At 47.3% G+C, this 144,179-nt stretch overlaps 1 protein-coding gene across 1 annotated transcript; it reads right to left on the bottom strand.

Annotated features, from left to right (window-relative positions):
• Window positions 1–8,046: 8,046 nt before the first annotated feature.
• Window positions 8,047–87,186, bottom strand: HMX2 (H6 family homeobox 2). The gene is made up of 3 exons (XM_069239139.1): window positions 86,242–87,186; window positions 16,125–16,393; window positions 8,047–10,272 (listed from the first exon to the last, which is right to left on the bottom strand). Exons 2-3 carry the CDS (start codon window positions 16,390–16,392, stop codon window positions 9,755–9,757), a joined length of 786 nt encoding a protein of 261 aa, XP_069095240.1. The 5' UTR covers window position 16,393; window positions 86,242–87,186; the 3' UTR covers window positions 8,047–9,754.
• Window positions 87,187–144,179: the final 56,993 nt, after the last annotated feature.

Raw genomic sequence — 144,179 nt, forward strand, 5'->3', positions numbered from 1 at the left:
CAACACTTAGACCCAGTTACAATGCAAGCGGGGAGAAATGTTATTCTCTATTAATTCCTATTTTGCACAACTTAGTGTTACATTGTGCATTTTTAAATTGCACTATAGAGTTTGTGGTTTCTTCCTACTCTCTGATAATTTTGTGTGTAGTATTTACACTTGTATATAGTAAACCTCTCCTTTTAAAGAATAATATCTATCAGGACAATGATTTATTGTTATTGTGCTGGACTAAGTTCTGAGTCTGTAGCCCACATCTCCTCCCAGAGAAAGCCTTGGACTGCTCTATCTTGTTACCTTGATGGTCAAGTACTAAAGAATATTTTGGGTGCAACAGTGGAGTGATCCAAGGATACCAAAAGGCTCCGGTTGACACAATTGAAGAACATCAACCCCTGATTGACTTGGAACACACCTAACCAAGCCCCATGCATATTTTTCCAAGAAGACCTCTGACTCGACATTGGCCATTATTAAGGGTGATAACGTGTGTGTTTAATTGAACCCGAAGCTACACTTCACACCACCTCAAACGAGCAAGGTTTGAATGTACGATAAGAGCTGTCACTCAAAAATCAACAGAACTAAGGGAATATTGGCTTACCACTGCAAGCAATAGTATCAAGTAACCTAGGCTAGTCAGGAAAATAGTTAGTTTCATTTCCGTACCAGCTGGGTGATCTATGAAAACCCCAGAAGCAGCAGAAAAAGTTTGACTATGCGTCTTCACCATTGCACGTTAAACTATTTTCTGCCTTCAATGTATGTTAATCACCAAAATGACAAAAGAAAAAGGGCAGGTACAAAAAATCAGGACTCCATTGAACAGACAAGCATTGCTAACACCAATAGGTTTCGCCTACGCGAATTGTTGACTTTGCCAACTTTTTTTATTACTGACAGGAGGAAGGGTGGGGTGAGAGGCAACATAGCCCTCTAGTGGGGAAGCAACATGGAGAGAGGGGGGAAGAAAAAGCACTATGATGCAGCCAGCGGTGCCATCATCACATCGCCTTTTTTTTAATCATGGGGGGTCGGGGTCAACAGGGACACCGGAGGGAGGGTTGGGGAGAAAAAGCTGTATAACGCTACAACAGTGTCTGTGTCATCGTATTTTGTTTGTCATCGCGAGTGGGGGGTCAACATGGACAACGGAGGAAGGATGGACGGGTGGGAGGGGTAACAAGGACAATGGAAAGGAGCCGGGGAAAAAGCACTATGCCGTGGCCAGCGGTTTCCACAATATATGTTTTTTTAGTCATATCAAGTGGGAGCTGGGCAACATGAACAATGGAGGGAGGCCGATAGCTGGTCAATATGGATAGCTTATTTGGCAACAAGGACAACAGAAGGAACATTGGCAACTGGGCAACACAGACAGCGAGAGGGAAGGTGGGAGCAGGATAACATGGACAACATTGCAAGGCAAACTAACATGAACAACGGGGGATACGGCAACGCTGCCAACGGGAAGGAGGTTGGGGGCAAGGCAACACTGACAATAGGAAGGAGGCGGGGCAAGGCAAGTGGAGTGAGCCAACATGGGCAGGGTAGGAAACTGGAGGGTGAGAAAAGGAGCCACCTGGAGAAGATGCAGTCTGGTAGAGTGCTTAAACGCAAGTAGTGCCTACAAAATGAGCAATTGAATGACACAAGTAATGCACCCATGCTCCAGGGGAGGAACAAACACACAGAGGAAGGAAGCCTACAGCAATTGACCAATAAAAAGCAAGCAAATGAGAATGACAATGAAGCAACCAGTGGTAAGCAATGGACAGGAATCAGGCTCCTGTGAAATAGTGTCTCACTCCTCCACTTTCTCACTCAGGGGCAGCTTCTGCAGTAGGGTTGTGTGGCTGCGCCCCATTGGAATTGCTATCACTTTTCTACAAAAACATTAAATACACAGATTTACTTAGCGATATGACCACTGTAGTAACTTATGTGCCATACGCACCAATTTTTCTTCAAACTGTTTCTTTATTATCTTCAGAAGTTAACAGTGGGGAACCTCCAGCATGGCTTCTCAAAGACAACTGACTTAATTTCAACCCCCTGTCATTGCCCTTCCATAAGCATCATTCCATTAATGGTTTGACACACAGGACACGCAGTGTGTGAGAATCATTTCATATATGCTTAGCATATTGTTTTATGTCCCCCTTTTTATTTCCATCCCTCGTGTGAAAAAGACAAACGGTCAAGGGTGAAATCGATCAACTCAAAGCCCAAGTTCTGACTTGAAGTGCAGGAGCTGATAACTGATTCCCCTTAATAGGTGCAAAAAAAATAACTCACCGTTTTTTTCTTTTTCAATTCATGTACATTTCCTTTTTCCTCATCTGGTTCTTCTTTTACTTAATTGTTTCGTCTCTTCTCAGTAAATATATCAGCAGAAATACTTTTCCAGGGGTGTAGGTCACCGCACTCTCCACTGGCACTGTCTGCTCCCTGCTCAGACACTCTTCAGCAATTTTTGAGGTAGTTTATGCACCAATTCTCCTTCAAATATGTTTCTTTATTATCTTCAGAAGTTAACAGTTGTGAACCTCCAGCATGACTTCTCAAAGACAATTTACTTCATTGGACTCCCACCCCCGTCATTACCCTTCCATAAGCATCATCCCATTCTATGTTCCAATAAATCTCCACAACACTTCTCTGGGCTGTCTCGTCTCCTTTGGAGAAAGGTCTGGAAGCCACGCAGTAAAGCAGGGTTAGGTATTTATGTGCAAACAAAAAGCCAATGTGAAAGGCTGAAGAAGGGAAAAACTATGTTACTGCACAGTGCCAAATCTGCAGTATACAGCCACCCACAAGCAGCGCATAGGGTGCAAGTTTTAGAGTACTGTACATTATGTTTGATGATAAACAAAGGGGAATGAAAATGCTTGTCTTTAAAAACAAGCACTGGCAAAGCCAATAAATCTTGCCTATGCCTTTGCCAATGTATTTTAGCCATGTTGTACACCAGCGTGGCTGCTGTTCAGTATGGCTAAAAGTTAGTGGTATAAGGGAGAGTGGTGTGGAGTGGCATAGAGTGGAGTATTGTAGAGTGGCATAGAGTGTTGTAGAGTGGCATAGAGTGGAGTGTCATGGAGGGAGTAGGGTGAAGTAGAGTGTTGTGAAGTGTCTTAGAGGGAGTAGAGTGGAGTACAGTGGAATGGCGAAGGGGTGAGGGGCTGAGAGTTGTAGAGTGGAGTGGCACTGAATGGAGTAGACTGTTGCAGAGTGGAATGGAGAGAGATGCGTAGAGTGAAGTAGACTGTCATAGAGTAGAGTGGATTGGCATAAAGTGGAGTTGAGTGTTGTAGGATGGAGTGTTGTGGAGTGGGGTAGAGTGTTCCAGAGTGTCATAGAGTGCCATTAAGTGAAGTGGCAGAGTGAGGAATAGAGTAGAATAGTATGTTGTAGAGTGGAGGGGTGTAGAGTGGAATGGCATAGAGTGGATTGGCGTAAAGTGTAGTGCAGCAGCGTACAGTACAGTGATGTTTCATAGAATGGAGTGGCATGTTGCAGAATGTATTAGAGTGGAGGGGTGTTGAATGGAGGGGCATAGAGTGGAGGGGCATAATGTGGCATAGAATTGATTGGCATAGAGTGGAGTAGCATGTCATAAAGTGAAGGGGTGTGGAGTAGCATGTCGTAGATTGGAGTGGCCTGTTGCGGAGTAGAGTGTCATGTAATACTGTGGCATAGAGCAGAGTGGCATAGAGTGGCATAGAGTGGTATAGAGTGGAATGGCGTACAATGGAGTAGCATGTTGTAGAGTGGAGTCGTGTGTCGTAGCGTGGTGTGGAGTGGTGTAGAGAGTTGTGGATTGGCGAGGAGTAGAGAGGAATGTTGTGGAGTGGAGCAACATAAAGTTGAGTGGAGTGTCATGGAGTGTCATGGAGGGAGTAGAGTGTCATGGAGTGTCATGGAGGGAGTAGAGTGTCATAGAATGGAGCGGAGTGCAAGCACATAGAGTGGAGTAGCGTAGAGTGTTGTAGAGTTTTGCAGATTGCCATAGAATAGAGTGGAGTGGTGTTGAGTGTCATAGATTAGATTAGAATGGAGTAGAGTGGATTGGCATAAAGTGGAGTAAAGTGGCATGGCGGGAATTGCATAGAGTGGAGTAGAGTGTTATAGAGTAGAGTGGAGTAGACTGTAGCAGCATAGAGTTGACTGTAGTAGAGTGGAATGACATAAAGTGGAGTAGCATCACTGAATGGCATAGAGTGGAGTGGCGTAGAGGGGAGTGGTGTAGAGTGGAGCATAGTGGTGTACTGTATCATAGATTGAAATGGTATACAGTGGAGTAGAATGGAGTAGTGTTACATAGAGTGAAGTGGTGTTAAGTGGAGAGGTATACAGTAGAGTAGAGTGGAGTGGTGTGTCATAGAGTAACATGTCATAGAGTGCCATAGAGTGGAATGGCATAGACTGGAGTGGCGTGCCGTAGAGTAGAGTAGAGTAGAGTGGCCTGGTGTACAGTGGAATGGCATGTCATAGAGTAAAGTGGAGTGATGTGTGGGAGACTGTCTTAGAGTGGAGAGGCGTAGATTTAAGGGGTGTAGAATGTATGGGCATAGAGTAGCGTATACTGGAGTGGCATATAGGTGAGTAGCATGTCGTAGAGTAGAGTAGTATGTCATAGGGTGCCATAGAGTGGAGTGGTGTACAGTGGTGTGGTGTAAAGTGGCATATACTGTAGAGGATAGGCATGGAGGGAATTAGCATGTTGTAGAGTAGAGTAGAGTGGAGTGGCTTGTCATAGAGTGGCGTGGAATGTCATAGAGTGGAGTTGCATGTTGTAAAGTAGAGTGGCGTGTAACTGAATGGACTGGCATGGCTCAGAGTGTTGGGCGTAGAGTGGCATAGAGTGGAGTAGAGTGTTGTAGAGTGGAGTGGTGTAGAATGGAGTATTGTAGTGCAGAGTATGCATGGTGTAGTAGCACACTGTCACTGCAGTCAACACATTTTCAATTGAAATGACTGATACATTTGCAAAAACATATAACTTTATGGATAAAGCTATACAGTGCACAACAATAAATTGTATAAATGGCATCACCTAGGATATTGATTTGTTTTCATTGTATTAAAATATTTGTTTCCACCACACGTCAGATTTTTTTTAAAATGCTTCATTTTCAATTCTGATTTATTCTGAAATATCTGCACAGTTCATTTACAGACATTTCAATGTTGTGTCTAGAAAAAAAAGCCTTTCCTTTCACAGCAAGATTGTCACATAAACCCTCTCACTTTGAATTCAAAGGAAAAAAGTAAACACCAAGCTCCCTCAGAAGACAGAGCCTGACATTTGACCTCAGTATTTGAATGCACAGCAAATGTGACAAGATAAGAACAAAACGTAAATGCCTGTTTACAGAAAGTGAGGACTTGTGAAAGAATGCAAGGAGCATTAGTAAACAGGATATGCTCCCTGGGAGGAACTACCTCAAGCTTGACAGCCTAAAAAAAAAAAAAACACAGAGAAAGCAAGCAGATGTGAGATACAAAACAGAAAGCCAATGGTAAGAACTGGGCAAACTGCCTTCCCAAGGAAGCTTTCAGAATGTCACCATTAAGTCTTTTGCAACCGGACAGCTGCACTGTCTGAGGCTTCAAACTAAAAAAGAGCACATCTTGCATAAGAATTCCAACGTAAACTCTGGCAGAATGGATTTTTTTTATTTTTCACTTATCTTCAATGCACTTTATACAGAACGTATTGAAATTCACTGATTACTCACCATTCAAAATAGTTGCATGGAACAGTCATCGAACAATATAAGGTTATGTCAATCCTGTTCTGCTTTGGCCCTCCATCACGCAGTGTTACACAGATGTCAGTAGCAGATGCTTAGCCCACTTCGCTATTTTATCTGCTTGAGGTGGCTTCAAATACCATAAAAATGGGTTGTGACCAGGGACCATAAACCCAAACAGTCACTAGGACAACTTCTGGAACCACATGGTTTTTGCTTATTTACAACAGCAGTAAATATTGCATGTCTGCCCTTTCCAAGCACTGTAAATGACAGGTGTTACTGTTATAACTTTGATTATGGTACTCAATGTATCCATAACTGAATGATGAAAAGCTGAGTGAGTCTTATCAGAATGCAAACTCATGATCTCCATGCAGAAAATACAACAGAAGAGGCTGAGTGCAGCAGTTGCAGCGACTGAGCATAATGGTTAAAGCAGACAGAGAGAATGGCCGTACAGTGATCATTACTGTACGAAAGTGTGATCTCATAAGATTTAATTGTATACCATGAGCCATACCATTTTCTGGTGAGGTGTCAGAGCACAAATGTATGCACTCAGCCTCTTCTGTTATATTTTCTGCAAACCACCATGATAGCTGGGTCACAAGTTGGTGTTCCTATTGTTAGTCATGAATGAGTACAAAGAATAAATGAAAGAATTCTTAACTGCCTTTTTCAACCCATGAGCATATCTGCATTTCGAGTTTACCGTGGTGCCCACATGGGATGCTGTTCAAAGTGGTCACCAGCAAAGACAGATTAAAGGAGCCGTGGCCAAGTCGACCACACCCAGTGCTTAATTTGTAAATAAAAAGGTGCCGGTGCCCAAAGCCCTCTTCTTAAACACGAGGCTGCTGCAATTAAACGTGTGAACACGGAATACTGAGGCAGTGTAATCCTGAAACCTTCTCTGGCCTCTTTAATCCATTTAAAGCCACTCCCTGCCCCTTCAGCTCACATAGTGGCTTGCTATGATTTACGCCTCACCGTTTTCAAACTTCGCCATAGCAGGTTCTCATTGCACCGCCAACAGGTCAACTATACTGTCTCCCCGGCCCTTTACAGCCATACCCCGCCTCCTTGATCCCTAGCCAATACTGTCCTTGGCCCACATAGCACCCCATCACTCTGTCCACTCCGCAGGGTGCCGCCTTCCCCGGCTCAAGCTCACCACAGTTAAGGTTGCAGTTCCTCCAGTCCGCTATAGAGGGCGCAAGAGCCTTCTCAAAGAACGAGTTTTAGGAAGAGCGAGTGCTGCGATTGTGTGGGGCTTATTTTACACTATGCGCTTCTTCTCCATCCTGGGCCCCCCAATTTACCCGTGTCCCCCACCTAAAGCGCACCCTGGAATATCCCCAAATAGCAGGTCTCGAATGTTACCGTGAAAAGAAGTCTGGACCAGCGTGCGTCCTGCACTGCCCGACGGCTTCGCGCTGCCCCAGCCCGCAGCTGGCGGTGTCGAGAGCATCCCCGCTCGTCCCCCGTCCCCCGCTGCATTCGTCTCATACGAACAGAGGCGCAGCCCCTCGGCGGGGCACCGGCTTCCAGGCACCGTCCTCGTCTTTCACAGGGAACCGGAAGCCGACCTTTCCGTTAGCAAACAAAGGTTTGAAAAATACGGACTGGCGCGGAAACGCAGCCCCTTCTGCGAGTTTAGTTAGGCTGAGTGGATACTGAAATTAGCACGTATATGTGCAATATTATTTTAACGCAGAATAGTAAATAAAGTCATTTTCTCTTTCGACGTGTTAATAAGTCTTCCAGAAAATAAAGTGCAAACACTTGTCAGATCCGTTAATTTCAGGAGGAGCAAATATGTGACTAAAAATTAATTATAATTACCGTGTTTTAATATTTAAAATAAAAGGTGATAAACGTGATATTAGCTAAACTCTTTTGCGTAGTCCACATACATTCTTTTAAAATAAGAGTTCATGTACGTATATGCTGATGTGTTTTACTGTAGGCTTTAATATTAATCCACTTCGATTATCTTTTAATAATACTGTTGTTCTTATTTTAACTTTTCCCGTGTAAAACTGAGAACACTAGCCACATTTTTATAAAAAATAAAACCTTAAGATGCCCAGCTTCTCCAACAGGACCCCAAGCCCCACTCCACCCACTCCGTGTTCGTCAGGATTTATAAAAATCCAAAATAAAATAGATAACATACATTTCACAATTTTAGGCTCCCACATCACACTCGTTTTCGTTATGTTTTGTTTAATTTCGTACGCTCATCTTTTTCCACGGTGTGAATAAGTTTGCACTGAGAGTAAGCGTTGCTTAAACCATCACTTTATTTGAAAAAAATATTTACACTATTACATTCGGAGATAGTCCGATCCATTTGGTTTCTTCTGGAATTAAGTACTTAAATACACAATTTTAAGGTCCGTTTAAAACCGGCGGCCGCGTGGCACCCACATATACATTTACAGATCGTTTCCAGTGTCTTGAAAACAGTTAAAAAAGAGTTTCTGTGGGTAACGTTTGCACATTATGCTGCAGCACAGCCCCGCTCAGCGGCAAGAGTGAACACAGAAGTCGGGGCAGGGGTTTATAAATAAGGACGGGGGTACACACGGTGTAGAGCGGTTTAAGAAGCACACTGTCTTCATAATATTCGTGCACGCAGGAGGTGGAACGGCGTTGCTTTTCTTCCCACGTGCTGTAGCTGCAGGAGCTGGTGAACAGAAGCCAGCCTCGAAGTGGGGGTTCAGGAGGCACATCGGAGTGTCAGTGACCTGGTGTTTGTATAGGTGTCAGGGGTGTCCCAGGGACTTCAGGATATTTTGGAAGATGGTAGCAGGTAGAAAGTGAGATAAAACCCCAGCAAATAAAGATGGTGGTGGGAGGAAGTGGGTTGGAGCTTGATGTGGCCTTTGGAAAAAATCATGGGTGGTGTAACTAATGGGTGAAGGGGCTTTTGGGATGTAGATCATGTGGGTGCTGCCACCTGTGAATGAAACATATTACGGATTGCAAGAATTGTGGCTGCTGTGGAGTGTACTTGTGTCGCTTGTGGTGAAGCTTGTTGCACTTGCGGTGCAACTTGATGTGGGTTTTGGAGCTTGTGGTTGATACACCTTATTTATGGTGTAACTAGTTTGATATGGAGTTTATTTGGGTGGTGGAGTCTGTTGCAGGTAGTGGAGCCTCTGTATGATGTAATGTGTGGTGAACTTTATTGCGGTTGGTGAAGCATGCTGCAGATGATGTTTTTTTGTCAGTGTGTGGTGAAACTTGTTGTGCAAAGTGTTATGAGTGATGAAGCTTGTTTACTGGGGTGAAATTTGTGGGGGAACTTGTAGGTTGTGGAACATGTTGCAGGTGGTTGAACTTTGTACTTTCTTGTAGGTGGTGGAATGTGATGCAGGTGGTGGTTTGTTATGGTGGAGCATGTTAGGAAAGAGGGAGAGAGAAGGGGGTTGTTTATGGTGATCTATGAATCTAAGGTGAGGGATGAAGACTTTGGAGATGATGCATTGGCAGGGCCTGTTGCGAAGGGAGGATGGTAGCGGAGTATTAGTAAAGTAGTCTGGTGGAGTTGGCTAGGCTGCAGATGTATGGGTGAATAGTCCCTTTGGATGTGGAGGCCAGAGAAGGTCCCTCAAGTGTCTTGTTGATGTTGGAGTTGTTGGTCAGCTAAGACTCCATTGTGTGTGTAGGTTGCAGATTTTTAGTATAGACTCCAGTTGGCTTTGGGAGTTGGTGCTGGAGGTTGCGGATGACAAGGCTTGGCCCCAGCTGTTTAAGGAACAAGCTGACACCTCAACAGGCTTGGTCAGGAGTGGACCTTACCGTAGAGGGGCCTGATGATGTCTGGAATCATACGTTTCACATTTGTCTTGGTCAAGCATGTCCCTTCTTTTGCCCAGCAAGTCCCCTAGTAGTCCAGCTTTTTGCAGAGGTTACGGAGGGAGCTGCAGCTACCTAGTTTCACAAATAATGACACTGCTGTCCCTGTTTCTGACAAACATGCTCCCTCAGTAGTCCAGCTTGTTGTAGAGATTGTACAGGGGCAGGGGCATGCTGCTACCCGGGTAGTACAGGGGCGTTGGGAAGGCGATGGACCGGGGCACTGGCACCCTCAGAAGGGAACTGTCTCTGAACACCAATGGCATGCCCACCAAAGTCTGTGCCGAGGCGTGGGCCATATTGGCAGCCTCGAGCTCTGCGGACAGCTGCCTCTTCCATTTGTTCCGGCGGTTCTGGAACCAGGTCTTCACCTGGGTCTCAGTGAGCTGCAGGCTGGAGGCCAGGCAGGCACGCTCTGAGCTGCTCAGGTAGCGCTTCATGTCGAAGGTGGACTCCAGCTGGTACACTTGGCTCCGGGAGAAGACGGTCCTGGTCTTCTTCTTTGAGCCGCCTTGCCTGTCCCCTCCGTCCCTCTGCCGGTCACCAGGGGAGCATGGGCTCGAGTGCCTCTCGCTCTCCTCCTTAAAGTGCTGGTGGCTTCTCTCTGAGCCGGAAGACAGGGCAGCGAGGCCTGCTTTCACATTGCCTTCGAGGGAAAAGAGAAAAGATCACGTTACCATCAAGGGCATCTTCTGTCAGAATCAAACCACCTCAATGATAGGATAAGTATTCTAAAAACAAGGGGAACACAGCCGAAGTAATCATAACTCGGAAGGACTACGGATTATTGAATATGTACCCAGCACAAAGGCCTTGTTTCAAAGCGGTTACCCTTAAGTGAGGTCCAAGTGGGTACTGTGATTATGCAGATTGTATATGTCATCCTCCTGAGGCAGGGCCCAAAGAGAGACATTTCTAAAAGATGGTTAACAGCTTCCTACGTGAAGCTTATCAGTGCCACTGAACAGTTTTGAAAATAAGGAATGAATAGGGTAAAAATAAAATAATAAATGACATGAAATTAAATAATATAAGGGATAAAACAGGGTCAAATCGTCGTTTGTAATTTGCAGCAGAAGAAGATCCTACAACAGTGCAGGATATCACGAGTGAATTGTTTGTATTAGTAAAAGCAAGTAATTAAGGCAATTGTAAACAAATTGCAAATCATTTGCTAAATTTAAATCGGAATGGGGTTTATGGCGAACTACAAAAAATCTATGCCGACCTCTTTAAATGTCACTAGTTGTATTTCTGATTTTGCAAGTTATTCTTAGACATAAATGTTTTTGAGGACATACCTTGTGAACCTCTTTTTGGGATTCGTTTTATTTGCAATTTGCAAGTTGAATTAAATAATATATTAATATATTGGACTGGTGAGATGTGACAATGAGAGGAACACTGAAGACATTTTTATTCTGTATCCTTTCACAAAGTGGGGAATCTTAGGGAGTTAATGCTCGTAGATTAATGGTTTGTAAGCAGGTGTTCTGTTAACTGTGCGTTCCGTTCTATATCATTCTTTTTTTTTTTTTGCCATCAGGGAGGTGGTCGGTGAAGCGGTGTCTGTCCGACTAGCACCTCCGTGCATAAGGACCTCGGTGTGGATGCAAACGCACGAGGAGCTTTTTGTGAACCTGGACCTCTGTTGCGCGTACACGATACATGATGAGCACGAAGTGTGCACGATGCATAGGGAACTCAGTGTGGACGGGGCGTCCCGTGTGCACGCGGGGCGCACGCACAATGCATAGAGAGCTCGGTGTACACGCTCCAACACCCCACCCCCACCCCCACCCTCAGCACAGTAGCCGGGCCTGAGAGCTCCTGAAGGGAGGAGGGAGGAGGGGAGGGGGCTCCATGTACTTTGCGGGGGTGCTCAGTCAAGTTTTGTTACACCACTGCTTGGAGCTCGCTGTGCACAGTGAGCATGGGGTGAACAATGTGCACAGACATCTTAGTGTGATGCTAGTTTTGTGTGGAAGTGCGGTCTGCTCGGGATGACACAAGGGGGGGGTGCTATAATAGGGGTTAATATGTATTGGGGGGCGCGGGGCTGTTAAGGGTAGGGTACAGAGAAAGGCCCCGGGGCCCAGGAACATGACTCAGTAAAAGCCCCGAAGGAAAGCAGAGGGCCCGGGGACAAGGACTCAGGAACAGGGTGCGGGGGCAAAGCGTGCGATAAGAGCGCAGGGCAAGGGGACTGGGCTCATATATCAGGACTCACGGATATGGCAGAGAAGATAGGACCAGGGTCATAACTCAGGGGTTGGGGGGGGGGGGCATTGGGCAGAAATCACGGGTGGTGTTTATCGGCACGGCTCATCACAGGCTGACGGACAGGGCCCACAAGAAGACATTCTGGCACAGTGGAGAAACAAAGCTCGCCGCCTAGCGGGCAGGGATCAGGAGCAGGCCTCAGGAGGGGGCCTCACGAGCATTGCTCAGGTACAGGCCTCAGGGGCAGGGATCAGGAGCAGGCCTCAGGAGGGGGCATCGCGACCATTGCTCAGGAGCAGGCCTCAGGAAGGGGCCTCACGACCATTGCTCAGGAACAGGCCTCAGGAGCTGGCCCCAGAGGAGGCCTCAGGAGCATTGCTCAGGAACAGGCCTCAGGAGCTGGCCCCAGAGGGGGCCTCAGGAGCATTGCTCAGGAACAGGCATCAGGGGCAGAGATCAGGAGCGGGCCTCGGTGGCAGGGATCAGTGGGCGTCCAGGAACAGGCCTCAGAGGCAGAGTTCACTGTCAGCGCTCAAAAGCAGGCCCCGGGGGCGGAGCTCAGGGAAAGGACTCGCGGGTTTGGGTCGTGTTCGGAGCTCAGGAACAGGCCTCGGTGACTAGGCTTTGAAGCAGAAATCAGAGGTGAGGCTCATGTGCTTGACTCAAGAGCAGAGCCCAGGAGCAGGCCTCAGGGGCAAGAATCACAAAATGGTGTTTATCGGCAAGGCTCATCACAGGGCTGACAGACCGGGCCCACAAGAAGACATTCTGGGCAGAGACGAGAAACAGAGGCAGGCCTCTGGAGCAGAGGTCCGAGGGGTGGATTCAGTGGCAGGGCTCAAGAACACGCCACGGAGACGGAACTCGGGCAAGGGACTCACGAGCCTGGCTCAGGTGCAGGGTTCAAAAACACGCGTCAGGGACAGTGTTCAGAAGCAGGCCTTAGAGGCGTGGCTCGGAGAAAGGGCTCATGCACTTGGCTCAAGGACGCAGCTCAGGAGCAAGCCTCAGGGCAGAACTCGGCCAGGGAGCCTAGGGGAGAGGACTCGTGGTGAGCAAGAGTCTAGTCCTTTCTTCTGACACATCAACAAGTAGAGTCAGGACCTGATCGTCTGGGTAGGGTAGGGCAGGAGCGCTCAGCCTTCCAGAAAGCAGGCTCCCTGGCCAGGCTGACCACTATTGGCAGAAATACGCACTCCTCACCACAATATTCATATCAGTGTGCTGAAGGTGGGTCTAGCACTAATGCCTCGGGGTAGTTTCATATAATATATTTTACAAATGTCAGTGGGCATAAATGTGGACCAATAACACATATTATGTGTACGAAATATAACAGCTCAAATTTCAATTTTTTGGAATAGTTTAGCTTAATGCCTCATTCTAGAACCACCTTACAAAGACTGTTTATTGTGGCTGTGTATCACAGCAGAGATTTTACTCCTTGTGGTCTGGTTATGGTTAAATGACTTTATTTATAAGGAATGCAAATAAAAACAGACAACTTAGCATGTAACATACTTGCAGATGGACAGAGTGTCATATAGTGTTTATCACCAATGTCTCACAAGTGGCTCCAGCGCTTATGTTATGATTCTTCCCTTCCTTCACAATTCTGTCAGTGGATCTTTTTACTTTAAGCCATGTTTTCATATGCAAAAAATACAATCAGTGGTATTTAATAAAGACCAGAGCACGAGGGGTTTAATCTATATAGTAAGACATCTCATTTAACAAGTGTTGTACGTATGGGGTCGGGCTCAATAAGTTGATATATACATATACATATATATATATATATATATATATATATATATATATATATATATATATATATATATATATATATATATATATAATGTGAGCAACTGTGTATTATACTCCCATTTGGCCTTTGCATGGTTCTGTTGATATAATAATTAATTAATAAACCACCAAGCCAAAGGCGAGGTAATTTGGAAAAGTGACCAGGGCTGATAAGAATAAGAACATGCCCTTACTTAGCGCTCACAAAGAGCGTTGGTCGTTTCTAAGCGTGTAAATAGCAGGCGTTACTGGTATTACAATCTGCCAACCCTGAGGGCTGAGTTGACTAGCCAGGATTGAAACTTGTGGGATGCCGAGAGCCGGTAATGAGCTTTAAAAAGGCATTATTTCACTATAATACACGTGCTGTACATTGGTGTCTTTTGATTTCACGGTTTAGTTGGTATTAAAAAGATCGCTTTTGGCGAGGTGGATTACTTCTTCACAAACGTGACGGATATCCCGTCAGCCGTATTAGAATTCCTGTAGGATAGAACGGTATCGCAATAGGCGGACGGGCTATCTGTAACATTTGTGACGAGTAACCCCATCCACCAATCTCTAAATCAGGCCCCTTTGTTTACTGAAAGTAGCGAGTTGGCGACTAATCCCTGGCTCCGTGTTCTCTGTTGACATTCACAATAAGAATCGAAACATTTTCTGAGTTGTTTTGAAGTCGCTTTTTGCAGTGTTAGGGGGATACTAAACGCGAATTTAAGCATTTATTAGACTTTGTTTCGCTTTCACGGAAGGAAAACGTCTTCTATGTCCAATTAATTGTGCGCGTGAGCCACATATTTAGTTACTGTTTTTACTCACAAGGTGAGTGATTTTGAAACCCTTAACTCGGTAAATGGTTATACTTTTAAATTATGTTCCACATTTGTACCTATAGCAAAATATCAGTGGATTACATGTAACTCCGATTGCTACCAACCGGCACCGTAGGTAATGAGGATAACAGTCTGCTTTCCTTGTCTTTTGTACGTTATATGCGTGTGTTGTATGTGTACAAATACATATATAAATTAACGAAACATCTCTGTGCGTATATTTAAAATTGTGAAAACAAGCATTAATTACACCGAATTAAAATGTAGCTCTGAGAATGGGACATTTGGTTCCAGTTTGTCAGTGAGACTTTCGCGCAAGAAATAGTGGATTCATTTCGCTTTTGTGGCGCGGACTCTCCACAGAGCCCGCACCTGCACCGTGCCCGGGTTACGAGGCAGTGGTCTGGGTGGGGCTGCGCACGGAGGGATCCTGGCAGGGAAGGGCATGGGCGTAGCGACTGGTACAAGCAGGGCGAGCAGGGGGCAGTGGCGGTGAGGGGCAATGGGCATGTGGGCATTTTAGTGTGTGTGCGCAGTGAGGGGTGGTTGCCGTCTGGGCAGAGGGCATGCCGCTGCTGGGGTAAGCGGAGGGCACACAAGGCGCCATCGCAAGGCGGTGGATGTTATAGGGAGTGAGCAGCACAGGCACAGGGGACAATTACAGGCACGTGGAGGGGTCAGGGGGCGGCACAGGCGGGGATGGGCGAGGGGCAAAGAGACGCTTCAGAGCACTGTGGGGTGAGGCGATGAGAGGTAAGAGGCACGCAAAGGATGCGGACAGATATGTGTGCAACAGGGCAGTGCGAGGTTTGGACAGAGAAGGGGAAGTGACAGGTTCAGGCAGAAATAGGACAGTGAACGGTTCAGGCAGGAAAGGGAGAGTGAGAGGTTCAGACAGAGAAGGGACGGTGACAGGATCAGGCAGAACGGGGACAGTGAAAGGTTCAAGTTGGAATGGGAGTTTGACAGGATCAGACAGAACCGGGAGAGTGACAGGTTCTGGCAGAAAAGGGACAGTGACAGGTTCGGGCAGAACGGGGACAGTGAAAGGGTCAGGTAGGAATGGGGCAGTGACCGAATCGGACAGAACGTGGAGAGTGAAAGGGTCAGGTAGAAATGGTACAATGCCAGGATCGGACAGAACGGAGACAGAGAAAGTTTCAGGAAGGAATGGGACAGTGACAGGATCGGACAGAAGACGGACAGAGAAAGTTTCAGGTAGAAATGGGAGTTTGACGGGATCGGACAGAACGGGGAGAGTGACAGGTTCAGGCAGAACGGGTACAGTCAGAGGTTCGGGCAGAACGGTGGCATTGGGAGGTTTAGGTAGAAGTGGGCTGTGAAAGGTTCAGGCCGAAAGGGAGGACATACGTGAGAAAAGGGGGCGCAGAAAGGCTTAAGGCAGTGAAGCAGAGTCCCCCCGAGCGAGACGCGCGCAGGAAGGAGGCACAGAGACGGGGGCGACAGTGAGGTGTGAGGAGAAGCGGCGGGGAAGTCGAGGGGCCCGATGGGGACACATGCAGAAAAGTACCCAGGGAGGGGTGCGGGCAGAAAACGGGCAGAGTGAAGTACACAGGCCGAGAGCCTACTCGAATGCACACAGCAGTCTGCGAGAACAGAAAACACACTCACTGACCTGGGCAGGTGAGGGGGCTACAAGGCGAGGAGCTCCGGCCCCTCCGAGAGTCCCTGCTGCCCGCCTCGGGACAGAGGCAGCCGGCCCCCCTCCAGCCGTCCTCCGGGTCCTCGTCGTCCGAGGACAGCGAGGGGCTGCTGCAGCGGGCGGTGGTCCGGGCAGGGCCCTCCGGCTGGGGTGCGTTGGTCGTGCCCTGCAGGATGCTCTGGATGCTGAAGCTGGACAGGGGTCCGGGGGGGCACTTGGTGACCTCTTCCTTGGTGCTCATCCTGGGGGCATAAGAGAGAAGCGGAGGTGTCACTCCTGGGGGGGGTCAGCTCAGCCCCCGCCGGTGGTCCCAGCGCGCCCTCCCTGGCTCTGCCCTGGACAGCCTCCCCGGCTCTGACTGGAGAGAGCGGCTTCGGTGCCCTGGGTGCCCTGCGCTTTGGTTCGAAGACTCCCTCTGGGGACCAGGGGGCGCCCCTCACTGGCAGCTGGTTGTCTGAACTGGGGGTTTGGTGGGTCCTAGTTCTACCCTAGTCACAGCAGGTTTTCCTGGAGATGCCAACTCGTTTCTGTGCGGTGCCTGCTGGGAGGTCTCTTGCCCGAGTGTGCAGGGCCAGCAGGTCGCCCCCTGGGCTGCAGGTCCCCTGCCTGGGCCGGCTGCTCCTTGTCTGTTGGCGCCTGTGCTGCCAGCTCTGGTTATGGACCGGGCTGGCGGGTCTGGGCTCGGGCTGGCTGGTCTGGCCGGGGAGGGGACGCTCTTGCCTGCTCTGCCAGGTGTTGCCTAGTTCGGGAGGTCGATGCCTGGGCTGGCAGGCTACGCACACTGCATGCCTCCCCTTCACATCCCTCCTGATCTCAGGGCTGCTGCCTCGTCTCCTCATTTGCATGAGGTTTCGGCAGCGGAGGGCCAATCACAGGCCGCCGGCAGCCCGGAAATTTTAAAACTGCACAAAAATCCCTGGCCTGGGGCGATGCTGCATGCGCAGGGAGGGTAACTTGATCTGAGCATCACTGCCGGATTACCGGCTCCGATGAGGAAAGCTCAGCTACTAGCCTCGTACCACCCCCGCCCCCACGCACCCACAGGGTCATCACCCCCTCATCCCCGCCCCCACAGGGTCAGCAGCACCCCCTATAGAGGCAGGAGGTGGCGGTGGTGCAGCAGGAATGTTAGCTAGGAAAATGCCCCCCATCCCCTAGTTTGACAGCCAAATGGCCATAATGAGGGAGCAGTGGCCCCTCGTAGCCCTGGGCACTGCCACTGCACCCGCTGCACTATTGATAATTATGCTCCAGGGTGCCACATGCTCAGAGGCCGGTGCCAGCTCGGCTACATTGGGGAGTGGCGGGCTCTTTGCACAGACCCCCTGCCCTGACCCTACTTAGTAGCTACATTCTGCTTGCCCCGACTGCGGGTGGGAAGGGTCTCAGCTCACCCAGAGAACTATGGTAGCCCCGCCCCAGGTTGCTCATTCCCCAAATAGCTCCTGCCTTTCCTGGCGGGTGTATTCCACATTGACAGCTCCCTCCCTCCCGGCTGTGTATGCTCCACTAGAGGTTCTCTTAGCTGTGAGTACCCCTCTACAGCTCCCCCACCCAGCTGCGCACTCCCCAGAGCAGCCCCCCCCCCCCCCCCCCCCCCCCCCAGGTATGCGTTCCCAGGTGACGTTCCATCACCGCTGTAGATTCACACCACAGCCGCTCCCAGTGCAGCGCCCCCACTGGCTGTGCTTTGTCCAGGGCAGGTTCCCTGTATTAGTCGCGTGGTCGTGTACCCTTCCGTTGAACTCCTCCTCCCGGCCGTGTGGACCGCTTCGGCCCCCTAACCCCCGCCCCCGCCCCCACCCCTGTGTTTCCCCTTCAGGCTCCGCACCCCTGGCAGACCGTCCCCCTGGCTGCGTGTCCCTGGTTCAGCTCCCGCTTCAGGCTGCGTGTTCCTCAGCTTGCCCCTTCAGTGTATACCCAAGGTCTGCTGCCCCTCCCACTGTGTTTTTCCACGGCGGCTCCCCCCCAGATGTAAAGCGCTGCCGGTGTGTTCCCTGTATAGCTCCTCTTCCCACCTCTGAATTATAGGGCTGTTCTTCCGTCTCACTCTGTGCATTCCCTCGGCAGCCACAGTCTTGGGACTCTGTGCTACTGCAGTTGCTCTTTTCATATACATTTCCTTCCGCTTTTAACAATGAGGTGGTACAAACAGCTGCACACAAAAGACTGTTGACTTATAGAACAGCGCCTTGACGCTTGCAGGGGACACAGCCCCATTTGTAAGCGCCCACTTACTACTGCCCAATACGGGGGATCTCTGCCGGCTACCGTCGTTGCAGGGTGCCTGCTTGCCCCTTTTCCCCCGGCTGCTCGGATAGAGGCCGCCTTTGCGTCTTGGGACTTGCCGGGGACATGAGAAGCCCACAGGCTGCTGGCGCCAGAAATCCTGGGCCGAGGCATTAGCGAAGGTATCGGTGACCTCTGAATCCCCAGCCTTCCCTCTCCGCGGCACACTGAGGTATGAGAGGAGCTCAGCTCGTGCACGATCCCCCAGGCAGGGGTGTAGAGGGCCCAGCTCCTGCAGTCCACCCCACCGCGGGGGTGTAGAGAGCTCAGCTCCTGCAGGCTCCCCACACAGGGGTGTAGCGGACCCAGCCCATCTTTTCCCAGCCAAGGGGCGCGGAAAGCCCAGATGCACAGTCTGCACCCTATAAAGAGGTGCAGAGACCCCATCTTGTGCAGTGTCCCACACAGAGTTGTAGAGATCCCAGTATCACCACTCTCACTTCACCCAGGGGTGTAGAGGTCACAGGCCATGCAGTTCCCCCTCTCCACCCGGGGGTATAGAGACCCCAGCCCGTTCCTTCCTCACCAGGGGTGGTCCTCGAGGACCTACCACCCTGCTCCCATTCCCTCATTTGCTCTGTAATGGTGTAGGCCCTCCCAAACCTCGAGAAGTGCAGTGATCCAACGCCCTGACCCATCCCCAACCACCCAGGGGTGTGACTGTCTCCCACATACAAGGCACACTGCCTGACGAGGACCTGCTGACATTTATGGACTTTAAAGCAATCGAAGTTCAGTGGTGCTTTAAGGCCTGGGCAAAGTGGCATTTTCCCCGAGCCCCCACCTCTCCGGGGGTCTCCTGGAAGAGTGATCTTTTCTCTATTCATCTCACCTGGATTACTCTAGCTCTCTGCCCGCCTCTAACTCTCACTCTTTCTCTCCCTGCCCACTGTCATTCTAAGGATTGTGACACTGGGCAAGACGCGCTTCATATGTCAGACACTTTTCAAAAGGTTTAAGTATAATTCAATATTGTTTAGTATCATGCAGATTTGAATTAGCAGAAAATGTGTCATAAAATTCAAAGTTGTTCTAAACAGAGGCCCCAAAAAAATGTTGTCGGAGCTCCAAAAATCCATAAAATGACACTTATATTGATACGTGTCCAGTGTTGCCCGCCCAGGAGATGGAGGTATTTTTAATATAAGGTATTGGGTATTATAGCTACTTGCTTGCATGCCCATCCAACTGGGAGACCTATCTGCCAGTATGACAGGACAGGGCCGAAAGGAAGAACGAGCCTGAGAGGAAGGAGGTCTGCGCTTGAGAGACCAAACCTGAGTGAGGAAGGGATGACAGCAAGAATTTCTATCCCTGATAAATACAGACCTGCCAGCTTACATGGTGCCACCCCGTGACACACGTTATCACCTCCCTTCACAAGGTCACCTAGTGAGGAGCCGATATCACACAGTGGTAGCAAAAACGAGCTGAAACCCCTGTAAATAGTAGATTTCCAGCAAATTTTCAGAGATTTTGAACCGCCAATGGTCATCAAGGTGTGTGAAAACACCCCAGGACATGGCACCAGCCTCAGCAAACTCTTTTTCTTCCTTTCAGAGGAGATTTGGGGGCAGGGTGGAGGCAAAAGTGCCTCTTAGGTAATTCTTGGCACAAGGCCTCTCCCCCTCAAAGACCCCTTTTTACATTGTTACATTTTTGGTTTAGTTGGAATGCATAGAGAGCACTCACTAGGGTGCTCCGGGGATCATCCGCACTGCAACTCTCTGGTCTTGAATCCCTCAGTGAGTGCCTCGGCAGCCCAGTCTCTCGTCATACATTTCCAGCTCTCATTCCCTCACTGAGCCTCTCTGGTGCTCACTTCCTCAGTGAAATCCTCTATGACCACTTCTGCGCCCTCCTGTGCTCACTCCCTCAGCAAGGTCCCTCCCTCAGTGAGTGCTTCCAGTTTCCACCCCCTTTCTGGCAGCCCCTGCAGTTCAGTGTGTTACTTGAAGTCTCTTGAACCTTATCTTACTCCCCAAGAGACCCTCACTCTCACTCCGTCATCAGGGGTCTTTGGAGTTCAGAGAAACCTTTCTTAAATCTAGCTGCTATAAAGTAGACTGATTTCTACTAGGCTTGCTATTGGAAGATGGCGCATAGGAAGGCACTCGATCTTTCCAGCTACTCACCATCATAGGGATGGCTTGGAAATCTTCTGCATGGCGACTGATAAGAGGCTCTGTAGAATCAGGCCCAAATAGATGCTTTTGAACACGCTTGGGCTCCTTGTTGATTCTTGTAGCGTGGACTAAATGCTTCATGTAGACTATGTCTAGCCCAATTTAACCACCCTAACGCACTCACCTTTCTGGTAATCTATGCCAAGATAATCCTCTCCCATGTTGCGGACAGAAGTCCCTGTCTTCTTTATTACTGAGCCTTTATAATTAAGACTCCCAGTTTTCCATTTTTACTGATTTTTACTGAAAAATACAGACAGGAAACCATCTATTTTCCTGTCGTTATTTATTTTTAAATAAGGATAAATACATAAAATAGGTTTTCTTTTGCCTGATTCTCACTACTGTCTATCATGAGTGCTAGGTCAATTACTGTTTAGATTAATGGACAGGGGAGCTATAAAAATAAAAAAGGGGATCTAATGTAGCTTGATAAACTGCAGCAGAATAGCTGTTTAAGCATCTTTTACAATGCAAGTGGTTTCAAATGACTGTATTGTACTGTAAATCGCTAAACCCATTGGACATTCAAATAAAAGTAAACGATTGCTGATTAAATAAATGTGGAAATATACCCATTGAAGCTTCATTTTATAATAAATATGGATAACTACAGATATAATGAGCAAAAATAATTATAGACAAATACAGACATAATTTAAAAAATACCATAAAACCGGAGCCCTAATCATAATACATGCCAGTTTGCCCTTTCTTTATCTCCAGCGAGCTCATTTAATGACTTTATTGGGGCTTAGCTATGAAATGATGCACATTGGTGCACTATTGTTCAGCACTTCGTCCCTTGTTCATTTGACATTTTTGATAACACCTCCCCTGCTGCAATGCTTTTTCCCTTCCCACCTCTCCCACCTATCCATGCCCTCTATCCAAAGTACATTTACTGGATTTCTGTCTTCTGGATTTGGAATTTTCTGGACCATAACGATTGATCCTGGTTTTGAGTGAATCTTGTAATGTATTGGCCCGTTCTAACAACGCTAGTGGAATTAAGAATTCCACAGCTTCAGCGAAAGAGATGGAACATTTATTTGAATTATTTCAAAAAGAGTCTGTGGGGTTCACATTCCTACTGTGTGCCTCTAGGGCCCACCCCTCATTCCTTCACTGTGGTGCCCCCAGAGCTGCTCCCTCACTGTCATTCTCTTGAGTGCACTCACTCTTGGGTAGCCACTGGAGCTCACCACGTCCCTTCCTCGTTCAGCACTTCTGGAGCTCACCTCTTCCTTGGTAGCATGAAAAAGCAGCTAAAATACCACGAAAAGCCATTTGTGTTGTGTTCAGTACCTTTTAGGTTTGGCTTGGAATGACAGGGAACAATCAGACTTTAGAACCGAAGTGCACTTTCAAATACCTCAGGTTACTGTAAGCCACAAGCTATCACGGAGAAACCATACAGATCATGTCTTGGGGAAGGTGCAGGCAGCACCCAGAGGCATGATCAAATCCACAAGCTGGTACTGCAACATCGAACCCTACAGCCTAGAAACTGCAACCCAAGCCACACTTGGAGGCGTTGTGCACTGAAGCACGGACATTTGGTGAGGAACATTGGACCTCTCAGCAATAGGGCTTATAGAAAAAATGGCCAGCTTACCAAAATCATCAACATCATTGCAGGAGAAGTAAATTCGGGTTTTGCTCCAATAGTAACCCCCCTTCGTTTTTGCTGCCAAGAGACAGTTCAGTACATGAAATCACCTGTGAGGCAGAGCATGGAAAGAAGCCTTAAACTTAAAGGACCAAATTAGCATGTTCCTATACATGTTGGACATTGAAAACCTGTTGGTCCCAAAACACACAAGCAGGCTCAGAAGAACCAATGTCAGAAATCTCTTGGAGCAGCACTGACACGAAAGAACAGCTACAACTAGAGGTAAATCAAAGAATAGTCTAATCTGTCTAGAACTCATCACTTCGAGACAGATCAAGAGAAGTTCTAGCCCAGAGCAACACTACCACTCAATGAACGCCTGGTCAGGAGACATCAGACCAACCCATTGGCACGTCCCATCTGCGGGTATCGCTCAGAAACACTAATGCACTTTCTTCTTTTATGCAGAAACTATCATCCTGTCCACACAAGGACCATCTGGCCGTTACTGAAGGACTCAGCAGTCAGATTCCTCTTAACTGAACGCTCCGAAGCAGCAACTGCACGATCCTGCTGCTTTCAGGGTGAAGCATGGTGGCTTTGAAGGAAAGGATCGAAATCAGAAGAACTCTGAAAATACTAATACTAGCCACTGATGCACATTTTGAAGATAGGATTTCTTACAAAAAGACAATTTTATTTTATTTTATAATTCATGAAAGGCCACTGGCCTAAAGTGCTAGATATATAAATATATATTTCATTAAGGCATGCCCTATGTTTAGGTGACATTGGAAAGATGCTCTTTGTGTGATTTATAGAATTGTAGGCATTGTGATTGCAGCACCAAAATAGGTACGCATGCATGACGTGGATTTTTTCCATATTCGTGTCAAGAGTAGAACCGACTACTGTAAGAGCCAATTCTGTCTGTAAACCTTTCATAAAGTGCATGAACTTCACACATCCTCAACCTCCCCTGGTACAGTCCCGCCTTCAATTGGATGTCTGTCCATGAAGCAGAGAGCCCGCTGTAAAGTTCAAATCCTACTATAGAAAGTGATTCAGGGCCCTGCCCCAGCACATCCTTCACAAACAACACCTCAATTCACTCCCACTCACAATTGAGCCTGGGCGAAATTTCAATTATGCCAGAGTAATCAGATTAATTTCCGAAATTCTGCGTTTCTTTTTGACGTGGAATAACCAGTACTAGTGTGACGATGCCCGCTTGTGTAATTAAGAGTAATTTGAGAGAAAACAATCCTACCTTGAGACCACAGTGATTGAATGCGAGCAGCTGCTCACCTCGCTCTTCTGTGTAGTTGCATTGGGTGCTTTTCCTTAAAGCAAAGTGCATCTTTGTGTCTATGTTGGGCGCTAGGGTTCATTTAGAGCCACGAAACTAGTGCTAAATGCCAGGAGTAAGTTGGGGAAAAATCCTACCCCAACAGCACATTTAACGAGCTTGAGCAGCTACGTACGCTCGTCATTCATGTTCTGTTGCATGTAGCACTATTTCTTAGCATAGCATGCATACCAGAATCCATTTTGGGCATGTGGGGGCATTTGTGCGGTCAGAAAAGTGTGCAAAATACAGCATCACTTTTGTCAAATAGTTCTACTCAATTTCTCAGAATCTTTTAGTAATTCTGCATGATTACACTATAAGGAATCACACGAGTTACACCCACCCCTACTCACAATTTGAAAAGTGGCAGTCTTAAACCTTCTTGTCACCTTAAAAATACCCTAGCATCCACATTTTATTCTAAGAGCCCAATATGATTTTTTCACTAGACCGCTCCTCCTACTCAACTGATCTGCCAGCTCTTTCACATGGTTGAAAACAACATACTCTGAAATGAATGACTGAAGGATTGAAGACCTGTCAACTTCCCATTTTACCTGTAACTTTTCGTTTCACCAGGGAACATATCGCCAGTATGGATGCGCTTTTTTATTTGACTATATGTATAATTTGTGACCGCTGTTTTCTTAGTCACAAATTGTCAGTGCCTTCATCGGACTCTACATGTAGTTACCCAGTGTGACTGTTGAACAAACAGCCCTATCTACGGTTGTAGACAGCTGCAGAAGTTTGTAAGTTTGGGGTCACCAACTTTGTGTAATTTTTTAACCTATTTCTCTGTTGAAAATTCCACAGACAATGATATATATATATAATTGACAAAAACAGCAATTTCTGAACTTGAATAGTTGCCACTCTCACAGGTGTTTTCGGGGAAGATAATTTCACCTGCTCCTACCCCTGTTGTATTATGTTCTCTTCTATGTGCATGTGTACAGTCCTCATAGAATCCACTTTGGAGCCAGACTTTTGCAAAAATAGCCTGTTTGTACATCACTGCACTATGTGACTGTATGTGTATTGCGTTTGTTTCTTAGTTTTGTCAGAATACATAGGTGATGTTTGACTTTTAGTCTGTATGCTTCTGCGTCTGTATGTCTTTGAGCAACCATTAAAAGTGATTTCTCCGCAGAGGTCAAGGATGGAATGCGATTTGACGCTGTGTTACTTTCTCCAAATCAAATGTTTTTATTTTCTCTCCATGAGGGATAAATACTAAGTTTGCACCCCCAGCATAAATGTAACATCCATCTTCAAATCTTCCTTGCATGTTTTCCCATCACTCTGACAGTTCATCTTCCCACCTTTCAAAGAAAAGTATCTCTGGCTTCTGTTCTGATATGGAATATGTTAGTGCTTATATATACATCCATATGTAGTGAAGTCAATATATCCTATCTGTATATGTATCTGATTATATATCTAAGATAGATAGATAGATAGGATATCTTATTTATCTGGATAGATAGATAGATAGATAGATAGATAGATAGATAGATAGATAGATAGATAGATAGATAGATAGATAGATAGATAGATAGATAGGCTATCTTCTCTGTGGGCTTCAGCACATTAAAGCCAAGTGTAGTGTGCTGAAAGAGAGGTAAGAGAAACATACTTTATGTATATGTGTGTTTATGCATGCATGACCCCCTCCCCCTTTCATTATGGATTTCGGCCAGAATGGATAATAATGCTCAGGAGGGGTTGGGGAGAGGAGGGGCAACGGGGGCTTGTTTCCCACTCCCGACATATAACCCATCTGCCCTGGGGCATGGGGTCCCAGGGCCATACAGAGGCTCGGGGAGGAGGGCCAAGTGCTCCCTCTCCCCAAAAGAAATATTTTGCACCCATTGCACCACTCCTCCAGGGGGTTTATCAAGAGTGCAAGCATTTGTGCAAAATTTAAAAAAAAAACATTTTGGGCCCAGGCGGGGTCCCTCTGAGACCCCACCACCATGCCTAAGGGGTCAGGGTATCCCTAACCCGCCACCTTTATGTCTTTTGTACACTTTATTTAGGATTCCATCCTAAGATAGCTGCTGCAACATCCTTGTTGATGTGGTGGCAACCAATCAGATCTCACCTCGAGATCCCTCAGACCTACGGATTCTCTGCAGTGTGATAAATGTACAAAGTTTTTGAGCATTAATTGCCCAAAACCTACTAAACGGATTTACACCAAATCACAAAAAATAACTCCTTCTGTACCATGATCTAGTTTTCTGCCCGAATTAAGTGTAAATCACTTTATCTGTTTGGGCTGTAGCTGTGTCAACAGTGCATTTGGAAAAATGAATGGGAAAAGCATGTTTTATAAACCCCCCCGCTTCCCCCCCCAATAACCCTTTCTCGGCCCCTGCTTGTTGAATTACCTCAAAACTTTCCAGGGTGGACCTGAGATTATTTTTTTGTGAAGATTTGTCTAATGGTACCAAAGATATAAACAAACCAAAAAATGTATTTCCTATGAAACATGATCCTAACTATAACTACCCAGTGGCTGATATATCACCCGCTAGCTGATATATATTCAGTGAAAAATACAAAGGATAAATTAACATTATAATTGGGTACAAATTTCAGTGACAACACCATTTTTACGCTCAAAAACTACTCAATTTCACCAGTTTTAGTTCTCTCTAGTAACTATAACTTGTCCCTTAAAGTAACAATAACTCACTCCCGCGCCATGCAATGCTAATTACCCCATATTACATCACCTATGACTTGTTCTATCACATTATTGATAATATTACTGCAACATCTGAAATAAACTCATTGATGACAACACAGCTTAGTGGAGGTGTGAGTTATAGTTACTTTAGGGCACAAATTACTTGAGAAAACTATATTTCATTGAATTTTTAAGTTTCTTTTAAATGTAAAGTAAAATAGAATTATAATTCCTGGTTATAACATCACTTTAACCTTTGGTTTTTCAGAGTAAATATTTATATATATATATATATATATATATATATATATACATATATATCTATCTATGATAGAGAGAGAGAAGAGAGATAGAAATATAGATATACACATACAGACACACACACACACACACACACACACATATATGTGTATATATACCAGTGAGTATTAGTGTGGCCCCATCAAGACATGTTAGAACTTATTTGGAGCAAATGTAGCATGAAACACAAATTTATATATAAATATGGACTGCTGCTGAGGTTCATAATTTGATATATTGTTGGATCTAAGCATCTATGAGATGTCACAGTGTTTACATTGGCTTAGGCTGTAGGCTGAGTGCTATATGAGCAGTCTGAACTCCTATGTGTCAATGGAAGTAGACCATGAACCCAAAAACTGCAGTCCAGGCCCTGAGGACGTCCTTGTGTTTGATGGAATGCATTGGCTTGGCTAATTTGCATGTTTTGAAGGACTTTTTAATATGCAATATAGATTTTCATGAACCCTGGATTGCAATGGATCTCTCATGATTAGGATGCTGAAATGTTGTATGAAGATACTCTCCAAAAGGATTCACACTACAAAGTGTTTTTGTTGATGGAATTATATTGATTCTGATTGAGGGGCATATATTGATAGGGGTACAAACTTATATACGGGATGGAATTCGGACTTCTATAAATGTACAGTTATTTTTCAGTTGGGATGTGTAAAGTGCCATCTGTCAAATTACTTAGTGGTGGTTTATATGTAGGCAAACAAACTTGAAGGAGGAAGAGCATCATGTTAATTAATATCTACATACAGAGTGTGAGCCATGTGACAAAGCCATAGTTGAGTTTGTAGGTAAATAAACCATAAAGTGCAATCTATATTTCAAATATGAAACAGCACAATGTTTCCTTGTAAAAATGCTTACATGCTTGAGTATATGTCTAATAGAAAATGTTCAGTTAGTGCAATCAGTGGGTTGTGAAGGTGGATGGAAAGTGGATGATGGTTGTGTTGTGCTGTTGAATGTTTTTTATTGCTTTGTTGTGTTGTTGTGGAACACTTTTGCTGTGTGTATTATGATCTTTTGTGTGGTTCTATTATGGTATTGTGTAGTAGTATTATGTAAAGTTGATTATACTCTATTTAGCTTTATTATTGTGTTATTATGATGTGCCTGTGGAGTTGTAATATGAAATTGTGTTGAGGTGTGCTATTTATTGTGTTGGGTTTGCATACTGAGTTCTTAGAAGTGTGTGATGTTTCTCTGTGTTCAGGCGGTGTCATTGTCATCTTGTAATTGTGTTGTATTATATTGTTTTTTGTGTTTGTGTTAATTTGTTTTTCACATGTGTTGTTGTATGGTAGCACCTTGTGTGGTCTTGTTGTGGAGATCTTTGGTACAAGTGTGATATTAGTTTGATATTAATGTAGTTTTGATTGGTTGTTAGTGAACTGCACTTATAATTCTAAAAAGCTGCCTGTGTCCATATTGATTGACACTTGCCATGGGACGGTCGCCACTAGGTAGTTATAGTTATGGTCATTGTTTCCAAAGAAAAATAGTTTTTTGACTTGCCTATATTTTATATATATATATATATTTGTTTTTTCTCTTAAAAAAACAAAGGTTACAGGGACGTTATAGTTAGGTTCATGTTTTAACCACACAAAACCATAGAAATTCAGCAGTTATACTTATGATAAGAAACTATAACTCATGGCCTAAAGTTACTTTCCGGCACGAGTTATAGTTTCTTCAGATAAGTATAACTGTAACTGCTGAATTTCTTTGGTTTTGTGTGGGTAAACATGAACCTAACTGTAACGTCCCTGTAACTTTGTTGTTTTCCAGTGAATGTTTGTTTTTTCAATGTAAAGTTTTATATATATATATATATATATATATATATATATATATATATACATATATATATATTGTATGTTAATACAATCACCTCTGCGCACAGCTGAAGAGGCAAGGCCCTGCACCCAACCCCACCCCCCAAATGCATCCAACCCCATGCTGCACACGGCCTTTGGCTATGAACGGCAGTGGTATTGTGTTTGAGAGGGTGTTTTTTTCCATTGGGCTTTGTACACGCGGATACTTCGCAGATTTACACTGGGGGATGCACTATGTGCAATGGTGGATTCATGGATCAGCCCCCCAAAAAGTCTACATTTTGTGCCCATGAGGGGTTCCTTAGAGAACCCTCTATGTGTCCTATGGGGTCAGGATACCTCTAACCTGACCCCTTATGTGTGTTTTTATTTATGTTTTCTCCCCTGGGGCCCAGCCAAGAAACAAAATGGATGCTGCAACTTTCCTATCAGGTTGCACCCTGCCAATTAGGGCCTTGCTTTTTGCTTAGATCCGTGGGTACCCTCAGGTACCCCCAGATCCATGGCGGATCTTCATCCCTAGATAACTATGTGTTTTCCTTTTAATAACCTTGAAAGGACTGAACAGCTTTAAACCAAATCACTAAAACCAAGATCTGTGGACCAGGCTCTGGCTTCCTGCCAAATTTGGTGCAATTCAATTCCCTTCAGCTGTTCAAGTTGTAGACTAGTCTAAAGATTGCAAAATCCCCATAGACATAAAATGTTTTAAATGTTTTTGGACACCCCCCCCCCTTTTTTTTCTTGGCCCAGCTTGAGGAATCAGCATGAAAATGTCCAGATAGTTGCTAAAGTACCTCGTTTCACTACTTTTTAAAAATACATGAAGATTTGTCAAACTGCCCCAAAGTTATTAGCAAAACAAAAAACTCTATCTACGGAAAAAATTGTTCATAAACATAACTAAATAATGGCTGGCCCTAAATTTAACTCCCTACTGGCTATTGCCAGTGGGTAATGAGGTGTGTGCGAGCGCGCGCGCCTGGCTCAAACCGTATCTCTGTGCACATGTAGCATCTGTGATAGCCCCTCTGAACCTGCTCGCATTTGAGCTTCTAACACTGGGAATATCTATCGCTGATTTATTATCAGATTTCTGGGCCAGGCATCTCTCCCCAAAACACCCCCTCCTCCCTCTCTCCCCTCCCCGCACACCCCTGACCATCTGCCTGGGTGCCCCCCAGCCCATTCCCGCTCCTCGCGCTGGTCACAAATTCTCGAACCGCTCGGCACATTTCATCTACAAAAAAAAAATGTGACCCAGAAAACTGTCATTTGATGACATAAGCAGCGTTTCTTTTCCTTGAAGTCGCGCTCGAGGCAGGTTATGAAAACACGGACTGAGCCTGTAATATCTCTGTACCCTGGGGTGCGGCTTTACGGACAGCCGTGCGCTCTGTATATGTGTATATGCAGCCCTCCCCCTGAAGCTACGGAGTTGCCCATCGGTCACCAGCTCTTTTCCTAAGAGGACTTTTTCTTCATTTTGTTATTTATTTTCTTCTTTTCCTCCTTCCTCCTTCGGTGTTTCGTTTTCATTCGTTACCCTTCCTTCTTACTTTTGTCAGTTCCCTCCCTTTTCCTCATCTTTTGGTTTGTCATCCTTTATATGATTGTTCTTTCTATTTTAGTTGTTTAGACCTATTTTGGTTTGGTTTGTATGGAATACGTGTGTGTGTTGATAAGTACAAGTATATGCAAAAATAGACTATTATATATCAGTGTGTGGATTTATGTCTGGGTGTCCGCTTATGTGGATTTGTGTATCTGCATTTGCGTGTGTCTGGGTGCGTTTTTTTATTTACGTGTAAGTATTTTGCAAGTGTGCGTATACATAGAGTTCCATATATTAATATGTGAGTTCACATGCTTCTGGATGTTTCTGGTGTATCTGTGTCTAAATTTGGATCTGTGTGTCTTTAAATGTGATTAGGTTGTTGCATATGAACGTGTGTGTGTCTGGACATTGCGTGTGTTTTATTTAGTAGGGTTCCCGGATTTGAGTGTGTAAGAATACATTTGTGTCTATGAATGTGCGTACGCCTTTGTGCCTCTATGTGCGTGTGCATGTGTAGACGTGTGTCTAGATTTGTGTATCTTGTGTGTGTGTGTGTGAATAAGCGTCCGGAAATGGATGCGTGTTTATATTTGTGCCTCTATATGTGTGTCTCAATGAATACAATTTTGTCTATGAATTCACGCCCATGTGTCTGCTGTATGCGCTTGATGATTGAATACGTTTCTATACATAAATATGTGTGTGTGTTTCTGGCCGTTTATATATATAAACATGTGTGTGCTTGCATGTATGGTTGAATATGCTTCTTAATGAATATATGCATTTGTGCATGTGCGACTACCTCGCAATGCGTGCACATAAACACGTTTCCTTATTTGAATGTGTATATTTGTACGTGTTTGCATGGATGAATACGCTTCTTAATGAATGACTGTGTAATTGTTGTCTGTATGCAGGTGTGTACGTAGATCTACACATGAAAGTGTACATATTTGTGCGTGTGTGCAAATGCTTCTCTGCGTGAATGCGCGTGCGCGCGCCCAGCCGCCGGCGCAGCAAGGGAGGGTCCTCTCTGGCTCTGCTGCGGCAGCGCGTGGCCCCTGTGAGCTCACAGCAGCCCCAGGGCCCTTGTAATCCACTGACAGAGCCGGCTGCCTTTGACTCTTTCTGTTTTTAATAGGGCTGCTTGTCCAAAAATGAAATTCAAATCAAATCAAATCATATGTACAGAGCGAGGAAGAAAGAATTACAGTACATGGCACTATAGAAATCAATACAGAAAAATGTCAGGACGTTTTAAAATGACATTTTCATTAACTCGGAAGCAGCAGATTCTGTCTGCGATATTGAATAAAGTACTTATAATATAATTAGGTATTGGTCACGTGCCGGCTGTTCCCCTGGCCAGGGGGCTAATCTTTAACTACTTAACGGCTTGATAGACTCGGTAAATGGACTAATTGATTGGAAAAAAGGACCCAGCGCTCTCGCTTTCTCGCTCTTTCTCTCCCTCTCTCTCTCTTTTCTCGCTCTCTCTCTCTTTTCTCGCTCTCTCTCTCTCTCTTTTTTCGCTCTCTCTCTCTCACACACTTTGTATTTCTCTTTCCAACCCCTTCGTCTCTTTATCCATCCCCTTCTTTTTCTGTTCTATGCTTTCTCATACTGTACGTTCATCTTCCTCCTTCCTTTGCCCCTCTTCTCTCACTCTAGTTCTCGTCTGTCCCGCTCCATCTTTTTTCTAACTCTCCCTCTTTCTCCCTCCCTGTCTCTGCTATCTCTTCCTCTTTGCAGCTCCCTTTCTGTGTCCATGTCCCCTTCCTTTTTTCTCTCTCACTCTTGCTCCTCTTTCAGACTCCCTGTCTCTGCGCTCTCTCATTCCTTCCACCAGTCTCTCCTTCTCTCTTTAACCCCCTCTCCCCGACCTCTCTGTGTTTGTATCTGTTCTTTCTCATTTTACCTCGCGCTCTCGCGTATTTCTGTTTTTTGTCTTTCTCTGGCTCCCTTTTACCCCTTTCACATTTCTTACTCACCCCGTTCGCCTAACAGCCTCGTCCGCTCTTTCTTCACCCCCTCTCTTTGTATCCTCTCTCTCAGCCGGCCTCTTTGCTCTTCCTGTCTGCACTCTTCCGCCTCATTCTCCCCGTTTTGGTCTCTGCCACACCATCGTCTCCTCTCCCACCCTCCCTGGCTCTCTGTTTTCTCCTCTGTTTTGCATTTTTCCTTTTCACTTTCTTCCTCGCACATGCTCCTCGACGCTTCAGCCCTCTGCACTCTTACCCCAGCACCACTTCACTCTTCCCCTGTCACCCCTTCACCCTCTCCCCGTCACCCCTTCACTCTCTGTCCATCGCTTCTTTCCCTCGCTTTCCTCCTGCCCGTCGCTTCTTTCCATCCACTTCCCAACCCTTCATTCTTCCCTTGTTCTCCCCCCCCCCCCCTCTGCCCTCTTGCCTCGCTCTCTGCTCTCTCCTCTCTCCCGTGAGAGGGCAGGTGCAGGGGTGGGAGTCAGGGGCAGTCGTCTTTAGCACATTAACCTTTCCCGGGCTGTGCGCAGGGGTCCAGACACATTACAAATGGTCAGCTTTAATCATGATGTCAGCTCATTAACCCGCAGAGACCCCTCACTGCAAACCCATTTCAGAGCCAGTCCTTCACCGCCCAGCTCGGCCGTGCTTCCAGCCCTGCCCGTCCAAACAAACCTCCCACAAACCTGCTTATCCCCAGCCCTGCCTGCCCCCGCGTGCCCCGCAGCCCTGCCTGTGCTCTTGTCCCTGCCTGTCCATGTAGACCTGATTGCTCCCTGCTCCTGCCAGTCCTGTCTCTGCCTGTGTTTTTCATCCCTGCCTGCCTCAGCCCAGCTCCTCCCGCCTGTTTGCCAGGCCACCCTGCTACTTCAGCCCTCCCTGCCCACCCAGACCCGCCGGTGCGCAGCCCACTGGCCCTCGCCCCTGCTTGCCTTCCTTCCTCACCCGGTCCTACCTGACCCCAGTGCCGCTTCCTAAGCCTGGGTTTCCATACCTCCGGTCCACCTAGACCTGCCTGTCTCCAGCTACATCTTTCTACCAGTCCTGCCTGTCCACCCAACCTTTCCTGTGCCTCAAGACCACCTGTCCTCGGTCTTGGCTGTTTAGCGACACCTGGTGGCTCTAGAGTACTGACTTCGCGTCCTTACGCCAGGTCTGCGGTTCACCGTTCTCGACTAGGCTCCGTGGTACTAGGTGTCCCGCAGGCCTTTTAATCTCCCACCCAGCCCTGTCTGGCTTCATGCCCCCCAGCACCGCCTGTGCCTCAGCACCACATGCCCCACAGCCTTACTTTCTCCCCAGCTCTGCCTTACCTTACTTACCTGCCTCACCTTACTTACCTGCCTCCTGCACCAGCAGTGCGCGTGCATACCTAAGGCAGCCCAAACAGCAACTTGTTTATGTGCCAATATATGCACACCTGTTTCTACATCCACACTATTATATGTACACACAATGTATCACCTCAAAAGATAAAAGCCACGCGCACTTGAGCGACTGCACCAACACACCGAGCAGTAATTTCTCCGTCGTGGTTTAATGTGCGCGCCTCCAGCGAGTGCACACAACAGAATAGGTAGGGTTCCGATGTACGAAAGCCCAGAGCTGCTGTCTTCCTGAAACTTTTCAGATAATTGTTATGTGTGTATGTTGCGTAGCCTATAGTCTGGCATTTATATTAGTGGTCTACGAAATGGACTTTTCTTATACGCAATTACGCAAACATTTGGAATTGTATGCTACTTTGCATAAAATTATGCACATCGCGAAATCTTGCGGGTTTTTATTAGATGCGGTGGCACACTTTACGCTAAAAATAGCGCAAAGAGTTGGCAATATGTGCTTCAGGGAAATTACCAGAATGGATTTGGCATTGGGAATGTTAGGAACAGTCACAAAGCCAACATTTTGCGGGCATTCTTTTCTATTGCGCTTTTCCAGCCCAAATGGTTGATTAAATGTGCGTTAGTGGTGAGAAAGTAAACGCAACCTCCTAATCATTTAGTGGGCGCCTGGGAAGGAGTTTTTCCACGTGGATTAGAAAAACACAGGGACAAAAACGATATTGAAAAACGAATTTCCTTTAATTTTAATGGGTAAGTTGTCCGCTTGTAGAAAATCCGTAGAAGTGGAGGAGGCTGGTGTTATTATGAGAGCTTAATTTTCATATTTTCTCAGACATACACCTTCTTTTGTAAACTGGCCTTTTAGGTAGCATTAGTGAGTGTTAAAGAACAGACGTTGCATGAGGATGCCCGGGGGGGGGGGGGGGGGGGGATGGGCAAACTTTCCTTTAGTAAACCCATTTAGCGGTGCGTCCCTGTTAATGGTGCTCAAGTGGTTTATCTGTAGTAGCGCCCTAGCTGTGCTTCCCCAGTGGTGATGCTGAAGTATTGTTTCCTGGTAGTGGTGCTCAAGTGGTCTATCTCCAGTAGTCGTGCTCAAGCGGGGCATCCTTGGTAGTGGTGCTGAAGTAGTGTGTTCCTGCTAGCGGTGCTCAGGTGGTCCATCTCTAGTAGTGTTCAAGCTGTGCATCCCCAGTGGTGGTGCTGAAGTATTGTTTCCTGGTAGTGGTGTTCAAGTGGTCTATCTCCAGTAGTAGTGCTCAAGCGGGGCATCCTTGGTAGTGGTGACGAAGTAGTGTGTTCCTGCTAGCGGTGCTCAAGTGGTCTATCTTCAGTAGTGGTGCATTCCTGGTAGTGGTGCTGAAGTATTGTTTCCTGGTAGTGGTGTTCAAGTGGTCTATCTTCAGTAGTGGTGCATTCCTGGTAGTGGTGCTGAAGTATTGTTTCCTGGTAGTGGTGTTCAAGTAGTCTATCTTCAGTAGTAGAGCTCAAGCGGGCATCCTTGGTAGTGGTGCTGAAGTGGCTTATCTGTATTAGTGCTCAAGCTGTGCATCCCCAGTAGTGGTGCTGAAGTAGTGCGTTCCTGCTAGCGGTGCTCAGCTGCATCTCTAGTAGTCCATCTCTAGTAGTGTTCAAGCTGTGCATCCCCAGTGGTGGTGCTGAAGTATTGTATCCTGGTAGAGGTGCTCAAGTGGTCTATCTCCAGTAGTAGTGCTCAAGCGGGGCATCCTTGGTAGTGGTGCTGAAGTAGTGTGTTCCTGCTAGCGGTGCTCAAGTAGTCTATCTCTAGTAGTGTCCATGTTGTGCATCCCAAGTAGTAGTGCTGAAGTATTGTTCCCTGGTAGTGTTGCTCAAGTGGTCTGTCTCTACTAGTGCTCAAGCTGTGCATCCCTGGTGGTAGCGCTGAAGTAGTGTATTCCTAGGAGTGATACTCAAGTTGTCTTCTCTAGTAGTAATGCATTCCTTTAATGATGCTGAAGTAGCCAGTCCTCGATTGTAGTGCTCAGGCAGTGTATCCCTGGTAGTGGTGCTCAAGCGGCCTATCACAGGTAGTAGTGCTCAAGTGGGGAATCCATGGTAGTGGCGCTGAAGTACTGTGATCCTGGTAGTGGTGCTGAAGTGGTCTGTCTCTAGTAGTAATGCTCAAGCGATGCCACCCTGGTAGTGATGCTGAAGTAGTGTGCTCCTGGTAGCGATGCTGAAGTTGTCTTTCTCTAGGACTAATGCTCTGATGATGCTTCGCCGATAGTGGTGCATTCTGGAAATTTGTCTTTTCTGAAGGATCACACCAGATTTTTTCCTTCAGTAGATGAACCCTATTTAGTTGGTATTAGGACTCTGTGTAATTTACCCCTTCTAACCAGAGGTAAAATGCTTGTGTTGCCCCTTTCAAGCATGATAAAATTAACATACACATAATTGACACCTTTAATTTACTTATACGTCTCTAGTAAATGGTACGATCTGTATCTAGGGGTTGTAAATTAAATACTACAAGTGGGCTGCAACACTAATTGTTCCACTCACTAAAATAGCAATGAAAACCCTTGTCTCTGGCCTGCCATGACAGCCTGCAGTGCAGCCTTAATCTGCCATTTTGACTTGGCCAAATAACCCCTTTGCCAAGCATACACCTTCATTTTTAATGCTTTTCAGTATGCCCTAAGGTATGCACTAAAAGCTCATAGTGCAGGATATTTAAAAAGTAGGTCATGTATATTGCAATTTTTACGTATCCTGACAGTGAGAAACCTACAACCACTTTTTTCACTGTGGCAAGGATGGCCTCCCATAGATTAACACTAATTTACTGTATTACATTTAATAAGAGCCAAATTCAGTTTGGCAACAGCTAGATAAATACTTATTCCACTCATTCTAATTGTAATTTTAAATCCTCTTGAATGGTAAAGTTGGACTTTAAATTATTATTTTGGAAATACTACATTTAGAAAGTTGGCAATTCGTGGCTTGAAGTTCTAGGGCCTCTCTGTAAGTGGCCAGTAGCTCCTGAGCTGATGATGGCTCTCCCACATAGTAATGTGTATTGGGGCCAGAAGTGGGCAGAGTGTGCCTGGTTGTTGAGGGGAGCAGGTCTTCTAGACAGGATGGCTGGGGCGCAACTGGACTGCTGCCCAATTGTAATTCAAAGGACAGCCAGGGGCTGTGCAAAGCCCCCTGACTTTAAAACAAGCCTACTCTGTCTCTGGAGGATGCAGCTCAAACCTGTCACCCCGCCCTTTGTTTTCCCAGCCAGACTGCAGCCAAACCCAAGGGAAAGGAAAGAACTGACCAGGACTAGATTTAAATGTGCCCCACCCACAGGCTGGCACCAGCCATAAAAGAGGCATCCCCAAAACCTGAAATTAGAACACTCCTGGTTCTGAGAAGATTTAGAAGGAGGACTACCCCGCAGTCTGAAGAAGGAAGATTAGACATGCTTGCCTTGAACCCAGGCCCCCAAAAGTGACACTATGGGTCAGCTGGCTGACCCCCTGTTTGAGCCAAAGGAGCACAAGCTACCACAGGCCTTTCCTGCTTTTCAGCTGGCCACACCCAACAGGACTGTGCCCTGTCCCCTCTGCTGGCCTGTGTGAGTGAGAATCCTGACCCCAAAGTGCTGGACTGAAGGTCCAGGATCCTTGACTGAAGCCAGAGTGTACTTCTCCTCGCTTAACGGAAAGTCTCACCGGACCCGATGCAGAGCAGCACAAATCAATGCAGGACCTTTCACTGAAGCACCATGTAGCTCCTGACGGGTGGCTTCCCCAGGTCTGATGCAGGGCGATGAAAAGCCTCACATTGCAGTACTGCCCAGCTCCTGATCGGAGGCTTCACCAGATCTGACACAGGGTTGTGCAGAGCAACGTATCTCAGTACCACACAGCTCCTGATCACTGGCATCAACAGACCCAATGCAAAGCTTTGCATCGCAGCACCATGCATTCTCTGCACCAAGGACAGCAGGTACTACTTCTAGCAGGCCTAACCTGGTCCTGTATCAGGCCTGCGCTCCATCATGGTCGGCCTTCATTTATGACTTTGTCATGGTCTGGTGTGACTAGATACCCACAGTTGGCGCTTTGTGCCTTTTGGTGCTACTTTTATCTAAAACCTTAAAAACTCATGAATCCTGTGCTACTGATTGGATTTTTTTTGTTTTGTTGTCATTCCTTTCTATTCAAATATCTTCTATTTTTCTAAATTGATTTGGGGATGTGTCTTGTGTTTCCACTTTATTACTGTTTGAGTGTTGAAAATACTTCACAGATTACCTAAATATTACATCTGACTGCTTCGTACCAAGTAACCAGAGGGTTAAGAACAGGTTTATTTAGTGACTTTTGTAGTTTGCCGTGACAAAGATTGTGATTCTTCTTTGAAGTGAGTAATCAACCTCTTCAACAAATAATACCATTTCTTGCAGTGGTGAACTGGTGCATCCCTGGTAGTGGTGCAGAAGCTTCACATTCCTGTCACTATGCTAAAGTAGTCAGTCCTTAGTAGCAGTGGTCAAGCATTACAACCCTGGTAGTAATGCTCAAGTGCGAAATTCCTGGTAGTAGTTCTCAAGCAGCACATCCCTGGTAGGGATGGTAAACTGGTGAATTCCTAAGGCAATGCTCAAACTAAGGATCAATTGGTGTGTCCCTAGAAGTGAAGCCAAAGTGGTTTATCCCAGGTAGTGATGTGGAGCAGTCAGTCCCTGATAGTGTTAACTAAATTGGTGAATCTCTGGTAGTGATGTTCAAGTGATGCACCCTCTTAATAATGCACAAGCTAAGAATCACTGTTAGCAGTGCTTTAAATGGGCCGGTACTCTCCGGTACTGAGTACCGGCACTTTTTTATTTTGAGAGGGAGAGTACCGGCATATCTCACGAAAAATGTAATACTTTTAATTGGAGAGTACCGGCACTTCTCGGAAACAAGCAGGTACTCGGGTACAGAGTACCTGCACTTCTTTTTTTCCATTTAAAGCACTGACTGTTAGTGATACTCAAGTGGCGCATCCCTGGTAATAATGCTGAATTGGTGCATTCCCGTGGTAATGCTCAAGTGAAGAATTCCTGGAAATGGTGCTTAAGTGCTGTGCTCTGGAAGTAGGCCACATCCCAGGTAGGGATGCTTAAGTGGTGCATTCCAGCGGTAATGCTCTGTCTGACAAATCTTGGTGGTGTTACTAAAGAAGTGTATCCCAGGTAGTTATGTGGAAGCTAAGTACCTGGTAGTGGTACTTAAACAGTGCAACCCTGTGAACCTTAAGAGGTTTATCTCGGTATTGATTCTGAAAAGTGGTGTGGTGCATCCTTGATAGTGGTGTCGAAGCTATGCATATCACTTACGCGGTGCCTCTCTGGTAGTGGCGCCGACCTTATAGTGCTGCTCAAGTGGTGGGTGAATCCCAGGTAGTGAAGCGGAGGTGGTGTATCCCACAGAGTGAGGCAGAAGCTGTAAATGTCTGTTACCACTACTCAAGCAGTGCATCTCTGGTAATGGTGCTTAAGCGGCGCATCTCTGGTAGTGTTGCTTAAGTATTGTATTTCTAATAGTGATACTCAAGTGATGCATCCCAGGTAGTAATGCTCAAGTGGTGCAACCCTGGTCGTGATGCTTAAGCAGTTCATCCGTGTTAGTGATGCTCAAGGGCTGGGAAGCATCCTTAGTGGTGAACCATAAGTGGTGTATCCAAGCAGATAGTCACTGGTATTGGTGCTCAGGCAGACCATCCCAGGTAGTAGTACTTAAGTGGTGTATCTCTGGTAGTGAGGCGTAAGCAGTGAATCCCAGCTGCAGTGTTCAAGCAGCGCATGCCTGGTAATGATACTCAAATGGTGCAGCTATGGTAGTCATGCTGAAGCAGTGCATTCTTGGTAGTGGTCCAAAATCTGTGCATTCCTGGTAGTGATGCTGAAGTGGCGCATTCCCGGGTTAATGCTGAAGCAAAGAATCCTTGTTGTGGCGCTAAAGTGTTGTACCACTGATAGTGATCCTAAAGGGATGTGCATCCCTGATAGTGACGCTGAACCTGGGCATACCTACTAATAAGGCTCAGTGAGTGGAGCATCACTTTAGTAATGTGCAAGTAGTGGGTGCTTCCTTGGTAGTGCAGTTGAAGTGGTGCATGCCTGGCAGAGAAGTTCAAAAGGTCTGTAGTCTTTGAGACCGCAATCATTCTGTCCTTTGGAGGATGAAAGGTGTGACTGGTGCCTTTGAACACTGCATTCAACTGTTTGCTTCCTTACTAAGCAGGAGGACATCATCAGTGTGTCATGATTTTTCTGTAACGCCTGCATGCACACCTACTTCAACACTTGTCCCTGTCAGCACATGTCGTTAACATCAACATATAGCCCCTACACGAGTTGTTGGTCACAGGAGGTGTCAAAATATGTTATATCATGCTCACTTCAACAGGGACCTATGAGAAATACTGGAAAACACTGGAAACTAATTTTGAGCTGGAGATGTTGCCCCTAAAAATATATAATCACTCACCTGCCAGCAAAATATATGACTAATGAGTGCGGTACCTCAACATTACTCAAAGTTAAGATCTTGTGCGTGTGACCTTCTCTCCCCTTAAGACAACAAAGAATGCTTCCAGTTCTTGACTTTCACCTACTAATCCTTGCATTCAGGGGCGTCAGTCTAATAATTTCAATGGAAATAAGTCAAAACTACATCATCCAGAAGTGATCACGTCATCACTCAAAAGCCGGGACCAGAAAGTGTTCATAGCGATATAGAGTGAGGAGACCACCCTAGACGTTGGCTACGACCCTGGGTACAACCTCTTTTAATGGGACAGCAAGTAAACGTATGTTTAGACTGAAATATCCTTGGCATGGCTTTGGAGAACGTGCCACCTGCCCAAGGAGCAGCTTCAGATAACACATTTGTGACCACGACAATCATCCTTGTACATTGAGGGAACCCCCCCCTTTACATAGGCTGAAATCCCACAGAATGACTCTGAGGCCCAGAAATGGTGGAGAACCAACAGTGGTTACTGCCCTCTCTACTCGGGCTTCTTGAGACAGGTAATGGTAGCAGCATAGCTTCTAGTGAAAGGACAGGCTTTTTTACTTTCAAATGTAGATGATTACTGGCCTCTCATGTTTTAAAGGTTCTGCTAGTCCCAAGTGACCTGTGTGCCAGGTCTACGTATGACACAAGGTGAGAGTGAAGCCTTTCGGTATGTTTGCCTGGATGTGGAAGTGAATCAGTCTTGGCTTTCACTTGTGTGAGGGGCTTGGAGAAACGTTTTCTATCCTGAAAGCCTGCAATGTAAATGTTCCAGTGCCTCTCCATCATCCTACCTCAGACTAGGATTGCCCTCCTATTTGATACCTACTAGGACTACTGGTGGATTGTCGAGAGTGGAGGAGATACCTGTCTGGAGTGGAACGAGGTTCTCTGGTGGACCCTGCACGGAGATCCTGGCTAGAAGAGGTGACTAACAGCTCAGATACGTGAGGACAATATTAGGAGCCATCTTGTCCCTTGAGAGGTGGTTACCCATGAGTTGCCAGTGACTGGAAATACCAACTGTAGTCTACATTACTCAGGTCCAGTGAAAGGATTATCTACTAGTACATCTCCAGTTGCTTTGTCGTGGGTCTTGAAATGTACCTTGGCCTCACTCCTGGCATGAAGAGAATCGGTGAGGTAGCTAGGTGTGAACTACATGTCGCAAACCATAATAAAATGTGTGCATTGGTTGTAGAGGTGACTTTACTTTTGTGAGGCTTTGATTAACATTGCTCCTGCTGTGGACACCTGCCAGTGTGGACAATCGTTGCCCCCAAAGGGGGGCTTCTCAGTTGAACACATTTTATGACTTATGACACTGAAAAAACGTAAGCAGTCTCAGTGGTTGCAGAGTTATACTGTGAAGAAAATATTGCTCTATAACGGTGATCTCAGTGTCTGAGCTATGGGACCAAATTTAGTCCCCCATCATGGCTGTGGGCTCCTGTGATGTGCCCCCTTCTGACACCCTCATACTCCATTATTTGTGAGAGGGATCTTCGGCCATGTTTTAGGTAATAGGTTGAGTTTGGGTCAGTACAACTCCTCCCAGGTTGGGATGGAGCCACAAAATCTCACAGAGCAGTGTAGCACACAGATTTAATCTTTCTTTAGGTGTGACTATCACAGTTCCTGTGGAACAAGCAGCCGCATCTGAAAGGAAACTGTGCAGGCGAGCTGGTATTTCGCTCCTGCTCACCAACTGCACCAGGACCTGCGCTGCTCCTCTGCTCTGCGAGGAGTTTTTCTGTTTCTCCTATGTTCTGTATGTTTCTCCTTTGTTTCTTTGCAGGTTTAAAAGAGGAGGGAGATCAGAGAGCACCTTCTGCTCGCGCTCTGCATTGAGTGGTACCAGATACACAATGGCAGCCCAGCGTGCCTTACTGGGTGCGGCACAGGTTTGAGCCTAGCTCACCTGACCCAAGTTTTGCTCAGTGGCAGCTCTGATGGGGGCCCTGGTGATGCAGGCGAGGGTTGCTGTTCTCTGGGGAAAAATGTGCCTGGTTAGTTTTTTTTAGCGCATGTGGGTCATTTGATGTGACCTGCACAACCTGAGGAGGGACAGTGTGCACTGCACGAAGCCTTGAGCTGTTGGAGCTTGGTGATTCAGGAGCCAGCCCCAAAGCAAAAGCTTCTTAAACAAATAGGGGTTCTAGTATTTTATACTAGTTCTTGGTTGTTAGGGACTAGCTGTGGGTCTTCCTACCTCTTAACAGGTCTGTTTTTGACAGTGGGGTGTTGTGAATTGCACTTACAGTGAACAATTGTGTGTGTTTGAGTTTAGTATTGTCTGCAAGCAGGACCTGTTGGTCGTTAGCAGTCTAGCGGGCTAGGATGTTTTCACAGAACCTTTTTTGATAGGCGGTTCTTCTTCCTTGAAGGCAGCTGAAATGTGTCTCTTCATCCTGGCAGCAAGTGGGCATAGAAGTGCTAAACTCTCATGCACAGAGGGGCTGCTGGAAGCACTGATGCTCAAGTTAGACGCTATGGATCAGGCCATAAGGTCATTGAGGTCGCAGCCTCCCTTCCTAGAGGTGTTCCCCAGTGAGCAGGCCTATAGGCCCAGGCAGGCAGGGGTGCCTCTCAAGGAAGTATTCCCCCCAGTTCCAAAGAGGGTGCCTGGGCAGAGGGTAGAGGGTCAGCAACGGTGCATGCATAGTCTGGTCAGATGATTACATCTCAGGTCGATACAGAGGTGAGGTGGCCACTTGAGGGTCTAGGCCCAGCCCAGGCCACTCCTTTGCACAGTGCAGTCCAATCCGTGTCTGCGGTTGCAGACCGCTCCATCCACTGGGGTAGCACCAGTGTCGGGTGGTGCTGACCAGTGGGGTCGTTCAGGGCACTGCTGCGAGCGTATCTGGGGCGGTGGTGACTTGTAGTGGACGTTTGACAGTGGTTTCTGGTATGGCAGCAAGTGCTACCTCCGCTGGGCTTTGGCGAACCAAAATTTGCTTGGTCACTTGGCATCCAATTTACCATGGCTTTCTGAGGTGGGTGTGCTGTCTGCCCCCTTAGTTGGGGCCCCCCTAGCAGGCACAGCTGAGGAGGATGTTATGGAGAGGACTCAGCATCTGGTTTCTCATTTAAGCACTGAGAAGGGGGCACAAGGGGTCCTGGGGAGTGAGGTGGGGCCCGGGCTCAGGAGGGGGGTGAAGAAGATTGATCCCCCCACCTCGCCGGGCCCAGCGGAAAGTCAGGTCCCCCCGCACCTGTGGCACCTGGCCAGCCATCGGTCCAAGCGCCAGCAAGCACTACAGTGAGCGTTGCCGTCTAGGGGGAACAGCTGCGTTGCTGACATTTCCTACTTCCCAGGAAATGGTAAATTCAGGTACTGGGCACTCTTTACCTCTTTGTGCATAGGCGATATTCGCTCTGAGCATGAATGTCTAGGACTGCATGTGCCAAATGAGGTGAAAGGGAAGATTTATAAAGGGGCTTACATAGATATTTTTGATCTACATGTGGAAAGATCAGACAAAGAGGAAATTAAACCTTGTAAGGAGTGCAGTCATTCTAGAGAATGTGCCCATTGGCCTCAGAGGAGGAAGGTAGAGGAGTCATTGGTAAACTGGGTGAAGACTTTCTCGATGTATCAAGCCGTTCTAGTGGAGGGTTTCAACGATATGGGATCTCAGCTTGCTTGTCATCAGAATAGAACTGTGGGCGCATAGAATGAGTATAGTGGCACGGTATGGAAGGAGTATGATAAAGAGTTTAGAAAGATCAAAACCAATAGGCCAAATCTAGGGTGCGACCAGATTGAAGTAATCACGTGGTTGCGATACATGAACAGATGCCGGGGGGCTGGGAGTCAGCCTTTTTAGGTGGGGACAGGAGCTTCCTTGAGCGTGGCTGGAGGGAGTGTAGCAAAAAAAGGAGCCTGTGGGATTTTAACAGGTGTGCATGCTCCCAGTTCCCCGGTTCCTGCAGTTTCAAACACTGCTGTTTTCTCTGTGGTCAGACTTCCCATCCTGAGTTCAAATGCTTAAAAAAATCTGAAGACAAAGATATAAAGAAGCAGGATTGATGATTCTGTTTTTGGCAAGGCTTCCTCCCTGGTTAACGTGTTGTCTATGGTCCCTTGGTCTAATACTTACACCAACCATTCTGCCATGCAGATATTGTATGAGGGCTATAGGGACGGTTTTAGGATCCTGGCTCAAGGCTCTGCAGGCTCATCCCATTGTAGGAACCAGCTGTCTTTGAGATCCAACCCCAATGTGGCCAAGGATAAGATTCTTAAGGAACCGAATTTGGGTTGAGTATCGGGTCCCTTTGACATAGTCCCCATGCAGGGTGTTGTTTGTACCCCCCTAGGGGTTGTCCCTAAAAAATATCCAGGGGTGTTCTGATCAATCCATAACCTGTCGGCGCCAAGGGGCCAGTCTGTGCATGAAATTATTGATGGGGCACTTTGCTCAGTCAGGTTAGCATCCCTGGATCAGGCAATTCAGATGCTGTGGGCGCTGGGACCTATGGCTCTGATGGCAAAATTTGATATTGAATCTGCCTTTAGGCTACTACGTGTCCACCCAGATGATTTCCATTTCCTAGGTTTCCAGTTTGGTGGGGCTTACTACTTGATAAGTGTATGCCAGTGGGCTGCTCAGTTCCTATTTTGAGAAAGTAGCACACTTCTGGAATGGGTCTTTAGACACAAATCAAAACACCAGTAGGTTCTTCACTACATGGACGATTTTCTATTTCTCTGCCCCTCTGGATCAGGACAGTGCTTTGGGAGTCTTCCAGAGGCTTATGGGTGAGTTTGGGGTCCCACTAGCACAGGGCAAAACTTGTAGTACCTTCCATGACGATTAAGTTCTTATTAAGTAGGGGTATTCAGGCTTCCGATGAGGAAGGTTGTTGCTTTCTTGCAGGTCTTGCAGGCATGCTTGAAGACGAAGAAAGTCACGCTCCATTAATTGCAATGCCTGGTTGGACAACTTAATTTTGCACCATGGATCATCCCCCTGGGGGCCCCTTTCTCTCAGTCCATTGCTTAAGCCATGTCAGGGTTGAAGGCGAAGCATGACCACACCAGGCTTTCCAGTGAGGCCAGACAGGATATGAGGATTTGGGAGTCATCCTTGCATGACTTTAATGGAGCAGTGGTGTGGCTGGGCCTACCTAGGTCCAGTGAGGAGTTAGGTCTCTTTACAGACACAGCAGGCAGTGAAGGTTTTGGCGCCATATTTGGCATGGCTTGGTGTGCTCGGTGATGGCCAATTGAATGCTTCCAGACTGGTCTGGTAGCTAAAACTGGTTTTCTGGAACTACTTCCGATTCATGTGGCATTGTCGGCCTGGCCTGAGTGATTCCGCAACCAGTCTGTGATTTTTCAGGTCGACAATGTGGTGGTAGTGGAGTCCATAAATCATCAAGCTGCTAGGTGCAAAATGATCCTGAGACTGTTAAAATAAATTATACTTGTATGTCTATGGTTTAATGTGGTGTTTAGGGCAAAGCATGTGCCTGGTGTCTTGAATAATGCAGCAGAAGCCCTGTTTTAAGATGCAGCTTCTCAGGTTTCACCACTCAGAAAGGGAGTATTTCCCAACACCCTTACCAGAGCATCTGTGGCATATTGGGGCCTAAGATTACTAAACGTCATGGCAGCCAGTCTAGCACCAAGGACAAGGAGGGCTTATGAGAGGGCTTTCATGGACTATACTGAACTCCTTGTGCATACGGGACTGTCTAGTTGGTCAGATGCATGACCAGTGGCATTTTTGGAGACTCTGAGGGAGGAGGGGAGGTTGGTCGCATGTGTAGGCGCCACACTGCGGTCATTTCTTTCTTTGCACAACTGCAATGGGTGCCTGACAGGTAGAAATCCTTTTTAGTAAGGTGGGCTCTTATGGGTTGGCAGCGGCTTCAGGGGACCAGACAGGATTCTAGACGTCCCACTGATGCGGTTAAGCTAAGGTCTATCTTGGGGTCTCTGTGAGGGGTAGGTACCTCTCCCGACAAGAGCGTCCTAATTAGGGCAACCATTACCTTGGCCTTTTATGGGGCCCTCAGACTTAGGGGGTCAGTATGGCCCCGGCGGTTGGTGTAAATGTGGCGGTACAACCGCGAACAGGCTGGCGGTACATACCACCAAATTATGACATTGGCGGGTTGGCTGAACCCAACCCGCCAATATACCACACCGAGCGGCATGGCGGTAGCAGCCACCAGGCTGGAGATAACAATCTTTTTACCCTGCTTACCACCATGGTTCGTGTGGCAAAAACCATGGCGGTAGGCCCTCTCAGTGACAGGGAATTCTTTCCCTGTCACTAGTAGAAGGTCCACCCACCCACCCTTATACTCCCCAGACACCCACCACCTCTCTCCATCCACGCTCCCCCCTTCCAATCCAACTCCCCATACACACACACTCACAGGTACACATCACGCATTCCCACACTCACTCACACAGGCAAACATGCATTCATATACGCATGCATCCATTTATTCACGCACACATACGTACACGCATTCATACTGACACAAAGACACACATTCACATTTCCATTCATACATGCATTCTCACACATGCACACACACACATGCAAACACTACACACACACACACACATTCATGCACACCCCCCCCACACACAACACCCGCCACCCCTTCCCCTGTCGGACCCTGACTTACCTGCATCCAGGGGGTCTTCCAGCAGGGGACGGGGCACTGCGACAGCCAACAGCGCACACCAGCAGAACACAACCAAGCCGTATTATTTTTCATAATATGGCTGGCGGCGGTCTACTGGCGTGGCGCTGCTGGTGGTAGCAGCTCCACCTGACCACCGTCCGCCAGCATGGCCACAGCTGAATTTCCACCCTTCTTGTGGCAGAAATCCAACTGTGGTCATATTAGGGCAGACGGATGTTAGCCGCGGCAACAGTCTTTTGGCGGCTGTCGCCGCGGTGGTAGGTGGCACTTACCGCCAATGTTATAATTAGGGCCTTAGTGAGTAGATGGCCAAAAACAAGAGAGATGTGACAGGGGATTACAGCTGGCGGACATTCATTGGTTGGATGGGGGGAGGGCTTTGGCGATTACCATTCCCCTTTCTAAGATGGATCAAGAGGGGATGGGTGACTACATATTGTTGCGAAGGGCTTCTGGTAATTTGTGCTGTCCGGTTCACAATTTTGAGCTTCATGGCGCAGCACCCCCAGGGGTTGGGGTGGGCAGGTGTTGGTGCACGCAAACAGTATGCCACTGACCAGGTACCAATTTTCACAAATACTCAAGCGCGCACTCAAGGTGGGTTTTGATGCTTCTGAATCTGGTACTCATTCATTTAGAATTGGGGCTGCCATGGCGGTGGTGGTAATGGGGCTTTCAAGTTCAGTGGTTAGGTGGATTGGCAAGTGGTCCTCGGATTACTCCAGGAGGTATGTGAGGCTGCATATGCTGTGAGTGCGCCACCTCTCACCCTTCATTCTTTTCTCTTCTCTCCCTTAGGCGACCTGCAATGCGTCATGCGCATTACAGGCCGGATACCACTTGGCTTTCTATGGTCAAGGTGGGCTGAATCTCACGCAGTTGAGGTTGGTTCTGGACTCAATGCTGCCACGGGGGCCCAGATTCGGGCGTTATCATTTTGCATCTGGGGGTAATCACTTGGTTCCCCTGAGTCAGTGGCAGCTTTTTGAGTTAGTAGCCTCAGAAGTTGGTTGGTTGGCTAAGAAATGTCCACATGTAGTACTTGCCTGTTGAACATCATTCCACAACTTCAGTGGAGGAGGCGGCCTTTTAGTAAAGGCCCTTAATGATTTGGTGAAGAGAATAAACAACAAGGTGGCCAAGTTGTTCAGACCACCTAGGTTTGCTGTCATTCTACACGGCTATATTCAGGCGGAGTGCTTCTTCCTTCAAGGTGGAGTTCATCTTTCACGGGCTGGGACTGAAAAGTTGTTGGAAAGATTCCTGGCTTGGTTGGGTCACCACCCTGAATAGGAGAGTGAGGGGGGAGGCCAGATAGTCGGTCTATTATGCTGGCCTGTGGTGGGGTGAGATCATGATTGGTGGGGCATTTTGGCACCTTTTTCTTACCTGCACAGAACGGCAAAGTAATAAGACCCTCTGCAGGGAGCTGGCTGGAAATCAATGATGACATCCAGGGGCGCTGGGCATTGCGAGCAGTCACTGGCATCTTGTCCCTCGGGCCAACCACCTGCGCATGCGCAAAGGTCTGGCAGCTAGCCCTCTCTCTTGGGAGGAGTAGAGTCTGAGGGTGGAAGGGGCGTCTGAGGTAGTTATCCTGGCCGGCAGGCGGGTCCCCTACAAAGGAAGACTCCCAGGGAGTTTGGGGGGCATAGGATTTTCCCATATGGAGTGCCTACCCCAGGGCTTTCTAGCTGTGTGGAGGCACAGGGACATTGGGTGTCACCTTAAAAAATCTGTCATGATCTCATCCGTAGTTACTGATTATGGTTACACAGGAACTGACTTTAGTTCTTGCTAGGAATGCTGATGTATTAGAGTCCTCTGTTAAGGCTAGGCATCTACAAATGTAAACTCTTAACTAAATAGTATGGAAAAGCGCCCCCCCAACATGGGGGGAGCACGGCCCCTTTGGGGTCGGGGATGCTGGGGGTCGGACCCTCGCACTAGTTGTGCGCGGGCTGGCCTGCGGCCTCCGCTCACATGCCTCGCGAGGCGTGGGAGCGGAAGTAGCGACGCAAAGGAGAACGTTGGTCCGAAGATGGAGCCGGACAAGTTTGGGCCGCCGTGAGCCAGTGGGGGGCTTAAAAGCGCCCCCCCCAGAAGGCTTGGCCTTCTTCTTCTTGGCACGGCGGCCTGAACGGTCAGGCTTTCTGTTGACCCACCCTCTCCTTAGTATTAGGCGGAAGAAGAGAGACTAAAGTAACCTGAAGCAACAGAGGGGACCCCAAGGGTGGGGCCCCGGTTTAACAACAGAGATAGGATCCTGAAGTCCCGGACCAACCAGCGGATGGACACACCAGATCGGGGGTAGGGAGCCCAGATCACTAGGGTGGTCACGGGGCTCATGCCCTGGGCCACCCCGGTACAGCCCTTGGCTGATTGGTGTTTGGAGAGGGGGCGGAACCCTGAGCATGGGGGCAAGGAACAGAGGAAGCAGGGGTACCACCCCCCCTAGGGATACAGGTGACGACCAGTCCCTGTGTGGTCCAAAGGAGGTTCAGGACAGGAAGGGATCCTGTCAAAATGATTTATGGTTACAAATGTAAAAAGTACGTATATCAGTATATATTAATTGTGGATTTGCAGTGAAATGTTTAATAGAGTAATTTGCATAAGAAGATTTGCATAAATTGATTAATGGTATTTGATTTTAATGAAAGTATATAAAATAAATACTTCTTCCAACGAAATAATTGTCTTGTCGGTTAGTGTATGACCAGTGTTGGGGTAAGGGCCTGCTGGCGACTTCCGAGTCCTATGGGGGTAACTGTGTAAATTCTGTTGATTGATGGTTGACTTATATGTTGTAAATAAAATACGGCCAGGGTTTACAACCCCTAACCCAAGAATGTGAATTTTACTGTCACAGGTGATGTGATGTCATGCAGTAGGAAGCTTTTGGTAGAGATTGGAGGGGGGCCTCAGCTGTACCAGGCCATATTCACCCAGACCCTGAGAAGTGAGTCAGTTCAAAATGCTGTACTAAAATGATATGTTGCATGAAAAACAACCACAGAAACACAACATCTGGCAAAAAGAAATGTTCTTAAGAAATTGAATATAAAGTCAAACAAGTGAAATGTCAACAGAGACTGCTTCACTTACAATATGTACTACAAGGGTTTTGCAGTTATTGTTGAGAAACTGATCTGTGTTTTTGCCTGTAAAGTTAGGTATATGAATTTAGCAACTGCACCCATTTCAAAGACCATTTTTGAATTATTGCCAGGCCTAAGACCTGACAGGACTAGCCTTGCTTGAAGCCCTGCCTAGGCATTATTGTCCTTTTAAACAGTGTCAAAGACATTAAGGCTGCCAAAGACGTGCTAGAGGGAGCTGTGTTTTTGTACTCATTTTGTATGAAGGAATAGTGTAGTGTTGCAGTCACACCTTAGTCAAACCTTGGATGTGGATGAACTTTGTACTCCATAATACTAGGGACATTTAGCCCCAGAGCACCAGTAAAGAAGTGACTAGGAGGATCTATTTTTCGCTTTTATGTGTAGTGTGGGTATTGTGTGCATTAAAAGCACTGAATTGTAGCATTATTGGGTGACAGTACTGTATCCGCTGAGCTTTTTAAGTTTAGCCCACATCACCTCAATGAGAATGCATTGGATTATCACTTCAAATAGTCCTGAAAGTGCAGCCTGCTCTGTGGCTACCATTGCAAGGACAAGGATTGGTTCAATCCTGTTCTACTGAAGTGCCCAATACGTGAGCATGCCCAATACAATGATTGCCCTAAAACATTCAGCTGACAGAGCTCTCGAAAGGACCCCAAAGCGCTGCCTCATATAAGTTACTTTATAGAAACTTCACTTTCTCCAAGATACCAGCACCTGCTGTTCAAAACAGCCAAACGTGCACAGAAAGGTACATGATCACCTGTCCACTTGCATTGGAAAAAGATGTTTATGATGTATACAGGCCAGGGTAAACACAAAAGTCTCCCTCCAAAAAGAAGACTTGTTCTGCCCAGATTCAATATGAACATAATGGGATTAGGTATTTGGTAGTCCTGGATACTTAACCGCTGAAATATTAACAAATTAATTTGCATCAAGAGACAAACCTGGTTGGAGGAAGTGGGATCCAGACAGGGTATCTCCTTGGTCTATACAATGTTTTTCACGTAGGCATCTGAACCAGAGGCCAACCAGGCTCTGATAAACCGTGTGCAGAGTTGTGCTGCATAGTTGAGGAGCAGCCCTCCTCAAGGAATAAAGTCCCTAGAGGATGATGGATAAATCCAAAGTTGATGGCAGTGTGATTTGATAGCCATGGTACAGGTGGCTTCTTTAACCCTGATGGTGAAGTGTGTGTATTAACCCTCTGTTGTATAAAATCCACAGTGACCAGTGCATGGTACAACATCTCTCGCATTACAATGTTAGATGCACTTCTGCAGTCCTTCCGCATAGAGATAGAAGCAGAGTATTCAGACAGACTAACTCTAATGCATACCCAAACCACTACCAATGGGCTCCACCAGAGAAGGAGTGCTATCTGTCCACAAAGTACTTCAACGCCTTGTCAGAGATAGTAAGTGTCATGGCATACCAGGCTTTGCCTTACCTTACCTTACCTTACCACACCACACCACACCATATTATATCAGTGCTAGAAACTAAAGTGATTTGGACTGAGGCTGGTTAAGAAATGCAGTATTCAAAGAGAGAGTGAGAAGTCATGCAGTATTTTCTCACCTTCCCAAACATCTAACCATTCGAAAACAACAGGGGGAACGTCTACTGGCCTATCCCTCTGAACCTTCCATGGGGATCAACCTATGATTAAGAAATGCTTCTCTGCCCGAAAAGGTTCCTTGATATGTTGATGTTCTCAATTGCCCTCATAACGGTGGACAGACATTCCAGAGCCATGGGATGTTCGAATCTACCTCTATTTCTGTTCACATCATTCCTACCCTGTGCATCTAGTCTCCTGCTTTTATCATACAGTTTCTGGTCACTGACCACCTGAAGTGATTGCAGTTCTGGAGGTTTGTTATGGAAGGCTATACTGTTGTTGCCTAGTGAATAAATAGATGTGGCAACTAGAACTGTAGGCTCGTTGTTTAATTGCAACGGGGTTATATCATTTTTAACCTCTGTGTATGAGGTTTACCGCTAAAACCTTATGAGCTACAAATAAGTATTGTTATTAAATGACCCTTTGCTGAAAAATTGAATTAATGATTGATGTTAGGGCTTTATGTGACTTGTTTTGCAATGGGGATTTTGTAATGTGTAGCTGTTACCCCCAAAGGTTACCCTGTGGTCCCAGAAAAGAAACGGAAAGCAACATCAGACATTGTAAATAAAACGTAAATAATCAGAGCTACGCTAAAGTTATGGATTAAACAGCCAAGTTTCCGTTTGATGACTAAAGATGCCTAGGTCCTTTTGAATTTTAAAGGTAGAGATGGACAGTTCTACAGGTTTTAGGTTTAAGGTAGGAGCTATGCATTCTGTCTGTTTTTCAATTACATATTTTGGTACAACAAGTGATGAAATTGAGGGAGGACAGAAATTGAGATGTAAGATAACAAAGACATTTAGCCTGCAGAAAGGGAGGACCCCAGCGATGAATGACTTTATGTGTCATACATGGTGCCTAAAATAAAACTCACCTCACAATTGCCAGTGGATGGATAGCTATGAGTTGTCTGGTGTTATGCTCATGATATTAGAGACCCAGACGAGGTGAGCAGGCTGGAGGTAAACTGTGACAAATTTACAGAGATCCAAGTTGAGAGAGTTACCCTAGTCTAGGTGGGAAGAGGTAACTTCCTTAACAACACACTTTTGGATAGAGTGGTGGAAACAGGAATAACCTCCTCGAGACTTTTAAAGATAATGTAACAAACTGATTTTCCTGTTTGAGGAGCTAAAGAGAATTTGGCATTAAAGTTGAAGCCAAGATTACAAACACAGATTGCAAGGGATGGACTAGGGCCCATTTCAAATGATCACCTGGACAAAGTCCATGAAAGAAAGAAGATTATCTGTTTTGCCTCCGTTCAGTAAAAGTGGTTTGACTGACATCCATTTGGCTGCATACACTTCTTGAACCCGACAGCAGTGGCCCTCGTGTCACCCATAAATCATTTGATGAGCTGAGGGTCAGGTTTAAAATAACAGATGAGATTAGCAAGAAGAACTGTTAACATAATAGATAGTCCAACGGGTTACAGAAGTAACAGGACTGCTCTCCTGAATTGTTTGACCACTCGCTGATACCAAACTCTACCCTGACTCTGGAGAACCAGCATGTCCCACAAAGCTTCATGCCATGCCTTACTTAAGGCTAGACTTTAGAACTCTACCATTATCCGTCAAACTACTCTTAAGCTGTATTGAGTAGAATTATCCAGGGAGAAGCACACAAGAGGAGTTTCTGACTCCTTCTGAGGGTCAAACACAATAGGTCAGTAGCCACTTAAGTGCTAAGGACGGGTCAGTCTCATCCACGCCCAGCCCATTGGTGCTGAGGACGAGGCCATCTCGTCCATAGTACTCAAAGGCAGGGGCATAACGTAGGCCCCTGTAGCACCTACAGTGCAGAGGGGGCCCAGGGCAGCCCAAACCCTTTGACTATCTTTGACTTTAAGAGGGCCCTCACCACATTCTGCAGTGGGGCTTCATAATTTTGCTTCACAACAACGCAATAAGTCTTTGGCAGGCTGGCAACACATTTTCCCCTATTGCAGCTCCCACTTCCACAGTGGGTGCTGCTTCATTGAGGGGGTGTCAGGGGTTTGGTAACAAGCTTGCCATGCTAAGATGATGGACATGTCACTTATATGATTTTCAAAGACACACCCAAAGCAGAAGTCCTACTTCTGAAATATTGTAACTAATATCACCCATTCGTTGGGACTATTCTGCTAGAACACCTGAGACATTTCTAGACCTTTTCTGTCCAGGACTGCCCTAAATAGAGCGGCTCCTCTGGGGATCAGGTCGGCCCCTAGGATTTTCCCAACACCGGCACTAGATGCTGTTCTGCTATTGTGAATACTGCTGTTTCCTCACTCTAAATGAGAAATGGGAATTGGAAGGACGGCTGCCTTCCCTGAGATTCAGTTTGAGCCTCTGTCTTGTTCATGCTTTTATGACCGTATGTACAGGACCACACATCCCATAATGTAAAGAAAAAATCTGGAATGGGTGGGGGACTCACTCACGGACCTCACACATTTGAGAACTGCGTACTCAATAAGTAATGTTTGTATTAGAATGTGACGGTATCTACTCGGGGTAGCCTGTGGGAGAAAACAGCATGAGTACTCAGGGGTGACTCGGAATAACAACAATACTCGGAATAATGCGCGTGCTACAGGGGAGGGTGGCAGTATGTGTTCATTGGAAGGGGTCTTGGGGGAGGGACGGTACCAGACCCTGGAGGCAGGAGCCACTTGGGCAGAATTTACGACCCTTGCAGACAGGGCGTGAAATGCGCCGGTCACAGCTGAGGGGTCGCTGCAGCCCCTCACTGTGGAGGTGTTAAATGAGCACATCTGTCAGCGCGGGTAATCCGGGGCCGTTCTGCTGCTAACAGGCCTGTCCGGCTGTATTTACAGCACACAGCCCATTACCATAGCATTAAATATTTAGCACCCGCAGCCCCGGAGGAGGACACAGGACAGAGAAACTCAACTCCAGTACTGAATCTTTTACATGTTCTGTGCGCAGGGCGCTATTCCTCCTGAGGCCTTTGTGACCAACAGAGGATGCACGCGTAGGAGGGAGGCATAAGCACAGAGGGTGCAGGCACAGAGGGATGGATATAGGTGCAAACATTGGAGCAGGCAGAACATGCACGCGTAGGAGGGAAGCATAAGCACACAGGGTGCAGGCACAGAGGGATGGATATAGGTGCAAACATTGGAGCAGGCAGAACATGCACGCGTAGGAGGGAAGCATAAGCACACAGGGTGCAGGCACAGAGGGATGGATATAGGTGCAAACATTGGAGCAGGCAGAATATGCACGCGTAGGAGGGAAGCATAAGCACAGAGGGTGCAGGCACAGAAGGGAATATAAGCACAACCAGTGCTTTAAATGGGCCGGTACTGTCCGGTACTGAGTACCGGCACTTTTTTATTTTGAGACGGAGAGTACCGGCACAACTCAAGAAAAACTTAATACTTTGAATTGGAGAGTACCGGCACTTCTCGAAAACAAGTAGGTACCCTGGCACAAAGTACCTGCACTTTATTTTTTTCCATTTCAAGCACTCAGCACAACCATTGGTGCAGACAGAATATGCACGCATAGGAGGGAGGAAACACGCAGAGAGGGTGGTCTAGGCACAGAAGAGAAAATATAGGCACACTATTGGTGCAGACAGAAGATGCACACATAGGAGGAAGGCAGGTAAGCACAGAGTGTGGTGCGGGCAGAAGATGCAGGCATAAAAGAGAGCCTTACTAGTGGACCCGAAGTTGGAAACCAATTAGCACTTGCCTCTCAGGGTAGCGAGACAAAGCAGTCCAAAGCTTACTCATGAAGAAGATGAGGGCTGTCACCTCAGAGCCCAGATGGGCACAGCAACATGACTCAGTAAATCAATATCGAGTGGGTAATAATGTACTTTCATGTACACACAGCTAAATACTCTGCATAAAATACAGAGAGATGTAATCAAAAACAGACCCTTCAAGCCCTTTCCTAGCTAGGGATCTTTGTGAAAAGGCCCCTCTCAATATTGAACAGGACAAAGCCCCTTCCCTATAGTGTCGGTCACACTCTTAAACAATGAAAAGCCTCTTTCTGTGGTTTTGTCAAAATGCTCAGTTATAAAAAGCCCCTTTCCATAGTGTTCTTTCCAATGTTTGAATGTGAATAAAAGGCTGTCTGCAGCCTAGCATAGAAACCGCCCGTTAAAAAAGGTGTATAAAACAACAACAACCAAATCTATCCAAAATGCATTTTAATCATTTGTACGTCTTCAGAGAATATGTAAAACATAAAGATCATATCGGTCAGCTAATCATCAAATATAAAAGACAAGAGTCATTCTTCAGCTTGAATCAACTACCCATAACCACAAATCTGTTGTGTCACGCAAACATCAGTGTCTTGTAGATACATCCATGATCATAAACATGTTCCTGTTTGTCAAAACAAATTACAGTATGACCAAGGGATCTTATCAGCAATCTCCTTCCTCTTAAGGGTTGACTAAACAGTGAACATTTTATATTATATTTGATGAATTGCTGATCTGGGTGATTGTTGTATTTTTTATATTATATGAAGACCCTTGTGTACTTACTACACGTGTGTAACAAGCCTTTTATTCGCTGTTGGACACAGAGGCTTCTCTGCATCCTTTGACATTTGGCCAAACCTTTTGGTATATTTGTTAGTTTGATCCAATATAAACAGGAAGGCCAGTGCATCTGTATGTTGGTTGTGAGGGAATCCATTCTAAACTTCTCAACCGCAGTCCCAGCTGTAATGTGCTTTCACACACTCCCTTTCTTTGAAGAAAAGTCAGTGGGGCCACAGAGAGACACGGTCAGGTTTGGTCACAGATGTACTGTGCTGGAGAATCATGCACAACACCATGGTCTTCCCCCCTACAGCCCAACTCTGCACTGGCTCAAAGTTGATTCTTCCAACTTCTGCGTGGCCAGGCAGGAGTTGCACTGTCCAGACACAAGCCCCCCAGAGAAAAAGGTACTAATCAGCCCCCACAAGAAACTGCTGGGCACGAGAAACCTTTGGGCACACAAAAAAGAGATCACTAGATCAAAGGCACAGTGAAATTAGTCCATTGAGGAACTAAAGTTGTTCCCTAGTGCCCTTCCTGTATGATCCCTGGTCCTGCAAACAGTGGAAGATGTAACCTTGAAATTGGTGAATGTTGTCACGATTTTGCAGCACACTAGGTGATCGAAGATGTGCAGCTTGCAGTTACATTTTTTGCCTGTCCAAGGATGCCCGCAACTTTCAGTTACACTACCGGGGGAGTCAGAATTTCACGTGTCAGACATTTATGAGCTGGCGACTGGACAATCACTGCATTGATTCTGATCCTGTTTGAGGTTACAGTCGCACTTCAAGGCAATTAGAGAGGGATCATGCATAAAGGGGTTATCAACAATGCTTGCAGGTGATCTGAACCTTCAGCTGGGCCTCAGCAATGAAGTTGGAGAGTACTTCTTTCCCTTTTTGCACAGTCCTCTCACACTTCAGGTAGCTGTGCTGCTGGTCTTCTCTTCTAGACAGGTCATTCTCTGTAGGGAACACTCCAGCATCCCTCTCTGAAGGTGACAGGGCCCTTCCTCCCTCAAGGCAATTCAATAGTGCTCCAGGCTGGAATCAGAACCCATACAATTACCAATCTGGCATGAGAGCTAGAAATCATAGAACTAGCTCTGAAGCATAACAATTACCTTGGCCATACTTGTATGATATCCCTCTCTGGTCAGTGAGAAATTATGGCACTCTTAACAGGGCAAAGTGTCCAGTACTTATCCTCAGCTTATCCTTAGCTAAACAGTCATCTCTGTTGGTATGTTTGAATGTTGGAGGCTTCTGCAATCAGGCTGTGTGTGTGTGGTTGCTGCATGATCAGTTCATACCAGGGTCCTGGGTATTTTGATGCTTCATCTGAGCTAATTTGATCAGTCCACATACTTATTATTGTGGCACATGTGGCCCAGCTACACGTTTTGTAAAACATATTCAAGCAGGAAGAGAAGATAGAGTTGATATTGCCATGGAGGCAAACTTCAAAGGTAGCTAACTGCTACCCGCGCACTCACAGGATACTGAAATCCACTACAGGTAAAGTCTGGAGGAAGGAAATGAATGCTTCGGTGCCTACTCCCTTATCAAACACAGAGCTGAGCAGCTTCATTCAACAGCTCATAATTTTGTAAAACGATTTACACAAAGGAAATCCAAAATTAACTCCCAGTTGCACACAAATCTAAATTATGTGCACTCTGAAATAAAATTAAAAGGGCCAGTGAGCACCACCTCCTGATACAGTCACATAAAAAGACCTGTCCCTTCACTAGACTCAGTGCTGATACCACTGCCAGGCTGGCAAGTCTGGGTAGAGTTTGCTGTAGCCAGTGTCTAAAACAGGAGTGCGCAATGCACAGGATGCACCCACATAGTAATGTGTGACACTAGGGTCTGGGACTGACATAGATTCGCGATTTCTTCTGCTCTCATGACTCTTTGGCCCATGGCAGAGCAGGCGGTGCGCAACATGGGGCAGATATACTTGTCCATGGGTTGCTGGACAAGTGACAGGAAGTCACTGACGCAATTGGAGCATCACTTCTGCTCGATTTCGAGATAGCTGAGGGCTATTTAGTGTAGGCCTCGACCTGCATACCCGCTTTTTGGGAGGCCATCACAATGTCAAGACCAAAGGTGGTGCACTCACTTCTCCATTTCCCAGGACAGGTTCACTCTGAATCAAAGGCTTGTAAGGGAGGCACGGAGGTGATAGGCAGCAATCCTTATTCTGCAATCATTCAGAGAGTCAAGTTTGATAGATTTGCTATGTAAAGTCAATCAATGTTTTGACTGATGTGCTATGTTGATTAATAACCAATAGGGATGTAATTTGTGTAATTTGGTTCCCATTGTGGAAATTATTTACAGAGTTACTGAATGTTTTTAAATAGTATGTTTATCACTTGTTAAAAAAATAAAATTGACCCATTGCCCACAGCGGAACCAGGGTCTGGACAGCGTTCCTCCTACACTTCAGAGCACAAACAATTTAAAGTCGCAATCTCCTAAGGAACATGCTTGATTGTGTTAAAAAGGTAAGGGTTGAAAAGACAACCACCCACAGTGACTCTGCCGTGACTTGCCAGTAGGTTGGGCAGGAGAGCAAAATCTCCAGGGTCATTTAGGGGATATTTTTGTCCCAACATCCGCACAGTCGCATTTAAGTGATGCAGAAGAGAAGTAACGCAAGAATGAAGGGGTGCAAGCCAAGTGTACAGCTCCGTGGGCATTCAAAGGTTAGAGATAAGTTAGATAATCTATGCGTTAATACAACAGTCAGAAGTACGAGAAGCAAGTTCAGTAAGGGGTGCAAACAATGACAGTGAGAGCTGATAGCTAGTGTTTGCACAACAAGAAGTACAGGGACAGTGAAGAGAATGCCTTGTGCTGCTTTCTGTCTGCAGAGTAGCATATTTAGCCAGCTGTTTGGGGAGAATTACCGCTATAGCACAGTGGACAAATGCTCTCAACTATTCTTTTATTCGAATATCCGCATGAGAAAAGTCAACTGCAATGTGGTGGCATCTAAAGTAAATGGTATTAATATTGTCTGGTGATACATAGTGAGTATGAAGACCAATAGTTTGAAACAGTCTTTCATTGTTGACCAGGATTAAGCCTGAGTGTGCGTATGAGTGTGTATGTGTTTAAGGATCCTGGTCAGTGAGCGTGACAGAGTCAATGTGAGTATCTAGACTATCCAGTGTGTGATTCTTACATCATATGGGGGCTAGATTTCCCAATGAAAGGAAGGTAAAACCAATGGCTCGTTTTCAACAGGCCATCTACACAGCACTGTGGAGGATGCCCTTTTGCAAGATTGGCACACTTAGCCATACTCTCCAACAGGCAAGCTCCAGACTCCAGTAGACTCTCACAAGATGTAGGATGCAAACACAAAAGGCATACAGGCACAGTACCACAGTGAGGGTTCTTTAAATAGACAAGCCATGCTCCTCTCATCATAAACTTGACATTACATGGACTAATCCTGGAATCATCACAACATCTGTTTAGGTTGTACGTCCAAGACAGTACCCAGAGGGAGGTATACAAGCATTAGTCCACAAAAGAAGCATAGCCAATAGGTAAGAGGGCCTTGCCACACGTCCGGGTGCACCAGTAGTAAGAGAACTTCTGTCACTCAAACTGAAAACTGGCTCTACATTTGAGGGGAGGCAATGAGTGCCTGGAGTACAATTAACTGAAGGTGTTCTCGTTAGCACACATATAAGTTGCGTCCGGCAGCAGTGCATGCTGGGATGAAATAAAGTTCTGAGCAGCTGATGCAAGTCAGTTGTTGACAGTGCCAGTGAGCTTGGCCTTTAAGCATTTCTTGAGAACTTCTTTCTGAAAATGATTACAACCAGCCATGCCTACAGATATAAAGGCAACCTCCACTCTACATTTTTGCAGCCAGAAAATGGCCACTGTTTCTTCTTGCAATGAGGAAAGTGATCTTTGAAGTTACACAACGCTCCTTGAAGTATACAGGTACTTTTGTCAGATTGCATCCACATGTTTTGTGAATCTAACTAATTATCAAACATGGCCAACACGAACCAGAGTTGCACACCTTACTACACTAGATCTAAGGTAAACCTCAAGCAAGTTAAATTAAAAATCTGAGTCTTTCATATGTTTACACATAAGTGTATCACTCTGCGGGTTGACTGGCCCATATTTAGTCATTGGCCAATGATACAAAATCAAAATGTTTCTTACATAGACATGCTGCATTCCCAGCGTAGTGTAGAAACTACAAGATGCAACAGTGAGGGCATGCTGCCGTGCTGTCGTTGTTGACTCTGCTGGTAGAATGGGGACCTTGTGCTACGGAGACAGCAATCCGTCTTGCTTGTGGCTTTGCCTTTTGTGGCTGACTCAAGCAGGGTGGTCAGGCCTGGGATTCAGTTATTTAAGGCTGAGAGAGCAGGCAGGATGGGTAAGCTTGGCTGGAAGGTCAGACTGGCAGGCATGCATGACAGAAAGGGAGAGCCAGCAGGCGTGGGGTAGTGGTGGGGGGGGGATTTGGTGCAAGTAGTGAAGGCAGGAGGGCAGGCAGGTGAGGGAAGCCTGGAAGGCCGGACCAGCAGCATGGCCGCGTAGGGTGGGTTAGCAGGACAGAATGCAATGGAAGGGATGGTAGGCAGGCAGGCGAATCAAGGAGTCAGGGCAGTGCGGACAGGGCAGTTCAACTGGGGAAGCATTGCAGGCAGATAGGACCAGAAAGGTAAGAGCAGGAGGCAGCACAATTATACAGGACATGGGTGGACATTGCAAGGCAAGTTAGCAGGACAGGAAAGGACAGGCAGATAGGACAGAAGGGAAAGGACAGCAAGGGAGAAAGAGCTTGCTGCGGAGATACCAGCAGTGAGTGATGAAGCTATAAAGAAATTTGATCTAGGGGCCGTGACTCAATAAATATTAAACACAGCATCTTTCTGCCTTTTCTGTGCTTTTCATGTTTTCCCTGTCCACTCTCCCCCTCCCCTACCCTTTTTGCCAAGCTTCAGATTATGATATATGACTTGTCCAAACTTTAAAATAAGGAAATTACCAGAGAAAATGATCTCGATAAATTTTCTAAGTATAAACGTTGATTATGTTTCGATTTCCATTCAAGAGCCTGTGCTCTCCTTTTCGTTTTTGTGTACAGATGACATCTGGGCCTGGCTGGGGGGAGCGGGGGGTGCCCGGAGTGTGCAGGCTCGGCTGGCACCCATGAATGCGGTAATTTATCGGGCACACAGAGCTGCCGGACGGATCAGCACGGCCTTGCTCGGACCATCCATCAACTTCCAATTAAGGCCCCGCCGCCGAGGCCCCTAATGGGCTCCAGATAGACTCATCAATCCCCAGGGGGGAAATTAAGGGATCGAGCGCCCTCCGGCACGGGCTGGCCATTCCTTCTGCTCCTAGATGTCAAATTAAAAACACAATTAAAATTTAAACTGTTTCAATCACGATGTGCCCGGAACCTATGTTTCACTTAATAGAACTTTGATGAAAGCCAAGCCCGACTCTCTCCGTCAATACCGGGCTCAGGGACCGGGGAGGTGGCTAGGAATCAGGGAGAGGGTTTTTGGGAGCTGTGGCTTCGGCCCCCAGCAGCCAATCCCTGGCCCAGGAACCAGACAGGGAGCTACTGTAGTGACTAGGGGCCAAATAAAGGGTTTCTAAAATTATAAGCTCTCTAAGCCCGACCCTCTCTGTCAATATCGAGCCCAGTGATCTGGAAGGAGGCGGCGGTAGAGGCTAGGTACCAGGGAGAGGGCGTCTCGGCTCGGCCCCTCAGTATAGACGAGTGGTCTTCAAATGTTTTAAATGCTGCGCCCCCCAGTTGAAAAGTAAAAATCATTGGGCCCCCCTCAGAATTTTTCACAATTATTTTAGAAAGATGGCAATGTTTAAATAGGTCTAAACCTATTTAAACATTGCAGTTAAGTACTGTTACCTTTTTAAAACTGCAATAACATGCTTCTGCCTAAAACAAAGGCATGTTATCTGTATAATATTTCTTTTGGCCAGAGTTTGGCGCCCCCCCTGGGATCACTTGAGGCCCCCCAGTTTGAAGAGCTACTGTGTGGCTTTTTACACTTGCAGGAGACATAACCTCAGCGGCAGTTCACCATCCCAGGAGAGATACACACCACTTTCTCTACTGTCATTACTTGCTGAATCTCTGTTTCGACATTTATACCTCCCCTTCTATTACCTAATCAGTGTATAGTTAACTTTAAAACAACAAGCACCGGTAATGCCAATAAATCTGGTTGATAAATGAAAGCTCCTCTCCATTAATTGATGGGTGTAGGCATTCAGTAAGTCATCATACATGCATTCTGTCAGTCATCCTTGCACTCATGATTTCATTCATCCACACTGACTCATTCTTGCATTTATCCCTTATAAACCACAATAAAGCACACACACAGAACACACAAAACTCATCAATATATACAAGATAAATTAAAAGACTAAAAGTTGAGGAATGACAGAGCCCTACCCCAATCGGGGTGGTGCGTCGATTAGGCAATGGGTTGTAGTGTGCCTTGCATGTACTTTGAGGAATTTAGCTCTGTATTACAATGGATCTTCACCATGCACACAGACCATAAGGAAGTTATTCATTACCAAGATGATTTCTTGGTGCTGGGGCCGCCGGATTCAGGGAGGTGTTTGTGTGCTTTAAGAGCGTTGACTGCCATGTTTGAGGAACTGGGTGGTCCCCTTAGCCCTGGAGAAAACTGTGGGCCCTTCAACGTGCCTGACAGACCTTGGCATCGAAATAGATATAGTGGCTGATGAGTGCCGCCTCCCTTTGGATAAGATAACATTGTTTAGACAATCTATTGACACAGTGTTAGCGCAGAAGCAAGTCACCTTGCGTCAGCTTCAGGTTCTGGTGGGTCAGCTCAACTTTGCCCTAAGAAGTATCCCCATGGCTCGCCAGTTTTCATAGTCCATAGCTAGGACAAAGTCTGGCCTTAAAGAAATGCATCATTACACCTGGCTTTCTTCTGAGGTCAAACGGGACCTACAGATCTGGTCATCCTTCCTGCAACATTTTAATGGTGCGGTCATATTCATATGGCCTTCTCGCCCCAAGTCCAGTTCTACCCTGGGTCTTTTTACTGATGCGGCAGGCAGTGCGGGATTTGGGCCTATATTGGGCTCTGAATGGTGCAGAGGGGATTGGCCGGCTGATTGGCACGACAGCGACATCACAAAAAATGTGACTTTCTTAGAATTATTCCCCGTTGTAGTCGCAGTGGCGGTATGGGCGATGGTGTTTACAGACAAATCAGTAATTTTCTGGTCTGACAAAACAGCAGTAGTTGAAGCCATCAACAGGCAGGGTAGCCTCATGTAGGTTTGTCTTGAGGTTGCTGAAACATTCAGTCCTATTGTGTTTAAAGCTTAACAGTACATTTTGTGCCAGGTATGTTCCTGGCGTTCATAACAATGCTGCTGATGCCTTATCTCACTCCATGACGCAGGAATTCAAAGAGTTCCACCCTTGGACACCAGAGAATGTGACTCAGTTCCCAGCATATCTGTGGAAGATTGGAGTCCAGCCCTACAAGAATTAGTGGCAGAATCGCTAGCAAGGCACACATGGGGGTCTAATGAGAATTCATTTTGAGAAGTCATTTAAACAATATAATTTCTGGGCACTCTCCAAGTCTCAGACATGTTTTTGACTGAGGCCATTTGCCTTTTTTTGGTTAACCTTAAGGACCAGGCCAGTCTCTTGTGCAAGGGCTCATCTCACGGCCATCCTTTTTTTCTGCAAAATTACATGGCAAGGAGGTCCACTTAAATTCCTTTAGGAGAGCAGTGGCTGGCTGGGACCGCCTTGAGGGCAATAAGAAGGACAGCAGACACCCCCTTATGGCTCACATCTTAGGTCTCCTCCTGTCTAACCTCTATGGGGCCTGTGCTTCCCCATTTGAGGTGACGTTATTTGCGGCAGCATTCACAGTAGCCTTTTATGGCGCCTTTCGCGTGGGCAAATTGGTAGGATCGTCTAAGGGCCTGACTGGTTAATGATTTGTTTACGGAAGTCCAAGACTGATCAAGAAGGGAAGGGACAGCCATCAAACTTTGGGCTGCCCCTGGTTCCCCCCCTATGTCCAGTGGACCGCTTGGGGTCTTACTTACTTACAGCCACGGGTGCCCCAGCATTATTTCTTCACATGGGCGGGGATTGCTCATCGCATTACCAGTTTTCAGTGGTTCTGGCTACGGCACTAGAAGCAGCTGGAGTTGACCCTGTGGGTTATTTGCCACATTCATTTTGAATAGGGGCAGCTACGGTAGCGGAAGGCACTGGAATGTCATCAGAGAAAGTAAAAACAATAGGCCAGTGGTCCTAAAATGTGCTATAAATGTTGCATTCGCCCTGAGTTACAATGACTGTGTTTCATCTGTTTACAAAGTCACTCTGGTGTCTTTTTTGTTTCAGTAGTATGCCTGCTTGTGTAGTCTGGGTTCTCGGTCACTCCTTTGTTCGGCGGGCAGGCCTACAGGTTTCAACTGCTCCATAAGACCAAGCCGGCACCCCCTTCGTGATGTGTCCTTTCGGTGGTGTGGGATCGGTGGCCTGCATGTCACTCAGCTAGAGCAGTTGGTTAAGATGGCAAAAGGGTGAGAGGGACTTCAGTTCCCAGACCTCATAATTATACATATTGGAGGTAATGATTTGGTGCACATGGGGCACAAGGCCTTCAGGGAGGCGATTTTAAAAGAAATCGCTCAACTGTCAAAGGACTTCCCAGAAGCAATAATCGCATGGTCTCACATGGTACTGCGCCGCTGCTGGGGAAATCACATAAGTTCTAGGGCAATGAATGTGTCAGTGCGACACCTCAATTCTGAACTGGCGTGGCTGTTTACCAGGACCGGGGCACCTATGGAATATCCCACACAGACTGTTGAGGGGCACTAACATTTTCCATAAAGAGGGGGTGCATCTATCCGATGCTGGGGCAGACCGTTTCATTGAAGAAGTTTGGGCTTTCTCATACAGTTTGTTTGGAGGTGGGGAGGGCGAAGGACCTCTTGCAACGTGGTCACCCTTGTGGCGAGAGATGAGATACTAAATTCACCCTAAGCAACAGAGGGGCCCCTAAGGCAGAGTCCCCTGGATAACACCAAGGGTAGGATCCTGAAGTCCTGAACCAATCTGTGATATACACACTGGCTTGGGGAATAGGGCGCCCAGATCATTGGGATTGGCACGGGGCTTCCACTCTTGGCCATCGCGTTGCACCCTCATGGCAGTTTGGTGTTTTGCGGTATGACGAGGTGTTGGGAAATGCCCCTCATGGATGCAGGTGAGGTACGGTTCACCTGTGTGGTCCAATGGAGTTTGAGAATGCGGGATGTTCCTGGTGTTGTGGGTGGTAACAAAACAGTAATTGCTCATTATGATTTATTGCCGGACAGAAATTTACTTTGCCTGACTCATCAGATTTATGTGTGTATCATTTGCTTTGATTTTATTTATTTAGTTAGAATTTAAAAAATGTTATTTGGACTTATTACATTTGAACCTGCCCAATGTTGTTTCAAATTCTATTATCAATTTTGTAAATAAACTCTTCCACTGTCAAAGTCAGTCTAGATTTTTCGGTTTTCGTTGGGCGGGTGTTGGGGCTGGGGCCTATTGGGTCCTTATGAAACATGCTGCCACCTAAACCTAGTGAGCATATGCTTACACTAACAAATACAATTAGGCTTACAAAGGGTGGTTGTATTGAAAAGATATTGTACATAGTCCATTATCGTTTTATTCGATTTCCAATTGTGTTAGCTATCCTGAAATGGTGAAACAAGGATGCACTATGGGCAATATTATCCTGTGATGGACGACTGGGTTAGATGCAATGGTCACATGGAATGTGGCGCACTGCAAATGCAATAAGCAGCAAACAAGCATCATTTTAGCGCTGTCTGAGGAGCTGTAATTTCCTAAAAAACATAAAATCAAAAAGGTGAAGGAAAGAATCGAAAGGGGGCCTGTAGAAATTGGAAAATGGACAAATAAAATACTATCTCAATAGCTCTGGCACGGAAGCACAGAAATGTAATGTGGATGAACAAGTGATCAGACAAACACTGTCACTCACAGTTTTCCAACAAAGTGTGCTCAAGAATCTTCTTGTGCATGGGAAGTTTCAAGGAGATCCGTCAAGAGGGGGCCGAGAAAAAGGGCAGGGGGCAAAAAAGTGCATTTCCCATGTTAAATCCCATAGCAGTTTTGAACACAACTACAGTCCAAACCACTGGATGGAATTACACCAAATATGAAAGAAAGTTAACTTTTGGTACACAGATTACGCTTTATATTATTTGGTATAAATCCATTCAGTAGTTTAAAAGAAATTAAAGGGAAAACTCATTTGTATATCTAGAGGCGCAAAAGCTTTGCAAATCCTCCTGATCCCGTGCAGAGATCTGATTGGCTGCCAACACTTCAACCAGGAAGTGATGGCAGCCATTTTGAGACTTGGCTTCAGCCGAGTCTAAAAAAAAAAAAGAAAAAGAGGGCAGGGTACTGTTACCCTTACCACCTAGCCTAGGTCCAGGGGTCCCCCACGAAGCCTTCCAGGGCTTAAAATAATTTTTTTTTATTTCACTGCGAAAATTGCAAATATTCCCTAATTTCACTGTGGATTAAAAAAAAGCAAGTACAGTCTCCCACTCTTGCTTTCATTTGCCCCCAGGTGGCCCAGGTCCCAGGGGCATTCACAAAATATGGGAGTGGGCTGCAGGACCCCCCTACTGGGGCTTATCAAAGCCCTGGGGACTGCCACCTCCCCGGGGCTATGCAGATAATGTATGTGAGAGAGCCTGCGCAGGACCCGCTGTGCCACAAGGACCACCATCTTCCTGGGGCCAATGAATTGTTATGTACTGCCCCTGCACCCTGGGCACCGCCTCCTCTGTGGGGAAAATCTTGTTTAAATATGCAGGGTGTCTGCGTGCCCCCCTGCCGCCCCTCCCCACTGCCCCAGGGATTACCACCTCCCCAGGACAATGCATATAATGTCCAGGGGGAGCTGAGGAGCTCCCCGGGCCCCAGGGACCACCATCTAGTTGGGACCAATTAGAAAAGAAGGAGGGGGCACACAGCCCCCCTCTTGGAGCCATTTATGGCCCTAAGAACTACACCCTCCAGGACCGATCCTGCTATCTCCCAAGGTGCCCACCGTCAGGAGGTAGCTGTTTGTATTTGCTTGGTGAGAGCTGACAACTAGCTCTCGCTTGCTGAAAGTGGAGTTTTCATCTCCTTACCTGCATACTAACATGTGTGCAGGAAAAGAGATGAAAACATTGCTTCCACTAGCAGCAAACTGCAATTTAAAGCAGCTCCCTGCTTGTGGGAACAATACCAGCTGGGACCACAGGGACATTCAGGCTCTCCCCAGGGTCCCCAAGAATGAAAAAAGTAAATTTCAAGGAAAAACTGCATATCTGCAGTTCCACCTTGAAAATTATTTGATAAAGATGCTCAGGAAACAATAACATTAGCAAAGTTACAAAACACACAAGGTCACTGGAGACATTACCAGGGGGTCTCTTAAGCAGCTGTAGTGTAGGAGATGCATTATACACATACCCAATGAGGTAACACTTACTAATTACCCAGTAGAAAGTACTCCAGTTGGGTAGACATTCTGAACAAAACAGTGGCCTCTTCTTTGATAAATATGCAGGGCAGGATTTACTCTGGCATGATACTCACTTGACAGAAATCAGACCTCTATGGAAAGCACTTAAAGATGTAAACAAACAGGTGCCCAAGTACCAGGTCATTTCGTGTAAGGTACTAATCATCCTATATTCATGTGCATAATCAAGGGAAAGCAAGTGTTTTTCTCTGCATTTCCACCTTGAAAAGGTATCTGTAATCCTTGATGGAGGTGTCTGTATCCTTGTCTTTTCGAGTGAAATTCACAGGTAGTGACAGTGACAAGTAGGTTCTTTCTTGTCAACTGCTGCTAAGACTCAACCCTGCCGCACTTGGCCAAAGGTTGATCGTGACGCAGGGTTGGGTTATTATAAGGGTTGGCTGAGGCCAGGTCCTGCGGCCAACCCCCGCCACATATGGCTGACTGCCACGAGTGGTGCGGGGATGGGTGGTTATAGGAGGTTGGTTGCAAGGCCTGGCCACAAGCCAGGCCCTGCGGAAAACCCCTACCACACACAGTCGGATGGATTGACAAATGGATTAACGTATAGTAATTAAAATTACTTTACATTAAGAAAAAAATAGACATTTACTGGAAAAAAACAAAAGTTACAGGGACGTTATAGTTAGGAAATAGAATTAAAAAAACATAGATTTGCACTTAAAAAAACAAAGGTTACAGGGACGTTATAGTTAGGCTCACATTTTAAACATACAAAACCATAGAAATTCATCTGTCATAGTTAGTTATTTCAAGTAACTATATCTCGTGCCCTAAGGAAACTATAAGGCAGGAGAATCCCAATTTTTGTAAAGCCCAAAATGGATTTATTTTATCTGTCTCCTGCCTAAAATATCCTCCCTTCCAATGCAAGCCTATGGGGAAAATCAATTCCCTAGTTTTTTTTTACTTCAAAATATCACTTTTACCATGTTGTCAAGTATAATACATTAGATAATGGAGTGGAGGAGGAATGGGGTAAGGACATGGACTCGGATAACAGAGGGCTGGAGGGGAATGGGCTGGGGCACCAGACTGATCTTTCACATCAGGCGCCAGGGGTTGCAGCAGCACAATACACCACACAGGGCAAGAGGGATGGCAGTGCAGCACAGTGGTCCATGGAAAGCAACAGGGAGGGGACAGGGCCATGCACGTGGACAACAGAGAGTATAGGAGAAAGAGTCAATGGCAGCAAGCTGACCATACCGGACAGATAGGTGGGACAGTTGTAGCATAATGGACCATGACGGGCATGAGGGAGTGGACAAGGCAGGAGGGAGGTGATAGGGGCCTGCTCATGAAAACAGATGGCAGTGGGCAAGGGGGTGGTGCAGGAGCAGCAAACTAACCCTGGAGGGCAGGCGGGATGGGCATTGGAACCACTACACAGCATAGAGGGCAACAGTGAGACTATATTGGGATACACACAGACAACGGAGGGGAGGTGGGAGGCAGTCACGGGCAGCAAGCTGACCAGGCAGGGCATATGGGAGGGGCTGTGGCAGCACAGAAGACCATGTATGGCAAGCAGGAGGGTTAGTGGCAGCACAACGGCCATGGTGGGCAAGAGGGAGGGGACAGGGTCATGCACAAAGGACCACGGAGGACAGAAGGGAGGAGTAGGGGGCTGCACACAGACAAGAGAGGGTGGGGAAGGGGCTTCACAACAGACCACACAGGGCAGGCAGAAGGTGCAGTTTCAGCACAACAGAGCATAGCGGGCAGAATCGAGTTGCAGAAAAATGGACTATGAAGGACAGGAGGGAGGGGGTAGGGGCATGGAACTCGAACAGGCAGGGTGGAGGTGGCAGGGACAGGTAGCATCCATCTGACCATGTTAGGCAGGTGGGAGGGGCAGTGGCAACTCAACTGAACTCTCAGAGTAGATAGGAGTGGCAGTGGCTGGCTTATGGAGCATGGTGGGCAAAAAGGAGGGAGCAGTGGCATGCTCATAGACATCGGAGAGCAGGGGAAGGAGGGTACGGGCAACAAGCTAAGCACAGAGGCTATGCATCAGGGCAATGAGGGTGCTAGAATCGGGTAACGGAAGGCAGGAGGAGTGGGCACTGACATCAAGTTAAATGGAGGGCAGTGGCAGCCCATCGGACCATGCAGGGCAGGAAGGAAGTGGCTGGTGCATGGACTAGGACAACAGAGGGTAAGGGGAGGTGGATGGGACAGCAAGCTAACTGTTCAGGGAAGGCTGGAAGGGCAGTGGCAGAACAATGGCCACACATGGCTGTGAGGAGGGATCAGACTTGGGCAATGGATGGGGGGCAGGAGCCGCAAGCTTGGGTGGGGGCAGCACAATGCCAGACCAGGCCCTGCATCCAATCCCCCACTGTGCACTGCAATGGGCATCTTACTTAATTTTAGTTTTTAAACTAGAAATTAATTGCAGAAAACAAAGGTTACAGGGATGTTATAGTTAGAAAACAGAATAAAAAACCACCTTAGAAATTCACTAAAAAACAAAGGTTACAAGGCCGTTACAGTTAGGTTCAGATTTTACAAGCACAAAACCATAGAAATTCAGCTTTTATAGTTTGAGTTATTTCATGTAACTATAAGTTGTGCCCTAAGGTAAATATAACTCGCACCTTCGCCATGCACTGCTAATTACCCCAGATATTACATCACTCATGTCATCCTCTATGACAACATCGTTATCACTGTAACATTTGCAGTGAAATTATTGATGAAAAAAATGTGCATGGAGTTACGTTAGGGCACAAGTTATGGTTACCTGAAATAACTCTATAAAAACTGAATTTCTATGGTTTGTGCGTGTATAATCTGAATCTAACTATAACGTCCCTGTGACCCTGACATCGAATTCAAATACTCAAGAGGAGTTAATTGACCAGTACTGGCTGCTCAGGCTAGATCTGGGTTCCAGGATTTCTGAGGACCAGGTTCTACTGACTGCTGCCTCCCTCTTAGACTAGGGACTGGGAATGGGCCAAGATCCCTGCCAAGAGTGTTGATAGGCTTCCTTGAAGGAAAGACAAGGTTCTTTGCTGTAGAGAGGATTGCTGGGATGTGTCCTGCAGAAAGGGGACTGCCTAGAACAGGAGACCAATATCCCACCTGCATGCATGTGCCATGGGGACTGTGCATTTCAGAGCATGAGTTCACCACCTGATGAGCAAAAAGAAGAGCCATTTACACTGCATCAGGCCCAGGGGAATGGCCAGCACCTAGAGTTCCCTGTGGTGGTGCCCTTTTGTCCCTCGCTCCATCAATGTCCCAGAGGACCTTCAGGCGTGCCTCACACTTATCTAGCCTGCAGGACGGCCAGTGGCGTAGGTAAGTGAGGCCTAACGGACTCCACAAAGTACTTCAAAATCCTTGTGGTGGTTACAGTTATCAGCCTCTAAAGATACCACTGATCCCAACTTCCTTTTACCCTTCCCTCCTCCAACTGCCTATACAACTGGCATTGTGTGCACGTGTCTGAGTATGAAAAAGTTGTATGTATTATGACTTATCTCTGGTTTCCCATCATGTGCAGACTCCTATAACTGTGACTGAACATTGCCTTCTTCACTCCCCTTTTTTGTGATGTGAAGAGTCCACTGTTGCGGAGGTTCTTCTGGCCTATGTGTGGCAGGTTAATGTGGGCCCAAGAAGAGCCTTGTGAGGGTGCCTGGTGTCATTCAGAGTGCTTTCTGGTTGTTCATGACCCCTGGCTCAGGGAAATACACTAATAAAACTGCCTATGAAACCTGTGGCTATTTCATATTTGACAAAGACCTTTGGCCTAGATTTATCAACTCTTTGCACCAGTTTAGTGTCATCAGAAGTGCTCAGTGTTGAATTGGGAAGTACTTTGCAGCGCAAACCTGTTTTGCACTTTAAAGTTGCCCTAAAGTAAGGCAAAGTAGCACTTTGCTCTACTTTGCACTAAAGGGTGTCCCATGGATGGTACATGGCCATTCCCATGCAAACACCCAAGGTTTTTGATGCAAAGTCCTCTGTATTAGCATTTGTAGACATGAGTTTGTGAAAAATGTTTGCTTCCCTCACGCAGGCTCAAAGTTTGAGAAAAGCTCATTTTTCTCCAAACTTGCCAAACCTTTTAAGTATGCTGTACTGTGCGGCACACTTACAAAGTTGATGAAATTTTATGCCATGCCTGGGTATAGTGTTTTGTACGGAAATGGTACCCTTTGAGTACAAAATCCGTTTCTGTGCTAGATATCAAGCACACACACTTTAAATATGGTACCATTCTCTTCTTCCTTGACTTTCCCTTCTCACTTCGTCATGCAAAGTTTATCCCTTTCCCCAAGAGTCTCAAACGGCTTCCAGATTGATTTGGGAGGGGGTTGAGGGAGGGGGGGCAAAACAAATGGAGGGTTTCTGAACGTTGTTGGATAATGTTAGCTCTTTTAAGCATCCATAATGCGATGGGCAGTGCTTTATAAATCTACTTCATAGATACTTATGTATGATCGTAGAGTTATTTTATTGGGCGCTGGGACAGAAGATTGTGATGTGCCTGAGATTCTCACATATGTAACCCTTACAGCTAGATTTTGAGCGCGGGGATAAGAGGCCTCTTAAAAGTAGGATTTTTCTGCATTTTAAACAAGAATAATGTTTCAGGCATTGTGGAATAAATACAGAAAGCATCGTATGTTTATTTTTTCGATGCACACAACATGAAACAAAAGTATTGAAAGATTGTAGAAATGGGTGCGCCGATGTGCCAAATGGTTACCATAAGTGGCAAAAACAGACATATTTTCGGGAGTAAATGGAAAAAACAACTGAAGGCGGTTGGCAGATTTTTCATCCAGGCTGGAATGGAAAGCGTTTTAGACAGGTTTTAACAGCAATAGCTTCCCAGCTTAGGTTTTATCGATAATTGGTGCTAATGAGAGGCGCGTGGAGGCTTAATGTTCCCGTGTGAGCTTCTCCAAGGTCAGAAGCAGTGTGAGGGGAGGACTCGGCCTCAGTCAGATCAATGTGAGCCTCAAGACCGGGGAGGCGTCTAATGGGCAGTAAGCACAACAACATCACTGGCAGGCCATGATGATACGGCCCTGCCATTGGGGCCCATGCCCTTTGCCCAGGAGCCCCTGCCATAGTGAAATTACCTCCTATGTCCTAGAGCATTCCTTGGCATGGTGACACGAGCATCCCACGAATCTACACCACTGAAGGGCAAACCTCCGTCGTAGAGCAGTCTCAGATGTGGTGGCACTGCCCATGCCAAAGAACTCCCTCTGTCATGGTGAGACACTGCCCCCTCAAAAGCCCTTCCACTAGTGTCTCGCCTTGCTACCCAAGCTCCATCTGCTAGGGTAACACCAGACCTAGGTCCTTAGAACCTAATGTGACAATTACATCTCCCCATATGCCACCTCTGCGATGGACATTCTGCTCCCTCGGTCCTTTTCTACTATGATAACACTACCTCTTGACGTACTGTTCCATCTTCCAGGGTGTCACTGCCCCCTTCCAAAGCTCTGCCCACCATAGTAACATTGTAGAGACCCTTCCCTGGCTAGAGTCACCTTGGCTGTGGTGACACTTCCTCACTTTCTCAAATCTCATATTGGTGATATCACCCTAGGTTCTAATGTTTCTGCCACCTAGCCCATACTGACGCAGCCCAGGGGCTATGGCCATCTTTGCTGTTGTGGCACTGCCTCTCATGCTGTGGAGTCCAGTCTGCCTTGGGGTTCATTTAAAGACACCCTCTGCCTTTCAGCCCCTCTGCCTACAGTGACATTAGTCATCTGGTCATCCAGGCGAGTGAGCATTGTCCGACGAAGAGCCCAGAACGCCAAAATCAAGGTGAATGTACACCACCCCATGCTCCCCACATTCTCCCCTCCCCTATATTGAAACGACTCTCGCCTAAGAGCCCAAAACTAAGATTATTTTTTAAATTTCTTTTAAGCATGTCAGTTGATTCACAACCTTAATTAGCTTCACAATGTCACTGTTACATGTTCAGATTACGTAGTTTAATGAGTAATCAAACGGAAACATAAAGATAAAACAAAACATACCTCGAATCACATTGAGCATACTACATGATAATTTTCTTTTTTTTTATTGCTCTGGCAGTCCAAGGGTCGCTGGTTGTAATCATAATTTATTTAACACCTGCGATATAGTTTGGCTGACTACTGCCCATACAATAATTTACCTACTATACCTTCGATGTAAATTTCAACCTTGACATGTTGAGGTCAGCACCACTCCAGACTGAAATAATCCACTCCTCGCCTAATAATAGTGCTTCCAGGCTCTTATATCAATTTACGGTGTTCTTTTGCTCTTCACATATTAGTACATATTCATCCCACACCGTAGTGGCGTCTGGTGCCTGTGCCTACATTTGCATCATAGTTAGTGCTTCACTTTCAGTGTCTGCCCATTCTGTCAGTTTGTTAAACCATAAGGTTACAGTGGTGAATGTGGAGATTTCCATTTCATAGTGATTTGCCACTTGGCCATCAATAGCGCTAGATCTATAAACCCAGCCTTTAATTTTCCCTTTTTCATTCCCTGTAAAAACTGTAAACTTCGCACTTGTATAGCGCACTACTCCCCCGTTAGAAGCTCAAGGCGCTGTACCGCTGTGGAACCCCTCCTGGCTTTTTCATGTGAGGCATCAACTCCTGGGCACCCCTAGGGTGAAGTCAGGCATCCAAGGGCTGTCAGGGCCGTTGTGGAGATTAAGCTAGCTATTGCCCAGAGTTACAGAGTGGGACCCATTAATTAGATTAGGCACCGAGGCGAGAATTATCTGGTCCAAGGGAACTGAGCCCAAGACACGCCGAGATGACAATTTTCAAGTTTTAATAATCCAAATTTCCCAGTGACCTCTGTTATAAAATCTGTGACTTCTGCCCAACAAGCGTCCAAAGTGGGCAGCTTCAAAACATGTGCATTAAGTCTGCTGTTACACCAAAGCATCTTGGACATTTATCCACCGTCCCTGGATATATATTATGTCTTTTATATGGTGTTAGCAATGTTCTATGAAGTACGTTATATTGACTTCACTTAAACCTCACGTTTCTGGAAGGTTTTTTAGGGAAATTCAAGTATCGATGTCCACTCCTTGCCAGTGAATTATCTTTTCATATCCATTTCCCATCTCTGTCTTAATGTACCGAGTCTGCAACTGTTCTATATAACGTAGTGATAGCTTTTCAGCCTTTTCCATGTTTTGGAATTGTTTGCAAGGTTCTATGCAGTTTGGACACAGTATCCCACCTTTCCAGTTCTGTGTAATTGAGCGAAAAAACTGTGGGTCAAAAGCTGACCTACAGGAAGATCCCCAACAATGCAGCTCATCAAATGATTGCCACTTAGGTTCGCCATACAAACCTTTAAGATTGACTATTCCAACTCTCAGCCAAATCTCCGATCTGGCCACAATTTCAATTTTCTTAAATTCTGGTTAAAGCCACAATGGGCTTTTGGGGGCGTCTTCTACTGGTGTTTTTGTTTGGAGTAGACATTTCTTCCAAGAGTGCCTCTTCAACATCAAGATTCTAGGCCTGCAAACCAGAGCTCCATCACTCAAAATATCTGAGAGAAGACTCGCTCCTGTAGCAGTACCTCAAAATCTCAGGTGATGAGTTCTCCCTACAGTAATGGCAGCTGCTATTTCCACAGCACTATTGTACATCTTCCGCCTCACAACACTCCCATGCCAGTTCCACCAGTAAAATATTTAAAGTTTTAAATATTTGTTTAGGTATTACAACTAGTATGTTTGTGAAAAAATATAGTAGTTGGAGTGATAGGATCATGATTGGTAATGTTATTCATTGAGAATAGCAGCAACTTATTCAAAAATTGTATTGATTCTCTGGTTGCGCTTGTGATCTTCCCTACATTTCCCCTAATAGTATCATCATTATTGTGAAACATTTGAATTCCTAATAATTTAAAGGTTAAAGTGGTTCTTTATAGTGGTTGTATTGGTACCAGATCGAACTGTGCCCAATGCGGAAATAAGTAATACTAATCCTGTTAAGTTTAAGTCTGGACATTGTACCAAAATGGTTGAGCTGTCAAAGAAAATGGTTTAGTTCCTCCTTCGGGTCCCAAAGATATAGTAAACCATCATGGGCGCATAGTGAAAAGTACCATAAAGTATACTGCAACACTGTTGCAGTTCTTCCGCTGTCAGGACAACATTTTGGAATAGTTTGTTGCCACTGCCTCATACTCAATGTTCTACTTTTTTCGGTCACCCTTCGACTGGGACTATGCTACAAAACATTCTGCCTTGTTCTGCTGTAATTTCTCTGCCTCCCTCTCTGATAAATAAGTTGTCTGTGCTTTAGCAGCTCACTCTCTGTGACAGTAATGCTGCCTCCCGCAGGATGGGGGAAGCCAGCTGGGACCTTGGGGGCCTTCAGGCTCCCCCCATGGTCCCCAAAATTGTGCCTGGGTGCTCTGGGGTGCTCCCAGGTCATGTGGCCAGGCCCTGGGATCCCTGGGGCCTACATCGGCCTGGTGAGGGGACGATGCCTCCCTCCACCCCCAAAAACTAAATAATTAGGCCACTCCCTGAGGGATGGGGTCCCTGGGGCCAAGATCAGCCTGAGAAGGGGGAGACTGCACAGCCCCCTCCCCAAAAATAATTAAATGCTTAGGCCGGGCTCTGGGGGATGGGGTCCCCAGGGCCAAGATTGGCCTGGGGAGGAGGGTTGCATGGGGTTGCGTGCCCTAAGGTAACGCCCTCCTCCGCCATGCACAGTTTTCGGCTAAATAATTTTACTGCAAATGTTATATTGATATTATCAATGATGTTGTCAACGATGTCATGAGTGATGTATTATGTGGGGTAATTAGCAGTGCATGGCGAGGGCTCAAATTATAGTTACCTTGGGGCACAAGTTATAGTTAGAGTTGAGATAACTTTAACTGTAACGGATGAATTTCTGTGGTTTGGTACGTTTAAAATGTGAGCCGAACTATAACCTCCCTGTAACCTTTAATTTTTTACGTGAATTTCTATGTTTTTTAAATTCTGTTTCTTAACTATAACGTGCTTGTAACCTTTGTTTTTTTCAGTGAATTTCTACAATTGTTTTAACATAAAGTAATTTTCATTACTATACATCAATCCAACCACCACTGCGCATGGCATCAGTTGGTCACACCCTATAACAACCCAACCCTGCATGGCCCTCCTCCCCAGGTCAATCTCAGCCCCAGGACCCCATACCCTTGGGCCCAGCCTAAACATTTAATTATTTTTTGGGGAGGACCCCGCGCGCCGCTTTCCAGGCTGATCTTGGTCCCGGGGACCCCATCCGCAAGGGTCCGGCCTCATCATTTGCATTTTTTTAGGGAAGGGGGATGCCTAGCCCCCATCCCCAGGGCCAATCTTGGGGGACCCTGCGACAATATTGGAGACCTGAAGGCTCCTGCAGTCCCAACCGGATCCCACCTCCTATGGGAGCCGGCATTGCTGTCACATAGAGGGAGCTGCTTTAGCAGGCAGGGAAACTGAGCAAACCTCTGCTTGCATGAAGTGAGAGTGGTATGTCAGCTCCACCATGTCACAACAACCTGCTATGTTACGGGAGTGGGCACCCCGGGACATAGCAGGAACCAACCCTGGGGGTGGTGGTCTCCAAGGCCTTTTTTGGCTCTTCAAGGGGGGGCTGTGCAGCCCCCCTCCAACTAAAATAGCCCCCGGGAGGTGGTGGTGCCCGGGGCCTGGGATCCAAGACAGACCCCCTATCACTTTTTAAATTAGGCCTGGGAAGGTCCCCAGGGCTGCGAGGGAACTGGGCAGCACTCGTGCATAACTTTTCATTACTGCCCCAGGGAGGTGGTGGTCCACGAGACAGCAGGGTGGAGAGGGGGCACCCCCACATTAATTTTTCTTTGGTGCCCCGGAGCCAAGATTGGCCTGGGGAGGAGGGTCCCCGGTGCCCCGGGGAAGTGGCGGTCCTCTGGACTGGCTGGGGGCTGCAGTTAAAGCAAGTGCGTGAGTTTGCACTTGTTTTTTCAAAAACATTTTCAGTGGGTTCATAGATCCAGCTTGACTCCTGTTGACAGTAAAATAAAAAAAATGCTTTTTTTGCACGAGGGTAGGGGCCTCTGGGACCCCAGCACCAGAGCTAAGGGGTCAGGGTCCCTACCCTGGCCCCTTTTCTTTGTTTTTACTTTTTTTTTCTGAGACTCAACTGAAGTCAAGTCCCAACATGGCTGCCAACACTTTTTTTGTTGAAGTGTTGGCAGGATGAGATCGAGAGGGTTTGCAGAGCCTTCACATCCCAATATATATACAAATTTGGATTTTCTTTAATTTCTCAAAAACTACTTAACGGATTTTCACCAAATAACAAAAAAGGTGCTTTCTGGACCAAGAGCTACCCTTGTGCCAAATGTGGTGTAATTCTGTCCAGTGGTTCGGGTGCTATCGCTGTTTAAAATCCTTATGGGAATTAACATGGGAAATGCTCCTTTTTTTGATCCCCCTCCTTTTTCTCAGCCCCCGCTTAACAGATCACCATGAAACTTTCTGGACAGCAGTTGACATGACTGTCAAATTTTGGGGGAAAGTTTTGTGAAGATTCATCAAGCAGCGTCAAAGATATAGGCAAGTAAAAAACTGCATTTTCTATAGAAACCTAACTATAACTACCTAGTGTTGACTGCCACTAGGTTTTCTCTATATGCGTAAAACAACGGTGTAAATCCATTCGGAGTTTTGGAAATATCAGAGTTTGAAAAATATAGATATCCAGGGATGCTGATACAACTGTACCCATGCCGATATCTGATTGGCTGACAACAATGAAGTGTTGACATCCATCTTGGGACTCGGCTTCAGCGGAGTCCCACAATAAAGATTTTTTTTAAAAAAAGGGACCAGGGTAGGGACACCCTGAGCCCCTAGCCCTTGTGTAGGGGTCCCCAATGGACCCAGTCAGGGCTTAAAAGCATTTTAAAAAAAAATCTATGAAAAATCTGTGGATGGATGCGCAGATTATTTTTTTTAAGCGCAGTCTCATGGGTTTTTCGTTTTGTTTGCCCCCAGGCGGGCCAGGTCCTGGGGGAATTGTGGGGTGACAAAGGGAGGGGGGGGTGCACGGGACCTTCTCCTAGGGCTTTTCAAAGCCCAGGGGACTACCCCTTCCACATGGCACATTAAAATACGTATGGCGGCTAGCAGCGATCACCACCTATCTGGGGAAAAACAGTACTAATTGGGTGCCTGTATGGCCTTCCACACAGCCCCGGGAACCGCCAACTCTCTGGGCCTGTACGGCCTTCCACACAGCCCCGGGCACCGCCACCTCTCCGGAGCTAAGTCAAACATTGGATGGGGGGCCACAAAGCCCTCCTCATGGAGCCATTCATGGTCCTGGAGATGACCTCCCTCCAGGGCCAACTCCTGCTACGTCCTGTAGTGCCCATCCCTGGAGCATAGCTGTTTGCTTTTGGTTGGTGGGAGCTAATAGTTCCCACCAAGCAAAAGCAAACCCTCCAGTTCGAGAGGGCGAGAGCCCTAAGGTAACTATAACTCACGCCCACGCCATGCACTGCTAATTACCCCAGATATTACAGCACTCATTGCAACTTTTATAACGTTAATAAAAATACCAATGAATTATTAGCAGTTAAATTATTGAATAAAACACAGTGCATGGTGGAGGTGCCAGTTATAGTTACCTTAGGGCTCGAGTTATAGTTACTTGAAATAACTCTAACTATAACTTCTGAATTTCTATGGTTTTGTGCAAGTAAATACAGAACCTAACTATAACGTCCCTGTAACCATTATCTATATAGATAGATAGATAGATAGATAGATAGATAGATAGATAGATTGCACCCTTGCACTGTGGTGCAAGGGTGCATGCATTCCTTCATGAACAGAAATAATCCCCAGAGGCTGAGAGGCTTTTTTCTCTTTCTATGCGCACTGCAGAGTTGCAGCACACACAGAAAGAAGAAAAAACAAGGAGAAATAAACATATTTCTCCTCTCTACACCTTTTCTGGGGAGGCACATTTTTTTGGCGCATTCCAGATTTACAAGTTTTTGTAAATCTGGGAATGCATCATTATCAATGGATGTTGTGTGGGAACACCTGTGAAACACCAATGGAAACGCCTCCCTGGTGCAGAGTAATGTAACGCAATGATTTGTGCTGCATTACATTACTCAAAATGTATGAAGTCACAAACAGCCACGAAAGGTAGCCTTGCATGTCTTCATAAATCTCCCTGAAGGTTTGTGTTGCCCTTTCACCATGTTCTGTGGTGCAAGAGCGACGCAAACCAGGCCATAAATATGGCACTAAGGGCCAGATGTACAAAGCATTTTTCAAGTCGCAAACGGCGGATAGGGACGTTTGCGACTTGAAAAATGCTATCTGGGATGTACATACCCATTTTTGCGTAATCTATTTACCGAATCGCAAAAAGGGTTTGCGCGTCGCAATTAGGGAGGGGTATTCCCTTCATAATTGCGAGTCGCAGTCTCATGTATAATTGTTTTGTGTCCGCGAATGCGGTCGCAAAACAATCACAGTTAGCACCAGTTTCAAACTGGTGCTAACCCATTCGCAAACGAGACCCCTTCCCCTTTGTGAATGGCAGCAAAAATATTTTTTCAGAGCAAGTAGTGGTCCTATGGACCACTGTCTGCTCTGAAAAAATGAAAAGAAAACGTTTCATTTTTTGTATTTGAAATGCACCTCGTTTTCCTTTAAGGAAAGCAGGTTGCATTTAAAAAAAAAAAATGCTTTATTTAAAAGCAGTTACGGACATGGTGGTCTGCTGTCTCCAGCGGGCCACCCCCCTGTGAGGGCGGCCATTCCCAATGGGGCCAAAAATTGCGACCTACCTCATGCATATTCATGAGTTAGGTCATTTGCGACCCCATTGGGAATCGCAAACAGTGTCATTGACACTGTTGTACGTCAGGTTTTGCGACTCGTAAATTGCGAGTCGCAAAACCTGAATTTTGTACATGTGGCCCTAAATGTGCCTGTTGGTACCTGTAAGAAATTGGGGTATTAGTTGAGGGGGTGGGAACCCACCTCAAATAATAATCATAATACTTGTCAGGTTGAACCACAAATGTCCCTTAATAAACCTGTGCTTAACCATCTGGTAGCTTGTCTCAAGGCAGTCAGGCTTAACTTAGAGGCAATGTGTAAAGTATTTATGCAATGGTAAACAGTAATAAAGTGGAAATTAAAAACAATACAAATAACGAAAAGAATTAGAGTATAATTTAATAAACAAAAGGATCTTGGGTACAGGTATTACCATATGCTAGGGACTTATACTACATTAAATTAGGCAATCATGTACATGTTAATTTTACCATGTTTGAAGGGAAGGGTGCAAGCATTTTACCACTATTTAGCCGGAGAATAATCTGGGCAGTGCCCTATGGCCAACAAAAAGGGGTTCATCAGCAGAAGGTGAAATTCTGGGGTGACCTTGCAGAAAGAGCACATTTTCAACATGAACCTTCCATGCCCTCCCCGTCCCCCTAGACAAAAGCCAGGGAAGACTAATCAATATTTTGATGGACTTCCCTGCTCAGGCTATAGAACATGAACAATTTACCTCTTATGCAGTACCACTTGTCTGTTCTATGCCACTTGTCTGGTCTATTTCCTTCTGAACCTAACTAACCCCCTCTATCATAATTTTCCTGAATCACTGCACTGACTCAGGCGGGACCCTTCTCCTCATCTGTAGACCACATCTCTGGGATGCCTGACCTTAGTATGCTCACAGAAGCATCCCAGTAGGCAGACTAGCAGCATGGCCAACAAGGTGATGCGGCCCAGCCCATCCCTTGGATCAGTCATCTGCCCCCAACTCAGGGAAATCTCTGTCCAAAGTCACCACATTCAACTTAGGCCACTGACAGCTGTCAGTGTCAAGAGCTATTCCCCAGACCATCCACTACCAGACAGAGGCTCCCACCTGGTGCCTTGAGTGGGCCTTTCTTCCAGCCTTGAGTGGCGCCCTGGGCCTCCGCTTACCAGAATCTCTCCCATATTCTCCGAAAGGGCATGGGAATCCTTTCCCCTCACACTATTGTGGGTCCTTTTTTGTGATCTGTCTGTTTTACCTTGGACTTCCCCCACACTCTTACTAGAGTAAGGGGGCATGAACCACCATGCTTAGGGTCACTCCCAGGTACCTTCTTGTGGACCTTGGTTCTGAGCCAGAGATCTGCTTCCTTTTCAAGCTTGCTGGGTACAATGAGCTTGGAATCAATCCGGTATTGGTGCAGCTCTGTAAAACTATTACTGAATGTGTGCTCATTTAGAAAAAGGTTGTGCAGCTTATCATATCTACTCTTGATACTACCCTTCACCTACCCATCTAGTGCCTATTTAGACGAGTCCACAAAATGTACCCAGGACTGAGTTGGCAGTTTCTGGCTGTCCCTGAACTGTAACCCATACTTCTCAGGAGGTAGACCATACTTCCTATCAGTGGCTTCCTTCATGCGGGTAAACTGTGTCCTGCTCTCTTTACCCAGGGCCAACAGAGAACCCCTCCCTTCAGTGGGAATATGCCTCCAGAGACTGGCTTCCAATCATGCCCAGGGACTCTATGCATCTCCAGAGCTACGCTATAGGCTTCAAACCACTTGTGTAAGTTGACCCCACCACAAAGCTAGGCACCAGGTCCTTGGGTATGTAGACCATCTTGTCTTCTTTGGACACTGGGCTGTTGCCGCCACCATTTTTGCTGGATTCTAGAGCTGTTTGGCCTTTAAGTCCAGCTCTTTCTGACTCATTTTATGAGTCAGCAACATCTTCTTCTCCTCCAAGGCTAGCCTTTTTTCCAAGGCCTTCTCAGCCTTTTTTCTCTTCTGTAGGCAACTTCCATTTGGTCAACTGCAGTTTCAAATCAATCTCATACTGCCTGTCCTCCAAGTCCACTGGAGTCAGGTGAGTCTGGCACCCAGCCACATATGCATCTGAGGACCTGGCTTCTCTGGGCAAGTTTCCCTCCTCCTCTTTCTGCAGCTCCTTCATCCTCCACCTCTCCCTCATCTACTCTTCATTCTCAAGGTAATCACCCTCTTGCTCAATGGTTGCATTTTGCATCCTGCTTGCCTGCTTAAGGCTCTGAGGGTATTTAAAAACCCACATTTGTTGCCCCATTTTTCAAGGTTAGCCCTCTCTCTTTGCAGAGCTTCATTACATCTGCCCCTTTGAGGCCCTAAGTATTGCTGAGCTCCATCACCATTGTTATCAAAATCACTGGTGCAAACAATGTAGGAGGATAACATTTGGGAATAAATGATCAAATAAAAAAGGAGGAGAATTTAAAAAAAAAAGATTTTTATATCAGATTATTGAAGGGTTTTTGGTTTTACACAAATTACTGAGTGGCACTGCAAAAACACAAGTACTAGAACCCACCACTGAATAACAATGCAGGAATCTGGGGTATTAGTTGAGGGTAGCGAGAGCCCACCTCAATTATTAATCACAATCCTTGTCAGGGTGAACCACAAAACTCACCTAGTAAACCTGTGCTTCGCCTTCTGGTAGCTTGGCCATGCTTAACTTAGTTGGAATGTGTCAAATATGTATGCAGTACTAAAACAATAATAACGTTGAAATGCAAAACAATACAAATCCCAAACTAAATTAGATAGAGTATAATGTAATGCACCAAATTATACCAAAATGACAAAAATTAATAGGAGGAACTATAGTTATGAATTTACAATGATTTAAGTAAATATTGACCAAGAAGCACAAAGTGCCAATAATAGTAATGGTCATGGTAGAACAGGACCTAAATCTAATTTGACACTGACCATGAGGGAGTGCAGGTCAGATACACCAATCAGATTTGTCCTAGTCAAAGATTGTAACTTCTGAGTTTAGTCCTTTAAGTCCCAATCCACCAGAGGAGTACTCTTCTAAAGCCCTGAGGACCTTAAGAGAGGCACTTAAAGACTCAACAAGATCCAGTCTTGACCACTTGGGAAGTTGTAGGAAAAGACCTCTTGTAGTGTGCTGTGTCCCAGTTACTTTAACAAGAGGTGAGCCAACTGAACCTTGGAGTCACTATTGGGTCCAGGGTTCAAGGCAAGCACTCCCTTCCTTGTATCCTTCCTCAGACAGCATGGTAGAACTTCTCCTGACTCTTCTCATGTCAAGGAGTTTTCTGATTTCAGGTTCTGATGGTGCCATTCTTATACCTAGTGTCAACTTGTGGGTGGTGAGCAATCCATTGTCTACCCCCTAAATTGGTCAGTTCCTCCCTCTTCCCTGGATTTGGCTCCAGCCTGGCTAGTGACACAAATGACAAGGGCGGGTTGAGTGTCAGGTTACATTGTGTCTGTTGGAGCAGATCCATTGATCCATTTGAAGTGTAATCATGGTAGGGCAAATCTCCTCCCAAGCCAGCTTATCAGAAATACCCACTCTACTCTACAACATGGCCCTTTATCCTCTGTCTGGTACCATCTACCAGAAGTGGAGTCACCAACAGACCCAAGGCAGCTAGCTATTCACAGGGAGGCCCAAGAAACTTTAGGCAAAGAAATGCACCTTTCTAAAAGTGGCATTTCCAACATAATAATTTAAAATCTGACTCTACCAATAAAGAGCATTTTAAATTACAATTAAAATTGGTGGAAGAAGTATTTTTCTAGCTGTTCTTAAACTACATGTAGCACTAATTAACTGTAATAAGATAAGCCATTGTTCACCTATGGGGAGCCAGCTTTGCCACAGTGAAAACGACCTTGGGTGCTTTTCTCTGTCTGGACATATAAATTGTCTGGACATATAAAACTTTAAATACACATACCCTACTTTTTAAATACCATGCCCAAGTGGCATTTAGGGCCTACCTCAGGGTGACTTACAGGTAATAAAAAGGAAGGCTTAGACCTGGCAAAATGCTTGTTTTATCAGGTGGTAATGGCAGTTTTAAACTGCACACCCACGCTGCAGTGGCAGGCCCAAGGATGTTTAATAGTACTACTTTAGTAAACGGCACAATGAAGGCTGCAGGCCACTCGTAGCATTTAATGTACAGGCCCTAGGTGCAGGTAATACTGTATATTAGGGGTTATAAATAAAATAAAGGTGACAATCATGTCAATGCCAGCTTTATCCTTTTAAATGGAATAGTATGTGCACTTTACCACTGTTTATCAGAAGTATATTGCACAGATTCCTATGGGCAACAAAAACTGGTTCAGCAGCAGAAGGCTAAAATCTGGGGAGTCCAGTCAGAAAGGGCAAATTTCCGACAGTATCCAGCACCTGTAATCAAGGGCACAAATTAAACACTGAGAGCCAGAGTTGAAGAAATTACCTTGCCCTGCCTGCACTAAAGTCTATAGTTTCGAAATAGCCATAGTACCCATATGACACTTTGAGGAAGAGGAAGCACTCCTCTGTGTTTTCTAATCTCGGGATGGTCCGGCTGCCCTATGTTGTGTAGTTTTTCTTCTCAAAATGGAATCCCAGGACACTGCAACTTGTAAAAGAAAGCCCTGTACCTCGTTATAACTTTGGGGGGCTACCTAGGCAGAGTGGAGTACATCAAGAGATAAATTCTAAGAGATTGTACAATAGACACCCTCCTGGATGACATTTTGTCTTTACTTCAGAGGCCGGATACAAACTCTGACTGCTTGGTTACGCCTTTGCACCATTCTCAAAGAGTTTCATTATCCTATCCTAATACCTTTGTAAACTTCGAACCCCATGAATCACTCTAGGCTGTCTCGGGTTGGGCAGCACTCCATATTGATCGTATGTGCCCATGTGCCAGGCTCGGCTCTCTTTGTTGGATTCTTGCTTCTTTTTGAGTGCTTGAGCCCCCAAGGGCCAGGCTCGGCCCCTCTGTAGTATCAGTAGTCTTGAAAGGCACACTGTCCCATGGGCAGGCCGCCTTACTTGGATCAGTATCTCTAGTTAAGCCTATATGCCCATGTGTGTGTCCTGGAGGACACACTTAGCTGGTTACTTAGCTCCCGCAAAAGGACATGCACCCTCTTACCTCATGCAAGTGCCATCATTTGCATCTGTACGTCTTGTTGAGCCCGTGTGCCCAGCACACTATACTGCCCCCAATAAGCTCCGAGTGTCTTGTACTAGGGCTTGGGATGTGCCCTCCAGTGGCGTAACACAGGCCCCCTACGGTGAGAAGGGGGCACCGAGCTCTAGGGAGCCCCCTCAGCACAGCACCTGGCCTCAGTGAGTCTGGAGGGGGGTCCTCCATGTTCTTTCACTGGGCACGTCCAGTTATGTTAACGTCACTGGGGCCTGCATGCCTTTCTGGACCCCCGCTTACTTCAGTAGTAACTCTGGCGTGGAGTCTGCTGTTTTGGTGACATCTATAGGGACCTCAGCTTGAGGCGCCACTCTCTGCAGGGCCACTTGTACCACTTCAAAGCCCCGTGCTCATCATGCGCTCAACTGGGAACAGGAAGCAGCCGCTCTCTCCATAACCTCATCACTACCCTTGTGTCGAGATGGTCCCCTGGTCCCCCTAGTTCGACGCAGTGCCCCTCTCTTCGTGGCCACGAGCTCGCTGCTGGCAGGTGTGTTCTCTGCCGCCATTACAGAATTTTGGCGGCACACACACTGCCCTTCCTATAACGGGATGACCTTCCTATAACGGATAGGAGTCTGCAGTCAACCTGACTTCCTCATAAATTGCCCCCACCCCGCGCCCCGTGGGATAAGAGAAAGTCGTGAACCCACCTCTCCGGTGCGCAGGGTTCTCCTGTGCCTCTCGGCGCTGGCTGGTGCGGATGTTGAGGTGTCTCTCTGCGGTGGCTGATCCACTGGTGCCTCTCAGTGCTGGTTAACGCGCTAGTGTCTCTCGGTGCGTGTGGATGACCCAATATTTGTCAAAGCCGTGTCTTCCCGCGGTTCCGGTGCCCAGGTGCTGACTACTGCCGAGGTGACTCAGTGCTGGGCCTTACTGGTGCCCCGGTATCTCTGTTCTGACCGCCTCCCCGTGTCTTTCGGTGGTGACTGTTCAGGATCTCCGCGTGTATCTCAGTGGTTGATAATGGCCAAAGCTACATCAGAGCTGAAAAATGTCCAGGTGTCTCTGATTGCTGCGTAAAGTCTCAGTGTCTTTCATTGCAGATGGATCCGGGTGTCTGGGTGTCCGGGTGTCAGGGTGCCGCTTGTTTAAGAAGGTGGCCCCACCCCTTCTTTCTATGACCCAGGCGACCCTCAGCTGCTAGCTAGGTGGTCCTCAGCCCACTCTTCAGGCCCGCAACAACCCTTTTGTGGATCTGCGGGTGCTCCACAGCTAGTCTTTGTTTTCGAGGTGAGTCTCAGTCCCACTCATGCCGTTACCCTGGTAACCCACTGCCCCACTCTAGCTGTTATCCTGCTGACCCACAACCCCTCTGCTGTTATCCAGGTGACCCTCGACACCTCTTGCTGGTATCCAAGTGATCCCAAGTCACCCCGTTGCTGTTACGCAGGTGTTCCCCAGCTAGTCTTGGCTGTCACTGAGATGGCCCTCAGACCCCCTTTGCAGCGCCCTTCCGCTTCCCTTGTGTAGCTCGGCAGGTACCTTTCACTAACCCAGATCCTTGCTGTACCCGTTAACAGCGGCCCCCCTCCCCTGCTATTAGTTCCCAGGTGCCATCCCCGCTTCCTCTTGGCCTTACCCAGGAGTCTGTTCCCTCTGGCCCACAGCTCTCAGTATCATTGCACATGTGGCCTCTGCGTTTATATCTGACTTTGAAGTGTTTGCTATACACAGAAACATCTATTTACTACCAAATAAAAGAAATACATGTCTGTTTTTAATACAAACAGCCCGACGAGGCCTGCTCAAGTCGTAGCTGAGAAGAGACTATAGAATGCTTTCATGGAAAAGGGGCCAGCTCTGAAACAGCTACCCGATACACATTGCGCAAAGCCGAATACACGTGGCCCGATTGCACAGCCCCTCGGAAAAAACGGCCAAACCCTCCCCAACCCCTCTTCGCTGCCCAACACCTTGGTAGGGCAGAGACTGTGGGCGCCAAGAACACGATTGGGAGGTAAACATCAATGGGTGCCCTACACGGTGAATGGGCAGAGGACAAGCGCCCTGGGTGCCGGCGTCTTGAAGGGGTAGAACACACAAATGCCAATCCCTATGGTTGATGAGCAGTGTGCCGAAGATTGCGAGGCAGATTAAATCGGGGAGGGTGCGACGGCCAAAGTGAGCGCACGAATGTGGGTACCAGTCTCTATGAGGTTATCAGTTGAGGGCTCCAAGGGCTGTATGCAAATCACAGACCAGAGGTTCTGTGTGCCAAGCTGGCAAGAGCGTCTGGAGCTGTTGGTACAGGTGGCAGGGCCCTCCCAGATTTGAGGGTTTGATCATTGTTTTCTAGACAGCAAGGGTGTGTGACCAACACCTGTGAGAGCACCAGTGACTGAGTCTAACCTAATAGGAATGCAGAATCAATTGACGTGGAGCTGAGGGCACAGAGTTCGGGAGATACCAGGGGTGATATATCCTATGACCTATTTGAGAGTAAAGGAGATGAGCTCTGTGCCATGCCAACCATACAGCAAAGGCCTCGAGTGCGTGAATAAGGCTTCTTGCTGGGCAGAGGTCATAAATACTGGACCTCCATTTGAGGCTAAATTATCTCGGTGCTGTGTTCTCATAGGCCCATGTTTGCCAGGGTCCATGAGTGTTAGGTGCCAAAATACAACGTTCCCCTGGAAGAACCGAGCCCATGGGATGGTGAAATGCCATACGTTTGAGATGTCAGGGCGCCTGCATGCAAAGACAGTAAGTGTGCTGGTCGTCAGCTCTCTGCAAGGGACGAGGTCTTGGTATCGGCCACTTAGGAAGGAGCGCTAAAGCCAAGCGTGATCCGTGGCCGATGTCACGAATGATGTGTGCCAGGGCCCCAGCGGGTGAGACCACGGGGGGCACGTGCCGAGCACTATGGGTGGATAAACGTTGGTCGTGTGCGCCAGGACTTCTGGTCGGTAGGTAGGCTCCTAGTGGGTCCTAGGCCTCCTGGGAGGGCAGACACTGAATGTGGCGCGGTTTCTTGGAATAAAAGAGGCCACGCGTTCCAGGGCGCCTGTAAGGAGAGAGGCCAAGTGTGACACGGGGGTAGAAGCTAGGAGTGTGGGGTGCCATTTTCAATGAGATAGCAGACGCCACAGTTGACCCACTCAGACAGTAGAGATCATGGGCGGTGTGAACTCGTTTTTTTTCACCCGGAACGGTTGAGTTCCTAACCCTAGTCGCTGCAATCATCCCCCCCCCCCCACACACACACACACGCTTGCTTGTTTACCCAGGGTGTGTGTCTCGTGCTTCTCAAACACAGGTAGCCTTATCTTCCTCTGCCAGGCGACTTCTGTCTCCTTTTCTCACCCCCTTATCTGCACATGAGATATATTTGAAGAGGGTCCGCTATGTCCCGAGTGTGTAACAACATGGGCCAGGCAGATTATTTGTGACGCAGACAGTGCCCGAAGCCGACAACAAGCCTCGGTTCATCTAGGCGTTATCAGCACGACGTATCACTCAACACTCGCCAGTGGCTCTCAGCAATACAATACAACGCATTACAAAGTACTTTGTTGGCGTGACAAATCAGGCCTCTATTGCCAAAGTAAATACATGAAATACATGAAGCGATGCACAAATGACAGCTTTAGACTCTGACGTTTCTGGCTTTGTACCGGGCATTCAACCACCTATTATGAGTCATGTCACAAAGGCACAGCCATATAGCGCACAGGCATGTTAAGCTCAGACAGACTTTGCACAGATATATGTTGCTCAGAAAGGTTTTCTGCAGATAGCAGGTGCACCGACGGGGCCTAATTTAGAGCTTGGAGGGCGCAGATTCAGCCACCCTCTTTAACATGTTCACAAAGGTGGTGGATGAAAATCTGCCACATTTTTTGCTTGTTCGCCAGAGTGGAGGAATTATCATGCTGGGACATAAAAACACTTTCCAGCCTTTAGGGACTCCCTTAATACCTTTCTGTGACAGTTCACACCCCTTCAGAGGTGGTCTTTCTGGGTGGAAACCCTACCCCCCCCATGGTGATGGAGTCCCCCCTAGAATGGACCATTGCTAGGCTCCAGTTTCTAACAAATCAAGAGCTTCACATTGGTGGACAGACGCAAAGCTGCAGGAGGTACTCCTCACTCCACTGCATGCGCTACATCACATAAGGACCATATCTCACTCACTACATTGACCTAACCACTAGATCGCAAGGTAATTACAGCCTATGTAGTTGTGGAGTGAAAAATAGGAAATATATACTTACTGTAATGATGTAGTGTAGATGATGTTTCTGATAAAATATTTTTGTAGATCAGTATTAGCAACGTCGCCATGGTGTCTTACAACCCAGGGAAGTTCTGCTATTGGGATAGCCACCATTAAATTAACTCTAAAGAGGCTGCTCATATGTGGGTTATAACAAATTGCCAGTTTTCTTTGGGTTCTTCGTTACCGACCTTCTCTAAACCAGGCAGATAGTTTACACATTTTTGAAGTCATTTATGTCAGTTCTGGTATTTTTCCCAGGATGAAGCCCAGCTTTGACTCCTCGGTTACACGCAGGTAGTGGGATGTGTGGTCCAAATTCATCACTTGTAGGGTAGCATGGAGGAAACCGTGTCCCAAGCGTCTGCTTCTATGGTTGGATTTTGCCTCAGCGTGTGGCTCCCAGTATGTGGTGCAGCTCTGGGTACAAGGTGTATTGCACTGGTTGTGCTTGAATTAATGATTTCTTGTCTAAGGTATCACATAATTCACAAAGCAATGTTCCAGTTCTGTATTTTAGTACCGTCGGTATTGTCCTAGGTGTCCCCCAGTACATGTGTTCAAGCCTAGGTCTCTCCAAGTACATGGTGTCTTTATTCTATGCATTTTCCAGCACAAGCTGCCTTGTGTCATGTACCTGTCTTTACTAGGTATGAATTTCCCTGTGTATCCCTGTTACTGGTGTTTGTACAATTGGGTGTCTCCCAGTACATGGTATATTGCTCAGTGTGTTTCTCTGTTACTGGTTCACGTCCTCACATGTCTCCCGGTACATGGTGTATTGCCCCATGTGTCTGCCTGTTAGAGGTGCATGTCTTCACTTGTCTCCCAGTACATGGCGTATTGCCCCATTTGCCTGCCCATTATTGGTGTATGTCTACACGTCTCTCCAGGTACATGGTATCATGCCCCATCTGTCTCCCCATTACTGGTGCATGGCCACACTTATCTGCCAGTACTTGGTAAATTGTCCCAAACGTATATCCCTGTAAATGTGGGCTTCTTTAGGATTTCCTGTAGGCCTTGAACTTTTGGATAGTTTTTCACATCTGTGGATTCTTAGGGTGAGCTTCCTGTCTGTTTGTGGTGCTGTACTTTATGAACCGGTGAATCTGTTGGAAGGACGGATTTTGGTCCTTTAGTTTTTAAGTGTGTAACAGTCAGGGCACTTGGGGTACTTTTGTCAGGGCAGGGGGAGAAGGTCCCTATTTCTGCTGTGTGCACAGAATGTAAGCAGCTTCTGTGCACACGGAGAACATTAGCAGACCTTGAGCTCTTCTGCCTGACATCCGTATATTCTGCTGCCTCTTTGCAAATGGTAGATCAACACTTCGCTCCGAGGCAACTACAAAGACATCTCACTTAAGTCTCACAGGTGACTTCCATTATGTCAGTTGTTTCATGAACATTTTTTCTTTGTAGTTTTTCTAGTAGTGCCTGTTTCAAAGTTGTAGATCAGTTTATTTTGAGTCCCAAATGTGCTTGTTGTATGTCTGTGCCACTAAGAAATACAGGCATCATGCGTCGGTAGCAAGTTGTGCTCTTTACATATCCTGGAATAAATGATTTTCATTTTTTAATATCTTTGATTTTTTGTACGGCCTCCATTGTTGTCTTGTTTTGAGGCCCATGCTTAGCAGTGCTCTTCCAGTTGGTTTTGCCAGCATTAGCAGCCACCTTTGTGGCTGCTTGGATGTTCTTTTCGTCCATGTCCAGTAGATGCCTGACTCCCGTGCCACTCGGCTTCATCCTCCTGCCCCTTTTCACACCATATTATCCCCTCTATTCTCTTTGCATTTCTCTTTCTCTCTGCCACTCTTTTTTGCCTTCCATCTCTCTACCAGTCACGTTCACTTTTCTGTTTCTTCTGCCTGCCCTTCTTGCAGTTTGATGATGAGGCTTTGGTGTGTTGTCCCTTGCAGTCCTATGAGTGATGCATAGGACATGAAAGGAGGACCTTGAGGTGACGAGGAGCCTGTTGGGTGACATTTCGGTCAGGCAGGCGAGCCTGGGGTTGATGGTACTTCCCACTGCTACCTGGAGGGCCTCAAGGAGGAAGAAACGGTGGATACTTTCCCAGAAATAGGGCAGTGCTGGGATGATGACAGAACTCTAAACAGGGTTCTTTCTGGAGTCGAGGAAAACCTCTCATTTGGGTGCAGAGGCTTATTGACTGGCAGAAGAGGAGTTAATGCATTTTTTTTATGTTGGAAGAGCTGGTGGTCGTTTTTACTTACAAGTAAATATAGTTTGAAACCATCATTTTTCGCTTAGTTTCTGTCTGTCTTTCTCTATTTTTGTCTCAGCCACTCTCCCTGTTTCTCTACCATTTGTATTCCCCCGTATCTTTCACTTTTTCCAGCTCTCTCTTCCTCCAGTCCCTACCCTCTCCCAGCATCCTTCCTTGAAATGGTCTCCCACTCACCCACACTGAGAGAAAGCTGAGCGTGCTAGGGGCCTTACCACCACCCACCCTCTTCCCGCACCTACAAGGCTCCGCCCCCCTCCCGTCTCCCCCTTCCCCCTTCCGTGCTTTGACTCACACCGCCTGGAGCAGAAGCGCTTTGGCCCAGAGTGGCCTCTTTAAGCGGTTCATCTTCTCGGTTGATGGTGCAGTCCAGGCCCAATGAGGAAGGCGTTCAGCATACAATTGGCACTAAAGGAGGCCCGGGCGGGGGGAGGCGGCCGGGACAGTGTGTGCCTGATGCACACCTCACTCCCCAGCCAGCAGGGACCGGGCCCATCCAGAGGCGCTTTGCTGACACCAACCCCAAATAAAGAAGTATTTCTTTTGATTTGGTAACATTGGTCTATCTTTGGCAAATCTGGACTCGTGTTTGCTATTGCAACATTTTAACGAGCTGCAGCCCAGTTAGCCCCAGAGTTAGTATAGCAAACACAGCAGTACCCCGTGTTTTCATGGTACACAAGCAACCAGCCAGTCTGCATTGGAACCGGTGTTTATCGTTGCCTGAGAAGGCCTGCCAAGCCTGTGCAAATAAACCCATCTCTGCCGAGCTGGGACACACCAGGCACACACCCTGCCAGCTTTGGGCCGTTTTGTATCAACTCAAAACGATATTATCTCAGTCGAAAAGAAAACACTGTCACTTGAGAGCCTGGAAAAAACGAATTAAGGAAAACAGAGGCGCAGTCTCGGTGCAGTACATGAGACAGCATCCCTGGAAAGGGAGGGGCTGTGTAAAAAGCGGCAGCATTAACTGCATCATGGGGGCCAAGAGTGGTGGTAGGGGGCGCAGAGAGATTTATCAATTCAACCAGTTGGCCTAGCGGTTAATCTGACCGCTTAGTGGTAGGAAATAGCGGAAGGCAGCATCCCTGCAAAGGGAGTGGCGTCAGCATCACCTGCGTCCCGGGTACCAAGCCTGCAGGGGTGGGTGGGGCCTATGTGAGGGGATTGCGGATGCGTGGCTGCAAAGCCTTTATCCACAGACACACTAAACCCAAAGAGGCACTGGGTGCAGTGGGGTACACTGCGAGGCAATGTATCCAGGGAGTGAGTACTGTGATTGGAGCAGCTGCAGCATCACGTGCATCCTGGGTACCAAATGTGCAGTGTATGACTAGGTAGGCACAACGACATCAGCTGCATCTTTAGGGAGCCTCCCTCCCCGGAGAAAGCGTGGGATACATGGAGACAGCATCCCTGGAACGGGAGGGGTTGTGGAAAAATCATCAGTCATTTGTGTCCTAGGGATCAGGCCTGCAGTGTGGGAACAGCTCCAGTAGCATCACCGGTGGCCTAAAGAAGGCGTAGCATAGCAGGAGACAGTACCAACGGGCACCCTTGTAAAGGGAAAAGATGCAGGAGAAGCAACGTCAGCTGTATTCTAGATACCAGTGAAGGGGAAGGCTGTGGCAGTATCACCCGACCGCAGCGTGGGGGCTAGCTGGAGGAAAGGGGCAGTTAGTAGAAGATGCCCTCCTGGCATGGGAGTTGCTGAGAGTCAGAAGCATCATCTGCATCTTCGGGTCCAGGCCAGCTGATATGGAGGTATGCAGCAGCACTACCAGCTCCCAAGGAAAGAAGCACTGGGTGTACTGTAGCAGTATTCTCTGAAGGCCTTGGGATCTGCCTCAAACCTACATCAAATACGAGAACAATAACCACCTGCCCTATAGATTTATACATTGCACTAGTCAAGACTTCAATACTTTTCAATATATATGTGCTGGGCCAAATCCTCAATTCAAGTACTCACAAAACATTTCATTTCCTTTTTTATTTCTTTTATCAAACCACATTATCTTCTTATTTACAATATTTTTCCTTTTTATACTTAATTAGACACACCACTTTCTTGAAAACATTGTTCATATTTCACTCACATGGCTACTCCTACCCTAATCACCATTCGCCCGACATAGATTCGCTAAAATAGTAGAATCGTACTTCATTCACTCATATCACACAACATTCCCTCACCAAACCAGTTTCACATCATACATTACACCACATTAAAAACCAAGGGGAACACAGCGGGTGATCTGCACATCATGACCAGTTATTTATTTTGAATATGAAGATTATGTGGTTTGATTAAACACATAAAAAAGTAAATACAATGTATTGTGCGTACATATATTGAAGATATTGAAAAGCATTGAAGTTTTCACTAGTGCAACCTGTAAATCTGTAGGATAGGTTTATATTGTTATGTTTGATTTAGTCTCCCCTGCATCTGCACCCCCTCCAAGCATTACGTTCAGGGGCCCTCTCTTTCTTTTCTTAAATGGCCTTGTGAGCTACCACAGGGAGGGGAGGGAGACAGCACGAGGAGAAGCGAGATAGCACATGGGAGGAGAGAGATAGCAGAGGGGAAGAGAGAGATAATGTGGGAGAGAGAGGACACCATTTTCAGGCATTTTCGCAACAGAAGGATGCCATGTATCTTTGGGGGGGGGGGTCATAATCCTTTCTGTTTGTCTCATAAGGATTCAGGGTACCTCAGTAGGTGTGGCAGTGAAGATGACTAGTGGGCCAAAAGCCCATTAGAGGGGGGCTTTTGGGCAGTTGCAGTCAGTGTTTTTCAATGTCTGTTGGTTCCCCGGAGGTTCCTTTGACTGATTTTGTTCGTTGTGGTTATTGGGAGGACAAAATGAGCCAGTAGATTAAAACCATCTGGTTGATCTTTCATCCCTCAAGGCAGCTCTGCAGAAGAGAGTTGGTACATCAAGGGCAGGGTTGAGGTTACTGGGCCACCTTCACAGACCCGAATCACAGAAGTGTCAGTCGAATTTCAGACTTTTCTGTGGCTCAGAGTTCTTGGTCCCTTGAGCCTGAGTATTAGGGCTCAGCAGAAAAGGTCAGAGGTCGATATTCCAGGAATATTAGAAATTGAGTTCTCTGGTGTGTCTCTACATGCCTGGGGCACTATTCTACTCAATGTTGGTGAACTCAAACTGCAAGGGCACTTAAAGGTTTGTTAAAAGGGCAAGAAACACTCAAGTTAATCGATGGGCCTTCAACATCACGCTGATTGCAGGCCTTCGGGATGTGCCAGTGATCTCCACACACAGTGACACTCAACCAAGGGGATCAAAGCCCCAAACTTGATTTCAAGTTCGGACAGAGGCAATAACTGGGCTGTGGTCAGGGTGTGGTGGGGAGATGGTACTCCTTAAGGTGTAAACGGGGACATTGCTGTCATGCTGTTTCTGAAATCCCGTAGTTGGAGGGATCACTGACCAGAAGGCAAAGGCAAAACTCTGTTCATTGCTCTCTTGAAGAATGATCAGCCTCTAAGGCCTCATTGGCGCTCCGGGGTATCCTGGTTGATCATTCATGGCCATGCTCATGGGAGTGGTGGGAAGGCAGAGTCAGATACAAAAGAGCACAGATGATTGTCACATCTACAACAAACATCAATGACCAAGGTAATAACACATAAATAATCACACTGAGTGAAAATGTAGTATAAACGAATAAGAAATTTGTAACTCTAACGGTCCACTCAGTATTCAAGAAAATAAATCTGATGTTAGGTCCTTTACCTGCACTTCTCAGCCGGGTTCATGTTCATTCCAAAGTTAATTTTGTTGACGTATCTTTCATAAACTGCAATTGCCCAAAAGTATTTCATGAGATCCCAACATCATGGAGAGCTCAAATGAATCCATGAGTGCTAATTTTTTTTCACCGTAGACGTATTTTGAGGCGCTCCAGTGATATGGCAACTCACTGCCACAGTGAAGCAGATTCTGAAGGCAGAATTAGAGTGTCTCATATATTTATCTGTTTAGCCTTATGTTTCTTTGACTCTCTTAAAATAAGCTTACATCCTAAGTTTGATATCTCTATTGGATAAAAAATGATTTACCTTAGTTCACAGACTTATAGTCTGGCTAAAGAGCAGAGCTTCCCAAGATGAGTAAAGCACTGTGCAATTTGATCTGGATTCCCTGTACACATTAGTTCTTCGGGTCAGTTCTATGAAAATCTGCACTTGGAATCCGAGTAATTCTACACAGTCACTCTTCTTCCCACTTGAACGCTGCTCTGTGCTATACTACACTAGATAAATTCTAGGACCACTATGTTTATTCAATATCTTTTTATATCATGCTTATGCCATTCTAACAGCTTTCTTTCAATGACATACCAAAGCCTGTACACAAAGGCATTATGGAGTACGTAAAGTAATTCTTCACTTTTGCAAACTCTTACATGCTTTTGTGAATTGACCCAAAATACCTGAATGGGAATAAAATGAGAATATTCGGGAACGTTTATATACAGTTAATACACATTGAAAGAACTATGATCACTTTGCACTTTTACTAATAGGCAATTATTTCAAGGTTGATTCACAGACATGAACAAGTGCATAAGAGTTCAGTAGCAGTACTACACCTAATCATAAATGTTTTTGTGAAGTGGCTGTACAGTATTTTGACATAGCAATAATATTTATGAATTAATGCATAAACCTGACAATGTCTGCCGTGCCTGAATTGTTTCCAGAGAACCAAGAAACATCCAACAGAACATTTGATAGTCTTCCAACACAGAACAGACATGCCTTCTGGAGAGCACATTGCTAATAACTGCATGTGCCAAAAGTATGAACCAGTACTATCGATAACCGTGGAAGTATGAGACATAAAGCATCAGTCATCTCATGAGAACAACCGTAACCATGAAGGATTGATGGTGCAATCCTGAAAGTGGGAAGGGGACAACAAACAAGCAAAAAATTAATCACAAATCTGGCATTCCCAGTCCTTATCTGCATTGCAGAACAGTTCCTGAATTAGAGGGGCAAGCCGTAATGGTGGGCCCCGGCTACAGGTGGGGGTGGGGGGTGGGGGGTGGCGATACCTGGCCACACTTGGCACCCATTGGCCACCAGGGGTCAGCAAGGTTGCCTGGGTGGGCGGCAGGGGCCAAGGTAAAGGCATTTAAGCCTGGGCAAAACCTTATGCACCCACATAGCCATGTGGAGTGCTGTGGCTGTGCCCCTGCCAACCACCTACGGGACCTCTTCCACAGGGAGAGCATCTTTTAACACACACATCTAAAGTTCAATGCATTTGATGTGAATGGAGTTTAGGGCTCTATGGTTTGTTTAGTCATCACATTTCATCTGTCCATCGTCTATGCATCTGTTAGTCATATTTATTGTGATGAGGGGGTCAGGTGTGGCCACAAATCTGGTAGGCTCCTTGGCAGCGAGGACAAAAACGCAGGCGAATTCCTGATACATGTGGTTTTTCAACTAGGGGCAGAAGTACTACAGATTGTAAGGCAGGACCAGGGACATCCACTACAGCAATTGTCCCTGGCTCTATGAGTACTTTATGGCACTGTCCTGACATTGTGAGGAGTGGGACCTTATACCAAGAGACCATGATCATTTCCGGTTGCCCAGGCCCCATCTCCCAAAAAGTGCAAGGGGGTTGCTCTGGCATGGGTGATTTCAGGCTCAGCTGGCTTGCTGGCCTGTGGCTCCTCTCTCTGTGAGGAGGCTGGAGGAGTGCACCTTCTACAGTGTCCATATATATTTATGGGAGAGCCCGGTGGCTAGCATCAGACTCACTAGTCATTCATTGTGCTAAGGATCAGGGGGTGGCCAAACTTGAACAAGAATATGCAGTTAGTTGACTTAGGCCTAGTTTTTGTGAAAACACTATCTGTTTTGTAATTTTCACAGTGTTGGTGGTACCAAAAAGTATAAATACGGCCTGAGAATTGTTTCTCAAATGCAAAGCTATCTGTCTCAGGTCAATTTCTGTCAGCGCTTTTCAATTGGTAGGGGGGATTTCACAGGGATGGGGGAGGGAGAGGTATCACAGATGTCACTCTTTAAGAACCCGAGCCTAGGCATGGTCCCTAACCTATAACAATGTACCCATTTAGCCTCAATTTCGATAAGACCTGCAGGCACAATCAGCCACATACTGATACTCAAATAGTAAGTTTCGGACTAAATTTACCTTTGCATCTTGCTTAACACTGAATCATTCTACAATTTAGCATTCCTATATGTTGGCGTGCCCTTTCCAAAGGCCAAAATCATTTGTGAGCTGGAATGAAGAATATATGAATTATGAGAAATTTGTGAGAGAAACACGTTTTTCATGTTTATGGTGCATTACCCAAGTGCTTTAACTTTTCCATACTTTCGAGCCAAATGTACTAAACACTGCTTTCAATTTGGGACCAGTATTTTTGCAACCGGTGTGGTATCTTTGCAAACCAACCTACGTTCTAATAGATGGTTTACAAAAAAAAATAGTCATAGGGAGTTGCAATTCGACCTACCTAATGAATAATAATGAGGTAGGTCACAAATTGCACAAATTGCGAAACTCTACAATTCACTGCCATCACAGGATGGCAGCCTTCTAGGGGGAAGGGGCCCCAATGCGAGCCCTTTCCTTTTGTGAATTGGTTAGCACCTCCTTTAAGGTGTCAGTAAAATATTAATAATTTGTGACCAGATTTCAATTGCAAAACCTTGATACATAGCATACTGATTTGGTACTTGGAAGGAATGCCTAAAACACACCCCTTCTAAATACCAAATTAATATCAATTTCTAAACATGTTTAGCAGTTTGGAAACACTTTGCTGAATTGCTAAATGCTTCTAGTACCTATGAAACAAAGGTTTTTGCATTTGCAAAACCTCCGAGTTATTAATTCAGAGCATTTGTAATACAAAATGGGTCAGGATAAGGTGAATTTAAGGAGGGACATGTTAATGCAAAACACAGACCCACATAACAGTAGGGCCATTCTATTGACAAAATACTTCTAATTTTATTACAGCTGTATTAGTGACAAAAGACTCTCAAACATACTTCAGGATAGTCTTGAAGTTTCACACATTACCAACCACTGGTAATGCAATTCACTCCCTTAGCAAACAATGAAGCCACGATATAACACTAACACCCCATGGGAAATATATTACATTAAATTAACTTAATTTCAAAAGGATATATATATAATATTACCATACCTGACTATAACTTTACCTTAACTATACATATGGTTAAGGTAAAGTTATAGTCAGGTATGGTAATAATATCTTACTTTGCATTTAAAAAAACCTTGGAAATTCACTGAAAAAGACAAAGGTTAAAGGGACATTATAGTTTGGTTAAAAGTCAATTAAAATGTACAGGTGTATACTTTTAAACAAACAAAAACACTAGTATTCACCAGTTATAGTTATCTTAAGTAACTATAACTCGAGCCCTAATGGAACTATAAATCACACACCTTTCAATAACAGTGTTGTCATCTATAATATCATTGAACATGTAACGAGTGATGGGAAGTAATTAGCCGTGCATGGCTTTGTCCTTGTCAAAACAATAACCAATAATGATAATGAAATGTATATTTCATTAGTTCACACAGTTCAATGTTTAATAAAAGCGAATGTTCTTAAAATAAAACCAAAACTTCATTTAAGAAAACATCAACCTGTCTTTGAGCGTTTAAAAAAAATGTTTTTTGCAGCTACAAAGTGCTTCCACACACCTGACCACAAAGGGTCTCTGCACGCCAGCTGAAGAGCTCTAGCTAGGAGTGTTTAAAAATATATGGTATACTTTCCTGGGGTAATCACTTAATGGCTAGTGAGATTTACTGTTGTTTTTAGTGTTGCGGGGGTGGGGGCTACTGCTCTTCTTGCAGGCCCCCTGCCCCCACATTACAAAATGCTTGACGTACCCCTGCCTCTTCTAGGGGTGCCACCAGCATGAACATATGTATTAAAAAACACCCTAGGGCACTTAGGTGTTGCTACTTGCTGGATCAGTGAATAATCAATGATGACTGTTGATTTATTAATCACTTTTTTCTTATTTTTATTAATATTCTGTGGGTGTCCCGGTGCCCACATCTTTAAGTTTGGTTGGGTGCTGTAGAGAGCACGGGGCACTCTGCAGACCCAGCCAGCACCCATCCTAGGTGCTGGTGGGAGGTGGCATTTTTTTATTAAGTGGGTGCTCCGGTGCTGAGTCGGGGCACCCTCAGCTCAATTTGTATTTGAGGGCTGAGGGGGGTCAGAGCCCCAGTTAGCTCCTGTGGTAGGAGACAGCCATATCTTCATTTTTATGGTGGTGTCTGTCCCCAGGCCCCTTTGCCAAATCACCAGACGCTGCCAACCACACACAGTGCACAGCTTTTGACGTCTCAGCATAGGGTTGGCATTCAGGACCCGGAAACCTCATCCCCCTGTGGCCAAAACATTTAAATTAAGGGGAGAGGGCATGCAGCCCCCTCTCAGACCCTTACTTGGCCCCAGGGACCCCATCCCCTGGGGCCCAATACAATTTAACATGGGAGGGGGGCATGCATCCCCCTTCCCTATGCCTCAAACGACCCAGGGACCACATTCTCCTGGGTGAAATACATAAAAAAATGTGAGTGTGGCCTGGGACCGCCCACCCCAAGCCTCATCCCCCATCCCCCATCCCTCATCCCCCATCCCCATCCCTGGGGCCAACTATAATAAAAAAGAGGAGGGAAGCTCCACAGTCCCCCAAGTCCTTTAGGCCACAGGGAACCGATCCGCCAGGGCCAAACCAATAAAAAAGGGGAGGGAAACATGTAGCCCTCTCCCTCAGACTTCATAGGCCCTGGGGACCCCATCCACCAGGGCTTTTTTTTTTTAAATAGGGGGGGCACACAACTCCATTCCCAAGCCTCAAAAGGCCCTGAGGACCATACCATCCTTTTTCTTTAAGAGGTAGGTGGGGCCACATGGCCGCCCTCCTGAAGCATCATCAGGTCCTGGGGACCCCATTTTCCTGGGCTATATATATATATATATATATATTAAAGTACAAAAGACAAAGTTCGCTGTGTCCTTTGCCACAACGCTGCAGACTGAGACGGGGTTGCAACACGCAAGTATCAAAGTGAAAAATCAATCCAGCCAGGCGAATCCTACCATCTCACCATGGACATGAAAAAATGAGTCTCAGTCATGGAATCTTTGTTGAAGTAAGGAATTTAATGGGCATCCAGTAAACCCAACGTGTTTTGGAAACAAAGGTTCCTTGTTCACGGGTCAGCAAAGATTATATATATAATCTGTAGCTCTATCTATCTATCAACATTATATTTCTTGCAGAGTGCTTATCACCTTTGATTAATATGTTTCTTTGATATATATATATATATATATAGATATGGGGGTTGTGTGGCCCTCTTCCATGAGCATCATCAGGCCCTGTGGACCCAGCCCCACCACAGGGCCTTATTCTAATTTAAAAGAGGGGTGGCCCCCCTCCAGAGCCGGTATTCGGCTCTGGGGATCCCATCTCCTAGGCCCCAATCAATTTAATAAGGGGATGGGGCATGCAATTCCCTCCCAAGCCTTAAAGAGTCCCTGGAGACCCCATCCCCCAGGGCCGTTTTTAAATATCTTTTATATATATATATTTGTTTTAAGTTCATGACAGGGAACAAAGTCCCCGAGTCCTGTAATGGCTGTCAGCATCTTTTTTTCTGATGTGCTGGCAGCCAATCAGAGCACTTGCTCCCAGGGGATTCTGTTGCCAGCAGGAGTGAATTGGCCAATATATATATAAAAAGCACAGTGTCAGTTGCTACTGTGTAGTTATAGTTAGGTCAGACGTTCTATATGAAGAGCATATTTTGCTACGCTCAAAACTTTGGCGGGGTTTGACAATTCTTTGAGAATCTGCCCAAAAACATTATACATAAGTATAATTAATGTTTAATTGTATTATTTTTAATTTAATAATGTACTTAAATGTAAAGATATTTTAATAATTTAAAATACATATTTAATTTAAAATACAAATTCTAAAATTGTTACAGTTAACTAAAACATAAGTTATAAATACTTTATTTCTTGCAGAGTACTTATCACCTTTGATTAATATGTTTATTTGCCTTTTCTAATGTTATTTTTAACCAAACACTTCGTTATTGTTTGCCTTCATTTATACAAACTATCTAAATCTCATTAGTACACATTACAATAAAATTTAAACAAGAAACATGAGTGCTATTTCCATGTGGAGGTAATACGATATTTCAAACTATTAGAAGCATAGTCATACATACAGATAATGGATTGTTATGGTGTTTATAGTTTTGCCTTTGGGTGATACATTTTTATGCCATTCATGCAGTTTTCACACCTTTAATTTTGAGATAGAAATCTGTTTTATAGTCTGTTAAAGATGCCATTAAGTCAGATCAGTATGAATGTTTCGATCTGTAGTATAGAATTGTGTTTTACTGCACAGTGAAACCATGATTTAAGAAGCAACATTCATGCTTATTTCGTAGTTCAAGCATATTCTAGCAGGGGCATATTTATAACCAGTATGTAGGTCATGCTATGTGTAAAATAATGTAATAACAATTTCAAAAAATATTAGATTGCTGTGAGAAATGCTTATTGGAATCAAATAGTATTACGCTCCATATTGTGAAGGAATATCCATTCATTGTTTGCTTGTGCCTATTGTTACATGGTTACAGCTATAGTTGTGCAGTTAGAGTTATTGCTGTGGCTAGCATTGTAATTGCGAATTAGGTTTGTTTAAAGTCTTTTGTGTCTTGTCTGTTTGATGCTAGGAGGTTGTCACTTGGATTCAGATGTGATTTTTAGCTATTTTTCTTACTCTAAATAGGATTTTATCCTATCTTGCTGAGGGAGTGGCATAGTAAGACTGGTCTAGTCCATGATAGTTCCTAAATTTCTTCCTTCTTGTGCAGTTATTGGTTGTACACATGATTCTTTCTGCAAGATAATCATTGGATTATAGTTTGTTCAATCGCTTCACGTTACAGTCTCAGTTTTTGATGTGTTAAGCTTAAGGTCGTTCAGTAGCATCCATTGGTCAACAACCATCAGGCAGTTGCCAAGTTTTGAAACTTTGAGGTCATTGGATTTTTCCAATTTTATGATTATCTGGGTGTCTCCTGTCTGGCAGATGGGCGTGTACCAGTGACTTCAATGACCCTACTGCATTTGCTATCTGGTATTCTGACTTACTGTGATTTAGTGCACATTCTAATCCAGTTTGCCTGTTGGTGTTGTGGCCTGTCCTTTGAGACTGAGGTCTAGAGCTTTGTTCTGAGCTTGGTTCTGAGATCTGTAGGGACACACCAAACATGCCCTCTGTCTGATATGGGCCTATTGTCCAAGTCCTTTGTTGTTTTTGCCATTATGCTGTGGTCGCAGCATATTCCTTTTATAGCCCCTGTGCTGAACAAAACTTCTTCTTTGATTTAGAAGGGTTTGGCGCCCATTGGCTCCACTTGTATAAAGTTCCACATTTATGAGACACCTGGACAATGGTATCAATCGAGGGATGCTTCTAAGCAGGGCATACCCTTTTTGTGTCTCTTTGAGTCCTACTCCAGGATGGGTGATCCTGCAGAGGTTTCACACATTTTTGTGCACATAATGAGGGCACACCTGCCTGTCACCATATCACTACCTGCATTTACACCAACCCTAAGCCAGTGCCTATGCATACAGTTTAATAAAAATCTCCACTTTGGGAAGTGTGAAAAAGTGGGACCTAAACTACCCCACTTGGTTGCAGTTCAAGTTTCTTCAAGACTAAAGAAGGTAATGCTCTTTAGAGTACTAAAAACACTGTTAGTGGACTGTGGCCTGTCCCACATGAGATCGGATATGCGCCTATCAGCTCTCTTTGCTGACCAGCACTGTTCATTGCTCCAGACCGGGAATCTCGCCCGAGACCTTCCCAGATTGGTGAAGGGTGTGAAGCCAGAGCCTGACAGTACAGTTCCACTCAGGAACGGACTGCCTGCGGCACGGTCTGACTGAGCCTGAGGGAGGGAGAGCCGCTGCAGACTTCGAGATGGTGCAGATTCTTCTTGAGCTGTGAACTGCCAGACCTAGAGGGATTGCTGCAGTGAGTTGAAAGCCCCAAACTAGTGATGGAGGCAAAGCAGCTGTTCCCTAGGATAATGACCTTGTTGGTGCACACTGCTTAGAACAGCGCTTCTTGGGCAACATGGCAGCAATCGCTTCAGATTGGTGAGTCATCAGGCCCAGGGGGACCCCTGTATCTCATGCAAAACAAAAGAGGGTGGTGGAAGGCTAAGTGGACATTTCCGGTGTCTTGCTGTGCACGAAGATAATCAGAATCTGTAAGGAGACAGACCCGTCTTCGCTGGCATTCTGCCTGGGTGGTGGCACCCGTTGAAGCAGGCTTAAAAGGTTGGGAAGATCAGAGAACACAGGTGATCTCCTGCAGTTCCTGAAGTGGATCTGATGTTCTGACTGTTGGGCCTAATTTCTGGCTTGCCTATCTCCTGGTGCCTTCCACCACCTGGAGAAAGTACTGTGGGGGTTTCTTTAATACTTGCAGTGCTGCCAGGCTGAAATACAGGGGGATTACAGCAGATCAGCACTGTGGGGCAGGCTTGGGGACCTTCTACTGGACTATTAAAGCCTAACATTGCCAAAATGGTCCATGAGATCACATTTACAGTTGACTGTAACACTCACTTTATTGTAGTGTGGATGTATTTTTTTTAATGCTTCACAGGAATCAAATGCACAACGAGGGCAGCAGACCTTTGGACCCAGAAAGATGTCTGGTGAACTATCAATAATATTCAACACACAACAATTTAGACACCTTGGTCAATGTGGCCATGGACGGAAAACTTCAATCATGAATAAAGTTAAAAGATGTATTACAAACACAAGCTCAAAGTCCTGTTGACAATGGGCAAAACCAAGTTATAAAGATACATTATCAGCAAGGGTTGCCCAAGGCGATGAAAGGAATTTAGATGAACTACCACTAATACAGCCAAGCATTCAAGAATAATAATACATAATGTCAATAAAAATATCTGTGATACAGATATGACATGGTGCTGAGAATTTACAATCATTAGTCAATTCAAATTTAGCTGAGTCAATCTTCTTTGGCTGGGCACAGGTCAACCCAACAGCTAACCAATTTAGGGAAATAAATGTGGGGTAGGAACACATGGAGGCAAAATATAAAAAGTATGAAAAGGACAACAAATTATTTAGAAAAATAATAATTTAGGCTAACGATCACTAACTAAAAATTAAAAGAAGAAAAGCGTCAGCATGGTGGAGTTTCTAACCCAAAGGGCATTTCAAGGGACTTTGGTAAATGGTAGAGAGGAAGATACCTCTCCGAGGGATACAGCATTCAGGGAACCTTCATCAGCAAAGCACCTGGTCAGCAAGGCATCTGCAAGCGTCAAGAAAGAGTCTGAGACTGACTGAGACTGAGACTGACTGAAGTTCGAAAGCCATTGGTATATCAATTCAAATGAAGTATTCTGATTTGTCAAAGGTGTCAGTACATATTACATTAAATGGGCATCATCCAATCATGAATTATCACCATACTCCAGGTTGCAACAGTTCCGCAATTTCCCAAGACTGTCAAGGGAACATCTCCATTCCGTGTGACTCCAAACTGGTTTGAAACAAATGTATACAATCTCATTCCATGTTCCTGCACTGTAATAATCCCAAGGACAAATGAGAATTTCTCTACACTTCAACAATGAACTTACTACTAAAGAAATTTGGTTCTTATCGGAACGAAATCTGAAAGAAGACTTCATGTTATGAAATAATAATTTCACACTTTTACTTGACTGCACAATGCAAGCTCTGTAGGCCACACACACATACTAACAGAAGGAATGACATAAAATGCATTTAATTAATATGTTTTAGTAAACCACATATTCTATGCAAACTTATAAATTTATCATTAATAACATTTCATCAATATGAGTAATACATTTCATTTAAATGAAAAAGATTTGTTTTTGCATTCCTCTAAGTATAAAGGAGAACTGCATTTCTCTCATTGCGCACACATTTTCAAACTCATTCATCTTTCATAAATAACAAGAAAAATAATATTGTTTCTGTATGTACTGTTAGAGCCTAAGTTACATTTTGATATCTGTTTTAACTTTCTAGCATGTGATTACATAAAAAAAGCACCTAACTTAAACTCTGAAATACAAGTAATTGCACATTTAAAATACATGTCAGTGCAGCTTTCAATTTTAGTTTTCCTACTCTTTACCTTCATAAACTAAAATTTGTCACAGTCTGATGACTTTAGTGTCACAAGGGACAGTACTAAAATTAATTCACCCTCTATCAGTAGTGTCCTGTGCACAGTGCCCTTATTAGGCTGTTTTTTTGGCTCCAGATGACTTTTGGCAAAAATTGGTGGCCCTACTAGCCATGCTTTAGACATCCTCTGCTTCCCTTATTGCTTTGTATACTGGTGGCTCCGCGGCTTACTCTGGGCACTAACTCATCATGCCTATTGACTAAGGGTCGGGGTAACTCAAGTAATTCCATGTAGTGTAATCATGTGTAATTACATGAGAATTCTGCAAGGTTATGCAAGAAGAGTAATTCTGTGTTCAGCATAATAGAAATAGCGCTAAATGCCGCAGAATTCAAATAGCAAGCGCAAGTAGCTTCTCACGCTTGCTAAATGTGATCCTGGGGTAGGCTTTTTCCCCAGCTTACTTCATGCATTTAGAGAAGTTTTATTAGTACAAAATGCGCCCATGAATCCAAAATGGAAGCAATTGTGAATTTTTGCAAGAAGAAATAGCTTTAAATACAGCAGAACATGAATTGCGAGGAGATGCTCGAGCTGGCTGAATGTGCTCGTGATGTAGGATCCCCCCCCCCAATTAGGTGAGGAGGAGTAAGCTCACAATTATTGGTAATTCTGTGACAAAAAAATAACACAGAAGTACTGAAATTGTTCTGATTACTCTTGCGTAAATGAAATTCTGTCCAGTCCTAGTATTGACCTATGAGCACACAGGCAAGAGTTGCTGCACCAGAGGCACCAAAGACCCCGATGTAGGTAAAATTCCTCTGGCAATACAAACATTTCAAGAAGCATTTGAGCACAAAAATAACAGTGTGGGCATCATCTTGAATCTCCTGCGCACTGATCAAACTAAGCTCTCAACTTGAGTGAAAATCATAGAGACCACCATCACAGAACTGGGTCCAGCGACCGTAACTGTTCATGCTGACATGGAGGACTTCACTGATCAGACCCACCATTTGGAACAGAGAGCTGAGGGGCAAAACTGAAGGAAAAACACCTGGATAATAGGCCTTTCAGAGGGCTTAGAGGGAACTAATGCTGTGTCTTTCCTTAAACTTAAATATTGGATCATTACCACAATTGTCTCCTTGGGTCTGTGTCGAGCCATTTCTTTGCCCTAGAGGGGAATGTGGAGTCACTGCTAGAAGGCCACAGCATGGGACTCTCCGCACCCTATAGTGGTCAGAGCTTTACACTTCTGAGATAGATGGGGTCCTTCACCTGTCCAGACAGAAGTGCCTCAATAGACTGGAAGATAAGATGATCTTGATTTTCCTGGATTGCACTGCAACAGCACAATTCAAAGGTGCGTCCTTTGTGGAAGTTAATAAGGCACTCAGGGATGTGGGTATCCACGAAAGGCTAATTTTCCCTACAAGATTAAAAATCATAGTAAACAATATCTTTAAGATTTTTATGGAGCCTTTGGAGGCCTTGGATTGTCTGAAACGTTAGCATGGAGGGAAGAACGGTGATATGTGGCAGGATCCTAAACCATGAAGAAGAGGAGTGGGACAGTGCCTCTAAATGCCACTTTCAGCAACAGGTGAAGGCCGAGTACCCGGCGAGCAATGTGCGATCTTCTGGAGGGGACCTCACCCATGCGTGACCCACTGTGGGTCTCTCAGATGTGGAGATCTCTAAACTGCCTTTTTTGATGCCCCGTCTTGCAAATGTCTTGTGATCGATATCAAATGATGCCTTGGATCATATCTTTTTTTTCCTCACTTTGCTTAAAAACCATATAGCCTTGCCGACCCCACCACATAACGTTGTTGCTGCTAGCTGGGGCAGGGTGGAGCTTGGAAGATTTACTAACAAAAATGTCATGCCTTCATTTATTGTCTCATATTCTGGGATCTCTGGTGGCGTGATTAATGTCTGAGTGTTATGGTTAGAAAGAGGAGTGTTCTTGATGATACACCATGGTACAGGTCCACCTCATTTCTTTCAGTCTCTGCTATAAAATGTGTAGCGTCTTACCCAGTGATGCAACTGAAGCGCAGAGGCTACCATCCAAACCCCGCACCCGAGGAGAGTCTCAGGACACCCCAATGCTCCACACTGTTCATGGGGCTTTTCCCCTGGTCACATGATGAAAGTAATAAAGTGGGGTGTGCCTGCCAGACATGGTCATGTGTGTTTTTTTTTTAATGCTTCACATACCACGCTTGTACCTGTCTGCGCACCCAGGCCAACAGCACTACACTGGTGACGAAGGACGGACTGCCAAGCCCTGATAGCTGTGGACACTGCGCTCCCACCCTTCAAAGATGCAGCCCTTGAACCAGCGGCTCTCCGCGATCAGACTAGCTCTGCCAGCTCGTCTCAAACTCGTTGCGAAACGAAGAGGAGAGGCGTGGCCAGACTGCTCAGACAACACGCTGGAAAACCACAGCCTGCACGCTACCATGTGCTCAGCTCATGCCGCTGAGAGCACTGCTCTGAAATTCCATTTCACTCTGTGTGGTTCCACCCAAGTAGGCAATCATACCATGACAGCATGGGTGCTGTCTGTCTCGTGGCATAATGTGGCCTCAGAGCTGATAAAATACACATTGTGCTGCTGGCCACCAAAACCAAGAATTGAAGCAATTGAGCCACAATTTGTGTTGCCGGCCCCCAGACCAAGAACCCAGTTGTGCACCAAAAATAAATAACTGTTAAAACAACATTTTCACATGAACAAAGGTGGAAGCAAATTCAACAAAAAAATTGACAAAACACTACACAACAAACGTTTGAAAGTGGCAGAGCTCAAATAGTGCGACCTACCCTTGTAGTGCACCAAGGAGTCCAGCAGCCCTCCACCTGCGCCCACAAAGTGTTACAATCACATAATGGCCACCATAACAGCCGTAGAGCCTCTCGTCATCAAAGGCGCACCATCAGCTCAAGCATCCAGATCGAAGGACTGGGTGGAAAGAGTGCTATTATTTTTCAAGGCAGAAAAGAGCAATGATTCTGCACCTGGGGGGGGGAGACATACACAGGATCTCCAAAACGATCAACAAACGCATCCCCAAGACCCACTTCACGCTGATCTCTGCCCTGAACTCTCACTTCGAGCCAATGACTAACACCGACTAATTTGTATTTCGGCAGGTACGACAAAAATCGATAGCCACTTTCTACATGAGGCTAAAAGAACCAGCCAGCACATGCCGATTCACAGATGAGAATGAGGGTTTCAGGGGACAAATAATCCAAGGGTGTGCCTCTGCAAAATTCTGAGAAAGAATCCAGGAGGAGTCGGGTAGATCACTGGCAGACATACTAACAATAAGAAGAACAAAAGATTTATTTAAGGGCAGGGCGTCACATATGGAGGCTGCGCTACACGGACCATTGAAAGTAGAACTAGTAAACGCAGTCAGGCTGAAGCCTAGCAAGCCTAGACCCCGGAGAAGCAACACTGCACCCTAGACATGCGGCTACTGTGGAGGGCCAACTCATGACCCTGCCTGGCAAGAGGGAAGAAATGCACAGGGTGCAGGAAGATGAATCACTTCCTGAAAATATGCTGAGTGACAAAAGCACGTGCACCAAGTTCAACCCTGAACGCCACCTTTGAGGTGCAGTCCAGAAGCAGAACACTCCATACACTCCATCTTCGTAATTGGCACAGCATCCCACACAGCGAGATGACTACCCAGATGCCTCATACAAGTTGAAGATCACTTGCCCCCAGCTCAAGTGGACACAGCGGCCTCCATAAACATAATGTCGTCCAACACATGTGAAAAGATGAAGCCTCATCCAGATTTGACCCCTACAACTGTCAGAGTCTTTACATACGGATAATCCACACCATTGGCTATGAGAGGCAAATTCAAGAGGACGATCACCTATGGGCCCCACACTATTGACCACCAAGTAAATGTCACTGAAGACAGCCACGGCATGCAAAAGGGGAGCGGAGCCGCTGAAGCCGTCGGCATAGTGACCTTCACGTTCGGAACCTACGAGGAGTCTGTAACCGAAATGATGAGAGAGTTCCCTGATGTCTTTGATGGCATTGGTTGCCTGAAGTACGAAGAAATCAAACTACAAATCAACAAGACTGTTCAACCCTTAACCCTCGACAAGCTCGAAACAGCTGGCATCATTGAAAAGGTGATGGGACCCACACCGTGGTTATCCCCAATTGTGGTCGCTAGAAAACCCAAGCAGCCCAGAGAGGTGAGAATCTGCATTGATATGAGTTTGCCCAACGCTGCCATCAGGAGAGAAAGACATCTCACCCCCACCATTGATAACCTAATCAGCTAGTTGAGTGGGGCTTTCTGGTTCTCCAAGTTAGGTCACAGAGTTGGATATCACCAGTTAGTACTCGTTGAGGAGTCACAATATATAACTACATTCTCAATGCTCATGGGGCTCCGGCGATATTGCAGAGTGAATTTCAGCATCTCCAGCATCACAGAGGTGTTCAAAAATTTAATACACAAACTCTTAGCTGATCTCCTTGGTGTTGTAAACGTCAGTGATGACATTCTTGTACATGCAAGCACAGTGCCAGAAAATCATACTCGCCTGAGGGAGGTCCTCCAACGAATCCAGGAATCAGGCCTAACCTATCATCACAGCGAATGCAAATTCATGAAGTAGAAACTACACTTCTTTGGATATGTCTTCTCTGAAGGAGTTGCCCCCGATCCGGCCAATGTCCAGGACATTAAGGAAACCCCAACTAATGACGGTGACCGAAGTTCTCAGCTTCCTGGAGATGGTCAACTACTGTGGCCAGTTCATCAAAGACCTCACTCTGTTGACACAACCTTTCAGAGACCTCACCAAGGCAGCTCTCTGTGGACATTTGGGCCAGAACAGGAAACTGCTTTCTAAGCCACAAAAGACGCACTGTCTGTCGACACGATCCACAGATACTTTGACCCGTTCAAAGACACCACCATAGCTGTAGATGCGGGTCCAAGAGGAGTAGGGGCACTTCTACTACAACGGAAAGGCCAGGAAGAATGGAGCCCAGTGTCATACGCTAGTTGGTCCCTCACCACAATTGAGCAAAGGAATTTGCAGATTGAAAAGGAAGTGATTACAGTACACTGGGGATGCAAGCACTTCCACCTTTATGTGTATGGACACCTGTTCACTGTCTTGATGGACCACAAGCCCCTGATCCCCCTCTTCAGAGCGACTGCATCAAAGCCACCTCCTCAGATCGACAAATGGATGCTCCATCTCCAGGAGTATAACTGCCAAGTCGAGTACCGCCCAGGGTCCAACAACCCAGCGGACTAGCTCTCTCGATACCTGAGGAAGAAGAGGATGAAGCCCAAGAGACCCCGGAATACGTGAAGTATGTTGCGGAGAGTTCTCAACCCCTTCCCTCTCTACTGAAACCCTTCACCAAGCTACCCTGCAAGACGACTGCCTCCAGAAATCATTAAGTGCAGTCTGGAACACTCAATGGCATTTGCTCTAGAAGCAATGGCCACAACTCCAGCTGAACCCCAAGCATATCATGGAAAGCCTCTGCTACACCAACAAAGAACTCACCGCTGACCATGAGGGGTGTATGCTTAGAGGACATTGTTTGGTCATACCCTCCAGCCTCGCAGACCAAGCCATCCAATTGGCACACACCGGACACCAAGGCATGGTGAAAACGAAAAACTGGTTGCAAACCAAGGTCTGGTTCCCCTTGATGGACAAAAAGGTAGAAGCTCTTATCAGATCATGCGAGTGGTGCCAGGCTGCAGGCAGTCCCAGGCCTCCTGCCCTTCTCACAATCGAAAGGGGGCCAGGACAACCATGAGAAGTGACAAGCCTCAACTTTGGAAGTCTTCTCGATGGCAGACACACCTTGGTACTTATTGATGACTACTCGAAGTACCCAGAGGTGAAAATCCTGCAGTCTCTTAACAGCCGCAAAATGATCCCCAAGATTTAAAAGAACATAGCCACCCTTGGCCTGATGAAAGAAATAAGAACGGACAACGGACCTCAGTTTTATGGTGAACTGATAGCTTAGTATCTGACATCGATGAGGATCAACCACAAGAGGATAACCCTGCGCTGGCCCCAGGCAATCAGCATAGTTGAGAGGTTCATGAGAACTCTCAACAAAGCAATCAGAATTGCCACAGCCTGCCAGCAACCTCCCGAGCTCGCCATCTACTAATTTCTCTGAAATTACCACCCTACCCCTCACGCCTCCATTCCACATCACCCTGCTGTAAGCCCCATCCAATTGAAGATGAGGTTAGATATATGAAAGACTCATGTCACCCAATGACAAAGCTAGTCGTAGCAGGAGAGCTAAAGCATCTGACCTCCAAGTTGGCGATCTTATACTCATAAAGGATCATACCCCAAGAAGCAAGTTTAGACTACCATTTGAACACTACCCCTGGACCATCACACGAGGTCAAGGCACCCTTGTGGTTGTCCGACGCAGAACGGAGGAGATTGCCCTACATATATCTAAATTCAAGCACTATTTCCCCAAGAACCCCTAGCCAATTTCGTCACCAAGGGGTGAGCCCTCCCCAGAGGAACCTGAATCTCCTGCAGTGGGCAATGGTGCACCCCGACTCAGACTTTGCTGCAGAGACAGGTAGAAGTCCCAGTGCCTATGCAAGAAGACTCTGTGAGCGAACCAGCCGAGCCAAATGCAAACTGCGCCACCCACACCAGATACGACCTACAGCAAAACCCTCCATCATCAACCAGATTGCAAGACTGTGCTGCCTGACATAGTTCAGCTACCTGTGTTTGAAGACCCTTCAATTATGCCCCCTTGCATGGAGGATGGACGCTGTTTACTTTGTTGTTCGTTTTGTTTGAATTTGGGGAGGAATGTAGCATCGCACCTAGTGACGCAACTGAGGCACAGAGGCTACCATCCAAACCCCACACCCGAGTGGAGTCTCAGGACACCCCCTTGCTCCACACTGTTCATGGAGCCTCTCCCCTGGTCACATTATAAAAATAATAAAGTGGGGTGTGCCCAACAGGCGTGGTGAGTTGTGGTGTAGTGGGACCCTTCTGTGACACACACCAAAAATGTAAACCTGGTGTCCTGCGTGTTTTATTTTTTTATAGCGCCTCACATGCCGTGCTCATACCTGTCCTGGCCAATGATGCTACAATAGGAAAGGTACACCTGCTTTTCCTATTTGGTTTTGCATAGTTTCCATAGAACACGATCCAGAATTGGTCTAAGGGTGTGGAAGTTTGTGTTATCTGTTCTTGCCAGTGAGTATCTGAGCCGCCAGTTTGATCTGAAGCTATATGTGTTCAGAACTTTGGGTGAGGATCTTATTACAATGCAGGGCTAGTCTGGACTTGGAACCCAAAGCAGCCCTGGCACTTTTGTCAGACCAGCCCCCCAATGGGGGGGGGTGAGGGAGAACAGGATGCAAGTGAGAAGCACTGCTGGTTTTGTTACTGGGGGCCGATATTGCAGCACAGCTGCAGAACCAGCCCTCAGTAATAAAACCGCCCCCACCACTGCAAAACTGGCCCCCATCCTTCCAGCATCCCAGGAAAATGCCTGGTGTCTGATATGGCCAGTCCGACCCTATTACAATGACGCTCACACAAGAATCGCGTGGAGCAACAGTACTAATGTTTGTCATATCATGCCGGTGCTTTGATGGAGACTAAATTAACTAGATTTTCTTTTTTGAACTGAAATGTAAGGCGGATTAGGAACATGTGCAGGTATTATAAAATATATATTTACCTTTAGCGGAGTGGAGTAATATTGTGTATCTTCAGGAAAAGCATTTAACTGTCGCAGAAGTGGCATGGCCCAGCAGGAGCATAGCTTGGTCAGTAAGACTGGTTGGTGTATGCTTCAGATTTCCCGACAGTCATGTTAGCATATAATGTTAAAATACATTATGCACCAAGCAGGGCACATAAGAGGGGCTTAAATGGCAGAGGAAAGGGAGAGTAATGCAAATTGGTAGGAGTACTACGTGAGAAAAACAATATTTTGTACAATCAAAATTTTTAGAGATTTCATCAGAGATGAGAGAGAATGTGTTTGGGGGTCATTACAACATTGGCGGTAAAAGCCGCTTACCGCCGTGCAGAAGACCGCCAATACACCGCCGCGGCCGCGGAATTCCGCCACAGCTATTATGACCCACATTTCGGAATCCGCTGAAATTCAGACACCCACACAACTCCGCCACACCAAAGGTCAGTGTTAAACTGGCAAAAACAAATCCTCCACCTCCACGCCAACAGAAACACGCCCATGCTATTACGACCCACGAATCCACGCGGCGGTCTTTCAACCGTGGTATTCCATTGGCGGTACACACACATCTCCAAAACACCACCACACTGGACAATTCCAAATACACACACTTGATACACATACAAACAACACTCCCACACACCCATTACAATATAAAACACACACCCACATGAAAACCATTAACTACAAGAGGCACTCAATTAATTTTATATAACTGTGTATGATTACTCTAGAATTGAAAACAAAGTACTCATGAGTAGAAATACCTCATGTACATATATTGTATATTGCTAACAAAAAGGAAATACATATATATTATATATATCAACGTCCTTCACTAAAGTAACAATGTTCATATCCAATGTAATCAAATAATATGAGTTGATGCTCTAAAATTTGTGGTATGGTCCAAATTCAAAGTCCCAAGTCCTTCTGTCCAGATTGAGTTATGAACTTCGTTGTTGATGTTGATTTAACTTTCAAATTCACCGCCAGCCAACACGTGTTTCGTCTGGGTTTATCCCAATGACTTCATCATCCATAGCCAGGAAGATGGAGCTATGGCGCAGAATAGTGGACTGGGTCAACGCTCTGGGACAGCACCCAAGAAATCGGGAGGACATCAGGAAGAGGTGGAACGACCTATGGGGGAAGGTGAGTTCAGCGGTCTCCAGGCACAACATCGTGGTTCAGCGGACTGGAGGCGGACCCCCACCTCCTCCCCCACAACTAACAACATGGGAGGAGCAAGTCTTGACCATCATGCATCCTGAGGGCCTCGGAGGAGTCGGTGGAGGAATGGACACTGGTAAGTCAAATCTTAACTATCATATCCCCCACCATACCTGCATGCTATCACACACCCCCACCCTCACACCCTCCCCTATCACTCCAACTCCTCACTAATGTACTAATAACCCAAACCACACATCCCAACACCAAGCCCTGCATGACACAACTGAGCATGGACACCCATCACGAAAGCATGGACACTGCTCATACCCATAACAACCCCCTAACCATCATCACACAAGCCCCCACACAGGAATGCTTGCACTGGGGTACACGCACACCCACCCATTGCACACCATTACACACACACATGCAATAATCATGCTCTTATGCCCCTGCAGGATCACGAAGGACCGTCACCACACCGGAGGGTCCAGACATCTCCACTCCACCCACAGAAGAGGCCCACAGTGACGATAGCAGCTCTGCCCTACTGGAGCCTGATGACCAGCCCGGACCATCGTGGGCCTCGAGACAGTCGGTTCCCCATGCACAGGCACAGCCCAACACTGACCTTCCACCCTCTGGTAACACCAGTACAGCACCCACCCAGCGGGCCCAAACCTCCGTACCCAGGACAGGTCAATCAGCTGTGTGTCCACCACTACAGGGAACCCAGGATAACCCACCACCCCAACAACAGGGACCTGGGGGCAGTGGTAGTGGGCACACGGTCCAGGGGACGGAGGCACAGGAACACAGGGGAACTGGGAGGGCTGCTGTGTGACAGGGGCGGACAGGCCAAGGGAACCCACTCTCCACAAGGCCCTCTCCTTCACCATGGGAGCATACCACCACTCCCAGGAGACGATGGCGACGGTCCTGGTCAAGTTTCAGGAGACCCAGCGCCTGCAGGAGGAACAGTATTTGGGGTTCAGGGAGGAGCTCAGGACCATCAGCTCCGCCTTGGGCACCATCGTAGGGGTGCTGAAGGACATACAGCAGACCATGAGGGACACCGTGGCACTCCAAGGGTCCCCTGACACTAGCATGGACGATGAACTGTCCACCACCTCCGCCGGCGCTAGTGGACAGGACACCCCGCCACAGGACCACCACACCAGCACCCCACCCCCTGCAGATGGACAACCACCACGCAAGCGGTCCCTGAGATCCAGGAACAGGACAGAACAAGATGGCAAGACCCCCGCCAGGAAATGAGACCACCCTGATTGTCCCCCCACTGTCCCACTTTGTTACCCTGTCCATACTTAAACTGCCCCAGCTCCACTTCCTATGCCCATATGGGCAGTGCACCTGTGAGACTAATAGACTGGACTCTGCCATGGACATTCCTCCACCATCACCCATCACCATTTTACAACCCCCCTCCATTTTTGAGCACTTAAATAAACACCCTTGAACCACAAAACAATCTGGAGTCAGTCTATGATTTGGTAAAATGTATTATAATGACAGTGTCAAAATGCGTTTTTAGTTGTAAAGGCAACATACGAATGTCACACATCACAAGTCCTTGAAGGATGCATGCAGATGGCACACGTTGGTAACCACACCTGTGAAACCGTAATGGAAAGGAACAACTTAGTTACCAAATAATCCCATGAAATTACACACAGGATAGAGGAAGACGTGTGACAGTGAATGTAATGGTAAAAATGAAAATGTTCTCAATTGTGTGTCACTGGAAATATTGGTGTATGACTGACTCCCTGTTGTCGTTGTCTTCTTCCTCAGCTTCCTCCTCATCACTGTCCACAGGCTCCACAGCTGCCACAACACCGTCATCTGGACCATCCTCCTGCAGAAGAGGCACCTGGCGTCGCAAAGCAAGATTGTGAAGCATCGAGCAGGCGATGATGATCTGGCACACTTTTTTCGATGAGTAGAATAGGGAACCTCCTGTCATATGGAGGCACCTGAACCTGGCCTTAAGGAGGCCGAAGGTGCGTTCGATCACCCTCCTAGTCCACCCATGGGCCTCATTGTAGCGTTCCTCTGCCCTGGTCCTGGGATTCCTCACTGGTGTCAATAGCCAGGACAGGTTGGGGTAACCAGAGTCCCCCAATAGCCACACACGGTGCCTCTGGAGTTGACCCATTACATCAGGGATGCTGCTATTCCGCAGGATGTAGGTGTCATGCACTGAGCCAGGGAACATAGCATTAACCTGGGAGATGTACTGGTCTGCCAAACATACCATCTGTACATTCATCAAATGATAACTCTTCCTGTTCCTATACACCTGTTCACCCCTGTGGAGGGGGACCAGAGCTACATGGGTCCCATCAATAGAACCTATGATGTTGGGGATATGTCCAAGGGCATAGAAGTCACCTTTCACTGTAGCCAAATCTTCCACCTCAGGGAAAATGATGTATCTCCTTACGTGTTTCACCACGGCAGACAACACTCTGGACAGCACGTTGGAAAACATAGGCTGAGACATCCCTGATGCCATGGCCACTGTTGTCTGAAAAGACCCACTTGCAAGGAAATGGAGCACTGACAGCACCTGCACGTCAGGGGGGATTCCAGTGGGATGGCGGATTGGTGACATCAGGTCTGGCTCCAACTGGGTACATAGTTCCTGGATTGTGGCACGGTCAAACCTGTAGGTGACGATTAAATGTCGCTCCTCCATTGTCAACAGGTCCACCAGCGGTCGGTACACCGGAGGATTCCGCCATCTTCTCAAATGTCCCAGCCAATGGGAGCTCCCTTGTGGTGGCGGCACCATCTGTGCGCCCCACTTCTACAGGTACAGCCACCACCTCCCCTACCAGCACCGCCCTCCCAGCAGCCCCTCACCGTTCGCCCCGTGCCTGCTCACCCAGGAGGGTGGGCATCACCTTCGCCCCAGGCACCTCAGGCCCTGCCCCAGTCACCCCTGCTGTCCTCAGTGAGGAGGCCATTGACCTCCTCAGGTCACTCACTGTTGGGCAGTCTACCGTTGTGAATGCCATCCAGGGTGTAGAAAGGGAGTTGCAACATGGTAATGCATTCCTGGAGGGCATTCATTCTGGTCAGGCTGTCCTTCAGCGAACCCTGCAATCCTCTGGCCTCAGCACTGATGGCAGCCATTGTCCTTGTGTCTAGCCTCCCCCCTCCAACCTCCTCCACCCAGACACAATCCCCTGTACCCCAGCCCATTCCAAGCACACCTACAGACCAGCATGCACAAACGTCAACACACAAGGGAAGCTTAGGCAAACATAGGCACCACACAACCCACAGGCACACACACAAGCATCACCCACATGCAGACACAGCAACATCCACTGCCTCCACTGTGCCCCCCTCCTCGTCGTCTCCCTCCTCCCTCCCAGTCTCGTCTACACTCTCACCTGCATGCACTACATCTACAGGCACCAGGAGTCGCACCAGAACACCCAGCACCACACCCCGCACACCTGCATTCACCACCTCCACTCCCATTTACACGTCCCCTGTGTCCTCTCCCAGTGTGTCTTTGACATCCCCTCCCAAAGTACACAAACGCGGGCACCCACACACCCAACCTCCATCCACCTCACCACAGCCTCCAGTACCTGCACCTGCACCCAAAACACCTAAAGTGACACCTCCTACAATCACCTCCTCTTCCTCCACTCCCAGACCCCCTCCAACTACCCATCCCAGTGTTCGTCAGAAACTGTCCCTCTGTAAAGTTGACCTTTTTGCCCCCAGCCCCCCTTCAATTCATCAGTCCCGTCGTAGCGCCTCAGCCAAAAAGCCTCCAATACCAGTGGTGCCTGTTCAAGGTGTGTGGAGTGCACCGGCCAGCAGGGCAGGCAGTGTGATCCGGAGCCAAGGCACTGGCAGCCCACCCCCTGTAAAGACTCTGAAATTGGAAAGAGGCCGACGGGACCCTGTGAAGACTCCTGGAGGCAAAACAACTCACAGGGGTCCCAGGGCGATTGCAGAGTCAGCTGTGACTCCTCCAAAGGTGGGGAAGGGCCAGAGGAAGTCTGCACAGGCTGGTGTGAGCATCACGGCGGAGAAGGGCGGCATCCTTCCCGGCGGTCGGGACACCACCGCCAGCACCGTCGTCACTGGTCCGGAGACCACCGCCAGAGTCATTGCCCAGGAGGGCCCAAGTATCGTCACTGGTCAGGAGGCCAACGCCAGAGTCATTGCCCAGGAGGGCCCAAGTATCATCACTGGTCAGGAGACCACCGCCACCGCCGGAGTCAGTGCCCAGGAGGGCCCAGGTATCGTCACTGGTCAGGAGACCACCGCCGGAGTCAGTGCCCAGGAGGGCCCAAGTATCGTCACTGGTCAGGAGACCACCGCTGGAGTCAGTGCCCAGGAGGGCGCAAGTATCGTCACTGGTCAGGAGACCACCGCCACCGCCGGAGTCAGTGCCCAGGAGGGCCCCGGCTGCCACAGCCCCGCTGGGCAATGAGGGAACGTGATGCCACACACCAATGCCCAGTCCAGAGAACGTCATGCCACACACCAATGCCTAGTCCAGAACCGCCATGGCAAAGCACCACTGAACAGTCTAGAGACCGCCATGGCAAAGCACCGCTGAACAGTCCAGAGACCGCCATGGCAAAGCACCACTGAACAGTCCAGAGACTGCCATGGCAAAGCACCGCTGAACAGTCCAGAGACCGCCATGGCAAAGCACCGCTGAACAGTCCAGAACCGCCATGGCAAAGCACCGCTGAACAGTCCAGAACCGCCATGGCAAAGCACCGCTGAACAGTCCAGAGACCACCATGGCAAAGCACCGCTGAACAGGGCATGCACCGGGGAAGAATGAAAAGGCCGCCACATCAAGCATCGTTATCCCATGTGCAGCTGGGACAGTGACGGGACAGGAACTTTCACGGGGAGACTAATCCAGTCTGGGCACCATTCCCCCTCCAGAACCAGTGGAGGCTGTTATCTACTTGCAAAACTGTGGCTTTGCACTCCCCAGGATGGTACAGTGGGCAAACCACCCACTGTAGAGACTTGAGAGAGTGTGGCTTTGCACTCCCCAGGATGGTACAGTGGGCAAACCACCCACTGTAGAGACTTGACAGACTGTGGCTTTGCACTCCCCAGGATACATCAATGGGCATGGAGCCCTGTCGTGGATCTGGCTTTGCACTCATCTGGCTGAGGTGCCCCCCCTTCCCTTCCCCCTGAGGTGCCTGTAGTATTTCTATCTGATGCCCCGGCAGTGTTCTCTCCGTTTGTGGACAGGTATCTTTTGTGGGCCTCGCCCATGCATTTTTGGACTAGTGGTGCACGGACATTGATATGTGCATATCTGCACTACTTCTTGTAATGTATATACTTTTGAATGATTTTATAATATATCTGTATATTTTTGAGACATGTATATTGATACATTACTATGTTTGAACTGATTTTGTTTTGTCTTTGCATTCTTCCGAGGGGGTTGTGGGTTGTTACTGTGATTTTTGTGAATGCATTGGTGTGTGTGTTGTAATATGCAAGGGGGTGGGTGTGGGTGTTTCGTGTGTGTCCCCCTAACTTTTGCCTCCCCTATGTCGTAGGTGCAGTACTCACCGTTGTCTTCGCCAGCGCCGGCATTGCTCTTTGTAGATGAGTAGGAATACAAGGGCCGGTAGGATTTGTAATTCCGGCTCCATGGAGTCCTCCTTCCTCATGGGATGTGTTCAGGTGAGCGTTTTCCCATTGCAGTAACTGTTTCCGCCGTGTTTTTATCCACTGTGAATCCGCCCCGGAAAAGGTGGCGGATTGGTAGGTTGTGATACTATGGGCGGTACATTGTCTTCCGCCTGTCTGTTGGCGGTGACCGCCGCGCTGCTTGTCTGTACCGCCGTGGCGGACGGTGTGTTAAAGTGGCTGTCTTTGTTGGCGGTTTCCGCCAGGGTCATGATTCCCTTTTTTTTTTCCACCGGACTGTTTGCGGTATTACCGCACCTTTAACACCGTCCACCAGGGTTGTAATGACCCCCTTTGTGTTTTTGTCAGTGTGTGAGTGCAAAATCCCAGGTGAAATCTGACAGGCACCTCACCATACCCGACTGAAAGTACCTGTACCCAGCTAGTCATCTGAAAACACATTTTATTAGGGGTGGGTGTGGGAGTGTAACCCCACCACCCCCTCACCACAAAGCTATGCATGTGTGGCCCAAGAGAGGTGAAGGGGATAAATATTTGGTACCAGTATTCTGCTTTGGCCAGTTGGTCCTTATTTCGGATTCGGCCTGGAATCCCCTTTTGTTTCTTTACAAGCAGTCATTGATGTTCAAGGCATATACAGGGAGTGCAGAATTATTAGGCAAATGAGTATTTTGACCACATCATCCTCTTTATGCATGTTGTCTTACTCCAAGCTGTATAGGCTCGAAAGCCTACTACCAATTAAGCATATTAGGTGATGTGCATCTCTGTAATGAGAAGGGGTGTGGTCTAATGACATCAACACCCTATATCAGGTGTGCATAATTATTAGGCAACTTCCTTTCCTTTGGCAAAATGGGTCAAAAGAAAAGTCAAAAATAGTGAGATATCTTGCAGAGGGATGCAGCACTCTTAAAATTGCAAAGCTTCTGAAGCGTGATCATCGAACAATCAAGCATTTCATTCAAAATAGTCAACAGGGTCGCAAGAAGCGTGTGGAAAAACCAAGGCGCAAAATAACTGCCCATGAACTGAGAAAAGTCAAGCGTGCAGCTGCCACAATGCCACTTGCCACCAGTTTGGCCATATTTCAGAGCTGCAACATCACTGGAGTGCCCAAAAGCACAAGGTGTGCAATACTCGGAGACATGGCCAAGGTAAGAAAGGCTGAAAGACGACCACCACTGAACAAGACACACAAGCTGAAACGTCAAGACTGGGCCAAGAAATATCTCAAGACTGATTTTTCTAAGGTTTTATGGACTGATGAAATGAGAGTGAGTCTTGATGGGCCAGATGGATGGGCCCGTGGCTGGATTGGTAAAGGGCAGAGAGCTCCAGTCTGACTCAGACGCCAGCAAGGTGGAGGTGGAGTACTGGTTTGGGCTGGTATCATCAAAGATGAGCTTGTGGGGCCTTTTCGGGTTGAGGATGGAGTCAAGCTCAACTCCCAGTCCTACTGCCAGTTCCTGGAAGACACCTTCTTCAAGCAGTGGTACAGGAAGAAGTCTGCATCCTTCAAGAAAAACATGATTTTCATGCAGGACAATGCTCCATCACACGCGCCCAAGTACTCCACAGCGTGGCTGGCAAGAAAGGGTATAAAAGAAGGAAATCTAATGACATGGCCTCCTTGTTCACCTGATCTGAACCCCATTGAGAACCTGTGGTCCATCATCAAATGTGAGATTAACAAGGAGGGAAAACAGTACACCTCTCTGAACAGTGTCTGGGAGGCTGTGGTTGCTGCTGCACGCAATGTTGATGGTGAACAGATCAAAACACTGACAGAATCCATGGATGGCAGGCTTTTGAGTGTCCTTGCAAAGAAAGGTGGCTATATTGGTCACTGATTTTTTTGTTGTTTTGTTTTTGAATGTCAGAAATGTATATTTGTGAATGTTGAGATGTTATATTGGTTTCACTGGTAATAATAAATAATTGAAATGGGTATATATTTTTTTTGTTGAGTTGCCTAATAATTATGCACAGTAATAGTCACCTGCACACACAGATATCCCCCTAACATAGCTAAAACTAAAAACAAACTTAAAACTACTTCCAAAAAATATTCAGCTTTGATATTAATGAGTTTTTTGGGTTCATTGAGAACATGGTTGTTGTTCAATAATAAAATTAATCCTCAAAAATACAACTTGCCTAATAATTCTTCACTCCCTGTATGTTTTGGTACACAAAAACTGGATGCGTAGTGGTTTCAAGGAATTTATAAGCCCCTAATACTGAACAATTAGAGTATGACAATCACATTTCTGTCCAGCCATGACAATGACCACATAACACATAGCTATTGGGTGGCCACTGGCAATACCAGCTCCATGATAGGTGTGGACTTGGGGAGAGCATTTCCTCTCCTCCTGAAGGCACCTGCAATTATAGTAGCAGAAGGAGACACCATCACAAGACTAATTTTCATTTTATTTCCTGATTCAGGACCTCTATGCAAGACTGAATAGATTCATGTGGTCTGGAGGAATTTCATCACAGGTTTTTCATGTGGAATAACTGGGTGAGACTCTGGCAGACCATCAATTGACTAGGGTAATCAGTCTTCTCCAATCTCCACATGGAGACTCCAGGTCTCTAATTTGGAGGATCAGGCAGTTCTAGACCTTCTCAGTATTAATTACTTTGACATGCATGAGGACACAGCCTCCAATGTCCTTATTAAATTGGAGGTGTTAGACCTGACAGCTTTAGGGTGGTCACCCCTAACTTTTTGCCTGCCTCCCTCCACTTTTTGGACACTGTTTTGCTGGTTTTAGGACTCTGCGCACTTTACCACTGCTAACCAGTGCTAAAGTGCATATGCTCTCTCTCTTAAAACACGGTGACATTGGTTCATACTAAATTGACTTATTTAATCTACTTGTAAGTCCCCAGTAAAGTGCACTACATGTACCCAGGGCCTGTAGATTAAATGCTACTAGTGGGCCTGCAGCACTGATTGTGCCACCCACATAAGTAGCCCCTTAACCATGCTTCAGGCCTGCCATTGCAAGGCCTGTGTATGCAGTCTTACTGCCACTTTGACTTGGCATTTAAAAGAACTTGCCAAGACTTAACTCCCCTTTTTCTACATATACGTCTCCCCTAAGATAGGCCCTAGGTAACCCATGGGGCAGGGTGCTATGTAGGTAAAAGGCAGGACATATACCTGTGTAGTTTATATGTCCTGGTAGTGTAGAACTCCAAAATTCGTTTTACACTACTGTGAGGCCTGCTCCATTCATAAGCTTATATAGGGCTACCCTCATATACTGTTTGGGCGGTAGATTCTGATCTGAAAGGAGTAACAAGGTCATATTTAGTATGGCCATAATGGTAATACAAAATCCTGCTGACCAGTGAAGTTGGATTTAATATTACTATTTTAGAAAAGCCACTTTTATAAAGTGAGCATTTCTCTGCATTTAAATCCTTCTGTGCCTTACAATCCATGTCTGGCTAGGTTAGTTGACAGCTCCCTTGTGCATTTCACTCAGACAACCCCAAATACAGGATGCTTAGTCACACCTGCACACATCTGCATACTGAATGGGTCTTCCTGGGCTAGGAGGGTGGAGGGCCTGGCACTTACATTTGAAAGGACAATGGCCTGCCCACATACAATGGACTGCCAAACCCCCTACTGGGTCCCTGGCAGACAGGATGGAACTGAAAGGGGACCTTGTGCACTTCTAAGCCACTCTTTGAAGTCTCCCCCACTTCTAAGGCACATTTGGGTATTTAAACAGGGCCTCTGACCCTACCAACTCGGACACTTCTGGACAAGATACCACTGGTGAAGAAACCCTAAACCAGACCCTGCAACCTGCCAAGAGGAACTGTCTGGCTGCCCAAAGGACTCACCTGACTGCTTTTCTGCAAAGGATTGCTGCCTTGCTGCCCTCTGGCTCTGCTGAAAAGTGATCTCCAAAGGCTTGGATAGAGCTTTCCTCCTGTTCCCTGAAGTCTCAGGACTAAAAAGACTTCCTCCTGCAAATAACTCCCTGTGTGGTGAAAATTTGATGCACCGCCTACCAGAGGGTGGGCACAGGATAATTTGGATTGTGTGTGACTTACCCTGACTAGAGTGAGGGTCCTTGCTTGGGCAGGGGGTAACCTGACTGCCAACCAAAAACCCAATTTCTAACAGAAGGCATTAAGGCAGTAGTGTGGGGTCATTGCATCACAACTGTGTGGCAAAAGATGTACTTTGATAAGGGAGCTCCAAAAATTGACTCATTGCTACTTGCTCAAGCGAGGGCGATACTTTGTTCACCCTCTAAAAAGCAAAAACCACTGAACCTAAGAGAACAATATGCAACAGTGGTTGAGGGCATATGCAGTTTAGACTACAAATCCTACCTAGCATGAGCACATTCTGAAGCAGTTGGAGTGGGATGCCTTCTAACATGATGGTCTGGCTTGGAGACTAGATCCAAGCCCATAACCCAATGACCCATCAACCCAGACTGTGGCTTTAGATCAACTTTATTTTTTTCATGATTATTATCAGGAGGATTATGGAGCAGCAGAGGTGTCCCCAAATAAGGGATTATAGAGTATATGAAGGGAAGACTTGGCTGGCCTGACAGAAATGGAATCTGAAGCTCTTGGCTCTCTGACTTCATGGAGAAAATGTATCAAGCATTGGAAATTCTACCTATAGTTAAAAAGCTAGAGATAGATGATCTAACAACTAAATTTTATAGCATATATGCCAACCTTTTGATTTCTTGTCTCCTTAAAGTTTAGTGTGTTTGCTGGGAGGGGGGCTTTCTCCTACCCTCTCCTAGAGAAGCACTGGTCATCCCAATAATTCCGAAGTAGGGTGGCCTTAGTAATAAGAAACCCCCATCATCCCTTTTCCATGACAATGCTGGATTAAAAAATCCTTAGTAAAGTCCTTCCCTGGGACTTAACCTCATGTGACCTCCCTTAGTCACCATGATCAAAATGGTTTTATCCTAAAATGGAATACCACTCTTAACAACAGGTGTCTCCTCAGGGTTTTGAATGAGACTCCTGTGGTGGAGTGTCCTTGTGCGGTTATTTTAGCTGTGGACCTGCAAAAAATGGCATTTGACTCTCCTTCGTGGAGATTCCTGAATGCAGTCCTTCAATACATTGGGTGATACTACTCTACTCCCGGTCCTTGGTGCGTGTGCGTATGGGCAGCGCTATTTCACCTTTGTATCCTATTTATGGGGGCACAAAACAGGGGTATTCCCCTCTTCCACCTCATCTTCACAATTGCTATTCAGCCATTTGTTGCTTTTCAGAGGTTTTAAATACAAACAATGTAATTATCCCCTGAGGGCTTATAAAACTCCTAAGTGTAAGATTCTGGGCCCACGTTGAGGTATGGTGCACCAATCGGGCCACTTGCCCGAGTGTTGCTATTCATGACCCCTGTTGCCAGATGGGGCCAGTGGTAAAGATAAGGCCATCGCCCTGGTATAGCAGTATGGTAAAGAAGCAGGCTGTCATCTGTGCAGTGTTGTGACCTGAAGGGGCCGCCACCTAAGGTGACCTATTTATGACCCCTGTTGACAGGTGGGGACAATGATGCAGATAAGGGCTGTCACCCTGGTGCAGCACTCTGATGGAGAAGCGCGCCATCACCCATACTTTATTGTGAACAGAATACACTGTTTGTGACTCCCTCATACCACATGGGGTCCGTGGTCAAGATAAAGGTCACCATCCTGGTACAGCTCTATTACAAAGAAGATGCACTCTGCCCCCATGAAGTATTGTGACCTGAAGGGGCCATCACTTGGAGTGTTCTGTTTAGGACCCCCTTTGCCGAGGGGGGGGCACCAGAGTGTAGAGAGGGCTGTTGCCTTGGAGCAGCTTTCACTAGAGCAGCAGAGCGGTTGTGACCCACAAAAGAAGAGCACCAATCCCATCCCTTGAACTCAAAAATGCCTAAGGGCCTCATTATGACTTTGGCGGTCCTTTTCTAGGACCGCCGAACCCACTGCAGGCAAAAGACCACCAGTCCTGGAGGTCTTTTGCCCGCCATATTAGGAGTGTTACGCTGGGCCAGCGGGCAGAAACAGTGCTTTTACCCGCTGGCCCAGCAGAACACTCACCACAACATTGACGTAGCTTATAATTGAGCTGGCGGCAATGTTGTGGTGCGTCGGGTGCAACAGCATCTGCGCGCATTTCACTGCCCATAATTCGTGGGGCCCCCCGACACCCCCATTCCGCCAGCCTTTGCATGGCGGTGTTTACCGCCATGAAAAGGCTGGCGGATGAGGAATCGTAATCCCCAGGGCAGCGCTGGCTGCAGCCTGGCGGTGTCGGTGGTTTGACGATCATAATGGGGCGGTCGGACCGCCCTGTCTGCGGCGGTCTAACCGCCATCGTGAGTGTGGCGGTCTCGAGAGTGGGCCTAAGACTGGTCACCAGACTCAGTAAGACTTACCTAGTGAGTGGAGGAGGGCCATGCACACCTGCCACCTCACCACATCCAGACTTCTGCTCACCGCCGGACCGCTGATGCGTGCCCAGGCCTGCTGAACCACTGCTGCCCACATGAGCGGGTAAGACTGATTGCTGGGCCATTGAGCCCTTAAGGAACTTGTTCTAACTACAAGCGCTACTGCACTGGGACACTTTGACTTTTGAGGAAGCCACAGTAAAACTTCTAAAACTTGTACTTTCTAGCGGGGCCTAACCTGAGTGGCCACCTCACATGAATGGAGCATAACCTCTGTCCTTAGATAATGGAGTAGGACTCAGGGATGTACCCAGATGCTAGAGTGCCGGCCTTATGAAGAGTGTGTGTATCAGTTGTTGAATGCCCTATTTCGCTTTTGTCTGTATATAAATGCTAAGTTTTTCATAAAAGCAAGTATCTGGCTTGACATTCATTTTTTGGCATTGCTGGGCATATTTTGAGTTGTGAGTGTGTGTACTACTTGCATCTATGTTTCCCCTGAGAAGCCCTGGGCTTCTCAACCCACGCTACCACTGAGAGTCAACTGCTGAAAGGCACTATGTGACCCAGTTACAGAAGACCAATAGTAGGTTGGGCCCCAGAACATCAGGAGTTAAAGCCCACAACCACCACAGTTGGACCCAGTAGCTCCTGTCTGCCCCATGGCCCTCTGAAAGGGGTTTTGACAGGATCTGACTGTCTGAGAATGGAGAAGCCTAGCTGCCAAGCCAGGAAGAGGGGCAGTCCAGAAGAGCAAAGTAATGGCAACAGAGTTAACCATAGTCTGCCTGAAGACCTTTTTAAGTGTTTCAGCTTTCAAACAACACAAGCTGAATCAGTTCTTACCAACCTCCATGCCTCCACCGTGCCTTCTCAAGTGACTGCCAGCAGAGGAGGACAGCAGACTTGGGCAGTCCTCACTCTTTGTGCATTGAAGCAAGGACTGCAACACAGACCTGATAATAGCAGCCAATCTCCAGAATGCCAGGGTTGGTCCTGCCCAACCAGAGAGGTTTTCCTCAGAGCCGCTACCCCTGCACCCTGGCCTGCTCAAAGAGAAGAACATGGAGCAGTTGGCCAAGTTGCTGCACCTGACAGCATGATTACTCATCCAGGTAGCTGTGGCTCACATGCTCATACCTAATATAAGAAATGCCCAGTATCTCATGAAAAAACATTGTCTGAACTGAACATTGACTCACAGCATTACGATACGTTTTAAGTGGGATCCATGCTTTAATCAAAACCCTGCTTAAAGAAAACTGTCTAGTAAAGGAAATACAGACTGACCTATGAGTCACCGAAACCAGAAAAACTGCTCATATCCTACTCTTAGTCAGCCTTTACCTGTGCTTTCATCTTGTCAACTGCCTTCTATGTAGTTAACCTGTAGCATCTGTGGCAGTAATCCTGTGGTAATTAACATTTCTTTTAGGTAGCATCTAATTTCGGTGTAATAAAAATACTTCTTTTATTGCTAAAAGAAAAGCACTGGTCTGGACAATGAATTTTTGTGTCTGTTGTTTGACTGTTCCAGTTCTAAACCCATACCCTCGACAATACCTCCCTGAGTAGCTTTTGACTGCTACCCTAGCTATCGTGAGAGACAAGTGTGGAAAGTTGTACTTCACCTGGTTTACACAGCCACAGTAGGGTAAACCCAAGGATACCAGAGGCAAACACCCACAGCCAGCAAGGTTGTTGGGCAGCCGCTCCTGCCTGCCCTGTCACTCAGCCACCCGAATGTGGTTATTGTGAACACTATGGGGGTGATTCTAACCCTGGCGGTCGGTGTTAAAGCGGCGGCCAACCCGCCAACAGGCTGGCGGTAAAAAAAATGGGATTCTGAGCCTGGCGGGAACCGCCAACACAGACAGCCACCTTAACACTCCGACCGCCACGGCGGTACAAACAAACAGCGCGGCGGTCACCGCCAACAGACAGGCGGCAGACAATGTACCGCCCACACTATTCCAACTCACCAATACGCCACCTTTTCCGGGGCGGGAGCACCGCCGATAAAAACACGGCGGAAACAGACTACGGACGGGAAAACGCTCACCACTACGCACTCCAGGAGGAAGGAGGACAGCATGGAACCCGAATTAAACATCCTACCTGCTCTCGTCTACCTTCTCATCTACCACGAGTACGAAGTCCGGCGCAGACGACAACGGTGAGTACTGCACATATGACACACGGGAGGGGGAGGACGAAAGGTTACGGGCACACACATATGCGACGCCCCCTCCCCCCCCCAACTATGTACTCACCAATGCAGAGCACCAAGTCACAGTGACACCACCCAAACACCACTGAAAAATGCTAGGACATAATCATATTTGGAATAAATATTTATGTACCAAAAAGCTCCAGAAAATTATCGTACAACCATGAAAGATATTCACAACAAAACTAATGACATACACATCAGTGTATAACTGAAGTACCAAGTCCTGCACATCCTACGAATTCAGCATGTCCGTGGGCCAAAGTCTTGAGAAATAAGGGCAAAGCCCACACAGGAGACCTGAGTCCTTTGGAGAGAACACTGCAGGGGCATCAGATGTAAAAACTACAGGCACCTCAGGGGGAAGGGAAGGGGGGGGCACCACAGCCACATGAGTCCACGACGCCAGATCCACGAGGAGCCACCATGCCCAATGGACCATCCTGGGGAGTGCAAAGCCACAGTCTCTCAATGTCTCTACAGTGGGTGGGCTGCCCACTGGACCATCCTGGGGAGTGCAAAGCCACAGTCTCTCAATGTCTCTACAGTGGGTGGGCTGCCCACTGGACCATCCTGGGGAGTGCAAAGCCACAGTCCATCAGGTGGATGACAGTCTCCACTGGTCAAGGAGGAGGCATGGTGGGCACAGTGAACCATAAACGGTGCTTGAGACGGCGGTGCCCAGCGGAGCGGTGCTTGAGAGGAAGGGCCCAGCGGAGCGGTGCTTGAGAGGAAGGGCCCAGCGGAGTGGTGCTTGAGACGCCGGTGCCCAGTGGAGCGGTGCTGGAGACGCCGGTGCCCAGCGGAGCGGTGCTTGAGAGGAAGGGCCCAGCGGAGCGGTGCTTGAGAGGAAGGGCCCAGCGGAGCGGTGCTTGAGACGGCGGTGCCCAGCGAAGCGGTGCTTGAGAGGAAGGGCCCAGCGGAGCGGTGCTTGAGAGGAAGGGCCCAGCGGAGCGGTGCTTCAGACGAAGGGCCCAGCGGAGCGGTGCTTGAGACGCCGGTGCCCAGCGGAGCGGTGCTTGAGAGGAAGGGCCCAGCGGAGCGGTGCTTGAGACGCCGGTGCCCAGAGGAGCGGTGCTTGAGAGGAAGGGCCCAGCGGAGCGGTGCTTGAGACGGCGGTGCCCAGCGGAGCGGTGCTTGAGAGGAAGGGCCCAGCGGAGCGGTGCTTGAGAGGAAGGGCCCAGCGGAGCGGTGCTTCAGAGGAAGGGCCCAGCGGAGCGGTGTTTGAGACGGCGGTGCCCAGCGGAGCGGTGCTTGAGAGGAAGGGCCCAGCGGAGCGGTGCTTGAGAGGAAGGGCCCAGCGGAGCGGTGCTTGAGACGGCGGTGCCCAGCGGAGCGGTGCTTGAGAGGAAGGGCCCAGCGGAGCGGTGCTTGAGAGGAAGGGCCCAGCGGAGCGGTGCTTGAGAGGAAGGGCCCAGCGGATAGGTGCTTGAGAGGAAGGGCCCAGCGGAGCGGTGCTTGAGACGGCGGTGCCCAGCGGAGTGGTGCTTGAGACGGCGGGGCCCTGTTCAGCGGTGCTCTTCTGCACCGGAGGCCCTGTTCAGCGGTGCTCTTCTCCACGGCGGGGCCCTGTTCAGCGGTGCCTATCTCCACGGCGGGCCCTGTTCAGCGGTGCTCTTCTGCACGGCGGGGCCCTGTTCAGCGGTGCCTATCTCCACGGCGGGCCCTGTTCAGCGGTGCTCTTCTGCACCGCGGGCCCTGTTCAGCGGTGCTCTTCTCCACGGCGGGGCCCTGTTCAGCTGTGCCTATCTCCACGGCGGGGCCCTGTTCAGCTGTGCCTATCTCCACGGCGGGGCCCTGTTCAGCGGTGCCTATCTCCACGGCGGGGCCCTGTTCAGCGGTGCCTATCTCCACGGCGGGGCCCTGTTCAGCGGTGCCTATCTCCACGGTGGGCCCTGTTCAGCGGTGCTCTTCTGCACCGCGGGCCCTGTTCAGCGGTGCTCTTCTCCACGGCGGGGCCCTGTTCAGCGGTGCTCTTCTGCACCACGGGCCCTGTTCAGCGGTGCTCTTCTCCACGGCGGGGCCCTGTTCAGCGGTGCCTATCTCCACGGCGGGCCCTGTTCAGCGGTGCTCTTCTCCACGGCGGGGCCCTGTTCAGCGGTGCCTATCTCCACTGCGGGCCCTGTTCAGCGGGCCCTGTTCAGCGGTGCTCTCCTCCACGGCGGGGCCCTGTTCAGCGGTGCTCTTCTGCACAGCGGGCCCTGTTCAGCGGTGCTCATCCAGCAGGTCAAGGGAGCCAGACCTGGCCTGGACCCCCTGCTCAGTCGCCCTCGGACCGTGACGTTTCTGGACCCTTCGGGGACGGACTCCTGGCCTCCTTAGTGTCCTCCTTCCCAGCTGGGATGTGGCATGTGGGGTCCACCTTCTCCGCGCTCCTGCTGCCCTTCCGCTCCTTTGATGGGGCTCTTGGGCCCTTGCCTCCCCTACATGGTGTGGGTGGTGAAGTGGCCGCACATTGCTCCTTGGGGGCAGCCCTGTCGGTCCTCGCACGGCGGCCCTTGTTTTTGCGGGTCCTCTTGCCGGGGGGGGGCTGGACGTGTCCTTGCTGCTGATCGATGTGTCACTGCTGGCAAAGGGTGGGCTCCAGAACCCAGGCACAACAGTGACACCCGAAGCTGGGCTGGTGGTGGCTGCGGTGCTCTTGGGACTCTTTGAAGATGGATGGGGGAGCTCATCGGGGGGAAAGAGGTTAAGGTTAGCCAGGAAAAGTTTTTTAGGGCCAAGGTAAAGGGTAGGAGAAGTGGAGATGGAAGTGGAGGTAGAGGAGGTGGTTGTAGGAGAGTCAGGTGTGCTGTCATTGGGTGAAGGTGCTGGTGCTGTAGGCTGTCGTGAGGTGGATGGCTGTTGGGTGGGTGTCTGCCTGCGTTTGTGTGTCTTGGAAGAGGGGGTGACAGACACAGTGGGAGAGGACACAGGGGACATGTAAATGGCAGTGGGGGTGGTGACTGCACGAGTGTGGACTGTCCTGGAGGGTGAGGTGGTGATGGAAGCACTGGCTGATGTTGGGGTGCATGCAGGTGTGAGTGTAGACGTCACAGGGAGGGAGGAGGGAGACGAGGAGGAGGGGGACACAGGGGTGGCAGTGGCTGTTGGCATGTCTGCATCTGGGTGCTGCTTGTGTGAGTGTTTGTGGGATCTGTGGTGCTTGTGTTTGGATGAGCTGCTCTTGGGTGTTGAGGTGTGTGCAGGCTGGTCTGATGGTGTGGATGGGATAGGCTGAGGAACAGGAGACAGAGAAAGGCTGGAGGCAGTAAGAAGAGGGAGGCTGGAAACAGGGACAATGGCTGCCGTCAGTGCTGAGGCCAGAGCAGTGAACGCTCGTTGATGGGCAGCCTGACCCGAATGAATGCCCTCCAGGTACGCATTGCTCTGTTGCACCTCCCTTTGCACACCCTGGATGGCATTCAAAAGGGTTGTCTGCCCAACAATGAGCGTCCTTACCAGGTCAATGAGCTCCGCACTGAGGGCAGCAGGGGCAACAGGGGCAGGGGCTGAGGTGCCTGGGGCGAAGGAGACGCGCGCCTTCCTGGGCGAACCGGCACGGAGCGAAGACTGAGGGGCTGCTGGGAGGGCGGGGCTGGTGCGCTGGGTGGCGGCTGTACCTGTAGAGGCGGGGGGCACGGATGTTGCTGCTACCCCTAGGGAGCTCCCATCCGAGGACGTGTCGCTTTCGCTGCTCTCACCAGCGGTCCCCATCGTGGTGCTCCCCTCGCCCTCCGGATCACTGGTGCCCTCGGTGTCTGTTCCTGGGCCCACCGGGGCCTTGTGTCCTGCAGCTCCCTCATGCTCCGATGCCAAATCTCCTCCGCCTGATGATGCTAATGCACACATGCACAAGAAGATGAAGAGAAAGGGTGGGGGGAGAAAAAAGAAGACCAGGTTGAGTGCATGCAATGTCAACACCGTTGGCGGAGAGGACAGACACAGGTGCCTAATGCACTAAGCCGCGCATTCGGGGTACACTACTCAGTACTACTGACTAAGACAACAGGCCAAGAGACGTCAAACGCGCACATGGGAGATGCTGGACCTTCAATGGCTGTACTTGTCACCCTACCGAGGTGGGGGCCGGGGGCACAGGGCCATGCCTAAGGGAGAGGACTACACTACAGAAAGCACCCTGGCCTAATGTCACCCACAGGCCTCCTCCCCCAACCCGGTGCCTCCACTGCGCAGAAAGATAGGAGAATGTGCTGATACTCACCACCTTGTGTCTGCTGTGATGTCTTAAAGCACCCATCCAATTCAGGGTAGGCCACCGCCAGGATCCGGGACATCAGGGGGGTCATGGTGCGACTGGCACCCCTCCTAGGTTGGGAGGCCATCCCCAGCAGTGTTTCTGCGGTCTTCCTTGTTCCGCGGCGGATGTCCTCCCACCTCTTGCGGCAGTGGGTGCCCCGTCTGTTGTGGACCCCCAAGTTCCGGACTTTCTTGGCGATGGCACGCCAAATCTCGATCTTCTGATGGGCGCTGACCTATTTGACATGTACAGGGTGGAAAGGAGGAAATCATCAATGACCTGCATGTTAGATGTAATTGGCCCCCCCCACCCACTTTGCCATATGGCACATGCTCTCATCTGTCGGGCGTTGCACTCCTCATTCGCCCCCCACCCCACAAACTTACATCCACCCCAATCCACACAGGCATAGCCCATTCCATGTGCACCCGGTGTACTCACTTGTTGGTCTGGAGGACCGTAGAGTAGCGCATACTGGGGGAGGACCCCATCCACGAGCTTCTCCAACTCTTCAGACGTGAAGGCAGGGGCCCTTTCCCCAGTCGCAGCAGCCATTGTACCTTCCAGACTGAGGTCACAGCAGCACTTGCAGTATAGGTCCTCTCCTGTGGATGATCAGGTCTCGAGTGATTAAGCAGATAGAAAATGGCGGTCACGCCCGCGGCGGTGCGTACCGCGGCGGTGCGTACCGCGACCGCCGGCGCACTTCGTCATTGGCTCCTGAAACCCATAGGGTTTAATGTTAACCAATGCGGCTTCGTACAGCGGTCTTCGACCGCCTACCGCCACGGTGTGCCCCGCCAGCGCATTGACCTCACATCCCATTGTCCCACTTCACAGGTCAGGCAGCCGCCATTTCAAGGGCCTACATGGCTTAATTTTGACTGTGACACACAGGCCTAGGCCTTGCATTGCCACACATACACGCCTTTCAACCCATTGCCATTCTTTAACTGTGCAAGCTGTCTGTACGTACCTGTGGTTTGGCTGACTCTGTGCTCCATGTTGTCCTTCCTAGGCACCGTCCGCTGGGACTTGCGATGAGAAGGAGGAATCCTCGCGTGTACCGACCGCTGGTGGACCTGTCGACAATGGAAGAACGCCATATAATACTTCGATACAGACTTGACCGTGCCACTATCCATGAACTGTGTGCCCAGCTAGAGCCAGCCCTGATGTCCCCCATCCGCCAACCCACAGGGATTCCCCCTCTGGTGCAGGTTTTGTCAGTCCTCCATTTTTTGGCCAGTGGGTCATTCCAGACCACAGTGGCCATGTCATCTGGAATGTCTCAGCCTATGTTTTCTAAGATTTTGAGCAGAGTGTTGTCTGCCCTGATGAAACTCATGCGGAGCTACATCATTTTCCCCGAGGAGGGTGACTTGCCTACAGTGAAGGGTGATTTCTATGCCCTTGGACATATCCCCAACATCATTGGTGCCATTGATGGGACCCATGTGGCTTTGGTACCCCCAAAAGACGATGAGCAGGTGTACCGAAACAGAAAAAATGATCATTCGATGAATGTCCAGGTGGTCTGTTTGGCTGACCAGTACATCTCCCATGTAAATGCCAAGTTCCCAGGGTCAGTGCATGACGCGTATGTGATGCGAAATAGCAGCATCCCCTATGTGATGGAGCAGCTACAGAGACAACGTGTGTGGCTAATAGGTGACTCTGGTTACCCCAACCTGCCGTGGCTACTGACCCCAGTGAGGAATCCCCAGACAAGGGCAGAGGAATGCTACAATGAGGCCCATGGGCGTACTAGGAGGGTGATTGAGCGAACCTTTGGCCTCCTGAAGGCCAGGTTTAGGTGCCTGCATATGACAGGTGGATCCCTAATGTACTCACCAAAGAAGGTGTGCCATATCATCGTGGCGTGCTGTATGCTTCACAACCTGGCTTTGCGACGCCAGGTGCCTTTCCTGCAGGAGGATGGTCCAGATGGTGGTGTTGTAGAAGCCGTGGAGCCTGTGGAGAGTGAAGAGGAGGAAGACTCAGAGGACGACACAGACAATAGGGACAGAGTGATACAACAGTATTTCCAGTAACACCCAGGTAAGAATCACCCACGCCATTTCCCAATTGCTTCTAGCCTCCTGCATCTGTACTTTCTGTAGTTCCCACCAGATATTTTTGGGTAATTTTTGATTTTCCCTTCCCTTCTCAGTGCTGTATGACGCAGTGCCTGACTTCTGCTTGGTTTGCCCATGAACTACAGCGTATTGACATTGGTATGTTGTCATCACTAATTGACAGAACAGATATTGAACAGTAATATGTAATACATTTGCTAATAATACAGCATGACTCCAAACTGATTTGTGTGCAATATGTGATTTATTTACAGGGCTAGATATTGGTACATGTGATTCTAAGGGTGATGGGTGGGGGTGGAGTAATGTCCATGGCAGAGTCCAGTTCTCAGTCTCACAGGTGCATTGTCCTTTTGCCTGTGGAAGGATGGAGCAGAGGCAGTTCATGGTTGGACAGGGTGGCAATGTGGGACAGTGGGAAGAGTTCAGGGGGTATGTCCTGCTGGCGGGGGTCTTGACATCCTACTCTGTCTTTTTTTTGGATCTCAGGCTCCTCTTACGGGGTGGTTGTTCTTCAGCAGGAGGTGGGGTTCTGGTGGCCTGCCGTGGTGTTGGGGCCTCCTGTCCACTAGCGCCGGCGGAAACGGTAGGCTGTTCCTGGTCCGGGCTAGTGACAGGGGCCCTGTGTGGTGCCACATGGTCCCGCAACGCGTCTTCTATCCTGTTGAGGGCCAGGACGATGGTCCCCATTGCGGTCCCGATGATTCTCAGCTCCTCCCTGAACCCCATGTAGCGTTCCTCCTGCTGTGCCTGGATCTCCGTGAACCTGGCCAGTACCGTCGCCATCGTCTCTTGGGAGTGGTGGTAGGCCCCCATGATGGTGGTGAGGGCCTCTTGGAGAGTGGGTTCCCTGGGCCTCTCCTCCCCCCCCTGTCGCACAGCAGCCCTCCGAGCTGCCCGGTTTCTCCCGGCCTCTGTCCCCTGGACGGTGTGCCCGCTACCACTGCCCCCAGGTCCCTGTTGTTGTTGGGGTGTTGGGTTAGCCTGGGTGCCCTGTAGTGGCAGACACACCGCTGATTGAGCTGTCCTAGAGACAGAGGCATGGGCCCGCTGGGTGGGAGCTGTGCTGGTGTTGGCAGAGGGGGTCGGGTCTGGTGTGGCCTGTGGCTGCCTGAGGGGAACCGACTGCCCAGAGGTCCCCGATGGTCCGGGCTGGTCATCAGGTTCACTGTCGACAGAGCTGCTATCCTCAGTTGGGCCTGTTCCGGTGGTGGGATGGACACTTCTGGACCCTCCTGGCTGGTGTGTTGTCGTTCGGGTCCTGCATGGGGTAAGAGAGTTTGGTTATTGTTTCTGTGTGTGCAATAGCGTGCGTGTTATGGGTGCCCTTGTCTCCCAGTGCAGGCATTCCCTTGAGGGAGGTGTTGTGAGGGTAGTTAGTGGGGGAGGGGGGGTTAGTGCAGTGGTCATGCTTAGGTGATGGGTGCCCATGATTTGTGTTGGCATGCAGGAGTTGGTGTTGGGATGGGTGGGTTGTGCTGGTGAGACATTGTCAGGGAGGATGTGTGCTGGGGGGTTGGGGGTGAGGGTGGGGGTGTGGGTTGGCATGCTGGTGGGGTGGGGGGGATATAGTAGTTGAGATGGGACTTACCAGAGTCCATTCCTCCGGCTACTCCAGCGAGGCCCTGAGGATGCAGGATGTTCAAGACCTCTTGCTCCCACGATGTAAATTCGGGAGGGGTGGGTGGGGGTCCGCCACCAGTCTTCTGGACCGCGATGTTGTGCCTGGAGACCATCGATCGGACCTTCCCCCGTAGGTCGTTCCATCTTTTGCGGATGTCCTCCCTATTCCTGGGATGCTGTCCCACCGCTTTGACCCTGTCCACGATCCGCTGCCATAGCTCCGCCTTCCTGGCTATACTGGTGTGCTGCACCTGCGAGCCGAAGAGCTGGGGTTCCACTCTTAGGATTTCCTCCACCATGACCCGGAGTTCTTGGTCCGAAAAGCGTGGGTGCCTTTGGGGTGCCATGGGGTGGTGTGGGTGAGGTGTGGGGTGGTGTATGTGATGAGGAGTATGTTGGTGAGTGGTGCTTTGTGCTACTATGTGGTGTGTTTGATGGTGTAGTGTGCCTCAGTGTGTCTTGCTATGGATTGTCTGCTGTGTCTCTCTCTCCTTCTCTCAGTAATTATGGTCGCAGGGGTTTGTGGGTGATGTGGGTGTGTGTTTTATAGTTGGTTGATTGTGTGGGAGTGGTGTGTGTATGTGTATCAGGTGTGTGTATTTCAAATTGTCCAATGTGGCTGTGTTTTGGTGATGTGTGTGTATTCTGACCGCGGCGGTGTGTAGCGCCAATGGAATACCGCGTTTGAATGACCGCCGTGTGGATTCGTGGGTCGTAATGGCATGGGCGTATTTCTGTTGGCGTGACGGTGGAGGTTTGGTCATCTCCAGTTTATCGCTGCCCGCAGATGTGGCGGGCTTCAGTGGAGGACGGATTTTTGGAGGTTTGGCCGTTGTGGGTCAGAATGACCGTGGTGGTTGACCGCGGCCGCGGCGGTGTTATGGCGGTCTTATGACCGGCGGTAAGGGCATTTTACCGCCGAGGTCAGAATGACCCCCTATGATAGTTACAATCTTTGAGTTGTTTATTCTCTAAAGTTTGCTTTGATTCAGCTGGTGAGATTCCTTCTCTCTGTAAACTGCCAATAAAACATGGATGCCTCCAGTGCAGGCAGACATTTGTTTTATTTATTTTTCTTATCTTCACAACTGAGTTGTCCAATGTAGGCTGACATTTGTTTTGATTACGCACATGAATATGCACCTGTCATTATGACAGCTCCCTATGGATGTTCAATTTCAACATGGTGCTGTCCTTTAATGTAAATATGTGGTGTTTAGTTTACATACATTAGGATGTGATAGTTTAGAATACGGCGATACTAATGTCTCAAACCCTGATTTTATTTTGAAAATATTAGTGGCCAAATTCCTATAAAAGCTTAGGTCTTTGACCAGCGATTAGGATAGGTCTTCGCCCAAGAGATTATTGCCAGAAATGACGCCAATTTGCAGATTTCCAATCGAGACTTCGATCTCAATCGGAGAGCTACATTAGAAGATCTAACCGCAGAAGCAGTTAGCAGCTGTGCTGGTACTCAAGTTCTTAGTTGAAGTACGAACCTTTTCTTCCTCGGCAGTACTCGGATAAAAAACAGCCAGACTTGCAGTATCAAAAGGTATGCTGTGCGATCAATGTTAAATACTCGACAGGCAGAAATAATGTATAATGTTTTGGCCTACCACATTGTTGTAGAAGTTAGAAATAGCATTAGTGTCCACGATGCCATTTAACATGCAAAAATGTTTGAAATGTTTCTATTATCACTAATAACAACAATTTTAACTGCGATTCTGTTCTCACTATGTGTCATTACTGCACATTATAGCTGCACAAGATTAAGACTTTTAAAATAAACTTAAAGTTCAAATTTCTTAGTGCAACATTTTAGTATGTTGCCTTCAAAACAAACAAATTGTTTTGATTACCACTGTGTGTCAGAACTTGTTTAACTGGACTGGTGATAAAAAACCTGAAAACACAGCAGTGCAAAGAATAACTTGGTGGGTATGTGTTAGGGCTGAGACTGTCTGACTGAACATGTTCACTGAAGAAAGTCTGTGCACCGTGGGTCTAAGACCCTACCCCTTCAGTTCTGGAGGAAATCCTGTCAAAGGGCAGCCAACGTGAGAAAGTGGATATTTCTGGGCTTTTATAGTAGTATGCATAAAACACTCAACAGCAACATATTACAAACACAAGGAGACATCTGTTGTAATATTAGTTACCTCTATAAGGATAAATAGGAAACCGATATTGACAATGGGTTCTGTGAAGATTGATAAATAAAATATATTTTTTCCATTCAGTGGTTTCCTCATTTTGGATCTAATGTTTAAATTGAATCTAATACTTTTAAAATAGTGGCTCCTGTATCATAGGAGTAAATTACAGACACAATATTTCACAGATGTGGCTTCCCTTATAATGGAGGAACAGTTACATTTGTGATACACACACTCAGGCTGCATTCCCCTTTGAGACTTTTTCCCCATGGGTGTAGTTTCAACCCATAGATGGAGCTACCAGGAACAGTAAAACTGGTTTGTGGCTTAGTACACCTCACACACACAGAAACGTTAGACTGAGTCCGCTGGGTAATCAAGGGGCCAATTGGCTTATACTGGCTGGGTGTACACATTACCCAAATCCTGAAACACTGACTTTAAATGAAGTAGTATGTGCATTAAACTATAACTTACTGTATGCATGTGACTAATATAATATGTATTACATAGACGCAAGCACAGTAGTTCCTATAAGACATACTGCACAATGGCAGATTGGCTCTAAACAATGTCATGGGCAAAGTGTCCATAAAACTTTATGAGATTGCCATCAGGTTTACTCTTAAAACCAACTGTAGTGAATCCTAGTTTTTTTAATGGGATTACAGGAGTTAGCTTAGCCTTTGGCTTGCAGACTCGTGCCCCCATCACCTAGTGACTTTTACCCTACTTAGCTTGCTCTGTTTTAGCACATTTATTTAATTAAATCTTTTAAGATTGCTGCCTTGTTTTTAGTTAGGCCCATGTTTTAGTTTGCGTTATCAGTGCCACTGCGCTAAGGCACCAATATCAAGCGACAAATATCAACAAACTGTATGTGTTCACATTAGGTACTTTCCCCCTTCACGCTTTCGAGGGAGTTTATATAAATTACATTCCCAAGCATGACTTGTTATCTATTGTTTGGGAGCAGACCTACGTCAGGGGTCCAAGCAGATCTGTATAAGTACTCCTCACTTAAACAGATAGTAAGAGGGATTCGGACCAGATGCCACCACTGCTATTGATGCTGCACATCGCGTTGACGCTGAACCAGTCTTCGTGTCCCTACGGAGTCTGAGCTAGAGACCTCATTCCAAGGTAAAGAAGGTTGGGGGCTCTTCTCATGGGCATGGCGTTGGCAGATTAGGTTTATCACATCTAGCTCTCTTTTAGGTTAGAGATTAGGTACATGGCATTAGGGTATTAGGACATATTTCATATCTCATGTCTTTTCATGATATTGCAAGATGGTGTTTTTTTTTGTATTAATGACTCTTGTCTTTACTATTCGGTTTCTTGCACTGTTCATTATCCATTTCATTGCATCCCATGCAATTTATCACAGATTGCAGTTTTGTTAAATAAAACCTATTGAAACCTTACTGCATCTTCTTCATTGCCTGTGTTTGATTGAGAAATGCTGTTCATGTGAGAAAGGGGTCTTCTCCATTTAACCACAACACTCCCTGAGATGTCATACTCTTGAGTCCATGCGTAAAGGCTGCCACAAATCACCTTTTACTGTTTGGGCTTTTGGTGAGGTGCTGTTTGTGAGCCGTGCAGGGTTGGGACGACAGTTGTGATTTGTTGTATGATTGGCAATGTCACCTACAAACATACGTTCTGTCATCCTTAAATCAGCAGTCTTGTCTAGAGCAAGAGTCAAACTATGAAAGGCCCTGGGCACTGTCCCCCTGTAGGTGCAGGGTGGAAGTGCACATGCATGTCCTTTACTGGGTAAGAGGTGGTGGTGACCAGCATAGGTGGGACCATTCCTGGCAGGCCCCTGGGTGTGCACTTGCACCAGAGGACCTTTAGAGTTGTGGAGCCTGGCCCAATAGGCCAAGGTGTGCCCACCTACACGGTGGTGGTTTTATATATATATTGAGTCTTGCATAGCTGGCCTCCAGGTGCCTACCTGCAGTATTGCTGGTCAAAGAAGAACCCTTTTAACCACTCCTAACTTCAAAGACACACTTTGTTATAACTAAGGTACTATCCTTCAACAAGGCAGAGTTGCAGCTATGATAACACGGGACCAGTGCTGCTGGACACGTGGTGCACAGTGCCAGAGAAATCGGTTGTGCACAGAAGGATACCTGTTTGAGGAAGGGATCCATGCACTCTTACTGTATTGTTGCTGGGCCGACCCGACTGCCTGCTGCTGTGTTGTAACCCGAGGAGTGCTGTTCAAGGGCAGGTTGGCTGCCCCCGGTCTCTGCGACATCAAAGACCTCCTATGAGGGATTTACATCATCTGCCGATATCATCTGGAGAGCAGTGCCCTCTTGTGCACCTACATCATATGTGCACCTACAGCATACACTGGGCAGCAGGGGTGCGAGTGTGGACTAAGAATTGTGTCTGGAGATCGGATTTACCTGTTGCAGACCCTGCAAATACTACCTGCACTTCAGGTGAATGGTCCTTCATCGAGGAAGACCACTGCATGCCGAGGCATCTTGTGGTATGAACGGGATCACCCGGTGAGGGACCCTACATGGATTACAGTTGTTGAGTGAGTCACATTTCTCTTGTGTGACCCTCGGCTGCATGCACATTGCATGCTGTGCCCTGTTCATAGGTTGCGACCCTTTGAGGTGGGTTACCATGGTGGCAACAGCCGCCGGGCTGGAGACTTCGGTCGCCAGTCAGGCGGCCATCACAATCCCACCCTCGAGATTATGACCTCGCCCACTGCCATGGTTTTCGTGGCAAGCTTACCGCCTAGAAAACCATGGCGGTAGGAACACTCAGTGCCAGGGAATTTGTTCCCTGGCACTGATAGGGTTCTCCCCTGCCCCCCTCCCCAGAGTTCTCGACCACCCTCCCCTCCTAACCTCCCCTGACATCCACACACCCTCACGCGCACACATACACACTCATACACACACGCATACCTACATCCACCCACGCATGCACACATACATACCCACACACTGCCACACACACTAACATACATTGTCACGCACACGCATTCACAACACACAACAGACACGTACACTCACATTCTGTCATACACGCACACATTCCACACAACTCACAACCCGCATGTACGCATACAAAAGCAGACCCCCAAACCTCCACATACAGTCACACACACCCCCACACACCTGACTTACCTGCTTGCAGGGGGTCCTCTGGCAGGAGATGGGACGCAGCACTGCTGCCAGCAGCAGCGTCCGCCAGCAAAACACCGCCAGGCCGTATCATGCAACATGATACAGTCGGCGGTGTTTTGCTGGCATGGCGCTGCTTCTGGCATCAGCGCCATCTTACTGCCGTCCACCACCATGACCGTCGACGGAATCCCGCCAGCCTTCTGCCAGTATTCTGTCTACGGTCATAATGCGGTTGGCGGCTGGTAGCCACGGCGACGGTATGTTTGTGGCCGTCTCCGTGGCGGTAGGCAACATTTGCTGCCAATGTCATAATGAGGGCCTATGTTTGGCAGGGAGTAAATCCTGTTGGACAGAGTGTTTATACCGTTATCGACAACAGCTAAAGCTTTTTCTAAGTTTTCCTCATCTATTTGCCTTAAACGCACAGCAGCTTCTATCTGAGAAAGCTTCCAGATCTCATTATACATAGCATAGTTGAATCTTTTAGGGTGTGGCTTCCTAGGACCTAGCAAAAAGTCCTGCAAGTCTATATCCTCAGAAAGAGTGATAAGATGTTCTTTAACTGAGGCTAACATGTTAGACTGTACCCATTGTTGGCACAGTTTACCCAAACTGTATGTTGTAACTATACCTGTGTGTTGACCCGAGATGAAGCAAGAGTCTGGCCGGCTAATCTTGAAACCCCCTGAGGCATTTACAAAATGTGCCTGACATCCATTGGTGTCTATTGGCTAAATCAACCACCCGCCAAGACCGGAAAGTGAAGGATTATAAGTACCAGCCTGAACCTTTGCATCTAGACCTTCCTCTGTGACATTCAGGAAGAATTGCCAATCATTAAACTTTGCGGGTGTGGGGATACTGGCCATGTTCATTTCTTTTATTTTTGCTAACCCCAGACAGGATGTCTGTTGAATGGTGTCATTTAAAAAGATAATTTGCACAGGAACCAGGCATGCTCTAAATAAAGCTTTCCTACCCTGTATTTGCCAATATTGTGTTCCTCATACACTCTTTAAATCAACAGTGTTCCTCCAGTATTCGTAATCTTCAGCTGAAAGACGGGAAATAAAGAAATCCAAATAAATCAGCTTTGTATCAGTTAGCAAAATGTTCCTAATTTTTATAGGCGGTAATTTGAAG

Source organism: Pleurodeles waltl, chromosome 6, assembly GCF_031143425.1.
Source record: "Pleurodeles waltl isolate 20211129_DDA chromosome 6, aPleWal1.hap1.20221129, whole genome shotgun sequence".
In the NCBI taxonomy this organism is placed as follows: domain Eukaryota; kingdom Metazoa; phylum Chordata; class Amphibia; order Caudata; family Salamandridae; genus Pleurodeles; species Pleurodeles waltl.

Bases quoted from the DNA above. Each gene is read 5' to 3' on its own strand.
- HMX2 (XM_069239139.1), bottom strand. From the start codon at position 16,392: ATGAGCACCAAGGAAGAGGTCACCAAGTGCCCCCCCGGACCCCTGTCC. The intron at 10,273-16,124 runs GTCAGTGAGTGT...TTTCCCTCGAAG, and splicing joins TAGCCCCCTCACCTGCCCAG to GCAATGTGAAAGCAGGCCTC.